The 144,179-nt window shown below is 39.0% G+C and overlaps 3 protein-coding genes across 3 annotated transcripts; 2 read left to right on the top strand and 1 right to left on the bottom strand.

The window, feature by feature from the left end:
- Positions 1-16,410: 16,410 nt before the first annotated feature.
- NEUROD1 (neuronal differentiation 1) lies at positions 16,411-17,505 on the top strand. The gene has a single exon (XM_062004941.1). It carries the CDS (start codon positions 16,417-16,419, stop codon positions 17,503-17,505), a length of 1,089 nt encoding a protein of 362 aa, XP_061860925.1. The 5' UTR covers positions 16,411-16,416.
- A 12,869-nt stretch (positions 17,506-30,374) lies between these two features.
- Positions 30,375-86,136, top strand: CERKL (ceramide kinase like). The gene is made up of 13 exons (XM_062004523.1): positions 30,375-30,642; positions 56,375-56,617; positions 62,293-62,424; positions 68,176-68,239; positions 72,372-72,514; positions 77,921-77,995; positions 79,398-79,575; positions 79,828-79,896; positions 80,242-80,270; positions 80,355-80,463; positions 83,782-83,878; positions 85,101-85,276; positions 86,055-86,136. Exons 1-13 carry the CDS (start codon positions 30,375-30,377, stop codon positions 86,134-86,136), a joined length of 1,665 nt encoding a protein of 554 aa, XP_061860507.1.
- Positions 86,137-87,776: 1,640 nt separating this feature from the next.
- ITGA4 (integrin subunit alpha 4) lies at positions 87,777-127,808 on the bottom strand. Its single transcript, XM_062005003.1, has 28 exons — positions 127,600-127,808; positions 127,373-127,494; positions 119,372-119,478; positions 119,144-119,273; positions 117,771-117,838; positions 116,987-117,116; positions 113,457-113,542; positions 113,065-113,124; positions 112,839-112,976; positions 111,747-111,858; positions 108,749-108,843; positions 108,271-108,361; positions 106,966-107,011; positions 106,435-106,589; positions 104,374-104,528; positions 101,079-101,228; positions 99,882-99,958; positions 96,681-96,831; positions 95,893-95,991; positions 95,415-95,494; positions 94,989-95,075; positions 94,343-94,433; positions 93,517-93,624; positions 93,123-93,242; positions 91,744-91,863; positions 91,131-91,229; positions 90,813-90,932; positions 87,777-90,001 (listed from the first exon to the last, which is right to left on the bottom strand). The coding sequence occupies exons 1-28, from the start codon at positions 127,806-127,808 to the stop codon at positions 89,909-89,911; spliced, it is 3,099 nt and encodes a 1,032-aa protein (XP_061860987.1). The 3' UTR covers positions 87,777-89,908.
- Positions 127,809-144,179: the final 16,371 nt, after the last annotated feature.

Here is a 144,179-nt window from a genome sequence, read left to right as displayed (position 1 = left end):
CTCAACCCCTCTTGTCTTTACTTAGGCAAAGATCCCACGTGGGAGGCATGTATGAAAAAAACCCACACATAAAAGCATTTGAGATATTCCCATAAATCCTACATTGGTAGTCAAGAGGTTCGGCAGACCTCCAGCTATCCTTGCTCCTGCATGAAGACTCCATGACCTGTCAAGATCTCTCTCAGAGCTTTCATTCTATGTTGATACTTATAATTACTGGACCATGCCTGCTTTTGTATTGCTTCACTAGAATGATGCTTAAACATTTTGTAAGGAAATGTGCACCATTAAGGCAGAGGAGTGGTTTATTATTGTTGTTGCTGTTGTTCGATGGCCGAAGCAGTATCTGCAAATGGAGAGGAACAAATCAGCCACGGCAGAAAAACAGGAGCAAAAAAAACAACACAAAACAAAACGAACCTATTAACTGCAGCACCACCAAGTGTCAGCATTGAAAATACCACCTATCGGGAATACCAAGTTTCTACAGTACGTGCAAGAGCAACCATTTAAAAAAACTTGTTGTCATCTAAATGATAATAGTTTAACTTTCAAAGTTTTTGAAAAGCTGAGACAATGTTTGGAACTTGTAAGCCTTCCAAGATATGCTATATTGTGTCATGGTAAAATTAGCACTTTCAGAACATAAAATATATTTCCAATTAATAAGGAAATACTTTAAACAGGAATTTAGATTTAAGACTTCTCAACATCCTAAATCGTTCATATTTTTCAACTACATGTGCACAAGCACTCACACAGCTACCCAGCAGCTGTCATATGCTGTGATGTTTGCAAGAGTTACAGCTTTCAGCATGGATGGGGATTTCCTTCACAGAACAAGGATGGGTGCAGAACGTTGCAATCACCAGTGGATGATATTTCAGAGAAAATATTTCTTTCATAAGTGTATTACATTCCTGCAGATGTGTCAGAGCACTGTAGACAGAATTCCCTTCTTTTTGTATTGCTTCACTAGAATGATGCTTAAACATTTTGTAAAGAAATGTGCACCATTAAGGCAGAGGAGTGGTTTATTGTTTATTGTTGCTGTTATTGGAGGACTCAACTACACCTGGGTCTCAAGAGCCACATCCTCTGGCCACATGCTGACATGCCGGGATGTCCCCTCAGGGCTCTGGATCAGACAAGATGGGGGTGTTGCCAGTCGCCCCAAAGGAAGCAAGGACATACTTAGGCCCTGTCAACAACTGGGAGTGACGACATATATCTATGACAACATCACCTTTTTTTTTTTCTCTTTTCCAGGATATCATAACCAAAAGCAATGATCTATAGCTTTTTTTATTTCCCAGAAATTCAAGATTTTCAGTCTTACTGTCAGCAATTATCTACAGGTGTGTTTACATACTGCATGAGAAAAATCATAGAAGTGGCCAAAGAAGTGCTCCGAGGAGCTGGCTGTTTTGGTTGAGCCAAGACCAAAATGTTCAGTGGGAATAGAGAAACGCAGCACTTCCAGGTAAAACAAAGAAATCCTCATGACCTGTGTATTTCCATGGTACATTCTGACAGTAAAGCACTAGAGTTTGTGGGGGATGTTATGATTTTCACATCCTAATTGGTTTGTCTGCTTGCAGTCACACTCCACTGTTCATGCCAGTGCCAGTAACTGCACGCAACCCTGCTGAGTGTCTTCCCTGAGAGAAAAGGAGCACCATCCTACCACGGCTTCCCAACTCTGGGGCTGCTCCGGCTGCCTCACCCCTGCAGCATTCTAATTAATTATGTCACGTTCAGAAATGGCAGGTAGGTTCCCAAGTCACCTGTGCCAGTCTGAAAATATTACCATAGCTTGTGTGATAGCAGAGTTCACAACTGTGGAAAGGAGAGAGCTGAGAGCCCTCAGTGAAAAACAGGCAGCATGTACCACCCACTACTGAATGCCATGTCATATTATGTCGTTCAGTGGTGAATGGCTACTAAAATTATCATGTAGACCAAGCACCACCTGCTGCCCAAAAAAAATAAGCTCCTTTAAATCCATGACTATCAACCCCAAGCTAACTGCATCAGGCTTCATCAAATAACCTGCTGAAAGTCTGAAATAATTTAAGAGGACCTTGAAGAATACAATGTAAATAAACCTGGTCCTGCAGTCCTTGTATTCTCATATTCTCCTATAGCCTTCACAAAAGCATAGCAGCGCTATTCCTACCCCAAAATTAAGAATAAGGCATTCAGATTCATGAGACCAGTCTTCAAATGATTTCATGGGACTTTACCAAACACAGCAGGAAAGATATCTTATTTTCTTAACTCCTTGCACTACACTTAGTCAAGATCAAGACTGCAAAGTAGGAATAATCCATTCAAATTCAGCTTTGAACTTGCCTTAACGTGTCCTACAGACCAGAGAGGGAAATGTGCATTTCATATCCCTCTAATCCTACCTGTAACTGTAACCCTATAAAAGGGAACATAAGACTTCACTGGAAATTAAGAGTAAAGGCATTCCAATCCTTTCCTATGTCACTGCCTTGGAGGAACTCTCAAGTCACCACAAGAAACTGCTACTGGCACCTGAATCTCCTAAACTGGACCTGAACTGCCTTGCTGCTCAGGTAGTTTGAAGACCCACCTTTCCTTTCCCTCACAGATTCTGTGGACACATTCCCAGGTTCAAAACTATCCTGACCCCAGATACGTGGATACTCTATCGCATCCTTCAGCTGTGACACATCACACTGCCCCACTGGGGAAGAGACAAGGAGCTCCCTGTGTAGAGGCAAATCACCTTTGCAGTGTTTAGACAGCATTCCTGCACTGATGGCCCCCTTGGAGTGGGTTTGCTGAGGATGGAGCTGCTCACAGCCTCCTACCACTCCCACCTCTCCCCTCTTTTCCCATGGGCACCATTCCTAGTATCCAGGAGCTCAAATTTAAGCACATCTCCATTATCTCCATCCCAATCTGTCTGCTTTATGTCAGCTTGCAACTTTCTAGTCATGAGTAGCGGTGCAAGGAGCACAGCAGGCGGACAGCAGTGGATCAACAACCTGTCCATGTCCCAGCTGTTCACATCAGCAGCACACCTGAGTGCCAACCAGAAGCAGAGTAGCAGAGGAATAATACTGAAAATACCATTGTCGGTTGATAATGACCTGAAAAAGGAAGGGAAAATTAGCAAGTGAAACAGAAGCCAAAACAGTTCTCACATGATGATAGCAAAGAAACAAAATGTGATATCCAAATCTTTGGAAAACAGCCCAACTCCATCCAAAAATATGTTGAGATTGATTGTTTCAAGAGGTATGCTATATGAAATAAAAGATGTAGAAGTTGATATTTACTAAACTAAGGTTCAGGTGCAACAGCATAACTAAACATTAAAATCACATGCAAAAGTAATCCTAAAAAAATCACTTGAAGAAAAAATTAATGCTAAATTTAAAAAGTATAAAAGTATTTAACTGATGCATATGTGAATTAACACGATCTAAATACAGCCAGAAGAAAACTAGAAGATATCTTCCTGGAGCACAGAGAAAACCCCAAACAAGAACAAGGACTGTATAAGAAATGAATAACAGATGGACCAACTGGAGGATTGTGCTTAATGTAATTAACATCAGCACTTACTGGTAACAGTTAATGGTCCTATAACATCACACAGCCCAAAACAAAGCCTGATCAGGGATGCATCAAAAGACATGATGTGAACCCTGATGCTTAAGTGCCGTTTGGATCGTGATGAAGATGTTTTCATCAGCCTTCAACAGAAGCTACAGCTATTGGAGAGAAAGAGATATGAACAAGCTTCTATCTTACTAAAATCTTTATTTTTTTCTGTAACCATTACCTTATACCACCAAAATATTATATAGGGTTAATTTCCTCTTGTCTGTCTCTAACTGCTACTGACTGTGAGGGATTTACAACCCTTCAGCTATCATTCAACAGCAGGAACCTATCTGCAATCACGGCTTTGCATCTTAAGACAGGAAACTGCCTTTACTGAAATTCAGAATAAAGACAAAGAAATCTTTACTATTCATCAGAGATCACTTTAAAAGGTGCAAATGTTCATGTCACTAGAAAATCCTTTGAATTTTCTACAAAAAAATTAAAAATGTGTTTCCATGTGAAGTTGCAGAATTACATCATTTCAGATAGAAGTATAGCTCTATTTAAATTGATTGTCCAGCTGAAAAACAGTTATTATAAATAATAATTCCCAGGCATCATGGGTTTGTGTGGAGCCATTTCTGGTAACAGGGAAGGGGCTGTAATGATGGCTCTTATAAGAAGTTGCTTGAAATTTTCCCTAGCTCTGAGGCCCACTTCTGGGGCTCAGCCAATTAGGTACATCCATGATCACTTTTTAGGAAGAAGAAGCCAGAAGAGGAGGGTTCTTCCTTCTTTTCTGAGTGGTGGTGGTGGAAAGAGTTGGAGGAGAGAGAAGTGACCATGTGGACCCCAGTGATGGAGGAGAGGAGAAAGTGTGCTGGAGCAGACCTTCCTGCATCCCATGGAGATATGGCAGGCTGTCCCCCTGCAGTCTGTGGAGAGGAGTGTTGAAGCTGAGAGTGGTTGGCGGTTCATGGAGGACCCGAGGCCAGGGATGTTGACTGTCTCGGGAGGAGGTTATGAATTTATGGGAGGGTGGCATTACAGCAGCAGGTGACTGGAATGTTGCTGGCCGCAGAGAAGTTCCATGCTGGAGGAGTTTGTGAGGAGCTGCAGCCCTTGGGAAGGACTCACTCCAGAGAGGTTCGTTAAGAACTGTATCCCAGGGGAGGGACCCCAGGGGAAGAGCAGGGGAAGAATGCAGAGTCCTCTTCCTCTGAGAAGAAGGAGCAGAGACCATCTGTGAGAGACTGACCATTCTCTCCATTCCCTGCCCCCCCTGCACTGTTGAGGGGGGCAGAGGTAGAGATATTGGGAGCAGGGAGCTGATCTTGAGCTGATCTTGAGAAGGAGGGAAGGGTGGAGGAAGGAAATCTTAAAGTGCTGGTTTCTCATCATCCTGCTCTGGTTTTGTTTTCTGTCCTGTTTCGTGTAGGTAGTAGAATAAACTTTCCTTACCTTCCTCTCTAAGTCGAGTAGCTGAGTCTGTTTTGCCCAGAGGCATAATTGGCAGTAGGCCCTCCCTGCCCTTGTCTCAATTCTCAAGGTCCTTGGTTATCTTTTTTTCCTCCCATCTCACTGGGGTCTCCAGCATCCCAAGGAGGGAGGTGGATGCAGGGGCAGTGAGCAAGAGGCTATGTGGTGTTTCATTGCCAGCTGGGCCTGAACCACCACACCAGGTTATAAGGTCTTGTATTTGGAAAGCTCAGCAGTGTTTGATAAGAGGACATACTTGAGAAAATGGCAACGAACTTGTAGGTAACGGGCAAACAAAGATGGCATTTTTTAAGTACAATGGTTGGTTATTTTTTTGCCTCTTCATCATCATGCTTGAAAATAAAATGGGAAAAAAGAAAAGTCTTTCCTAAAAGAAAATGTTATCCAAGAGACATACTTTTTGAGTTCTCTTATATTCACAAATGCACAGCTGGTTGGTGAATCCTAGTTTTCCCCTTTCTAGGACCAATCTGTAGGACAAGTTCTTTCAGTGCCATCTTCTGGTAGGCACGATCAACAGGAAGACCAAGGCAGTGAAGCTGATGCAGGGGTGAGAAGATGAAACGTCAACATAGATAATTGTTTCTGGCAAATTATAAAACAGAAAGACGCAGTTTAGTGGCAGAATTTTTTTTATGCATACAATTTATATTGCATTGCTATCCTTCAATACATATACAAATAAGCAAATAAGTGGGGCACATAGAGCATTGCTATATAATTACTAGAATACGCGAAAAATAATTACATTCAAACAAATGTAAATGTGAAAATAGATTTTTAAGGCAAGTTACCTTGCTTATTTTCACTATCTAATGCATATTTGCTCTACTTAGTACACAATAATCTCCAACAAAAAGATTTTTTTCAAAGGAGAAGAGGGCCTTTATCATAATCACTTTACTTGCTGACTGCACACATATATTTTCAAGAATATATGTGCTGAGATAAACCGAGAATTGAGATGGAAAGAGAAGCTTGTGCTCAGATATTATTGCAATTCCAGAGCAGAACCAAACATCCATAGAAAGATTCCTGCTCCCATATATGGAAAGCATAGACCTGAATGACAAACACAGGAGTCCATTCAGGAGATATTGATGCTACTGCTGTGAGTCTCAATGGGCCCTGCAGACTATGGAGCACAGTGGTACCTCTCTGCACACTTGAATGGTGCAAGGCAACTGGTGGCTGTTATAAATTGAAGACATTCTTCACATTTCCTAATTTATTTGGAAAGTAGATTGGGAATACAGATGTAAAATGAGCAGAGAAGTAGCTTTACATTGCCTATTTTGTTGCTTTCCTCACTCCTCCCACTCATCATAGAATCACAGAATCATAGAAGGGTTGGAAGGGACCTTTAGAGGTCATCTAGTCTAACCCCCTTGCAGAAGCAAGTTCACCTAGATCAGGTCGCATAGGAACATGAGCACTGCCCTCATCACCATCTCTCCACCAAGTAAACTTTTCTACAGGTGCTGTTTCTTTTCTGTTGCCTGCATGATGTATGATATTTTATCAAATCTATTTTTTTTCACTCTGTTTCATATGCTAATCCCTATATTTCACTGAAAGCTTCTTTTTCAGTCCTTTGTAAACAATCTCACCTCATAGTCAACAATAGTATCTCAAATTTGCACCTTAATGCAAAGAAATGAAGCTGTGTTCTCTTGCAATTAACTAAAACAAAACAAAAAGCCTTGCTTAAGTTCATTGTGATTGACTTAGTCTTAACAATTCCAGGTATTTAAAGAAAATAAGTTTTCTTCTGTTTATAGAAGATTCATAGAAAATACTAAGTTTTGTAATCAACAAAATGTTAGCATGCTAGAATGCTAGAAACAAGCCTCTGATGGTTGAAAGTGATTGTATATTGTACCTTGCCTGTACTGTAGAAGAAGGAGTTAGCTACAGAATTGCAAGAACCACTGTGTCACTAGTGATGGATTCTGAATGCCATCTTCTGCAAGTTTCATATTGAATCTTGCATATTTCTTCCCAAGTATTCCTTAGTGGATCCTTCTAATAAACCCTCTCCAACCTGGTGTGAAAGTTCATAAGTATTTTGATGGATATTTTCTTCCCCATGGAGCTTGTTAGTTTGGTTTCTGACAAAAACAATGCTGTTGCCCAGATGAATGAAAGTTACAATCTCTTCAAATCGAAAATGTAGATCTAAGCAGCCTTATGAATCTGTTCTTCAAACTGAACTAGCACAGGTAACACATGAGGGTGAACTTGTAGTGAGAAGGAAACACATTGCAGATGGACGGTGCAGGGAGTAAGATTATATGGGCATAAGACATATAGAGAGACTTCAGCCTTGCTGAAGATATCTCAAGGATAAAATGTTCAGAGATCTTAACTAGAACAGGCAGGAATTCCCTCTTGCTGCTGGCTGATTCATGCAAAGGAGAAGGTTAATCATGTTTCAGCAGTTCCATCCTAGATGCAAGGAGTATAAAATGGTGCAGTTCCACCAGACATAGCAGTTCAATGTAGTACCTTATCACAGCAGAAAAAGCCAGGATCTCCTCAGACTCCCTTTTCCCCTCTTCCCCTGTCTTTATTCTGCTCCTGGCTGTGCATTCCTGTCCTTCACCCTGCACTTGTGAAGGTGTTTGTCAGCTCTTCCATGAGACAATGTAACTTGTTCAGAGATAAGGAGTTTTTTAAGCTGAGCCTCACATGCATCAGATCTGGGTTGGAGATGGAGATTACACCAAGTGCAAAGGGAAGAGACAAATAGAAAAGGAAGCAGAGGGAATGAGCCCTCCTGCCTTGTGCAGCAGCAAACTGCTATGTCTATTTGACTGTACATGAAAAGGCAGCAAAATCAAAGTGTTCATCTATTGCAGAATCTCCGTGAGATAGCTTCTAGCTCCACAGATTTGTGAGCTAGATGTGCAAGTAAGCACACTAGTTCTGTTGAGATCCCTCACATGCTAGACATTAAGTATGCACGTACATCATCCCATTCAAGCACATTTTCTCAGCACAGTCCTTAATCAATGGGTGGGAATGCTACAGTGCTGACTCTGCAGCACTGCTGCTTCCAGTTCACAGCTCTTACATGCATTTGGTCATATCAGCTATTGAATGATCTGCTCCAAAATTTCAACAGATAATTTGAAGTCAAGATTATCCAATAAACTTGTAACTACTTGCAGATATACAGTAATGGACTATAAACTCCCTATTAACTTGATTATATGCCTGACTCCAACTGAAACTGACAAGAGTCTCTAATTATATTTTATCATTTTCAAGTATAATTTATTCTAGAAAAGCAAATTTATCATAGAGATTCTTGCTATCAGGAACATTGAACCTTCCTATAGTTAAAAAAAAAGAAAAAAAGCTAATAGATGCTTTTCAATTCTGAAGGGATTTTTTCTTCATGAGATTTCTCCCTCTAAATCAAAATCAGTAAGGACAACTTTAAGCTTTAATTCATTTTGGAAGGAATATGTAGTCCTTCCATCTACTGATAGCTTTGCAGAGCACCATCTACATAAAGATGACATCAATATAGAAGAACTACAAATGAAGCTTTGATACAGATATTTTAAAAATACATCTTCACAATATGCTCTGTATTTCTGCCTCCACTAACACTTCCAGTTAATTTTAAAAGATGCTGGGTCTCATTCTCCATGGCTTTGATTTTGGTTTTGAGGGTTCCTGTGTTATCAACAAAGTTCTGCCAAATATCATGATATGAAGTACCAGAATAAATGTACAGAAATGCAAAAATCACAGATTTGTTCTCCACTACCTTATATTTCATATCATCAAATACAGCTGCAGGGCACTTGAAGAGGGATCACTCCCATTAGGAGGGCAGGTTTAACACCTACTCTCAACAGTGACTGTGCTCTGCAAAATAGTGGAGACGAGGGTTAATTATGTGTTCTTGTACAAGTGAACATAAACAAGTGGATGCTACAGCAAACTGACAATAGACTACTAACAAAAGGCCAGATGCTCTTATCCTCTTACAAAGGTAAAGAGGGACAAAATGAGTAAATATTTATATTATCATAGTGGCATGGCATGTAACTGGAGCTCAGTTGTGGAGGAAATAGCGATTTAGTACTAGCAGGTTCCTCCTCTCTTGGGAAACCACACAAACTGAGCAAAGGTTCAATACTGAGAAAAATGTTCTGACAGAAGGACTAAGTCAGATGAGAGAGCTACAGAGTCTCAGGATGGACTTTTCTCTGTGCTCAGAAGATAACTATCAAAGAGGAGTAACGCTTTCCTGGGCAAGAGTCGCCACAGATTAATACAAAAGGTCTACCCGTGCACATGAAGTAAGTGTATGCGCATCGTGGTGCATATGCTCCACCCTCAGCTACCAGAAATCTCCTCTCCCAGAGCCTTGGACTAAAGTTCTCCAATCAGGATGTCTCCCTGCAAAACAACTCCAGACAGAACTTCCTTAGCTATTGCATTATTTCATGTGCCCAACTAAGACAAACCTTCCTCCAAAGGGTACCATGCAGTGTGTAGATCTTCCCTCACCTACCGCTTATTTCCAGCTTGTCCATCCTTCTCTCACTTTTACTTAAAGTTAATGGAATCAGTTCTCCTGTGATGATACATGCTCTTGGATATTCTCTAAAGTATTGCAAGATACCACTGGCAATCATGGGAGTGATTTGGAAGTGATTTCAGGAAAGCAACCACTAGAAACATGATACTGTTTGTAATGAAGAATAGTCTCATATACACTTAAAATGCTTAGCAAGATTTTCAGTTGACTGGTCTTGTTCTACAGATGTACCGCTGTGATGGGAAAATTATCATGGTCAGCTCACTGTCAAGTACTTAAAGCAGAGATCCAGGTGTGAACTTGCTCCGAGAGGTAAAAACAAAGCTGCATTATGTAATAAGATTTAATGATTATCTGAATCTCTTTTTCCATCCCTGTGGATCATTGATTTAACCTTCCTTCTTTTGTTCTCAGGATATTTCTAAAACAAGTAACTGTGTTCCAAAATTAATCAGGACCATTTTTTTATAATCTTGTAAAAGTATTTTGACTTCCGTTTTCTCTCCTCAAGAAAGGAACACTAGCAGAACACATTTTTGCTAGGAACTGCAAAACATTTGCAAAATTTTCAGATATACACAGCTATAGGGAAGAAATGCATAAACTATTACGTGCACAGCCTGGGGTTCAACTGTTATTTTCTAGGAGGAAAACAAAAGCAGACCTTTTAAAGCCACTGCTAAGGAGATTTCTATTTAGAGAATATGCAATAACTCATATTGAGACAAGATTTTAATCTCAGCAAAGCTTTGGATAATCTGCTGGCACCTGTGTTTGCTGCTCTTCCACCCCATTGCACTGCTTAGACTGAGGGCCAAAGGCCAAATCCTGCAAGTGGCAGTGCTCCTTCTTATGAGAGAGAAAATACTGAAAGGACTGAGGCAAAGGTTTTTGTGCCACTGAAAGTGTTATATATGAGGAAATTACATCAGTATCATTGTCGTTTATATTTCATTGGAGTCTCTCTTTTTTTTTTTTCCAAGTACTGCACTAGCCATCATTATTTGTTGTGGTACACACCATACTGATATGATGTGCTGCCCGAGGAAAAGGTGTGAAGTATAGACAACTCTGCCCGAGGAAAACAGGTAGAAAGGTATTTTCTGTTATGACTTTTGAAAGAATTGGAAAAGGTTTTTTAGACGTAGATCTAAGCTACTGATGCGTTAGCCTGTGTGTGCTCTGGAGAGATTTTTATAGTGGTTTCACAATATCAGCAAGCAGGGACGTTTTCAATCCTATGTAGATATCATTATGGATACTGTGAAGTCTTGTTGCTGCTGAGGCCTCTGGACCTGACTAAGATACAAACTCCAAGTGTCATGTTTGTCAGACTTCAATCTCTGCAGTTCAAGGAAAGAGAAAGAAATATTTAAAAAATTAAAAATATGCATAATAACTTGGGCGTGTAGTGAATGGTGCTGTAAAAAGAGATCACGTGGCTGGACATAGGAAAGAAAAGAAAAAATCTACATCTGATGCATCTTACATAAGTTTCATCCCCTTGAAAATGAGCATTATTCATTTGAAAGGGTTAAAAATAACATCAGATTTCTCTCTTCTTTTATGCTATGATTCATGCTTCCCATTTTAACGTCTACACCCTGTGAAGAGGAGTGCGTTATCAAGGAAGGGAAAGAAGCTTGCCAGGGACAGAAGGTAATTTCCCGTAGCAGGTGCGTACAGCAGGTGGTACACAGTGTACCTGCAACTAAAAGGTAGATTTAGGCTAAGATTTTATTTAATATGGAAAACTTATTGCATCCTGAGCCACTACTGGGGATGTGCCAAAAAATCGTGTCTGCAGCATGATTTATTACGTGAAAATACCATCGAACTAATCAGTGGAGTTACTAATTAATACAAATCTGCATTTTTGCATAAGCAATTAGTGCAAAGAGAGTGCAATGAAAGAGGAAGTTTGACTCATTTAATCTCAGTGTCTATTCAAGCGGAAAGACCCACTAGGGCAAGGCACTAGGATCTACAGTTGGATTTTTTTTCCTTTTGATTAGTTAAAGGAACTAAAAGGTCAAATTATCAATATTTAATTCAAATGGAAATGCATTTGTTCGAGAGGAAAGAAAACACTTTATTTAAACAAGTTGGGACTCTAGGGGTAAATGCCTGGATCAAAAATAATTAGATTTTGCAGTTATAGCAGGATCTAAATCCCGTCTGAAAAGAGTCCTTTTTCCTAATGACAGAGGTGGTTTGACACCGACAGCAAAGACTGCTGATGTTTTTTAAACTCTAGCTCTGTCTGTAGCTGGCCTACCAACACCATTTAGATATTTGCCTTAATGGTACGTGCTTCTCTGATTTGGGTTTGCTTTTTTTTTAATCAATTTGAATTATATTTTAAATCTATTGTGATTTCATAATTATGTGGACTTGACTAAAAGTCATTTTAAAAGCTGATAATTAAACCTTGGTGGTGATGTATTTTCCATTAACTAAATAGAAGTTTACATTTATAGAATTAAAACAACAGCATTTATCTAACGGGGAAAGGCTCAATAAAATTAATACACTGAGTCTTGGGGGGGGAAGAGAGAGAGCGGAAAAGGCACCTCAGCCATGCGTACCGATTTCGAGGCCGGCTGTACATGTATCCTGGAGAGACGCTACAAAGTGCGCTACAGACGTACCCGGGCACCACATCGGTGCCTGAGCGGGGTTTGAAGGCGTCGTTCTCCCCCGATGGTTTCTGAACCTGGACACCGGAGGGGGCTCCAGGGCAGCGTGCAGTGTGCCTGCCCGCTCCTCAGCCCCTGCGCTGGGAGACAGGCGAGCGGGAAAGCCCCACGAGGCGCCCGTGCGAGCAAACCCAGGCTGGCTCTTCCCGAGTTCGGCTGCTCGCCCCGGCCCCGCGGAGCAATGCGACGCAATGAGAAGGAAAGGCTCTACCGATCGGGACCGGCACGGTAGGGGAAGCAAGCAAGGACACTTTCCCGACTCTTGTTTTATTTAGGGCTTTGTGTGTGTGCCCCGATGAAGAAGGAGAGAGCGGGAAATGTGTCAACGAAAGAAGAGAGATCGAACAGCCCAGGCTGCCCAGGCAGTAAATCACTCGCTAAATTGTAAGCGAGGTTTCCTCACTCCAATAGCTTTAAGCTATTGGGGAGGCATCCTTTTCCCGCACTCTCGCAGGTGCAATATGAATCAATTAACTTAATTAAGATAATGCCGCAAACCCAAGAGATTTCCTCAGGAGAGGATTTCGCGCTCCGGACAATTGTAAAGCGTTTCCACAGCGCTGGTGTCTTGTGTCCCCCCGGCCCTCTCCCCCAACAAACCCCCCTCTCCGCTCTGCCGGGCCCGGCTGCTCTCTCCGCCACCGCCAGCCGCACCGGGCCCCGGCCGGCCCCGGGCTTCCCCTCCGTCCAGGCCATGAGGTGGCAGATGGGGCGGGAGCGACAGGAGGGGGCGGTCGGCACGGGCCGGAGCTTTATTGGGACGCGTGCGGTTCGCGTGCCGCTCAGCGGGGGAGGCGGGGGGAGAAGCAGAGGGGAGGGAGGCAAGGAGGACGAGAAAAAAGAAGAAAAAGAAGGAAAAGAAGGCAGAGGGGGGAAAAAAAGTATTTTCTTTTTTAAAAGAGGAAAAATTAAAAGATAAGAAGAAGGGGGAAAAAGAATGAAAGGGATTCGGGAGGAAAAATAAGCAGAAGCCGAATTAGAAGACAGATGGACGTGTCGAGGCGGGGGAGAGCCGGGGAGAAGAGACGCTTGGAGGCATAAAATGAAGGGCTGGGAGAAGAGAGGCAGGGAAGGTAGGAAACTGGAGCGAGAGAACAGGAGACGGCCCGAGCTGGGAAGGCAGAGGCGGCTGCCTGAGAAATCAGGAGGGGACGCGGTGCCTGAACGGCGGACGAGAAGGATGAAGCCGGCGCACGCGGAGCGCAGCGCCTGGCCCTGGCCCCGACAGGCTACACAGAGGCGTGTGTCGTACCTCCGGCTCGGCTTCTGCACGGCCAAGCAGTCCCCTCGCCCAGCACTGCCTGGGCTCGACGGGCTCTAAGCCCCTCTATCCGTCTGCCTGCCTCTTTATTTGTCTATACGCTCATCTGCCTAACGACAATTTGCAGACTTTATTTTTCTCTCGAAGAGGCCGACAGTGTTGGCCACACACAGAGATACGGGAGCCACGCCGGGGCTCTCACCGCTCCCCAGGGTCCAGCAAGTGTTCTCCTCCTGGGGTTTTTGCCCCCAGTGCCCCACTCTCCCAGGTGTACTCTCAGCCAGTTCCATCCAAATACGGGTGACCTTTTCCAGCAGCCGATTCAAGGATGGCCCAGCCCCATCCTTCTCCCTCGCCCTCAAAACCCCCTGAAACCTCACCGCTTCCAAACCGTGTCCGCTCCAACAGCGTGCCGTTAACGGGGTCGCACTCTCGAAGGGGGGGGCAGCCTGGCAGGTCGCCCTGCCGCCCCGCCAGCTTCAGGGCTATGTAGGTCATAGTATCACAGTACACACATCACATCCATACGAACAGGAGAGAAACATTTTAAAAATTACCCAACCTGGAAAATATTTCACCAATCTGTGTCTGCGGGAAGGAATTGTTTGTTTCGCATTTAAAGCCGCCAGAAGCGAAAATAAATTATTTCCTTTTTTAAAAAAATATTTTTTTATTAATTTTTACTGATTAAATCTCCGTCTAACGCGTGTTGGTAGCAAAGCTCCCCGTCCTATCGTGCAACGGGGAAGATAACTCCCTCCGATAAAGATTATCCCTTAAAAAAAGATTGTCGGTGTCCGCAAACTCGCGCTGATGCGTTTAAAGACTTTGCAGCCGTGCTCTCCTTTCCCAAACTCCCCGTTACCCGCCAGTAGTTCCATGAAAAAAAACCCAAAAACGAGGAAAGCGAAATAAGGACAGATCGACGGGGAGTCTGAGGAGCCCGTTGGGGGGTGAAGCGGGAGACACTCCGGAACAATGGGGACAATGCGGCCCCACGGCGGCGGGGCGGGCGCGGCGAGATGCGGAGTGGAGCGGTGCCGCTCCGCGCCGCGCCCGCCCCGCCGCCGTGGGGCCGCCCGGTGACAGATGGTGGGTCCCGGCGGGCCACAAAGGGCGTGGCGGCGCAACGGGCGGGAGCGCGGCCGCATACAAATAAGGGGCATCACGTGGGAGAGGAGGGAAGGGGAAAAAGCAGGGGGGCGGCGGGGGGGGGAACAACACGACTGTTGGGGGCCGCTGCCGCGCCTGACGTGGGCGGCCATATGGCGCGTGCCGCCGGTCGGGGCGGGGCGCGAGGCGGGGCGTTAAGCGCGTTGGGCGGTGGCGACCGCCGCCGTACCCACCCAGGTCCCGGTGCCGCCCCCCCCCCCCCGCCCCCAACACACACCCCGCCGCGCATCCTCGGCACCGGTATATAACGGGGGAGCCCGGTGCTGCGCAACCTCGGAAAAAACCCACCAAAACACAAAAAAACCACAAAAAACCCACAACAAAACAACAAACCACCACAACACGGGCACCCCTCGGACACAGAGAGCTGCGCCGGGGTTATGAGACCGTCACCGCGCAGGAGAGGCTGAGCAACGGAGGTAACGGGAAAATGGGTTCCCTACCTACCCCCGCCGCGGGAAAGGGATTGTCGTCGGCTACTGGGGTGGGAGAGGAGCCTACGGGGTCGAGGCGTGTGGAACCTGGCTGTGCCGGAGCGGCTTCGGGTTATATTGCCGCTTGCGTTCGTGGGAACCAGTGGCTGTTCCTGACGGTGTGTGCAGGCAACTGTACGTGTGCACACCTGTATCCATCCGTACACGCACACGTATATGTGTGTGTGTATATATATATATACATGTAAATGTATATATGCGTCCATCTCTACACACACATTATATATGTGTATGTCCTTCTACCTATGCACCTCCTAACTTCCCGCTCGCTCTCCGCGGAGGGCGGCCGCCACGGTCCCATCGCGGGCTGCGCCTCGGCGGGCGGGAGGCTTTGTTTCTTGCCGGTGCGACAAGCCAGACGGTCGCAGCTCCTCACGAAAGAGCCTCGCGGGGAGCAGGAGAACGATGCCTGTTTGCGGCGGAGAAGGGAAGCCAGGGCCGGCCCCACACCTGTTACAGCGGGCGGCGGGTGCGTAGCACCGCCGCGCGCCACTCCGCCGCGGTCACCCAGTGACAGTCCCGGGGGGACGGAGGCGGGACTGCGGGAAGCTCGCACGGAGAGGCTGAGTAGCTTCGGTCGAGGGGAGCAGGTGGCCGGCGCTCGTCGAGACGGTGCGGGAGCCCCGCGCAAGGCGGTGGCGAGGGGGAGCCGCAGGGACACGCGCAACGGGCGGACATCCGTCCCTGTGAGTGTCCTGTACACCCCCCTCCGGTCCCCGCCCCTTTCTCTCTCCCCGATTCGGGAAATGTTGGGTTTCTTTTTTAAGAAAGAAACCCAAACAACTCCCCCCCCCCCAAAAAAAGACACCAAACCCCAAAAAACAACAAAAAACCCCAACTCCCTGGATCTGCCCGCGTTGTAACGCCCGGGCTGCCTCCCCCACGCATAATCTACTTATATTCCCCGCTAATATCAGCGAGTTACATAATGGCATATAAACATATGTCATCTTAATTATAAGGCAGGATCGCGGAGACAAAAGTTTGCGCTGGCACTGTGGGGAAGCCGGGGCTTCCCTCGGGAGGGGACGGGGAGAGCAGGGCGCGGGCGGCCCCCGAGGGTCTCTGCCGGGTCCGCATCCGTCGGTCTGGGTGCTGATACGGCTCTTTTCTGTTTCCTCCGCGACGCAGAGGCTCACCATGACCAAATCTTACAGCGAGAGCGGGCTGATGGGCGAGCCCCAGCCGCAGGGTCCCCCGAGCTGGACGGACGAGTGCCTCAGCTCTCAGGACGAGGAGCACGAGGTGGACAAGAAAGAGGAAGACCTGGAGGGCCTGCACGCCGAGGCTGAGGAGGACTCGCTGCGGAACGGCGAGGAAGAGGACGAGGAGGACGACCTGGACGAAGAGGAGGAAGAAGAGGAAGAGGAGGAGGACGACGACCAGAAGCCTAAGAGGCGTGGCCCCAAGAAGAAGAAGATGACCAAGGCGCGGATGGAGCGGTTCAAGCTGCGGCGCATGAAGGCCAACGCCCGAGAGCGCAACCGCATGCACGGCCTGAACGCGGCCCTGGACAACCTGCGGAAGGTGGTACCCTGCTACTCCAAGACACAGAAGCTCTCCAAGATCGAGACTCTGCGCCTGGCCAAGAACTACATCTGGGCGCTCTCCGAGATCCTGCGCTCGGGGAAGAGCCCTGACCTGGTCTCCTTCGTGCAGACGCTCTGCAAGGGCCTGTCGCAGCCCACCACCAACCTGGTGGCCGGCTGCCTGCAGCTGAATCCACGGACTTTTCTTCCCGAGCAGGGCCAGGAGGTGCCTCCTCACGTGGCGGCGGCGGCGGCGGCGGGTGGCCCCTTCCCGGCCCACCCCTACCCGTACCAGTCGCCGGGCCTGCCCAGCCCGCCCTACGGCACCATGGACAGCTCCCACCTCTTCCACCTCAAGCCGCCACACGCCTACGGGGCCGCGCTCGAGCCCTTCTTCGAGAGCGGCCTGGCGGAGGGCGCCAGCCCCGCCTTCGACGGGCCGCTCAGCCCGCCCCTCAGCGTCAACGGCAACTTCTCCTTCAAGCACGAGCCGGCCGCCGACTTCGACAAGAGCTACGCCTTCACCATGCACTACCCCGCGGCCGCCGCCGCGCTGGCCGGCGCGCCCGCCCACGCCGCCATCTTTCCGGCCGCCGCCTCTCGCTGCGAGATCCCGGTCGACGGCCTGGCGCCCTACGAGGGCCACCCCCACCACGAACGGGTGCTCAGCGCCCAGCTCAACGCCATCTTCCACGACTGAGCTCCCACCCCCCGCCGACCTTCTTCCGCCGCCGCGGGGTGGGAGAGGGGGCAGAGCCGAGCCCAGGCACCCGCCGCCTCGTCGGCGGGGAGGCAGCCAGCCGGGCCCCGCCGCTGCCCTCGGGGGCCGTCGCGTCCCTGCTCGCCCTCCATCTCGCTTCCGCACCTCGGGACGACGCTGTAAATTCGGGATAGAGGGCATTTGGATCGCGTCAATTACCTGATCGGGATAACAAAATCACGAGCAATAATTAGGATCTATGCAATTTTTAAACTAGCGATGGGCCAATTACAAAATATATATGAAATCTATATTTTTCAACCAACGTTTTACTACTTGTTACCTTTCCCATGCTGAATTATTTTGTTGTGATTTTGTACAGAATTTTTAATGACTTTTTATAACGTGAATTTCCTATTTTAAACCATGCAGCTTCATCAATTTTTATACATATTGGAAAGGTAGAATTATATCTAATTTATAAAAAATAATTTAACTAATTTAAACCAGCAGAAAAGTGCTTAGAGAAGTTATGTTGCCTTAGCACTTCTTTCCTTTCAAATAGTTGAAGAAGTAAAAAAATGCACAGTCCAGGCAATTTCATTCCCACGAAGGTCTCTTCTTTTTTGTTGTTTATTCTTTTTATTTTCCTTCTGTTTTGGGTTGGTTTTTTTGGTGGGTTTTTTTCCCTTTTCCCCCTTCAACAAGAACCAGATCCCCTAGGTCTTTGAGAAGATATAAGAACGAGAGACTTATTTTCTACTAAAACATATCAATTCAACACATTACTTGCACAAATTTGTATATAAAGGTTATAAGCAAATGCCAACACCCCTTTAAAATCGAAAGCTGCTTGACTATCACATACAATTTGCACTGTTTCTTTTTAGTCTTTGAACCCCTTGGCATTCCGTGATTTGGGTCTTTTTTGTTGGTTTGGTTTGTTTTTTTTAAGAGAACTTGAAAATGTTAATGTTTCCTGGCGATATAAATGCATGATTTTATACATGTTCACACAATCCGTGGTTGTCACATGCTCATTTTATAAATCGGAATTTAAAACTAATCAGGTTGTTAAAGTCGGGCTATATACCTATTGTAGTCGATTAGTACGGTAGCTTGAAACAAATTCAAACCATTTAATCCGTAATTAGAACAATAGCTATTGCATGTACAATGCAGTCCAGAATAAGTGCTGTTTGAAATGTAATGCTGGTTCAACTGGAATCAATCTGTACTGTAATTTTGTTTGTAATCCTGTATATTATGGTGTAATGCACACTGGGATTTTAGGGAAAACATCCATCCTTTGGCAACAACATAGTATTGAACATTTTGGTCGAATGTTGCATTTCTCCTTAAATGTGATTTTTTTTTTCTTAGTGTAAGTAATTCCTATGGGATTATTGTTTTATTGGGATAGCTCATGAAAGGTTCGACACATTATTTGTAGAATAAAATTGGACTAAAAAGATCACACGGATTCTTTACTTACCTTGAGGGGGAACGGGGCGAGGAGGGACCGTGATTTTGTTCGTTTGTTTACAGCGAAACCGAGCATTTGCAATGCTGATTTGTTGAATGAGGGGAGCGGGGCCAGGCGCGATGTTCGCCCGGGAGCCGCGACTGCCGGTTTGGGCCGTGTCGAACGCCCGCAACCGCCCCAGCAGCCGCCGGCTTCCCTGCCTCCCCTTCCCTCCAGGCCACCGGCGTCCCCCAGCCCTTCTTGTCCCCCTGGGCCGGCGGGGATCCCCGGGACCGGCACCCTGGGCAAATGTCGTTCTGGCACCGGCTCGGCCTCGCCCTCGACAAGTGCGCCTTCCCCCGTAAGACAGCCCTCGATCCAGTGTGATCGATTCACTGTCCCCTCTCCATTTGCTAGCCGCGAAACATGTATTTCTTTAATCTTCACTGATTATTCCGAGGCTAAGTAACCCGGAGACACAAACTGCGGGAAAGCAATTCTCCTAATGACCGGGAACAATTAGCAACAGGTCTTTGCCTCTGCGACCATTCAGAAGCAGCTGTAAGAGGTTCCCTGAAATACCATGTTGTATGAAGCCTGCCATAAAGCAGAGGTATTTGACTTAAATCCGACAGAAAGTGAGGAGGCTCTCCCGTGGGTGAGGGTGGTTGGTTTTGGGTCGGGTTTTTTGTTTGGTTTGGTTTTTGGTGTTTTTGGTTTTGGTTTTTTGTTTGTTTTACCAGGAGAAATCAAGCTATTGAGGTCTATTTTAAAGGTGTTTAGGGTTTCAGAAAGGCAAGGTGTAAGCGTTGCACGAATACTACAGCACCCTCACCACCAGTCCTTCCAGCTAAAAAATACACTGAAAATCAGTTGTGATGGCTGATGCATTTTGCAGCATCTGCCTACGTTTTGCCGGAGCTCACAGTTTGGAACTCCAAAACTGTTGCTGATTCTGAAAAGCAAACAAGTAAAAGGCAACTTCTCAAGCACCTCATTAACCCTTCCCAGTTAGTGGCCACACAGCTAAATATAGCCTAGATAATCTGAGGAAAAGGGGGAATAAAGGACAGTTTTTCAGGTAAACCTGCTAAAAACTGACCCAGGCTTGCTTGCCTTTGGTTATATGCCTTCTTAAACATAAGGATTCTTCTAGTCAGTCAAGGGGCAGCTCACATGCCACCATCTTTTATTCAAAGGCAGGCACAGATGTTCCTTCTGCAGGGGAGGTTTTAATTTATGAAAATGATATTGTTTATGCATGAATGCACTCTGCATAACACACAGTACTTCCATCTGATGAGAGAAATACCACAGAACCAGTGCCAATGTCAGGAACATATTCTGCAAATTTAGTTGCTTAAATGTTTAATGAATATTTGGAAGACATTTCCAAACCACAAGAAACCTTTTCAATTACCTTTTCTTTTTCCAGAGTTAATAACAATATACAACTCCTCTAGCCAAGGCGATTTACTTAAAAGATCTACCTAGGCTATCTGAATGTTTGCTACTACAATACTTGAGAGAAAATAATAACGTTATGAGCAATATAATAAGAAAAGTTAATTAGGCATTTTGGTAACTAGAGGCTCTATTTTACAAATCGCTTGTGAATTTTGTTATTTCAATTAGTTTAGGGATTTTTCTCCCTCACCCTTATAAAATATTGGAGATCTCTTCCTCCCATGCTGCTTCTGATGCTTCCATGATATTTATTTTTTTGCTTACTGCTAATATTAAGCCAAATCTTGAAATCTGTGCTCATGACTCCCAGAAGAAGGTCTATTGAGGTCTCTTTCAAAGGAAAGAATTCCTCACTCTTTTCCTCTCCTATGAACATATCTCTAATTAAGCAAGGCTATAGTAGGATCCTCTAACTTCTGCACATGGAGGAAAATCTGTAGTTGAGTTATACCCATGCACGCACTGGGTCACCCAGTACAGACTAGGACTCTTACTATGGTGTGTTAGTATCAGTGGCCTTCCCTTTCTTCTTTATGCCATATTCTGACAACAGAAGTTGTTCTGAAGTTATGCATACTTGAGAAAACCCTTGTGTAATCTCTACAGATACGGTGCATGAGTGAGTCGTGACTTGCAGCTTTTCCTTTCTTGGTTTTCTGAAGCAACAAAAGAGGGTCTGGAGGTTGTGGACCTATCATTGTCTGTGATACAGCTGAGGGCCTAGCTATGGCAGAGGGATCTGAAACAGGGGAATTCCAAGTTACACACACAAGATCTCTGAGAGGCTGAAACCTCAGATTTTACCCAACCCAAATGAAAAGTGTGCCTGGACATCAGATGACTTTGACTGAGTGCCTTCAGGACTCCTCTGACAGTGAAGAGAAGTAGATTCAAGGAGAACCAAGATTCCTGAATTCACCAGAAGACAGAGTATCACTTTCTCCAGAATATACTGTTCCAGAATTTTAATAAACTAATATTAAAAAGCAAAATAAAATTCTAGAGGTAACAGGAATTAATAGAAAGAACTCTAAACTAAGCCTTGAGAGAAAACAAACCAAATCTTTTCTATCATCTGTAACAGTAAAAATTCTTGCAACTATTTCAGTATTGTAACTGATCAAAACCAGATCCACCGTGACCTTAACAATTGTTTTTGACATATTAAAAATATAATGGATGTCCTTAAAAATGACAGTACTTCGATACCAAGAACAATTTTGTCAAATAGTTTTTAAAATGACAGGAGAATTTAACACTGGAATTTAACACTATCTATGAATAAAGTTCCTAAAGGTAAAAAACCCAAAGAAAACCATTCCCATTGGGGAGGAATTCACAGAAATGAAACTTTCAGAGTCTGCCTGGTGCTGTATCAGGGAAAATATGCAGAAATTGGCCTTTGTATTTTATTGAGCAAGATGGGTTGTTTCAGAAATTATAAATGCTCTACATGCTTTCCTTAGCTGAAAACACATATTACAAAAAACATGTGAAAAATGTAATAAATGAAGCATTGAGCTGAAGGTCTAGAAATAGACTGTTATTTAAATATGTACATAAGTTGTTTTTTAAATAATTCATATATGTATTTAACAAACTTTCAGGAGCTATGCAATACAAAATTAAAACTGACAATGCTCTCAAAGCATTCTCTTAAGTATTTAGGTTGCCTACAGCTTATGTAAAACAAAGAATATCAGCCCTAGATTTCAGTTTCCTAGCTTGGAGTACTTTGCAGCATAGAGTTAACTGTATTTTGTGTGAAATAACATAAAATCAACTAAGATCTATCCTATTTCCCAACATTTTGGTGACAGAAAAACAGAAAACAAGATTAAGAGTAAAACCTGGTTATCTTAAAAACATTGCATATCAATCTTATAAAAAGGCAAATAAAAATGTCTTCTGATCAACACATTCTCATTTTATATTCCTTCCCACTACCACATTTTCCTCTAGTGTTCTGATTGTCAGTTTCAGCTTGTAGTGGTCTCAGAAATGACTTAAACTTCAGACTCCATTCTTGCAGCTTCTTATTGCTGCATAATGATTTCACTCGTTGTTCTCCTCTTTGCAGAGATTTGTCCATCTCCACAACTTCAGACTTTCTTTCCTTACCTGTTCCTCTTTCTCTTTATTTTTTTAATACTTTCCTTGTCATTTCAGCCGTACAGAAAGATGTCTAGTAGGATGTATAGCAATAGTATGCTCTCTTCTACCAACTATGGTGCCATTTTTCTTCAGAATCATTTATAACTTTGCTTATTGTGTAAAAAGTTGGTATTTTGTTTAATCTCTCTCTTCTCAGTCAAGGTAAGTCAACACAACAGAGCTCAATTATTGTTGAGAGCTATAAAAAGATTATTTTTTAGAGTAGCAAAATAAGAACGGAACAAATTCAGGAAAGCTAATATTTCGGAATGAACAGCTGAAGAATAATCGACTATACACTAAACCTTCATTACATAAACAGACACTGTAGGCAGAAAAACATATAAGCCAAAGGTATGCTACCAATTACAAAATTCAGGTTTCTCCAGAACCAAATCTCTAACAGTCACTGAAACAAGAAGCCTACTAGGAACATCTGGTTGAATCCTTCACATTGGGTATAGAGTATTTTCTTCACAGCATCCCATCACCTCTTCTTGTCCTAATTACTATTCTTTAGCTTCTGCACCACATTATCCATGAATCAAAAACTGGCCTCCCTATTTCTTGCCTGTTCACCTTACTGATTTTTTTCTACCCATTTTCCTTGAGGTGAGAGGACTTATTTTCCAATGGCATGGTTTACCTTCTCACTCTCCTCCAGTAAACAGTAGCTGTATTTCCTTCATTTGCTATTTCTGCCTGATGTTATCATACCTCTTCTTCACTGCATGAGGTTCTTCTGGAAAAGACTTCTAAGACTCACATTACTTCCTAGCATCTTGACAGCAAAAGATGATTTCCTTCATCCAGAGAGGAGCACTGTTAGTTGAGGAAAGGTTAGCTCATATGCTTCTTTTCTTCTACCTCTTGTCCAGGCCTGCAGGATGCTCCTCTCTATTTCATCAGCCTGTGCTCAAGGCCAGCACCGTGGCTTGGAGCAAAATATCTCCCAGGTCCAGACTGCTGGGAACAAGCTCTGAGAAATCACAGGATGGATCTACCCTCCTTTATGCAATAACTATGTTTAAGAAGAAGCTCTCACAGACTGGTAGGAGTTGGAAGGGACCTCTAGAGATCATCTAATTCAACCCCACACTAAAGCAGGTTTACCTCAATCAGGTCACACAGGAACACATCCAGGTGGGCCTTGAAAACCTCCAGAGAAGGAGATTCCACACCCTCCCTGGGCAGCTTGTATCAGGACTCCCTCACCCTTACAGTAAAGCAGTTTTTCCTCATGTTCAAGTGGAACTTCCCATGTTCCAGCTTCTGCCTGTTAGCTCTTGTCCTGTCACTGGGCACCAGACAAAAGAGACTTCCCTCATCCTCTTAACACCTGCAGTTTAGGTATTTAGAAGCACTGATAAGGTCCCTTCTCCGTCTTCTCTTCTCTAGGCTAAACAGCCCCAGGTCTCATAACCTTTCTTCATAAGAGAGATGCTCCACTCACCTAATTATTTTGATAGCACTCCACTAGAGTCTCTCCACAAGCTTTCTATCACTCTTGAACTGGAAAACTCAGAAACTGAAATGAAAGTCTAGATGTTATCTAGATGATACCATACTTCCTAGTATCTGCCTTCATGATACTGTAACTTTGTGCCTGGCCACATTCAGACTATGGCCCACAGACCTGGTGTCCTTGCTTGACCTTTGATCTGCCTTGATAGTATAGACTTCCTTAACATTTACTGGGCTGATATTGATACTGGTTACCATCACCAGACCTGACCCTCACCAGCTAACTCTGATTTTCAGCTTGGTACTGAACCTTGATACCTTCTTCCAATGGATTCATGAAGCTATCTAGACTGTTAGTCAAACTTGGCTACAGACAATTCTGCTCACTGCAGTTAGCTATGTAGGGTCCTACTTATCCTATAGACATTCCTAGCTCTACTCCTTTTACGAAGCAGCCTATTCTTACTGCTCTTTGACACTGCTCCTTTTGTAGTTCTGGGTGCTAGGGCCCCAAGGCAATTACAATCTTAAAAACCCTGACCAGCACCACCTGAAACCAACCCAATAACCTCACCCAAGGGCCTAGAGCTCTATTTAAGTTGCCACACCTTCATTTACAGGTGCTGTAGGATGCTAATCTCTAGTTTAACCACAATCTTGTTTCAGATGTAAAAGCTGCTAGCCTGGTCTTAGCCCTGCCTCATCACTGTGAGCTTTTTTGGTGATTTATGTTCTTGAGGGATGTTTGCACCTTCCTCTGAGCTTCCTTACTCAGGTGCCATGCTGTGGTGGTTTAGCCCTGGCTGAGTGCCAGGTGCCAGCCAAGTCATAATATCCCTCCCTCTCCTAAACTGGACAGGGGAGAGAAAAATATGAGAGGTTTTTGTGTCGAGATAAGGACAGGGAGATCACTCAGCAATTAAAGTCACAGCCAAAACAGACTCAATTTGAGGAGAAAAAGGTTTTATTTATTAATAACCTATCAGAACAGGGAGACAAGAAATAAAATCTGAACCTTTCCCCCAACCCTCCCTCATCCCAGGACTCTCCTTCCTTCCCTCCTCCCCACCATGCAAGGGAGTGGGGGTTGCCATAAGTTCATTACAGGTGAACTTTGCCACTGCTTCTTCTCAGGGCGAGGCCTCCTCACACTTCCCACTGCTACAGTGTGGGGTCCCTCCCACAATAGTCCCTCACAAACTTCTCCAACATGGCCCCTTCATACAGGCTACAGTTCTTCACAAACTGCTCCAGCATGAGGCCTCCCATGGGCGCAGCTCCTCACACCCTGCCCCAGCATGGGTCATCCTCCAGGAGAACAGTCCTTCAGGTACCAACTGCTCCAGCCTGAGTCCCTCACAGGATCATAAGTCCTGACAGCAAACCTGCTCTGGCATGGGCTTCTCTCTCCCCACAGACTCCCAGGTCCTGCCAGGAACTTGGTCCAATGTGGGCTTTCCATGGAGTCACAGCCTTCTTCAGGCATCCACCCGCTCCAGCGTGGGGTCCTCCACAGGCTGCAAGTGGATCTCTGTTACCCATTGGTCCCCCATGGACTGTAGAGGGACAACCTACCTCACCAGGGTCTGCACCACAGGTCACAGGACAGTCTTTCTTTCAAGGCTGAAGCACTCTTCTTCCCCTCCTCCTCCACTGACTTTGTTGTGTGCAGATACGTTTTCACATTCTCATTCACCGTTGCTGCTCCAGTTTAGCAAATGCACTGAAACTTCTTCCCCTGCTCAAATACGTTATTTACAGAGGTGTTACCTCAGTCACTAATTGGCCAGGCCTGGGTCAGCTGTAGGATCCATCTTAGAATTGACTGCCATTAGCCCTATCAACTACAGGGGAAGCTTGTGGCAGATCTTTGCTTAAAGAAGCCACCCCTGCAGCACTACTGAAAACTTGGCCCAGGCAAAATCATTACACACTGTTACTGAACATTGGTTCAGAAGAAACTCATCACAGTATTAGAAAGCAGGCATTACTTTATTTGGCACTGGGTGCATGGCACATAGCTCCTAATATGTGTACCCTGAAAAATAATAGAATTGTAGCAATTGGAAAAGACCTTTTAAGAACATCAAGTTCAACCACTCACCTAACACTGCCAAGCCCATCACTAAACTAACCATAACCCTCAGCACCTCATCTGTGTATCTTTTAAATATCTCTAAGGATGGTGACTCCACCATCTCCCTGGGCAGCCCATTCCAATGCTTAATAACCCTCTTGGTGAAACAGTTCTTCCCAATATCCAATCTAAACCTCCCCTGGCACAACTTGAGCCCATTTTATCTTCTTCCATTAAGAGCACTCCATATATACTTTACAGAACAAATGAGCTAGCTGCCTGCCTAACTGTTAGAAGAAGTTAGAACTGTTAGAACTAAATAGAAGATGGTGTTCAACATGATTTGGGTGGAGAATTTAGAAACAGAGTAATTTATCTATAGCATGTACTTCTTTTGGCTCATTATGACATTTAGGCATGTAAAAGGAGTGTTAACAGTAATATTAATTTCATGGTTAATGAAGGAATTATCTCAATTTGGACACTGTGGTCTTGCTGAAACTATTTTGAAATTGTTTATCTGCTCAGTCTCATAGTCTATAGCCAAGACATAAGAGTTCTTCAGCCTTAAAGTTCCCTCCCTTGGCAGCTTATCTGACTAATTTCAAAGGCCTACTGCTCACAGATGTCTACACAACACATCAGTGGCCACTGGCATTTTTAAATACTTTTAACTTGCAATTTTCTCATCATTTATCACTCAACTCAAAGTCCAAATCATGCTTATATGAAGTATAGGGGAGGTGTCTCTATAGGAATCCCTGGAAAGACAAGAATCTGGTATCATTACCAGGTGAGTCCTGGACAGAGAGGGTCCTGCCTTGCTAGCCCTGGGGTCTGCCTTGTATCTCTGTCTCTTAAGGAGCATCTGGTCCTTGCTGTGTCCTGACAAGTCGTTTTTCTTCTGTTCCCAGTGTGCCTCCCACTTTTTTTTTAACCCTCTGCTTTCCTTGAGCTATTTACTTAAAAAACCACAAACAAACAAATATTAAGATAATTTCTAAGGCAGCTCCAAAGCTCTCTAAGTAAAATGGAGTACCAAGAATAACCTGAGACTCAGAACAAAACTATTCTGTGGGCTCGATTCTATGATTTTTTTTTTTCTTAATTCCCAGTATGCTGTAAGAATGCATACTTTCTATACTTATTATTAGAAAAAGAGAACAGCTATGTGTTGTAGAGAACTGCTGAACTAGCTGTCCTCATGCAATGCCGATTTAGTCACCCTTCCATTGAAGGAGATAAATTAAGAGTTACTTTATGCATGGTAAACACAAAATATTTATAAATATTTGAAGAATATTGTTGGAGGCTATCTGAAGAGCTGGAAAATGTAATTTGAGGGAATTTTATGAGAGATGTCCTTCAACTTACTCCTTACTTAGAAGTGAATAGGGCTTTTCTAAGCTCATGTAGCTATTGCCATTGACTCAAAACGCACATAAGAAAACAGGAAAAGAAAATATATTCTATCTGCTTTCAGACTTGCAATGCCTTTGACGTCATCCCTATTCCTTGTGCAGCATACTGTATTACCAGATGTCCCTTGATCATTTTGCCATCACAAGTACCTATATCCTCCACTTCTGAATTCTGACTAAGATCAAAGACATAAAAGAAACCAAGGCCACTGCGTGTAGGTTCAGTGCTCAATACTATTTGGATGCCTATTATACAATTCCTGCTACATGTTTACTGTTTGTCTTGTGTCTCTTTTTTACTTGAATATAGGAACATCACACAGGATACAACATGTGATCATCAATACAAAAAAACTCTCTTATAAGAAAATGGATAAAATGCTACTGTTGATCTAGTCCATGTTTTTCCAAATTCAATGTGCAATTATGAAAGTTGTGACAGTTTTTAAAAAAAATCCTGTTAGGGTAGGCTTGATTAGAATACTTCCCACTCCCCTACCCCCCACCCCCTTGGAAAAAATTGTCTGAGACTTACAATGTATTGTGGGGATAGAGGATTTGTGAACAGTGACAAACCAAGAGTGTACAGACTTGTACGTTCTTCCTATGTTTTTTGTTACTATATACAATTCCCTTACTATTTTATGCTTTTATCTACTACAGTTTAGTATTTCAACTCTTACCAATTCAATACACTTTTAAAGTAACATCAGTAAAAGGGTGATAGAAGTTTTAATGGCATCAGTTGAAGGGCATTATAAGTCTCTTAGGAACTGTAACAGTCTTTGACTGATGGTACTGAAAATAGTATTATTTTATGGTTCTAAGACAGTTACCAGCTTATCCTTTCCTGTACCTTATGAGAAATTATCTGGTGACAATAATATACAAAGATGGGACAGGCTAATGAATGGTCCCAGAAACAAAGACTGCAGATGATTATAGAGGGCATACAGCCTCAACATTGATTCAACTATATCCAGTTTCATGTTGTGCTTTATCTTCTAGTTAATGATTTAGCTTTCCTTTCAAATGACATCAATGCAAACACATTAAAGATCACCAATGCCAAATAACAGACAAAAGTTTAATTGGTTCATCTACCGTTTTACTAGAATGATTAATTGGTACGGCAAGCTTGTTTGGCTTGGGGTTCTTCCTGCCTTGTCACTCAGCTGTTTTTAGGAAAAAAAAAAAAGCAGAAAATTTCCACAGTTTACACAATTTCAATTATTTACACTTTATTTTATCTTATTACTCTGCAGTCAACATATTTATATCCAAACAAAGAAGACCTAAAGGACAAAAAATATTGACACAAAGTCAGAATAAGATTCTTGACACTAATTGCTTTAAGCAAGTAGAAACTTTATTTGGTCATGTTATGATTCAGAAGGACAAATTGGTGAGGGCTATATTTCAGTGAAAGCTGTATTGATGGTTTGATGAAACCTGAAAAGCACTTACAGGTAACGTATTTGAAATATTCAGAGCACACTTTATATGTGGCCAAGTATCAAAAGGCTATCCCATAGTGACTTTTTAAATGTGTCTTAAAACTCTCTTCTCAGCTACATAAGTAGCAGCTTGGTACAGGTTTTTATGGACCTATGGAAGACAGCTTAATAGTCATGGAATAGTCAGGGAGGGTGTGGAGTCTCCTTTCCTTGAGGCTTTCAAAACCCGTCTGGATGCGTTCCTGTGTGACCTGATTGAGGTGGACTTGCTTTAGCAGGGAGGTTGGACTAGAGTTCTAGGGGGTCCCTTCAAACCCCTGCCATTCTGTGATTCTGTGAATTTGCATATCATTTCATGGACTCTTGGCTGGTTTGATTGCAGACACTCAGATTTCCTTATCTATAACAGTATTTCTCTTCTAAAGAGAGAAACATCACAAGAAGAGCCTTTGACATTTTGACATGCCATTTGAACCGCAATCAATATCATTCTGCAAAAGCCAATTTTTTTTTCATTGCATTATTTCCCAGAGAGAAGACATATGTTTATTACAAATACTAAAGATACAATTACTAATTTACTTGTTTTATAAAATCATTTTCATGCACTAATAAACCACCATTACTTACACAACTCAGAACTGAAAAAAACCAACTGCTTACTGTTTTCCTTTGAGATAAGCCCTTACAGGCTCAGGAACAGCTTATAAGTTTATCATATGGCTAAGTCATAGATACAACCTGTGAAAGATTTGACCTTTTTAGCGTGAAAGGGCAATTGTAACTCCGTGTCATAGTTTTCTAAAGATAAATAAGAGTGATAACATTGATACAATAAAATGGATTTCTGCAGCTGGAGCATTCACTGCTTTCGTGGGGGAAGTAAAAGTAACTTAGGAAAAGAAAATCATAAGAAGCTGCAGTGCTTTCTGAGTGTTCTCACTGTTACTCCGCAGAGTACTCCACCTAATTTAGGGTCTAGAGTCTGTGGCGGTGCCCAGCGCTGGATGGGCTGGATGGGCAGACGGGCAGGCTCCGCGTGCAGCCGCCGTGGCGGTCAGCATTTGGCCCGTTCCAGGCCACTTTCTGCCTCGCTGATGGCAGCGGGGATCTACGCCTCAGCGGCAAAGACGTTCCCTCTATGAGGGGCTCGGCTCAGTCTTAGAGCGTCCACCCGGACTGCTCCACTCTCACCGTTGCCAGTGCCCGAATCTACGGTCAGTGCAGAACACACTCCCAATTCCTGGGCCGGGCTCCCTCCCGCCAGGCCTTAGGCCGCCGCGGCTCCGCCCGCGGGGCGGGGCGGGCGCTGCCTTGGCAGCAGCCGGGACGCAGCGGCCGGCCGGCGGCTCGGGGTGGCTGCCATGCTGAGTAGCTCGGGCCCCCTCCTCCGCCCGCAGCGCCGGGCCTGGCCGGAGCGCCCGGCCGGCGGCCGCCCACGGCGGGAGCAGCCCGTGGAGTCCGAGGAGCAGTGCCGGAGGGTCGCCCCATTGGCGGCGATCGCGTCCCCGGCCGAGGCGGGAGAGGAGCCGCTCCTCAAGGGCATTTTCGAAATAAGCAAGAGGAGCTGCGACGTGGTGCTGAGCGCCCGGCGGCTCCGCTGGAGCCCTATCCTGCCCGAGAGCCCCACAGGTGGGACGGGACGGGGAGGGGCAGGAGGTGTCAGTCGCGGGGCTGGGGACGGGGCGCGGGGGCCGGGCCCCCGTCCGGGTCGCCTCCGGGAGCGGAGCCGCGAACGAGGGGGCCTTCCCGTGCTGCTGCGAGGGAAAGGCGAGCTGCGGTTCGGCCCCTCCGGGCAGGACGAGAGAGAGCCTCCTTGTAGCGGGACGGCAGTACCCTAGTTGCAATCTAGTTGCGGTGTCAGGCGCGTCGCTTCCCATCAGGGTTACTCTGGTCATTAAAAAAAGTTGTTCCTGACGCAGTGAGCTGCTTAGAGACCCGTTAAAGACCCAACACTTCCCTAGAAGGAGCCTTTACTTCTCGACAGGAGATAGGAAAAGGACGAAATGTAGGAGTTGATGTTTTTATAGCTTCTTAGCCCCAGACAGACCACTAAGAGGATTTTCATTTGTTTCTGCTGCATCTGCTTTTCTTGGCTTACTCTTTGACAGATCCGTAAACTAGAATGAGTATAGGTGGGTATGGTTTTGTGAGATGCGAGATGAGGCTTCTATGACAGATTGTCCTTGCTCTGTACTTTTCCAACAAAGTAACAGGCTTTGAGGAAGTGCTGTTATAAAGGATTTGTTCAAGTGAAACAAATGACACACAGAAGTTTTAGAAGAAAAGGAATACTCCTTAAACTTATCTAAGTAGTCTTGTATTCTAGAAATTGTGAAACCATAAACTTACTGTCAGAACTACATATACAGTCTTAAAAGTGCTTGTTTGCCACAGTGACCTCTCGGAGCTTATGTGAAGGAGAAATTGAAGTTGTGTTGAGGAATGCAGAGTTTCCAGGCAGCATAGTTGTCTTCTTGTATGGCCAGGGTTAGCTTGTCCAGGCCTGAAATGCAAAGTTTATTTTAGTGTTATTTTGGATAGATCATAAAACTTCACATGAGTAAGATCCAACAGCCATAAACACAGCCTACACAGAAACAAAGTTTCTTCCATGCACCAGTTTTTCTATTATGATAATCTGTTCCTCCTCAAGGTTGTGTGTAAGCTGCAGAGGCTAGAACATGGTGTGAGACCCAGTGATTCCAGAGCTGCTGCTGCGGAGAAATACCTAGATGGTCTCAGATGAAGTCAATACACTCCATTTTGTGTGACCATGTTAGGACACCAGAGCTACTGAAATCAAGCTCCAACCCTTAAGATTCTGTGATTCTGTGATACTGAGCCATGCACAGCTGTTGACTATTACCCTGTGAATAGTGTAACCATGTTAATGCAGTGCAGTGCTCAGATTTAGATATCTGCTTTTCAGCAAGACTGCTGAGTTCTGATGCCAGCCACACTGATGTGTGTACAGTCCTTCCTCTTGTGGAGCCCAACTGGGTGCCTTAACAATGCTGTTACACAATGCTATAGCCTCTCTTCCTTCCCTTTTGGGATTAACTACAGGTCTCTCTGCATCAGATCTGAAGTCTGATTTATTAGAGCACTGTGTGCAGTGCTCTAATTTGATTGCCACTTTATGTTCTGGCTACTTTAAAGCAGCTTGAATTGCCATATATTGGGAACTAGGGTCCATCGTTGTCTTGTCACCAGTAAAGAATTTTAAGGTAGAGACAGGGAGAATGAATTTCAGTATGTATTGTTCTGTGCTTCCATGGATGCGAATATAATCTGGGTTTTTCTTTGTTTTTTCCTAGGAAAAATCCACCCCCCTAAGTTGTTAATTTATGTAATATCTTTTTGTCATTAGATTATTCATACAGACATCAGAAGTTTTTTGTCCTAGTTTCTGTAAGTGTCATGATTTGACATGGAGACATTTCTGGTAATGGGGAAGGGGCTGTAAAGATGGCTTCTGTAAGAAGTTGCTCAAAACTTTCCCCAGCTCTGAGCCAAACCCACTTCTGGGGCTGAGCCAATTAGACACCTCCACAATCACTTTTCAAGCAGAAGAGGAGGCTTCTTCCTGTTGCTTCCTTCTTCTGTCCCTTCTTCTTCTCTGGCTGGTGGTGGTGCAAGGAGTAGGAAGAGAGAGGCAACCATGTGGTCTGTGAGGGAAGAGAGGAGGAGGTGTGCTGGAGCAGAGACTCCCTTGCATCCTATGGAGAGGACTGGTGAAGTGGTGACTTTTTTGCACTTTATTAAAGACCCTGCATCAGGGGCAGAAACTCACTTCATTAAAGACCCTGAGCCAGGGGCAGTGATTCTCTTCTTTAAAGACCTTGTGCCAGGGGCAGTGACTATGGCCAGAGGAGGCCGTGTCCCATGTGAGGGACCCTATATTCACAGAAACTGCAACTCTGGGGAAGAACACACACCAGAGATGTTCTTTAAGGACTGTGTCCTGTGTGAGGGACCCTTTACTGGCAGAAGCTGCAGCTGCTGGGAACAACTCATACCAGAGAAATTCGTTAAGGACTGTGTTCCATGCAGGGGGACCCTGTATCAGAGCAGGGGAAGAATGCCAGGAGTTGTCCTCATCTGAGAAGAGAGAAGTGGCAGAGCCCATCTGTGACTGACCACATCCTCCATTCCCTGCTTCCCTGAGCTGTTGAGGGAGGAGGAGTTAGAGATATCAGGAGTAGTTGAGCTGGGTCTGGGAAGAAAGGAGGGATGGGGGAGGGAGATCTTAAAGTGCTGGTTTTAATTTTCTCATCATCCTACTCCCTTTTTGCTTTTATTCCGTTCTGTTTCTTGTAGAATAAACTTTCCTTACTTTCCTCTCTGAGTTGAGTACTGGAGTCTGTTTTGCCCAGAACCGTAATTGTCAGTGAGATCTCCCTGCCCTTGTCTCAATCCACAACAATCTTGCTTATCTTTTTTTTTTTTTTTTCTCTGATCTCACTGGGGAGGGTGGGGGTGGATGGGAGGCACTGAGCAAAAGAGTGTCATGGTGCATCAGTGCTGGCTGGACAAAACCACGGCAGTAAGGTAATAAAGTATACAGTGCTGGAAATTAAGCATCTTGCAGAGGACAACTTCAGGAGTCTTATGGAAAGCACTACTGACAAGTTAGTGTCAGGATTTGGGGTTTTACTGCACATATATTATACTTCTTTCACAATTCGATTTTGTACTATGTAGCATTGAGCTGCCAAATGTTTTTGTTTCTAAGAAGCTCTTAATGTCTGCTTCTTTACTAGCTTGAGTGGAAGAGGCAGTGGTGTCTTCCAAACAACGGATTTTTCCTGAAGCTTGTGGTAGGCCATGAGTTTCTCATATAGGTCTTCCAAATTCTTAAATGTTGAATACTGACATTGAAGATAAAGGGATTTTCAGTTCTTCTGTTGGTATAGATACCACTACCATGTCATCTGTGGCTGTTTCGGGCTCTTTTTGGGAAAAAAATAATCTTGAAAGGAAAACTTAAATTGTTTCTTAGACCTTTCTATCCTTTGGGCTACATTGTGATGGGAACACAACAGTCTACCTAAGCAACATTCAGAAGAATACTTGTGACTTGTTCCTTTGAGCCAGCCTGGCTCTACATGTTGCCTGCCTATGACTGCAGACAAACTGAAAAGGAGCTGAAAATTTCACTGTGTAGCGCTTGCTGTCCTCACAAGGATGAATGCAGCTAAAGTCTTGTCTGTTTTTCCTTCCATCTTGGATACAGTAAGTCCTTTTCCTTCCATACTTGGATACAGGATGGTGTTACATCTGCAGTTGCAGAGGTCAAATACAGATTTTGGAGCTTAAATATTTTTTGTCTCTTGCATTCTCACATCCCTGTAGCAATTACACTGTAGCATTGCAAGTGCGGGGCCTGTACTGGTGCTGGGAGGAGTCGGCTGTGTTAGAATCTCCTTTGGTGTAACAGGAATACAGCAGTGTAGTGCTCAGATTGAGCTGTTAATAGGTACAGGAGATGATCAATGGCTCTTTAGACAAGTTTCTTAGATTGGGATTTATCTTAAGCTTACTTGATCCAAGCCAAAAGCTTCATAACATGGCTTGCCTCAGGCTCTAAGAGGTCAGGTCAGGCCTTCACACTTTGCCAATGATGCTAAATGTCTCCTACTTGGACATGTATGTGGTGATTCCTCCTATTTTAGGAAAAGACCTTTCTTCTATGTCAGTCACTCCAGTCTGTCAAGTCAGAGAACTACCAGGTAGTTATTTTTTTTCCTCTTTTCCCAAGCGCCTCATCCCCAATAGTTCTTCAGAAGGATTCTTGTTTTGCTGAAATTGTCATTTGTCATCTGCAGTTCCCGTCGTATATTCTTACATGTGGTAGCTCATGCAGCCTTGGCTCCTTCAGCTTCTAAATAGAACTCAAAGCTCCACCTAAAAATTCCCAAGCAGGTAACATCTGCTGTGTTTGTGCTTGATCATGTCACACTCACACATGTGTAGTTCTGGCCCATTGCACTGTTTCTGTGGAGCTTCTGGCAGTGGGATTATCAGACAGACTTCTTTTTTTCACTCTCTCTGATTTCTTCAGCTTCTGTCTCCTAGAGGTTTTTAGCCACCCATGCTCACTGAGGATTTTTGATGGCTTCCTTTGTTGTTCACTCTCCAGACCTTACAGTAAGCTCCCCAGCAACTTTTTCTCCGCACTCAAATAAGCATGACCCATTATGAATTTTATATGTTCTCTATTATAACAAAGCTTTTGGCAGAAGGAAGGCTGGGGCAGGCAACTGGATGTAGAGGTTGAGGGAGTGAATATGTCAAGTAGGAACGTGGGCAGTGTGAGGCATGGCTTGGCTGCCAAAACACTGCAATTAACGGACTGAGTGTGCAGCTTGGCTTAGCCTTTTCTTCTCACCGGAGCCCGATAAACCTCTGCCCCATAGCTGGTTACTTACTTTTAACAGTGCAGTGGGTGTTGCAATGAGAGGTAGAGCTCACAGTAGTTAGTAGTTTTTTTCTCTGTCTTCCTTTGATGTAGCTTTCTGATGCTTCAAATATAATCACAGAATTTCTCTCCGAATGAATAATCCAGTCTCAAACTCTAGAGGGTCTCAATTTGGATGCTGCTTCGAAACCATAGCAGAGAAAGTTATCTTAAGTACAGATATGAGTATGACATATGATTTTCAGAAGTTCCTAAAAGATACTAAGAATGACTGAATGATGGAAAAAATCAAAAATTTACATATAAGAACAAATGCTCAGAGTAACATTTTTTTGTGTGTGTGTCTCAAGTTTAAAAACTAATCAAAGGTAGGGGATTAGCAGCAGTAGATGTGGGTATTGTTTGTATTTTAGAACAGTTTAGGTACAAATAGTGTCAATTCAATATTCTTGACACTGTTCTTTCAATATGCCTTATTTCATGCTGTTGAATGAGAATTTTAATCCTGATATTTGAAGCCTTCAGCATCTTTTTAAAGATTAACACAGAATTTCACAATTTACAGTAGTTGTGGGTATTTTTCAGTAGATTTCTGTGAGACAGGAAATGGAATGAGTCTGACACTCTCTCAGTGTTTTACCATCTCCACAGGCTTTTTGGTCATTATGAAAATCTTCCTAAGTGCAATTTGTTGTGTGTGTAATACATTTGACTGAAGGGTATATGAAGTTGTTCTCTCAAACTGACAGCATGTAGACTGGACTGAGTATTGGGATAATAATAATAATAATAATTTGGATGGAATGTACTTTTTTAATAGAAGTAATTGAACACAATATTCTAAGTTAATTGACCAATGAGAAAATAAGATCTCTGGAGCAATCCAGAGGGTAATATATTATTGAATATATGTTTTTCATAATGAAGTAAAGAAGATCAATGTGTTAAGTCTACTATTCTTATATATAGTAGACTATACTTCTTGTTGATATTAATCTAAAAAATAGATTTATAAATATATAAGTGCAGCAGTAAAAAAAAAATCACTGATGTATTTCAACAGTGAAAGAGTTAGCAATAAAAGGACTTAAAATTAATTCTGAGTGCGTAGTGGCCTGCTGCCAAGGCTATTTAGGAACAGATGTGGCTGAAATAGATACCAATAGTCTGTTTGGGGTCTCTAAAGTAAGACATCTGTCAGTCTATCGGTCAGTCAGGAATAATGGAAATGGGCACTAGCTGTTTCAAAATGTGAATTGATGAAGGTCCATTGTTGATCAAATTCAAAGCTTTTTGATTCTACTTCTGACATGCAGGGAACATAATTTCTCTAAGTGACTTATCTATTATTCAAACAGCAAAACTGTTTTTTAAGGAAGAGATATAAAAATACATAATATGAAATGTAACTGAGAGTGAAATGTACATGTATCACATTAATATGTGACTTTAAGATGTAAATTGATGGAAGAAAGCGTGTGATTTTAAACTGCCCCATAGTGTCTGAACTTGTAAGACACTCAAGTCTTTTTCAAGAAAGTCCATAGCACTGATATATTTTAGATAAACACTGCATCAAACTGTGAAATAGTTTATTAACTCACAACTTTTTGTGAAAAGAAATGGGGTATACTAATTTAAGGTCTCCAAATGTGTTCTTTATTTTGGACAAGGTTTGGACTTAATGTCTTGATTCTCTGTGTGTCTTTTATCCTTTATCATTAGATCAGATCATGACTATGTGTTTGTGGAACAATTTATGTTGTTACACACTTTTTAGTGTTTTTCTTGTGTTTCACATGTTTATACACTTCTGCTTATTTTGAAAGCAATTAACATACTCTGGGCATCTAACAGTAGCTTTTATATGTACTTCAATTCTGTGCCTCCAAAGAGAGCTATCAGATATTTAAATCTTTGTTCCAGAAAATAAGTTTCTATGTTATGTCTTGCAAATTGTATTTGCATGTGTTTGGGTTTATGTACACGTTACACTGCGCATGTGTTAATGAGCTGGATTCTGATGCTACATGAATCTGAAGTAGCAGGATTTATTTAGTTTTTACATAAAATAATAACTCTTCTTCATGGCCTCTTCTTTTTAATGCAGAACTATTTCTTTTTGGGGATGTTATGGCTTGTGTAGGTTTAAAGCTGCTGTAGGCCATAAGATGGTAAGTTTTAGACTTGCCAGAAGGTGATGGGTTTTGTTTTTGTGTTTGATTTTCTTTTCTTAATTTCTCCCATTGTAATCATTAGAATCATAGAATTGTTCTGGTTGGAAAGGACCTTAAAGGTCATAGAGTCCAACCACTAACCAAACGCTGCCATGCCAACCACTAAACTATGTCTCTCAGCACCTCATCTGTGTGTCTTTTAAATATTTCCAGGGATAGTGGCTCCACCACCTCCCTGGGCAACTTGTTCCAGTGTCTAACAACCCTCTCGGGGAAAAAACAGTCTTCCTAATCTCCAATTTAAACCTCCCCTGGTGCAACTTGAGGCTGTTTCCTTGTGCCCTGTCACTTGTTACTTGGGAGAAGGTAGTTGTAGAGTGTGATCATGTCACCCCTCAGTCTTCTTCAGACTAAACATCCACAATTCCTTCAGCTGTTCCTCATCAGACTTGTGCTTCAGACCCTTCACCAACTTCATTACCAATCTCTGGACACACTCCAGGACCTCCATGTCTTTCTTGTAGTGAGGGGCCCAGAACTGAACACAGTATTCGAGGTGTGGCCTCATAAGGGCCTAGTACAGGGGGACAATCACTTCCTTGGTCTTGCTGGTCACACTATTTATGATACATGCCAGGATGCCATTGGCATCCTCAGCACACTGCTGGTTCATGTTTAGGTGACTGTTGACCAACCCCCAGGTCCTTTTCTGCCAGGCTTTGCCATGTACTGTTGTTATAGATAAGGTGATGTTCTGTTTTATTCATCTCCTTGCCTGCCTGGTGAGCGAGAGACAGTGGCAGGCTGGGTGCTTGGTGTATTACACATCATCAGGCAGTTGGCACATCAATAACAAGCCAGACGTAGCTGGTGCTGTTTTTTGGCTGCTGAGATGGCCAACTGAAGAAAGATAGGTTGGAGTTGAGGAGCAATCAAGAATACAGTGGTGGTGGTGAGATGATATATTAAGGGAGTGCAAGGGTTTTGGTGAAGTGCCATATACGTGTGGGAAGGATCTGTGGGTGCCATGGAGACGGGATATTGGTGTATGGAGGGGAAACTGAAGCTGTTGCTGGGCAGATAGGAAGATGTGCAGGGTGGTGCTATAGTGTGTGAGGTATGTGTGATACAGGATAGCAAAATCACTGGAAAGTTAGAGGAGACAGAATGAGGCAGTAAGGTAAAGAGAGGTAGGCTGCAAGTTGGTTTAAAAAAAGTGCTACCAAACTTCCATAAATTTCTTGTTTATTGAATAATTGCCAGCTCTTTTGACTATACTTTCTGTGCAAAGGTGTGCAAGAGTAAACTGCTTCTATTATAGCACCATGGAAAGGATCCAAAAGTGTATTTTTTTTTAAAAAAAGGTTGATATGCTAACCAATCTTTGATGTCCTTGCTAGTGCTATTTTCATGTCTGTGACAGTGCTATAGGGCTAAGAGTCCCTTCTTCAGTGTAAATGAATGTTATTTTAAAATCATTAAACCAGTATGCAGTCAAGTCCCTTATCTAAGCAGAAATCTTGTATGTCAGTTTATCATTTGTCCTGTACTTCAGCCTTTGATAAACACATTTTTTACCTCTCTTTCATATTATAGATGCTGTTGCAATCTCTTCTTTGTTGTCATTTTACCATATAATTTTTGAATTTGTATTCCTCTTCTGTGCACCTTTATGTCTTTTCTCTTGCATCAAAACATCAAATGTTGCCAACTTATCTTCACTTTAGAGTGTAGTTATTGGAAAATGTGTGATATCTTTAGGCAATATCTTATGTTTAGAAATAGTGCTCTGTAAATGTCCAAGAAACTGCACAATTCCTGAAAACTTTTCCTAAGTTGTTTGGTTTTTTTGTTGTTGTTGGTCATGTCTACAGGAAGCAAATACAAAACCTAATAAATAGTTCGGCTATTCAGCATCTGAGACTGCTGCCTACCTTCTTTGTCTGTGGTTGTTTCTTTCCTTGGACTATGTGTAGGATGTGGTTCTGTACCACTTTGCATGGGATAGTTGTGGGGAGCATGTTACCTGATGGGGTCAGTTGCTATGGTAAATCCATATAAGCTTGCTTCCATAGTTGTAAGTATTCATGGTAATACATGGGTTAGAATTCAGAATATGGTGTTCTTTTGCATTTTCTTATTTTGTGTCTTGGCAAAAGACATGTTCTGATTAAGGTACTTCTATATTTTAGAACTTCAAAATAGAACTAAAAGTAAAGCAGGAAAGTCTGTCCAAAAGCTCTTGTTGGAGTCAAAATAAACAAAACTTAGATAAACAATTTTCCTTCCCTCACTGTAGGTATCTATTTATGTTAAAAAAGCAGCAGGTAAATAATAGATGTGGCAATTAAACAAAACCCAAACAAAAAGGTAGTGTACAGAGGGAATCCCTTTTTTGTTAGTTGTTTAGTTTAGATGTATACAACTATATTATGCATTCCCTTTAGAAGTAAGCTTTTACTTCAATACACATAGTACTCTAAAAATATTTTGATTCTTCTTAGGCAATTTATGAAAAAGCTGAAATGACTGAAACTGTGAGAATGTAAACCCAAAGAACAGAGTAGTCTTTATGTACGTTAACATTAGTGGATCATGGAACTAATGTCTTCCTTTCAAGGAAATCAGTGGTCCTGGTTTTTATGACTTATGTTGTAACAGTATGTGCAGACAAAAACCCATAATGTGTTGAGTATCTGATACATGTATTACCATATTGCCATAAGGAACTGCTATTATGTTAGACACCAACTGATTTTGTGATAGTGTTGGATTTCTCTCACATATGCTTGTGTTTTTGTACAGATGATCCTTAAGGAACATCTGTTATTTGTGGTGGTATCTGCTGTTTCCTTTCAAAATTTGATCTTTTTGTCATTTGCTACTGGGACTGCTATAAAATTGCATTATACTAAGATCCTTTTCTAAATTTATCTCTGTTTCTTAGACACTAACTGTCAATTTTTTGAGTTAATTGGTTTTCACCATTCACTGATATACTACAGAGTTGAGTGCAACTGTAAAGTTGGTAAATTAACTTTTAAAAATACTGTTTAATGACTTTTTTTTAAACTGCTGACTTGAAACAAGTGACTTCAAGTTCCTCCTTTCACCAGTTGCAGGTGTCTCAAAAATACTTGCATTTGCAGACTAAGTGCCAAGATGGTATTTCTGACTGTTTCACTAGAGAAGAAGTTTTGGAACTCCCTCCTTGATGTTTAGGAACTCTCCTATCTTTAGTTGAAGTGCAGAGAATATTCTTTGGACAGCGATACCAGTTCAGAATCACATCTTCTAGTGTAGCTGAATAAGTAAAAATGCATATGCATGTGACACTGTAGCTGGCAGGGAAGTCATAACCCTATAAATGCAAGCAAAAATGGGTTCTTAACATGTTGGAAATTCCTCCTCTTGGAGGAATTCTCAAGATATGTTGTAATCTCATGTAGAGATTACAGTTACTTTCACATGTAGAGGTTATCTGGTTATGATGAAGAGTTGAAGATATTGTATTTCCTGGTCTTGCACTCTGAGGATAGAAATGCTTGTTGTAGGCCTTCAGATTTTGTTGTCAGACTTTTGCTGTGACCACTCTGCAGGAAAAAAGGTCACACTGATTTTTATAATTTGAAAAAATGGCTAATTATTTTGTTTCCCACATAAGATGGATCTTCCCGTCTATGATGGATCTTGTGTAGAGATAATAGTTACTTTCAGATAATGCTGTTTGTGGTTTTAAAAATTGTGTACTTAAGCATGCATAAGATAATATTTTGAAAAATAATTAGGCTTCTAGTACTTATTATTGTATGTTGTCACTGAGTTATAACTTTTTACTCCAAACTGTATTAATTCCAAAGGCAATTTTGAAGTTAAAGGTAATTTTTCAGTGACAATACAAAACACTCCATGTTAATTCATATAACATGCATTTCTTGATTCAACGTAAATTTCTTTATAAATATGTGTTTTGTTGTTATCAAAGTAATGCAAATTAAAAATATACTATTGAATGGAGAATATGTGGCTTCTCAATGTAACTGTTTTCCTATTGTGTTTCCTCATGGAATCACAACTCACTTTTCCCCAACATAAGTTCAGTGGAACAACAAGAAGTGTCACACAAACCTGCAGGTTCTGTGATACTAGAATTACCAATATTACTAGCTTTTCTTTGGAAAAGAATCAATAAGCTGCATTTCACACAACATCCCAATCTCCATAATTTATATAGAGTTATCAGTAGCGGCTTGTCTATGGTGTAGAATAGTATTAGCTGAGTTTACCTTTTAGGACTGAGTTTGGTGCTCGGAGGTGAGTGCAGTTGTTTGAAACCTTGAGCTGTATTTGTGTCATTATTATGCTTGTAATTGGGATTATTTAAAAATGCTTATGCAGAGATTGAGAAAGTGCTTCTGATTTTATCCCTTCCCCAAATTTTCCTAGTTTATTTATTTTTATGATTGAAGAATATCCTCAGTTTTTTCTTTGGGTATTTGATTAAAATATATTTTTGTGTCATTTACATTTGTCATCCTAGCAGTATATTGTTAAATATTTCAGCATAGTATCTATTATAAATGCCAAATATCAATTGTTATTTTATGAATGTTAGAGATTAAAGAAAACAAAAAACACAGAACTCATGTCAAGCTCTTTATGTATATCTATCAATGGCAAGGTAGCTCCTGGCAGCTTTGAGATTGATGCAATAAATACAGAATCCCTTAAGTTTCAAAACCAAGAAAATGCTTCAAGCCTCACTCAATTTGTAGGTTTTGTATACAACTGTAAGCCAGAGCATGCATATTGTAAGCCAGAGTGCTTGATTTTTGTAAAAATGAATAGATTGCAAATTATTAGAATGATGCCAGGATAACTTTATAAGAATTAAAAATTATTTTCCAATACCACTGTTTGCTTTATTTTGCATGGAACAGTTAGCTTTCTTTACTAGTAGTGGGAAGCTGCTGTTTTCTCTTGTGGTCTGTCAGTGGTAACAAACACGGATTGCTATGTTGTTGGGTTTTTTGTTTTTAAAGAAGATCATGATATTTAAAAATACCCCAAAACAGTAGGTCTGAGTTTTCATGTGAGCTTTGGTGTAGGGTAGCCTTTCTATTAGAGATTTAATGAGAGAAAAACCTACTTATGTTTAAGATCTGTTGCAACTTCCTCCCTCCCCTGGCTTCTTATTCAATTGTAGGTATAGGAATATATTAAATCTCTGACAAAAAAGGTGTACAGTAACTTGGTATACTTCACAGTTCCCTAATCTAGTATGTGGCTGTTTCTTGTATGTGTGTTGCAATTTTAAAGAAATGTTTAGTTCATGAACAGAATTCAATGCTGGACTCTGAATTTCCTGGCTTTATCTGTTTAGGCTATATAAGATGGTAGTTACTAAGATGCTTTTCAGTATGGAGTAGTTGCCGCAGTTGTTGGTTTATTTGAACTGTGGCAATACATCTTTTCTGTCAGCCCATACACTCCACTAAGTATAGGAAAGTATGCTTCTTGAAGCTCAGAGAATGCAAAGCAACAGATGTTTTGTACTGAACAATTATATGTATCCTGGAAACAGATCTTTACACAGTGCAGACAGTCTAGGAAAAATGAAATTTGACATGCAACTGATCAAGTTAAGTAACAACAATAAATAGTTATTACTAAATAAAATACTGTTTTGCAGATACTGTTTTGAGTTTGAGCAATTAAGTTCTCATTCTCTTAAAATCATTTTTGTATTTATTTTTATGCATTGTTTTAGTATAGTGTAGTAGAAATAGAGTAAGTATTTTCACTTAAAAGCCATTTTTCTACAACATTATTTTTAAGAAGAAGCCTAGTTATTCTAACTTCAGTGAATATTCTTATAAATAAATTGTTAAAAGTAAATAGGGAAAGTTTCAAGAAAACTTACTGGCTTTCTGTGTGAAAAAAGCACATCTTTGCCTGGCTGATCTACTGACTGTTCTGGAGATGGTTTAAAATGAAATTGCTTCTGTCCAGGTCGTCTCTCTGATACACTGTTTGTTGTAAGGCGTTTTGGAGGCACGTCAAACAGCTCTGTCAAGAAAGATACTGAAAAATTTTATACTTGGTTGGTCTTGGACTTCCCAAAGGCCTGCTCTGTCATATCTATGTAGTGTAACTGGGAGTGAGGTAACTTTAGTTAGAGATCAAAATTGCCACAGCACCAGTGAATAATACACTAATAGTTAGATGGCTATAGATGGTGGTAATGCATGTTGATGTCTAACTTTCAACAGATTTGTAGTTTCATTTATTAAAATTCTGCAGAGGACACAGGTTTACTTTGGAATATGTCGATATATTAAAATAATTGGAAGAAAATTGTCTATAGATGTCTAGTTTTAACTTGATATTGTTTTTATTGAAGGAAAAAGAATGCTGTTGAGTATTTCACATGAAATGTAATGTTCTTTGGCTACTTGACTGCAACTTGATTAAGAGTAACCTACAAATCCTTTTCTATTCTGTAGATCTTCTGTGATGGAGGAGTAGTAATAATTGCATTTGCTTTAGAAAATGGTGCTTAGCAGAAGAAGAGAGTATTGGAAAATGTTTGTAGATTTCTTTTCTTTTCAAATGTAGTGTAGCATAAACAAAAAGGAAATAAAAAGGGCTTTAAAAAATATTATTTTGCACTTGCATTTGTTGAAGGGTTAATTATTTAAAATATGATGAAGGTAAGCAGGTGGTGTTTTTGAAATTTTGTCCCTAGGTCTCACTTGTTTTATGGAAACCATTTATGGAACATAAAGTCAGAAATTCAGTAATGAACTTCCAGCATAATTTATACATATATGCTTGTTTATCTTGCTTAAAGCAACTATTGCTTTTTACATTTGCAAGTTTAACAATTTAGTAATATCAGTTTGTGTGCTGGAGCTGGCTAATAAAATTAACTTACAATAAAAAGAAAACTATTCTTAAACATGTTTATCTTTGTTTATGTTTCTAAGGTTTCCATTGTCTAATTCCTGGAGTGATTCCCAGCCAGCAACTAAGCATCACACAGCCCAATGCAATTGCTCACTTTGATCCACTGATCACCACCCCAGTCTGCCCCTCCTGGCCAAACACCCCTGAGTCTGTATACTGGACATGATGCTGTGTTGTATGGAACAGCCCTTCGGATAGTTTGATTCAGCTGGCCATGCTCCCTTCCAGCTTCTTGTGCACCTCCTTGCTGAAACCAGAGTCCTTCGCCTAGGATAAGCGCTACTTAGCAACACCTAAAACATCAGTGTGTTATCAACATTATTCTCACATGAAATTTAAAACATGAGGAAGAAAATTAACTTTATCCCAGATAAAAGAAGACACTATGCCATCACTTTTTGGTCTGAAAGGAGGGAAGTTGAGATGGGGCCTGGAGAGATGGCAATGGCTTTCTGTCTTTGAACATAAACAAAATGGTGATCTAATAAGGCTGAGAAGAACCAGTTTTAAAACAAAAGGAATAGTTACACAGCAAGCAAGATAGCTGCAAGACTTACTTCCAAAGGATATTGTTAATGCTAAAAGATTTTGTGGATTCAGATGGAGATGGAAGGCCTCATTTCAGTGCTGTTAAATGTGTAGAAACTGCAGTCAGTTCAGGGTGTTCCTAATGAAAACAAGTGGGGAGTGGAAAAGTATTAGTGGAAAATAGAATAAATGTTTGCTTTATTCCTTCTCTTAGCCTCTGCCTATGACTATGGTTTGACATAAGATACTGGGACAGATGGACTTTTGCTCTGACCTGGTATTGTTGGTCTTATATACCAGAAAGTAATGAAATTATTTTTAAATTATATTTTTTATAAAAGCACATAAATTACTATTCTGTAACTACACCTTTATTTGCACTACTAAGGAAGCTTTCTTGGTAGAATTTGAACTTCAGTTTCCCTAGCCTTTCATTTGCAAGCTATTTATTTTTGTTGGTGGATCAAAAGAGTTTAAAGAATGTGTGTTCTTTGTCTGACAAACCTGAAGAAGTTAATTTTATTAAATGCTGTTAGGAATTACAATACAGTAGTAGACTTTATAGGAAACGTATTTCTTAGCCATAAGTGCCTTAAAATAGTGCTCATACATATGTTTATAATTACTATAGTGTTGTGGTTTAAGCCCATCCAGGACAGGAATAAGGGACCACAATCAATCGTAAGTACCAAGGGCCTTTGGAACACCCTAAAGACTTCTCAACTTGGGGAAGAAAATGAAATGTTATTAAAATGTCCTAAACCAAAACCATAACAAACAGAAATACTCTGCATTTTTTTCAGTTGGGTAGGACAAAGATGAAAAGTACAACTAGCTCCTTTAAGATCTCCTTCACCCTTCTCTTACTCCTGGGCTCAGGCACCTGATCTGGGTTTTTATCTCCTCCCCCTGAGGGAGTGGGGACAGGGGGGTGGTGGTCCAGGGAATGGGGGTTTCAGTCAGTCCTTTCCTGATGGCTCCTGCTGCTTGTCTTGCCTCAGGGCAGGAGGGCTCCTCACTGGTCCTCTCTGCTCCAGCACAGGGTCCCTCATTCACAGGACAGCCCTGAACATGCTGCTCCCATGTGCATTCATCCTGAGGGCTGCAGCTCCTCTCTCCTTGTCTTGGGTCAGGGTCCACAACTATCACCTGCTCTGGTATGGGGTCCTGTCAGAACTGCTGACAACTATCAGTCCAGCTGTTGCCCTCAGTGGGTCACAGGAGGACAGCTGCTCTCTCTCCATGGGCTGTGGAGGGGTCTCTGGTCTGGTGCTTCTCCTCCCTTCTCCTTCGTTCTTCCTTCTCCTTCCTCCTCAGTGTGGTCGCCTTCATCTGTCCCACCCTCCCACCTCCTCCCATGCACTACAAATTTCCCTTAAACAGTGATGGCAGAGGTACCAGCTTGGCCTGGCCAGACTAGAGGTGGGTCCAAAACTTGGAACCAGGGGAAGTTTCAGGAACTGATTATGGGGACAGCACTGCAGCCCCCTCCCCCTGTTACCACGCACAAGCAGCTCCACATAAACGCATCACATGTAGTCTTGGATTTTTTTTTTATTTTATTGCAGAGAGGGAAAGTTAAATTCCAGTAACTGTAGCTAAACTTTTACAGGCTATGTGTCTGAAATTACTCCAAACCGTTCCAGGAGAGTAAATAACTGCATCAGCCTCAACAATAGGAGACAGTGCAGCTCTGATACGCTTAGCTGTATTTTTCCATAAATCTCTTTCAGAAGATTTCTGTTGTTCACAGGGTAGAAGGTGACCCTCAAAGTAAAACATCTATTCGTTATGTCAACAGCTTAAAGATATGTGCCAACATATCTATAGTAATAAATTCTTGAACACAAGTCATGGTAATTTTCTCACACTGTTTCACTTTAAGGCTAAGTCAAAGATTGTTGTCTGATTTGTAGTGTGTGGTTGGGTATGAGTAGAAACTCAGATTTGTTAGATTTACTTTTAAATGAGCAAGGTAAGTTTTACATTGTGACAGAAGAAAATTTAGATAAAATAGTAAGAATAACACACATACTATGCAAATGCATGTTGGAAAGTCTGAAGATGCATCTTTGTTAGCTGCTGTGTGGGTACTTTGAATATGAATTGTGGTCTGATCCTGCGACCACATGCACAATGTCTATACTGTGAGTAAAATGTTTAAGATCTACAAGAAAGATATTTGCTTCAACCTCATAGTGGTAATACCTGGACATATAAACCCATTTGGTGTAATGCTAGTATTTGAAGGTTTGGGAGTAGTAAAACGTTGTATGTATTATGAGCGGTCTGATTTGTATCTTTGTTATCTGACATTTCTGCAAGAGTGATAACTCATCTGAAATTGTTTGGGGTTTTTTTTGAGATGTCAATAAATACTCTTTCTTTGATTTTAGTACTTAGTATTAGGATTAGGAGTAGACTGTGATTAGGAATAACTATGTAAATACGATGTTTAGCTACAGTAACCATACTAGAATTAAGAGGAGCAGACAGGAGATGTCAAGGAATTTGCTTAAAATAGATAGGAGACTGCTTATTTGGGGTTATTGGTGCACAGAAAGATGCAAAGCATACATCATGGAAAGCTTCAGGATGTGTTTTTTCTTGGCCTATTTTGACTAGTGGCTCTGTTTTGAAGGATTTTATATGTCTGTCTGAAAATAAGTAGGTTTCTGAAAATTTTGATTTCCAAAATATAATTATATATAATTTTCTTATATTCTGAAATATTTCCCCAGAACTATTTTTTCTGGAAACCATTTTGTAGAGCTGTTGATACACTTTATCAGTGTGTTATGTACATGGTTTGAAATTACAACTTAGACATTTATTATTTCCAATTTCAGTTTCAGTTCAACATAAGCATGTTTCAGTGTGTATTCAACAGTTCTGCTGCTAAATGAAGTAAGCATATACTTAGCTTGCTGTGCAGATACATGGGCACAGGTGGACATCTTGGTAGTGTGCACCATGCAGTGAAACACATGGCACTACACAACATGGGGCAAAGAGCATGCACTTCGAATTAGAAGTCATTTTATGGATACCTTGTAAATTTGTACTTGTTCATATATGGACTGTAATTTGTAGAAAGGACGTACATGTTTTTATATTGAGCATTTGTGATACATTGCTCTAGTTGTCCTCACTTTGTGTAAAGAGGCTGTATTGTTGAGCCTATTTATATCAATATTTTAATAATTTATCTTTATAACTGCTTTTGTCGATATTTATAGTAACATTGGCACCCTGTGTACAGAAGATACAATCAGTGCTGAAAGGAAACTTGCATCCATCTGGAAGCAATAAACTTTTCTAAAAGACTGCACAGTGTTACTTAATCCTGTGATTTCTTACTGTGAGTGAAATTAAGGTTTGGTTCAGTTGTGTCACATCATATTGGTATCAAATCTTTTGTGAGAGCTTTGGGGTAGTGTTAAGCTACAAAGAAAATTTGAAAATTGATGAAGGTCTGAGGATGTAATTTCCTCAGTCACAGGATTATGCATCACTGTATGTAGTCAGTTCTGTATAATAACAGTAACTGTGATACCAGAAAGCTTCTGGAGTATTGCATTTTGTAAGCTTTCTCTTTACCTGAAGGGCTAACTTGTGTATTCCACAATTGACTAAGTATACCTTAAATGTTGTGTTTTTGTGCTGGATGCATTTCATGTAGTATAAAGTATATCTTTAATATGCCAAAGTATTTTATGAAGTTAGAGAAATATGACCAGTTTCCATAAGAGGAAAGGAGGAAAAAAAAGAATCATAGAATCATTTTAAAGATCCACCTAACAAAATTCTGTGTTTTTTTTTTATTGCTTTTCTTTTAAGCCTATTACAAGTGTGGTGTGCATGAACAAAATAGGAATCATTCATCCCTGCAGGCAAAGTGATGTAGCTTACGTTCTTCCTGTTTCTATGTGGCAACTGAACTGGAGAGCTTTGGAGTGAGGGAAAGTTTTTATGTTTCTCAGAGAACTCTGATGTTGCCGCTGCCATCTCTTACCCTTGGGCTAGTGTAGAAGTTGCAAAGAGAGTGATACAGAGGATGTCTGAGTTTACAAAGAAATCTCCTAAAAAAAACACTGAAGATCAATGAGGATAAAGCCAAATATTTAGCTGTTAACAAAGGAATTAATGGATGAGCTTATCTAGCAGCTGATAGCTATGCTTCAATACCTAAAAGCACAAATTGCTAGTATATGTGAATTAACAGTTGCTAACTGAAGGAAATTGTCCTGTGTTTGGAATGGGTTGTGTCTGTTTTCTTGAACAAAATGATTGCTCAAAAATCTTTTTCAGAAAAGACCAAATTCAGATATTTGAGGCACGTTTAGTTCCTTGAAAGTGAGACACTGATATATAGCAGTATGAATAGTTTGTAAATCTGTTTTTGAGGCTGAAGCACATCTTGTGCCAATAAGAGTCCAAGTAGAACTAATTATTATCTTGTAGTTAATCAAACTCAGTGATGTCATCTGATGGTAAGGGGCTATTGGATTCTCTACTTTCCTTTATTTTCTGAAATGACAGAAGTAATTGTCATGATTATGACATAAATTAGTAGGTACAAACAGTTGTGTATGTGTGATTTTTTCAAAGGCATGTAAAATTATGCTTATATTTCCTCTGTAGAGATTCCTTAGTATCTTTCAGCTCTGCTAGCCTATAGTAATAAATCATATAAGCCATTAGAGCCCAGTCTTCTGTTTTATTTCAGAAAGCTGTTTATTTAAATGAATTCCTATATATGACAGTTCTCTTGTTGATGTGTGCAAGACTAGTCATTTAGTCTGATGCTTTTGTTTCCAGAGCTTTTACAAAATGATGGAAAGCATTGATATTTGTTACTCTGTTGTTACTTCAAAGTTTGTAACTCCTTTCACTTATTTCAGTGACCTCTTTTTTGGAGTGGTGTTAATGAGAAACTGTTACTATTAAAAAGCAAAGCATTTGCTGCATACATCCTTTCAGATGCTTCAGGTTCGGAGTCACTCACTGTCTTCCTTTCAGCTAGCATTGTTGCTCTGTGTAGCATTATTCACAGTAGATTTTATTGTTAAGGTAGTTATTTTTTGTTTCATCATCTCCCTCAAATTCTTGGGTGGAGAATGAAAGAGAAACAGTTCCTTAATGTGAAGCTTCTTGTTTGGAACAGCCTTAGACCTTGTGCTATGCTTTAATCACACTTTTCTATAGAGGTATTTATTAAAAAAAGCTATTGGGCTTCTTTTCAAACCACTAGTTTTGGTATGTTTTTCTGAAGTTCTTCCATTAGCCTGAAATTAATAATCAAAGTACTTCACTGCTCTAAAACAGAGACGAAACAAGACACCAATGAAAGCTTGATGGATACATGTCTAGTGATCCTTGTAACAAAAAAATTCCCGTCTGTGGCCTGCTGGGCATGGTAGAGGCACAGAATGCTGGTGCAAGTGTCACTCCTGAGACCTGGTCAGGCTCAGAAGGGAAGTTCCCAGGTTTGGCTCCTCTCCAGGGGGAGTTGACCTCTGAACTGTATTAAACTCTGCCCTTATGGTATAGGACTAATTGAACTATTGCCATATTTGTTCTCTCATTTGCCAACATTGTCTTTCATTTTGGTTTAGATAGAACTAAGGCAGTTTGACAGTGGTTGTTTTATGTCAAAAATTTGCCTGTTGCCATCTTTTAAAGGTATAGTGAAACCTAATAAAATTTTGAGTTCTTGAATATGGTTCAACTCGATACTTCAAGTCTACACTGAATGTCCCCTGAAGCTAGCCTTCCTGCTCTTGTTGTGATGGTATACTTCTGGGCACAGGGGAATGTATCTACAAAAGCCCTCTCGTTTTGAGGATTTTCAGAAGAATAAGGATTAGTTTTTGAAAGATATAGTGGAGAACAGGGACAGGAAAATTATCGGGGTTTTTTTTGGTTTATGAGTTGTGTTTTGTTTTTTTTTTCTTTTTGTTATGTTGAGTTGAAAAATTAGAGCCTTAAGCACAGATTTGTTCAAGAATATTTTTAGTATATCAATTATTCTTTATAATCTTATTTTTAGAGATAGGTGTTTATAATAGTTTAAAATACATTGTTTTCTCTAAGCTGGAATAGTAAACAATACCTTTTGCTCCTGTATTAAAATAGTATGCAACTTCCTATCCAGCAATAGTAATTTCATTGTAAAGTGGAGTTTTATTCTAAAACTTACATATATATATATATTTTTTTTTAAAATTTATATGTAAGTGGAGTTCTAAAAAAAGAAGAGAAATCATTGTGCATCTTTCTCAATTTTTGCTGACTCTTGGTCTGTGTTTGTGTGATCTTTGGGGAATTAGCAATTGGAAGTGAAAATGCACAGCAGATTGGCTCAAACCATGTTGACTTTCTGCTGCTGGAGACCATTCCAATCCTTCCTTCCTCCCTGCTATGTATTTTCTTGCCATTTTGCAGCATCTCTAGTTTTGTAGGAGTTTTGTTGAACTGACTATATTAAACAATTTGTCAGAAGATGAACCCAGGACACTTACACAAAATGAAAAGTGGACAATCTGTGTTACTTTAGGGAGTTGAATTGACTCAGTTTGGTTATAATGAGTGCCAGACATAAGGAAAAGGGCTAGAGTACACAATCGGGGCAGGTGAGTTAGGGTAGATGCCTGTATTGGAAGAGAGATTTGCAGTGAGGTATTGCACTGGCTTGGCAAAATACATCGCTTCACCCTCAGATTCTCTAGAGAAGGGGAATGAAAATTAGTTGTATCCCTGTCAGATGTTTTTAAGCTCAATTTTCTGCCCTGAAGGAGTACAGCTGTTACTGCAAGTGAATAGCTGCTATTAAGAGATCAAGCTAGTAGTTAGACCCTGCTTTTACTCTCCAGCTCTGGAGGAACTGAGATACATCTCTTCAGTACTTTGTAGTACTTACTGAACTCTTCACTGTTCTGCGGAGGTCTGAGACACAGTCTGAGAAATATTTTTCTAAACTAGGGCCTTGGTTTTGCTTCTCTTGCACTACTCTAGTCCTTTTTCATGGTGTTATAAAGGCTATCCTCAAAGAGGAAACAGCCCCTCTCCAACCTGGCCCTTGGTGTACCTTCTCTTCAGCTTACTGTTTGACACACTTTTCAAGCAGAAAGTGTAATTTTTCTTCATGTACTTGCAGAAGAAAGTAAGAGATACAGCATCAAATTCTGCCAAAGGTGTTGTATGACCTGTCTTTTTGAAATAAAAAAAAAATCCCTTGAAAATTCAGATGTTCTGAAAATAGCTTTTCTATCTCATGTTTACAGTCTTTAAATTAAATAGTCTGACAAAGTATACAGGGATTCTCAGCTCTTTTGGTCATATTGCTCCTTTATATTTCTCCTTGCCAGTCCTTAATCAGAGTTGTAGCTGAAAACTGTAGAGACTTTATGAATTGATTGCATGCCACTTACTATGTTTTGCAGACTACAGTGGGGAAAAGCTGGCATGATAGTTACTGGTTTATATGCATTAGATATTATCATATTAGTTTTATTCTTAGGCCTAAATTTGTAGGCGTATTGTCAAAACAAACTTCATTTTTTAGTCTTTTATTTCCTTTGTGGCTTTATATTAATACAGGTATATTTTCTTTTATATTCTGAATGGTTATTTTGAAAATAATGTTCATATGATATAGGATAATCTGTAATCAGTTTGATAATAACTACTATTGATCACTGTGTTTTCTTTGGTATGGTCTTGATTATTTTTGTCTAATTATTTCTGTTAGTTACACCGCATTCACTTATAGCAATCAACTGTTAATGGAGTAAACTTTGAGAATGTAATGGGACAGAGATTCTAAAACGTTTGAGATTTATCTATTAAATGTAGCCAAGTAGGGCTAGGTGTCTTGCCAAAGGTCATTGGAAGAATTTATTACCAAGGAAGCATAACACGCTTTCCTTCATGTCCAGTTCTCATAGCTGAATTACACAGCCACATTTGACATGTCTTTTCTACCATTTTTCAAGTACTCCAGATACTTGTTAGGGAAATTAGGTCTTCAAGTACCACTTCTAGATGATTGGGCCTCTATGATAGGAAAACTGTCCAGTAAGTGTTTTGTTGTTGAAGTATTGATGTTAATGTTTTAATAACACAGTTCTCTTTACAAACTGTTCTATTTTTCGGTAGTACTGCTTTTATTTGGTGCATGTTTTCATCAATTTTTCTGTAAACATGAGATAATCCATTTGTTTAAAGCCTAGTTTAACACTCTTAACTAATTAATATTTAGTTTACTATTTACAGTTAAACTGTATTTGAGTGTTTTAGTCTCTCATGCCTTGATTTAGCTCAGTGTGGTATATTTAGGCATAATTTTTTAGTAAATAAGAGATTAGACTACCATAAATAGGAAAAATGTAAGATAGTCTCATTGCTTGAAATCAGTGAGAGGATAAATAGAGGCATAAAATTTCCTAGAAATTTGTATTTCCAAGAAGGCTTTTTTCATGCTGTATTTGGGGGGAAAAAAAAAAAGTGGACATGTGCAGAAACTGTGAGTACAATTAGCGTCAAGCAGATAAATCCAACTCTAATCCTGTTTACGCTCTACATCAGGCAGATGTGCAGAGATTGATTTAGACAAGCCCTTGGCTTATACTTTTGGTTTTTTTTAAATGCCATAAATTCTGATTTTGTTAGGTCTTTGTTAAATGTGAAGAGCTGTTAGTTTTACTCTTCCCTAACGCCTATAACCTACTTCATACATGTTCCCTGCCTGCTCTCATGATGACAGGGCAGCCCGGTAGAAGAGATTATCTTTATTCCTTGTAATTAAATTGACTTTTTTTTTTTAGATGATACAACAATGGGAACTGGGTACTGAATTAAATAAATAGCATGATATCTAATAGATGTACTCTTAAATCTCTTGCAAGAACAGATGGTACCCAATATCTTTCTAAGTAATGTGAGAGCACAGTTAATGTCCTGAAACTGCTAGCAATAACCAATATGATACTAATGAACCAGCGGGTTTTTGAAAGTCTTAAAAAGTGTATAATCCAAAATAGACTATATTTATAAAGTTAATTTGGTTATCACATACTACAAATATTTTATAAATGTAGCTCGTGACTTAAATTTTCTTTATCTGAATTGATTTAAGAATTTTTGTTGATTTGTGCATTTGTGGTGATCTTACTTTTAGTAAAAATTCAAGATGAAAAATGATAGAATATGCGTAGAGACTTTTTATTTCAACTTCAGTAAAAATTGTCTGTCCTAATTCAACTAGCTACTTCAGTATTTCCTCTACAATTTAAAACTTGAGGATAATGCCTTTGTGTGATTAGGTATTCACAAGTAAGTGTTTCATTTAAGGACTACACAAAGTTTATTTACTCTGAAATATTTTAGAAGATCAATACAAGTTTGAAAAAAAAAATCAAGATCTTGGATTTGGCAATTTTAGTATTGAGGTTGCACGTACAGGTTGTCAACTTGCACTTTGAGTCTATTAAAAATTGTAATTCAAATGGAGTCATACAAATATTTTATTATCTCCTCAGGGCATTATTTCATTAAATGTACCTTATAGAAAATGTTTTTACAGCAATCATTGCACTACTTTTAAGTTTTGGTTTGTTTCCTCTTATTTATTTTCTACATACTCCTGAAGTTCTGCACTACAGACAATTTTCCATTTAGTATCTCAGTGCATAAAACCATTTACTTGTCACAGTAGTCCTGCTAAGATTGCAATGATTTTAGTCCAAATTTACACCTTAGTAGCTGACATATGGAGAAATGAGGATGGCAAGCTGTAACACATTGGAAAAATATGTGGGAAGTATGATAAGGTCATGCTTCTATCTGCAGTAGGTTACTTGGTATGGAACAGGAAAAAATAGGTTTCTGGAGAGTTGTCAGGAGAGGTAATACTGACTTGAGCTTTTGCTGTGTTAGCATTGATGAGATGTAATCCTCCAGGTTTTCTGGATAGAGCATCACTCTATAGTCTGGTTTAATATATTATGTTGAGAAATGACAGTATCACACTGTTACAGGAATTGATGCAAGCTTCTTTTTCCTGCTCAGAAAAAGTATGACTTTCTGAAGACTTCAGCTTCATGTGGTGTAATGAAACAGGTGATTCTTGATGTGGTAATCTAACCTGCAGTGTAGTCCATCTTTCCCACAAAGACAGTTAAGATAGACTTTCGCAGCTTCTCAGTGGCACTTCAGTACAGCATGCAGCAAGTACTCATCAAATAGACTGTTATGGCTTTTGCTGTTGAGAAACCACTTGACTGAGCTGATATTAGATTTGGAAAAGGTTTCTGGTTTCTAGCCTTCATTGCCTTGGGCTGCAAAGGGACCTTTATTGGCCTAGAGTGTTGGATCTGCAGTAATTACAAAGAAAGCAGAGAAACTTTTCTTTTCATGTCCACAGTATCTGACACCTCTAGGAACAGTGCATCTTTCCTTCAGGTTGTGTATTTGACTTTGTTTTTGGGGACTCAATTGTTTTATACCTCAAGAGAGTGGAAAAAGGAGAACTCTGCACCACCATGGCTCAGTTGACACAAAAGGCATTTGGAACTAGTGTCATCCAAGTAATGGTGTTTGCTGCTGCAGGGTCCATATGTGTGAGAAACATTTTACTTGGTGTTCCGGCCTAACAGAAATCTTCACTGGGGTGGTGGTATTTAACTTTCACAAGAACTTTTGAACTTCTTTTTTTTGAACTTTTTTTTTTACCTGTCTTCAAAAGTAAATTCATAACTCAAAAATGAAAACTGAGTGACAAACTTTTGGTTTATTTTTCTATATTTATTTAACCATTTTCTAGTATGTCTCTAATCTAAACTCAAAAGGCAGCAGTGGTATCAAAGGAAAAAATACATTGAGCATATAGTCAGCTTAGATCGTAGCACACTTTCTGATCTATGATTCAGGAGAACACAATGAAGAATTTGCTTTTTGAAGGCAAATACCAAAAAAAAGTTATTCTCTGTTAATAAAGTCTGCATTTAAAAAAAAAAAATCATAAAAAGGATTAAACAACCTCTTTGAAAGTGTGTGATTTGCATAGCTGGATACCAAAACTAAAGAACAGAAATCTGGTAAAATATAAGACTAGTGACTGAGGCAAATTATATGCGGTATATTTCAATAGAGGCACAAGCAGATGCAACAAGTGAAGCTAAAGATGAAACTGTAACAATATATTTTTTAGCTACTAGTCCTAATTATATTGGTAACATATCTTTATTTTTTTCTTCCCCTACAGGTGATTCCAGTGTGATTTTACAGGCTCAAGAGGAGATTATTGAAATGAAAGATGTATTTTCAGTAAAACTGAAACGTCGTCGTTTTGTAGGGCAGACAAAAGGTGGTACTTTGTTGGGTATCACAATTTTTAAATGCTTGAATAAAGAAGAAAATAAACTAACAGACTGTGCTATCCATTTCAATAACTTAAGTGAAGATCATTGTCATTCATGGTTTAGACAGCTCAAGGAAATTTTGAATGGTAAGCGTTTAATTGGGATTGATGTTATTTCAGACTTGTTTCTATTGACAATACATAAAGTTGAGTAAAAGTTAGAAAAGTATGTTGCCTGTGGAAATTAAGACACAGATATTATTGCTGGAAGGTGTTTAAGACTAAAGTTTTACATAGTGAAGTGTAAAATGTAGGGACAATAACTGACTAAAGCATGCGTAACAAAGTGATGCTATTTTTGAAGTGTTTTGGAAGCTACTGAAAATAAGTTGTTTACTGTATTCTGACTAAAGAGTCTTCTGAAAAATGTGGTTCTTAGAGAAAGAAAATATTTTGTTGATGTTTTCACTTGGAATTGCAGCACATCTGATGGTACTACAATTGTTGTAGTCCTGGGAACTCTTCAGGGACTTCCTGGTGACTCTTTATGAGCTTCCACTTGAGACCTGCAGATTCTTTGAGATGTTAATGAGAGAGGTTTTCATTCTCTTCATAAATTCACAGGTGGAAGGGCTCATAAGGTTCTGTAGGACTCTTATTGTATAGTTTTATGCAAAATGCATAGACACTAGCTAGTGATGAGAAGCAATTCATTATTTTAAAAATATCTTTCTGTGTTTGTGTGGACTACTGTCAGTTTCAAGTTTCTTTTTTTAACCCATGATGGTTGCATTTATTTTTCATGGAATCAGTATAAAATTTAAGAAAAAAGGATTTACCATTTGGGGGGAAAAAACCCACAACAAATCAAAGCCTTTCACTGTAATTTAATACCATTGGTATTGGGAAGGCTCAGAATATAGCACCAGTGATCTAAAAAAAACAAAGAATCAAAAAAACCCCACAAACCAAGCTCTCTGATTTAGCTCTCAGATATCTCTCTGTTTACAGTCTATAGCAAATGAGTTTGTTTATTACAGAAGAAAAACAATGTATCTTGTAATAGACTATAAAACTCCAGCTGAACTGTTAATACTGAGCCAGATACACAACTCAAATCTTACACATCTGTAGCTTTTGTAACAACACTTTCAATAGCGATTTGTGTACTTCTAATAAAATCACTTTGTCAAGAGCATGTATCAGAGAAAGTAAAATAATATGAGTTAGTAACAGTGCATTCTTACATTGTTTGCTTAAAATATGCCCTGGACTTTCCAAATAAATGTATATTAAAAGTTACCTTCCCTTACTCCTTTTTGAAAGACTTTAGCATGAAATATATAAGTCTGCAGAAGTGCCAAGATTCTTGCAGATCTCTAGCTACTCATAAAAGCAAGGATATTTGCATAAGGAGCAAATGTCTGTTTTGTTCCCAGATTACCCTTCATCCATCAGGAGCAGTGATACCATATGTTCACAGAAAAAAAAAGCTGCAGTATCTCTTGCTCAGGTTGCCTTGACTTTGAGGTGCAGTCTCTGTTTTATAGCTTTGTAACTGGAAGCCACCTGAACTGAGAAAAGCATTCTGTGCAATGTATTTGTTTCTAGCTCTTCCTTGAGCTTCAGTCTTTTTCCTGAAGCTCAAACCTTGTGCAGATTATTCTTAATCTCTAATCCCTACAGTATTCTTGAAGTAGAAGAAAGGGAGAAAAATCAGGACTTGGAGGGAAAAAACAATGTAGACACGACTCTCGAAGTATCATTTGCTCATGTGTATATTGTTTTTTTGTACTTGGAATAAAAATTGTTTTCACAGTATTAGATTTTGAAGTCTGAGTAGATATTCAAGTTCTTTTCTATCCAGAAAATCACCTAAAAAGCAGCAGCATTTTAGCATTCAGTGTGACAGAGACACTTTATCAGTAATTCAAACAGTGATGGTATAATAATAGTATAATTCACATGAAAATCTCTTGATTTAAAATGTACCAAACATTGGTAGGAATTTTCCACTGAGATTCAAGTCTGGACTAAAAGTATAAAGTGTAATTCAGTTCTGTTGATTCCTCAGTAACTGAAGTCTCAGAAGGCACACTGATACATGTCTGCTTTAAATGGTGATGAATTTTCATAGTTTTTGCCATAGCTTATTTTAGTAATTGTCTTTAGTAATTTGTCTTTGTTGTTGAACTCAACTTAGCAATTTTTTGGTTTTTTTATGAACTGCAGGACAAAGTTAAAATGTCATGGTTCTAAAGTAGTCAAAATGTAGTGTATGTGTTTGTTTTTTTTTTCCCAAATCTATCTAATCACAAAGTAAAATTTTATTAACTCCTGCATTGTTTACTTGAAAGTTATTTTTAGTTTAGGCTGGAGGAAATGAAAAGCAGGTGATTTACCAAAGTGTAAGGTATATGTATTTGGGTATGGCTGTCAGTAAACATGTGCTTTCATTTGTCAGAATGGCTAAATATTACTAAAAGATGTATATCCTTTGAAAATAAATGTAATTTGAATTTCTATTTGCTGACCTAAATCTTTGATGCATTTTTAGATTTTTATACATATACATTAATTAAGGAACAACCATAGCAAGTTTATCATTAATGATACAAGCTAGAGTTTTATCTGGAGATTTGTTCTAATGAAAATGACATTTTTTTCTGAAATACCATGTACACAGTTTCCCTTTTACTGTATACTCGTTCTTACTCTCATCCTAGTGAGCATCCTCTGTTGTTTTGAATTTGTATTCAGAGTACTTCAATTTAAAGTTGAACTAGGCTATAAATTTTTATTAAGCCTGTCATCATATAAGAGACCACACAAACACAGTTGTTTCCAATTTAGTTACAGTGGCTGCTATTATGGCTTTTTGTGTGTGTGATAGGAGGTCAAAACGTATGTACTACCAATCTTCCCACTTTTAAGTTCTCATTTTCTGTATAATGTGGCTAGTGTTTAGATGCATGCCACCTAGATATGAAGAACTTGCTGTATCATATGGTGTTCAGGAAAACTAATCTTCTATGTATCATGTATTTGTAAAACTGCTGTAGAATGACCATGGCTGTCTTAAGGCCTGCACCTATGGGACCTTGATTCTGGACTGGCTCCTGGAAAGACTCAAACGGCAGATTCTAGTTCACTGTTGCTCTCAAGTCAGACCTGTTGTGCACCTGAATCGCAGTGATTTACATTTATACATCATGTCTTTTTCTGCTGGACTTATGGGCATGTACAGTCATTTAAAATCTCAGTGTTTTCTTAAAGGGTTAAGACAGTTACAAAAATGAGAGAAAATGCATAAATATCAATGCTTATCACTTTATTTTTTTTTTTGTGAAATGAGATTTATTTTTATTAACAGCTGATTTGAAAAAGTTTTACTTGAAACCTCTGTGATCTACCAGAAGACACTAATATGGCTAAAAATAAATGGTAAAGTAGCACAAAATGCATGAAGTACATTTTATTTTTATCTGCCATTCTATAATATCTCTCACACTAGGATTTGATATAAATGTCTGACATTTCATGCATGAAGTTTTAATTAAACCATTAATGTTAAACATTAACTTTGGTTAGTTAATATTAACAGTGGTATCTCCATAGTTACATGAACAAATGTGTCTCATATTATTAGTTTTCCTCATGTATAGTCTTTCTGTTGTATAAAGTATTATAAATGTATGCAGTAATGGCGTGATTCCAAGCCCTTAACTTTTGTAACATAAACCCATTTTCATAAAGCTAAGAACTGAAAGCAGCACAGATGTATGTCTGAGGATAGCGTCTCTGCTGCCCTATGAGCCTTTGTTTTCAGAACACCCTGATTGACCCACCACCCTTCATGGTTCACTGATTCACTTGATAGATCAAGTTTAAACTAGTGCATATTAGCACATTTGTTAGTACTAGAGGAACAGTTGGCCTTCCTGCTTCAGACTGCTGGTTCATTTCAAATGGAGCAGCCACAGAAAACAATAACAGAACACCAGTTTGGACAACACCGAAACGCTGACAGACTAAAATCAGTTGTGGGCTGTAGTAACGGACATTGATTCATTCTTACATGTTGTTTAAAGAAAATTAAAAGCTTATTATTATTTTAAAATACTTTAAAAGAAGCTTCACTATATAATTTTGTGAGAATTATTTTTAATTATTATTGGATATTTATTCATTAAACTCAGTTTGGTGTGTTAGATCCAGTGCATTCTGGGAATGATAAAGAATACTTTTTGTCATGATCATTCTTTCCTGTCAGTTGGCAACCGGTTGGCACAAACAAAACCGCATCAGTAGTGTACCATATCTCTGCTCAGATGCCTTGTTTGTCATACCTACTTGTTAAAATGAGATAATTTACCTCTCCAAAAGAGTAAACTGATATTCAAGTAGCCATAAGAGAACGTTCTAACATTTTTGTCCTGTGAATTCGTCTGAGTCTGGAAAATATCACTAGGATATTATCACTGATCTGCTTTTCTGCAATAGCCTAATATATCCGATCATAAATAGACTTTTTGGTTTAGTATCATTTAATGAATGTATTTTTTGTTAAACCCCTCCCAAAATGAAAAAAAACAACAAGCCAACAAAAATTTAACTGTTTCCTTAAAAATCTAGGGTTTTTTACCCCACCCACTGGAAAAGTCTGTATTCTGCTGTCTGCTTATGCTTTCCTTTAAAACTTCCCCCCCAGGGCTTAAATTTTACACTTTAAACTTCAAAACAAGTAGATAAGAAAGCAATGTTTACTGTTGTTTTCCCTTTAGTTGTTGCCTAATTGTGCTTTTAGCAGCATTGTAACTCAGTCTGAGTAACAGAATTTATGACACACCATCTTCTACAAACTCTTCTGTACTTTCCTTCTGCATTGTGTATTATAAGTATATATTTTGTTTCCAGATTCTTTAATGTCTTTAAATAAATGAAAAAGCAATCTGTAGCACTTCTATAGTTATTATGTTTTGACCTTAAGGAATACTTTCCCCTTTGATGCTGAAAGAGTATTTAGCTATATAAGAAATTGTTCCTGTTCAGTTGTTGAGATAGTGTAAGTGGGAAGAGCTTCAGGAAGTCCCAGCTAACACTCTGAAGGTACATGTGGCCATGAAAATTGGACCAATGCTCTGTGTGGGGCAGGAAAGCATGCTTTCATTCTTGATTCCTTTTGGAGTTGTGGCCTGCTGCTAATTTTTTTGAATGTTGAAAGCAGTATACTTGGCAGATATTCTAGCTTCTGTTTGGCTACACAAGTATAGTCTAACCTGATACTAAAAGAAAATTTAGTAATTATAAATGAATTAATGGAATACAAAATAGTTCAAATCACGTCTTTTCAATAACTACCGAAGAAACAGCAGTATGGCATGCCACTACTTGCTTCTTGTAGCAAACCAGCCTTGCTGAATCATGACAATTGTAGGAATTCTAGAAAAGAGAACTTGAAAAGTTATATTAGTGGTTTAGTATGAATTATTTCCTGTGCAACAAAATGCCATGTTCCAAATAAAATTACTTCAAGAGACCAATGTGTTTAGCTTATCACAGGTACTTTTTTTTTCTCCTAGTTCTTACAGTGTTTTGGTTAGTATTTAATTTGTTTCTCTCTTCCTTAGCTGTGCACACAAGTAATCAGTACTGTAACTTCATGGTAAACAGTGCACATCCAAGAAGAAATTGAGACTTTTCTTTACACTATAATTTTCTTATCCTGTTAAAGTAATGTTTCTAATGTTAAAAAAATCATTTAAATGTGCAAAAAGAGCTGGGCTGTATGTAATCTTTAGTGCTTTATGTTTTCTTTTTAGGCTTTCGAAATAGACCAAAGTCCTTAAAAGTGTTTATAAATCCAAGCAGCCACAAAAAAGAAGCCACTCATGTTTATTATGAACAAGTTGCACCTCTTTTTAAGCTTGCTGACATCAAAACTGATGTCACAGGTAAGTTGCTTCAAAAGCATAGTTGAATCCTTTGTGAACTAGTATGTAAGCATGCAAGACAGTTTGAATTTGCTCTGATCATTATTGTCTTTGTCTGCAAGTATATTTGGAACTGTAATACGATACGTTTTTATTTCATCAAAATTGTTTTAGTAATTCCGTTATTGAATATTTCCCCTTTTTAGCTGTCAGTAAGATTTTTTTTTTAAAGCAACCATTGTATAAAAGGAAGCAAGCATTTAATTTCTAACAGTCTTGTACATGCTTGTTAAGAGTTGTTCCTGCATTCTGAAAAGCAGGTGTCCTTAAATATTACTTCTCTTCTGAGAACATCTATTGTCCTGACATCATAAGAGAGGCTTATCTGAAGGACATGTTATTTCTGGGTTCTGACTCAGTTTCAGGGATGACTTGAGAGCCTAAATGATTAAGTCCTGTGATGGCAAGTGCAGCTGTCATGAGGCACGTGGGTATGACTTGCTATCTGGAGAATGGGAAGCTACTCCAATGTTGTAGTGATGCTGCCTTCTGCTCAACAATGTGTTCCTGATAGCAGGTTTGGGTTTAAGGCCTAAAGTTCTGCTCTGTGTCCTGAATTTTCCCTTTGAGTGTTTCATTGAATTGGCTTTTTGTAAGAAATTGAACAAAGAAACAATAGATTTCCTTAAAGCAATAAAATATTAATACTCTGATCATTACTTCTGCCTCTGTCTGTGAAATTGAAACTTATACCACATCAAATTTAGTCCCAAAACTCATCTAAGTTTACAGAGAAATTATATTAGGATTTCCCACTTTTAAAATCTATAGTATTACAGCTTTCTTGAACACACTTCTAAGTTTTGATTATGCATTTCATATCCATGTGAACACTACACTCTGGTGCAAGACACTGTAACACCAAAGTCTTTTTCCTATGTCTGTTGTAATTCGCTTGCAAATAATCAGATCCAGTTTAAACAAATTGTAAGACATTGGGCTCATCCTACAGTTGTCCCTTAAACTTCTTGTGAAATTGTGGCTAGTTCAGGTTGCAGGCTAAAAGTCATTTGAGCAAATCTGACTTAGGCATGAAGACGTGGTAATGCAATAACTACTTGTATGTGCGATTTATGTTCCTAATTTACCCATCTCTGTGTATTTTTTTTAATTACTTAGCTCACAATTTAAGGGAAAATCAATTGAAAATTAAGGATGCATGAGAACAAATGTGAAAAAGATTGTGTTAGAATTTTGTAGTTATAATTTCTTAACTTCCCTTAATTGATAAGAGAATGTCAGGATCTTTATGTACATTTTAATTCTCACAGACATATTTTTCACCTGGAAGTTATAGATGATAGTGTACACAGATTAATAATAGTGCTCTTTTCCTACAAATTCAATTGAGCCTTGTTTGTTCATGTTTTTTTTTTTTGAAGTATAGTCATGCAAACCTTAGAGATGTCTGTCATATTGTTAAATTAGTTATTACTGTTATTAGTTATTATGATCTTTTAAAAACTTCTATTCCTTACTACTGGTTAGCTTTTTCCTTTATCTTTATTGTGAACTTAACCTTATTCGTTAGACTCTGTTACAGGCAGCATTATTAACTTGTGTAAGATTACATATGTAATGTCACCTGGAATCCTAAAGCTGAACTAATAAGCTAAATCTATAAGCTTTTTAGATAAATAAATAGAATTTAATATAAACTGTTAATAGAATTTATAGTGATTTTTAAAAAAAACCCATTTTCCCTATTTGCATGAAACCACTTTAAAATGTTTTTGTGCCATTTTTTTCTGTTTTAATTTCTGAAAAGAAGCTTGGACTAGATGATCTTTCAAGGTCCCTTCCAACCCTTAAGATTCTGTGATTCTGTGGTTCTGGTTTTACACAGATCCATTTTAATGTAATATCCTATAATGTAATAATGTAATAGAATAGAATAGGATTGTTTTGGCATTATCCAAATACTATTGTGTTTATTAACTGCCTAACACTCCTCCTACAGGCAAAAGGAGAAAACTACATTACAGTTTTAAATGCTAGGAGCAAACTAATTAAGAAAAAGAGTAGTGATTGACTGAGTGAAAATCCTGTCTACTGGTCTCATTTTCTAATAAAACTAAGTGCCCCATTGTAAATAAATTGAACAGGTTTTTTTCCTACCATAATTGTTTTGTGTCTTATGAAGTTGCAGTGTGTACTTTGCTGTTACTGCTTTTTTTAAATATGGCCAATAATTACATACATAGTACTGCACAAAGATGAACAAAAGCCTTCCACTTTTACTACCTAATACAATTTTTACACTGAAGATAGTTTGCTTTTAGCCTTTCTACATACGTGTATTGAAAGCTTAAAATTCATTGTACACAGAAATCTTAAATTGAATTTGAACCTCTGAAGTGACATCCAGCATGTGCACAATACAAGACTTACATGTTACTAAAAAAAAAGGTCCTGACAAACTTTGGAGTGCTGAAAGACAAAATTCTCCCCAATTTTTTTAAATTTAGAAGTGTGGAGTAGAGGTGTTCTCTGCTACCCAAGTATATACATCAGTCAGAAGCTATATGTGTAAATCAATAAGCTCTGGAATGACATCTACTTTATCTAATTATCTTTAAATTTGGTAGGATTTTCTCTCTCTCTTGTTTTTTTTTAATTACTCTGTATATTACAAGTGTATTAATTTCAGAGAAATTAAGCAAAGATCTTAAAGGAGTATGTTTTTGGGGGGTTTTTATCTTTTTGGTACATGGAATAAGCTAATGTCTGAAGAAAGTGGGAATTAGCAAACTTATACTGAAACAGTACTTTCACTGTTTCTGAGGCAAAGCAATACTTAAAACCTCGTCTTTCTACAGTCTTTTAAGAGTTTGACAATCATGAGTGCTGCAGTCAGTATATGGCTGTTAGGACTCTTCCAAAATTCCAGTTCAACAAAAGCTTGTTTCATGTTTGGCATCCCTACAGAACAATGATAACTGGAGCTAGTATTTTAGAAATATATTAGTGTGTTGCAAAATCTTAGCTTTATTTCTTTTTCTTTAGTATATGTAACCCCAACACACTCCTAGCTTGTCACACTTCTCTTCCTAGTTTTGACTCTTCTGTTTCTGTTTATATGCAATTACCAGCTGGATGTTTAGGCAAAAGCAACAGCCTTCTCCACACTTCCATTTTTAGGGCAGAATCACAAAAGAGTGATTGAGAATTAGACAAATAACATTGGTTAAAACTTACTATACAGTAAATCACATTAATATTTTTTTTAATCCAGTGTCAACAGCAGTTAATCTGTTATTATCATTAGCAGTTTTAATCCTATTGACATTAGTCTGTGACACGAGTGCCAGTATTTATACATGTCATATGGAAATGTCCCACATTTTGAAGTGTTGAACTAATTTTGTGCTGCTTTTTTGACTGTGTTCAAATGAGGTACACTGCCAGTGCCTTTCAGAATGGTGTACTTGTAAATTCCTAAATGCATTAAGTTTCAAGTTGTGAACAAAATATCCTTGAAAATGGAAAGAAAAGGATTACTATTTTTGTGATAATACTTTGCTAAATATGTAATCTTCTCAAATGGGAAAGAAGCTCATTCTTCCTCTAAATGAAATTTATTGTTTGGTGATGTTTTTGTTTGTTTGTTTTTGTGTTTGGTTTTGAGGTTTTTCCCCCTCCCCAATTAGAACAGGATGAGGAATTCAATCATCTAGCTTTCTTACAGTTTATCAGAATTACTTTTACATGTCTCTCTGGAAGCTGTCAAGCCTGCCTACTGAAAACTTTTTAGACATGGTCTTTTTGTCTATGTTAGATTTTTTTTTTTCTTTTCCTTTTTTTTGTCTGTTTGATCAATCTTCTATGTGTTTACATTAGGTTTTTTGTGGAAACATAATTTTTTTCATTACTTTTTTGTCACAGTGTTTCAAAATAGATGCTGTGTGACTCTGTCATTCTCTCGTCAAATTTTCGATTTCTTGGAGGCACCCCCAGTATTAAGCCTTGCAGTAGTCCTGATAGATAATTTCCAGACTGACGCTTTTAAATGCAGTTAGGATGGTGTCCCCGTAGTTTGGCAAACACTAGTCATTTTTACTACCTTTATTGAGTTCTCTGTGGACAAGAGTCCACTTTCTTTTCATGTCTATAGTCTTTGAGTGAATCAGTTCTGTGATAGTAAATGTAACTTACACACATAACATTAAGAAACCACTGTCCATGTTTTATTTTACAAAACAAAATCTTACATACTGTACCATTTAAATTATTCTGTGTTCATAACTTCCTAAACATCATAATATTCATATAAAAAAGCAGGTAACCTAGTAACCAACTGTATATTTTCATGGTATGAGTTTCTTTCACGGTTAAGCAATGATAAGGTATTTGGACCTTGCTGTATTTTTGTGTGATTATGTACAGATAATGATAAAAAGATAGGTCCCATCAATAAAAGCAAAAGTGAGTACAATATCTTAAATAGAAAGAGGTGTTGTGTGAAAGTAAATTCTGGAGATAATTCCTGAAAATTATTAGAGTGATAGGTACTTTTGTAGCAAAATGTTAACTCTCTCCTTTTGATATAATTCAAATGACTCCAGTTTTTAATTAAGAATTTCCAATATACCGCATGCTAGAACTTTGCTAATACTGATTGGGAAATTTTGTAGTTATATCCTGATATAAAATTGTTTCCTGAGAAGTGTAAGCATTTTTCACCTTTTTTTTTAAACAAAAAAACCTACCAAAACCTGATTTCATGCATATAGTATACACTCATTCTTACATGTGTGAGTGCATATATTTAGGGAGAGTGAGGTGTGCTTTCAGTGCTTGAAAGCAGTATTGAATAGTCTGTAGAAGTTTGGTTGTAACAGGTACAGATATGGAATGATTGTTTTGGACACCAAGACTAATAATTTTAACAGTGTTTAGAAACACTAGAGGAAAGCCTTGAACTATGCCAGCACCAGGGACAGACAAGCATGAAAGATTAATGTAATTTTGCATATAATGATGCACATTCTTACACAAAAAATCCATCTGCAAGTGTCATGTCAGTCAGCAAAAATCTTTGATGGGTGGCTACAGCTGGGCTGTCTCTTCTGGCAAAGCTGGCCTAGAAAATGCTAAATGTAGTTATGATGCTTTGTGCCATCTGTAGTATGCCAGTTTATCCTGTCTTCACTGGCATTTACAGTACTACATAGGGTATCAGCAAACACAGAGACATCAATGCAGAGTGACAGATTCGTTCCTCCAGAGGCTATTAACTCTGGTGTATACTTGTGCCACCTTCCTTTCTGTGTTATATTCTGTTGTCACTGGTATTTGGCTTGATTTCATACTTGTGTGTTTAACTCCTCATATTTTTGATTTAACAATTTGCATATCCCAACACAAAGGCAATTAAATTTGATTGATACTGAAATAATTTGGTCTTAACTGAGGATATTCTTCCGTTTTTGTGAAGTTTACTAATTGTGCCAATGCTAAAACTCGCATTTTGATGCACCAAACGTGTTTTCTACTTCTCTGAGTTTAAATGCCCTAAATAGCTACGTGTCTGATGACAGTGGAGTTTTCATGTGTCATGCCTTTTAGCTAGCATAACTGTGAAACATACCTTCTCATACTTTTAATGCATTTAATGATAATAAATGTCCCTTATGTTAGAAGAGCAAAAAATTAAAAACCCCATTTAAATTACCTAATTTTCTGATAGTGAAATAATGTTATTTTCCACAGTAACTGAATATGAAGGACACGCTCTCTCAGTACTTAAAGAATGTGAACTGCAGGCATTTGATGGGTAAGTTGGATAGTGACAATGAATGCTAGTAAACCTCATCATGTTAGTTTTTATTTCTATTCCATCCAAAACTATGCTACTCAGTGTTTCATGAGTTGCTCTGTTTCACATATATCTTAAGCTTCAAAAAATCAGTTCTCATTAGATACGTTGTTTTTTTTTCTTATTTATTGACATGTGCATTTTAGATTCATAAATAATAGGAAATAAACATAGATCTTTCTTAAATATGCTTCATGAAAGCTTCAGTCTCTGTTTTTGCAAGAGTGGCACAAATGTTTTGTATTTCAGTCTATCCATTCAAATGGTTCCTAAGAGCATTTTTTTTAAAAGTAACTTGAATATTTTTTCCCATTAGAGAAAAAAAGAGAAATATTTCAAATTTGCTTGAAGTCGAGAGTGAAAATCCTTGTCCAATATTTTTTAAAGACCTTGCTATGTGGGTTAATCCTGCAGTCTTTAGTATTTTTACGTTAATCATTCAAAAATAAGATTCAATAATATGTAAGAATAGTTTTGCATACTGTGGAAGACTTACAGCATTCTTACAGCTGTTATTGAAACGTACAGGTAAGCCATACAAGAAGACTTAAATAGTGTTTTATATTCTAACTGATTTCTATGAGCTCTAGAAACTCACAGAGGTAGGTGAGAAAATATATCTGAAGATGTATATATGTAGGTATTCCAGATACTAAGGATAATTTCTTTCCAATTAAGACATGCCTTTTAGGGTGCTAGCTGAGAAAGGAGCTTGTCCTGGGAAGTATGACACCTGAGACGTGTCTTCTTGTGCAAATCCCTTCTACTCTGAGTCATATTTCAGTTGTTTCATCTTTGATCATTGAGTAGAGTCACTGGTGTACTTCTGTAAGAATTCTCTTGAATAGCCAGAAAGAACTAAGGGCAAATAGGAATGGAAGAAGCTGGAAGAAAAGAAACCTAAAGTCAATATGATGCTGGGACTTCTGAGGTGAGAAGATCCCTTTTCTTTCTAAATTAGCTGTTTATGTTGTTTTTTATTTTCCTTGTGTGGAAATCAAGTAGCTTTTATTTTCAGAGATTATAAGCAAAATGAAATTTCTGAAGTGTTTGAAAAGTGAGTTTTACAATTTCCCAAACGGCCTGGCCTCCCTCTATATGCTCATTCAATAAAACACAATAGAGAAAAACATCCTATTAAACAGCTAACTTTGGGTGCTTTTTGATATAAGATCATAAGGAAGATGAGTTACAAGGGTAATTTCTTACACTGATGTACCTAGAGATGTTGTAATAGCTATTTTCAATAGCTATTAACTAAAATCGACATAAACTCTTGAGATGTGGTCAGTGTATGCTAAAGGACTGATAGTTTGAAAAAGAGAGACATGAAACTTTACTGATCTCTCCCTTCTCCGTTATTTTGGGAGTTGTTCTTAAGAACAAGAATAGAATATTTGAAATGGGATTTTCTTTTTTTAATCATTTAAAGGCTTATGGTGTACTTCTGGTTATGTTCCTGTGAAGTCCTTTATTGACTTCCCCATTGCCCTCTAGCCTAAGAATTTTTGCGATAGATACAAATATCTTATGGGCCCCCCAGTCCACCTCAGTATTTCCCAGATAAAATTTTAATGACAGTTTTGGTTTACTGAAAATTAAACCAGGAAATGTATGGGATCTGGATTGAATTGAAAATTAATTCCACAGCAATGAAATTGTCCTACTGATGAAAAATCATGCTTTCAGCAATTCTAGCGGCTACCTGATATATCTTGTCACTATTTCCACTAAGTTTGAGAAGTCTTGCTTGTCCATTGAGCAGCATTGTGTGTGACTTGACAGGCTTCAGTTCTTTCCTATTTTGCTCTGACTTTCTGTGCAATTTTGTTCAACATTGATTTTGTATCTATCACTTAATCGCCCGTTTAGAAAATGAAATAGCACTTTTGTACCTCGTTTTAGATGTGGAAGGCACTATGGAGGGTAAGAGATAAGGTAGTTTTTGTGCTACTTCTACATGACAGAGTTCAGGTAGACCCAATTTGCCTTGAGCAAGTTTGGGTGTGACTAGAGGTGAGTTAGGTGTGGGCTGAAGGCCATCAGTCTGCTGCTCTAACTCAGCTCATGCTTTTCAAATGTTGCTGGTTTCAGATTGGCTGAAAGCTAATTCAGGTAAAAATGTATATAAAGAGCAAGACACACAGAATTTTTTTATTCATGGCACTATGTAAATGGTATAGTAGCATACAATTTCTGACCTTGAATTTCTCTCTAAGAGAGTTATGGTTCCCTATATGTTAAACAGCATGTGAAGTAAATTGAAGATTATGATTTGCAGTAATAAATTGGAACTTTGTGTCTCAGTGCTTTCTGTAAGCAATACTGCTTCTTTTTCTTTGTCAAAGCTGTTTGTTTCTGTATATAATTTATTTTCTCTGATTTCTCCAGTTCCCACTCAATTTTGCAAACTCATAAATATGTGTCGTATCTTGTATACTCCCCCCCTTTTGCTTACAGACACTGGAAGTTTAGGTACTTTACCAAGTTGGCACTGTGCTTTTTTTTCCCTGCCTTGAGGCCAAGCTTTGGTGACAAATAGAGAGAGTGCACTTGTGATGCTGCTATCTCAGATGCATTTTCTTTTTTGTACAGTGACAGAAATATACAATCCACCTTCATTTCTTCCCTAATCAGGATTCTAAGGCATTAGGGATATTGTTTAGAGTAGCCTAGGTTAGTCAGACTTTAGTAAATAGTTGATTAACAAACTTATGTCTGATGGTTAGACAGACGCTTCTTCCTCTGAGAAGCCTTCTCCAAGGTCTTAGTCACACCTGTTCGCTCAAGACTTTGTATTCCTTATGCTAAGCAGGTTCTCCCTGAGTAGCTTTGGAATTCCTGGTCCCTGATGGTAACTCTCTTTCCAGCCAAAAAGACAACTCTTGATGATTAATTCTAAATTAATAAAAATAAAAGCAGTATTTTTATGTTATTCCTTGGACTCCTCATCTATTTCTTATAACAACAGACTCCCCAAATCAGAAGGAAATAGATCTGTGTGGCAGAAATGTGTAAGCCTAGGAATAAACCACTTTAAACTGAAAATGAGGCAAAAGACAGGAGATGACTCCTGATAATGAGCAGGAAAAATGTGTGCTCCAATGTTAGAAATTAAAAAATAGGTAGGAAATAATAATAGGAACTGAAGAAAAATATTAAAAGAGTTGAAATAATTTAATTATACATTTCGTAACATAATGAGCATTTTCTTACATAGAGCTTACCAGTTTTGTCTGGCTGAATTACTGGATATAGTTTCACAACTACATTCAAATATATATACATTAAAAAAAGTAAAATTAAGTAAACCTAAAGTAAACCTGATATTTGTGTTGTAAATGCTTGGAATGTACTATTACTATTTTTATCATTAAAATTTATTCACCTTAAAAACATTTAATTTTCAAACATCACTTATTTGGAGAATCACTTTAATAGTTACTTAAATAATCAAAACCAAAAGATTTTTGCTCTAACAGAGCTTTTACAGGCAAATACATTCCTCTCTATAGCCACAGCAGGTGGGAGTTTAATTACATGCTCCAGAAGCAGTGATTAAGTACCTTCATGCAAAGGATTTCTGGCAATAGGGGTTTTATACCTTGCTAAATCCCTCAGCTGGCTACATGGATGTGTAAATATCTGTTTTCAAATATCTTGGATTCTATTGTAATATTTGGTGAGTTGTTATTTATAAGGGCAAGTAAAAAGCCTTGGAATGCTTGTGTGGGGGTCAGCATTGAAAGATTTAAACTTTCCCAGTGAGGCACTTGAGCATGTGCTTAACTCTTTCATCTGGTCGGTTTGTGTGCATAATGTGTGACAAGGTAAGAGATACTTTGTATTTTGTTAATTATATTTACTCCTGCTCAGACAGATGAAAGCACAAAATAAGGATGCTTATATCTTGTTAGTTAACATTCACTGATCTGACAAAAAAGCACCCTAGCTTGTTCTTAAAGACAGAAAAGATTTGAGGTATTTGTACTATCATTATGTGTATGATGTGTGATATCTGCCTTCCACTTGTTTGCTCACCTGTGAAAAAGTTCATTTTTAACTATTTAGGATTTTTGTTTCGTAATAGGGTAGTTTGTGTCGGCGGAGATGGATCTGTCAGTGAAGTTGCTCATGGTCTACTACTTAAAGCCCAGATAGATGCTGGAAAAGACACAGATTATATACCAATGCCAGTCAGAGCACCAGTTCCTCTTGGAGTTATACCAGCGGGTGAGACTAAAAGATACTGTTACATTTTCTAAGTCATCTGTTTTAAGTTCTGGCACGTTTTACAGTTTTGGCTACTAAAGACAGTTGTTGGTGCTAAAGCTTCATTGACTTAAGGGAGCTATTGAATGAATGTCCTAAATTAGTGATTTAGATTGATTGCAAATGACTAGATTTTAAATCATTATGATAATTTATAGTAATGGCACAGATGAGTTCTTTGCCTAAAGGAAGAAGCTCGGGAAGACGAAAACTGAAATAATTTTCAGCTGATCCGTGCAAAGATCAAGTTTTGCACTTATTTGCTGCCAGAAGTGATACCAAATGAAAACTTTGTTTTCTAGAATTTCCTTAATATAAAGCCATGCTGTTTCACTTTTCTCTATACTTTTTCTTGGCAGGATTCTCTGTTGGATTCATGCTTAGGGACTATTTTTAAATAGTGTCCCAGGAATACATTTTGTGGATCATATTAAAAGAAAAAAATACTGTGCACTTCTACAGATCTGAAGCTGCATGCATCTCTCTTGAAAAATCTTCTTTTTTTTTAACTTGTACTTGCATCTTGTGGTTTTGTATGGTTGTTTTTTTCATGTGAGTGTGTTTCTCTTCCTCACAATTTTTCTATTTGCCCTTCTTGAATATAACTTGGGCCAGTCAGGGAGCCTTAGCTAGAATTACTACATGCAGGGTCAACTCTGGACTTTAAAAGAGGAGGGGTATTTTTGCACAGATGTTACCCTCCAGTGTGTGTGTTGATATGACTATTTGCTGTAATTTCACAGATGTTTTTAACTAGTAAGGAAAAAAAATCTTGCAGCTAGGTGAACAGCAAATGATTGTTTTCAATTTCCTGCAAAAAAAGAAGCATGTTACTTCTGAACTGAGCGAGCAGGTTTTAAATGCTCTGACCTGCTTTGCACTTCTAAAGGCAACATGAAGTCAGGGACTAGTTACTGGTAAAAGAATAAACAAATTGCATCAGTTTTTTTCAAGTTAAAAAAAGTTGGAAATGTATTGCTAAAAGATACAGTACTCAAAAGGACGTATGAAGCAAATGAATCTGTGTACAGCAGTTGGACTGTCACTAATCGGTTCAGCTGCTATGAATATCTTGATGGTGTTGAGATGGAACCTCTTCAGCACTTGATTCCATGCTGTTTGAGTATGCCTAGGTCACTGTGCCTCTTCATTAGTGCTTACCCTCTTCAATTTAAGACAAATATGTCATGCTTAAAGATTTGTAAACCCAAAAGAAAGCTGTATGCTGTTGCATAGAGTGCCATAGACGTTTTTAAAAGGGAGTGCAACCAATTTATAGAATAATGTTATGACAAACTCCCTAATAGGTTGATAAACTATAGATGATGTATATTTTATTTCTATATAGTTGATATTAAAAAAAAATAGATAGGAAACAGTTAAGTATGACACTTGTGTACATGAAAAAGATGGGACTCAACAGTCACTCTCACCCCCCTTCTCTGAAATTCAGTGTAACAAATTATTAGGATTCTCCAGCTGAGTAAAAGTAGAAAACTGTGAATGGCTTAAAATCTGTTCCTATCCTGTATTGTAAGTAGTTAAGACAACATTTTCAAGTTTCAGCCAACTTGACGGGAAGGAGCTGCTCTTGAAACAATATACCTCCTGAGCACAAAGGTCCAGAGGGGAGTGTGTTGGTACTAAAATACTGGGCCACCTTATTCTGGTCCAAATCAAATGGCTGAGATGTGGGGAAGCCTGCAGTTGTACTGCTGGCCATTAGCGAGAGCGTTTGTTGCTATGGGAACTACGGCTAAGAAACTGTACGGAGGGGGAATGGGAGAAGAGGGAGGGGGATCTGGAAGGACATTAAAAAAGCTATCCAGTTGTTACAGAACAAGAGACAATCTGCATCTGGTGGCTGTGAACCTTTTGGTCCTAAATGGTTCATTTAAATAAATTAATGATTTCCAATTAATTCAGAAAATAAAATATTACTGAGGGACTGCTAATTTCTGTGATATTTCAGGCAAAGAACCAAAATGTTGGTGCAGTTTTCATCAGAATTTTAGATATGCTTGGCTAGGAAGTCATTACATCACATTTATCTGTTTGGATGGGGGAGACATTAACAGCCTTATGAATATTCATGTTGTCTGGTTAATTAAGTTAATTGTACTGCAGAAGTGCTTGCACTTCCAAGGACATTTTTTTTTCTTTACAATTTCTGTTTGGTATCTTCATCAGTCATTCTTTACATGACCTGCTGATACTTTGTCCTTACTGTGATGCTTTAGCACGTTTCCATAGGAAGGAGATTGTAGGAAGTTGTTTGTAATATCAGGCAAATGGGTTAATATTTTGAACAAAATTATATATTTTTGAACAATAAAATCTCCCCAGTTTCTGTTTGAAAGAGTGGTGGTGAGAGAGATGCTGAAGCTGTATGGGTGAACCCTTTTTTTGACAGAATGAGTAGTTTGAATGAGATGTAAGAATGTGACTGTTAGTAATCTGTGAGGTGTGCAAGCCCATACTTAAGGTTATTAAGTTCTGAAGTAATATAGTAGTCTTCATGGGAACCATCTTGTTAATGGTAACAAGTAATCTGATCTTACACAGGGAGAAAAGGTTTAGATGAACGGGGAAGGTCAATAATAGCATTAAACCCACTATTATTACACCACAAAATTTAAATCAGCAAAGATTGGTTTCTATTTTTTTTGATGATAACTTTCATTGTTTTGGATCCATTTATAAGCTTTTCTCTGTATGTGTGGCATCCTGCTTGTAGAGGACCTAGATAATGAGGCACACTGTTCAGTCATTGTAGGGATCAAAATACAGTTAAGGTTTTCAGAGAAGGTGATTGGACTTGCTACTGCAAAACTGCACTTGTTCTACATCTTTGACTTGGAAGGCTGGATGTGTTACTTATGTTTTTGGAAACAGACAGATCTTGCTTTATTTTCCCAGGAGTCATGAAAGGATGGGATTTTGCCTTATTTACTTCTGCAAATGTTAATGAGCTCCACAGATTTAAGAGAAGGATGCAATTACTTGTGCCTATCCTGTTTAGTAAGACTGAGATTTAACTCTCATTAAAGTCAGTATGAAGATTAGTATTGACTTCAGCTGTGGTCATTTGTTATCTTGCTGCCATCTGTATTCAGAAAATTACTCTTAAGTTAGTTTTCAGACATACCAGGTCTGGTCTTCAGAAGTATATTCTGCCTTGTGCTCTTTTGTTAGCTTGCTCTTCAGTGACAAAGAAAAATACTTTTTCAGTATAAAAGCTTCCTTATAGTCATTTTACAGGAAGTAAACACAAATTACATGACTTGTAATGATCTGCTCTTTGTGTCTTTGATTTCCTCTGTTTTGGAGAGGTTCCCATAAAAGTTGGAAAATATTGCTTGAAGGAAATATTTGAATACTTTTGAGCTAATTCTTTAGCTAGCTTCACTGAGTAAGCAGAATTAGTTGAATCTAGAGTTTAAATGTCATAAGTCATTCAAACATGAAATGGTGTTGGGCATATACTTGTGTTACTCTGAAGAATTGCTTTTTGGGTCAAGACTAAATATTTTTTCCCTGAATTTTCCTTATAGAACTGTATTTTATGTTCATTGGATTGAAAAACCTCACTATTTTGTATAGTAAATGGTGTCTAGAGCTATGTTTTTGCCCTTTTTCATGCATATGGTACAGAAAGGAAAGCTCAAATTACTTTTAGTTGAGTTTTTGGATATAAGTTATTGGATAGAAATGATTGAAATTGTAATATACTTAATAAACTGGACTTCCTGACAATGTATCTAGAGAGACTTCCTTTTGGGAGAAAAAAAACAGACTTGCATTTAGCTTTTCATGTTGCCAGTTTATTCTTCTTTCAAAGTACTTAGTAATCCCAACTTGCTGGGTTAATTTACACATGACATTTTTTTAGGGAAAGGAGAAAAAAATCAATAGTATTATCACCTAGAAAATTCTGCTAAATTAAAACTTAAGGCAAGTTTACCATCTAGAATCATCTATTGCTGCTGTAACATATTAAATAATTCAAGCAACAAGAAAATGATTTGAAAATCAAACCAAACTCATTCCTTAATGGAATTTTGGTTCTAAATGGTTCTTTGGAAATTTTTGTTATTTTAATTAATGTTATTGAATTATTCATCCCTTCATCAGTGATATGAAGAAGCTCAATATCCTGCCTGCTTTGGTGGCAGGCCCTGGTTCTTTATTTTTGCAGAAAAAAATCCTACAGCTCTGTTGCATGGCTAAGGAATGGGTGTGATCAATGAGAAAAATCAACTTGAAATTCTGTTAAAACTATACTGATTTAGAGAAAAAGCAACCATTCTTTGTTCAGAACTTTTACAGTAAGTTGATGTTTAAAAGTAAGCTCATACACAAATACACAATATGCTATATATGAAAGTAGAAGGGCAAAATTTACATGTATGTTCGTGTTTCTTACACAGGTAAAGTGACTTGACAGGTCAGTCGCCATCAAACATGGGTGTCCAAAACCATGCTGCTTTCTTTTACAAGCTCATAGCTCGTTACCCACTCTGTCTTCCAAATCCATGCACACTTGCTAGTTCTTGACCCTTTTTTCCTGTTTACCAGCTGATTTACTACTTATTCCCTTGTTTCAAACTAATAAATGAATCTCTTCTATCCAGTGTCTAGTATCACAACCGGTCTGCCAGTGGCCAGGCAATTGCAAAGATGAGTTAGGTCAATTTTAATGTACTGAAATGCAAGTCAACAATTTGTCAAGCATGTGTCAAATTCTGCTTTTTCTCTGGTTTTCAGTCATTAATATGCTCTCATATGTAAAGCCAATGTGCAGTAATTAATTTTATTCAGTGTTGCTTCTAAGAACCTGAAATGTAGCCTGCAAGAAGCACAGCAGAGACTAGAGACTAGTCTCTAGCAGAGACTAGATCTAGTAAGCTTTTGGCTGGGGAACAGTTTGACCCTGGCTCAGTATTGTATTATTTTTCTAACTTAAAAATATTCCCCAAAGGTATTTTATTAGATAATCTGCCTTCTAGTACAGTTCCTGAATACAGCGTTTAGGTATGGAAGAAGTGCTTTTAGGGAGATGAGTATAAAAAAGAAAAAAAAAGGCAATTTTTGCAAAGGCTTTTTTTTTCTCCCCTCTTAATGGTTGATAGGACACTTAAGAATCAATTTGGAGAGAGGATCTTATAGAGCTCTGGAAGTCTTAATGATATTAATTTGTACTATTCAGCATTTCTACTGTTACCAACACTAAGTAATTTGTGGGGAAGCTTCCTTGTATTGAAAATACAGTAAATGTCTTGGTGTTTATATATGTTGTATATATTTTTTTCTTGCTACTCCATATCTCTTTCTTATTTTTACAATAGTTTACATTTGCTTTTACAGGTACTACTAATATTTTGGCCCACACTCTCTATGGTATTAAGCATGCAGTGACTGCAGCCTTGCACATTGTAATGGGTAAATATTTTAACATATATTATCAGATGTTAAATAATGAAGCAGCATTTAGAAGTTTGCCATAACCAGTAGTTTACTAATAAAAGTCTATAGTAGTTTAATTATGCCCTAACACTGTAAAGTAAACTGTAAGAATTTTAAACCCATAGTTCTTTGAGAGTAATTTAGTAGATTGTGGACTTCATCTTCTGGTAATTGAAATCTGCCATGGAATAATGTCTGATTTTGACATTTAAACCCTGTTACTGGTGTTCTTTTAATGCAAAAAGTAACCTTTTCCAATCTGGATTATGTGAATAGTATTACTCTCTGTGTTATTATGCAATGATGGGTTGTGTAATCACTTGATTATTTTAACACATGGGCTGGAGACAATAGGGAGCTATGCAATACTTTCACCTGAGGAGGTGGTTAGGATTGGGCTTTTCAGGAATGTGTTGCCTTATTTCTGAAAAAGTATCACTCATCTGTTTAGTTCTGTGCATATTTCTCTTAAATGCTATCAATTCTGTAAGAAAGCTTCATTACTGGAAAAAACTATCACTTGCTGTTTGATCTGTACAATAAATAGATTTTTGAATGTGAAAATATAATTATGCTGAAAGGAAAAGCTAGGTTGCTAATGTAAACATTATTTTTGGGTCTTGGGAAATAGCAAACATTTAGCTGAGCAATATTAATATCCTCTCAGTGCAAGTTTTCTTTAGGATACATTTTTTTTTTTTTCTAAATTAAAAAAAAAATGAGGAAGGTTGAATATGTGTTTTCTAGACCTTGCAGTGTAGATCAGCAGTGGAACAGCCTTTGCTCTCTTTCTTAGATAGTAATACATAAGCCTTTACAGGCAAAATCTGAAACTGTATCTTTTAATCAGAGACACTCAATTTAATGCAAACTATTTAGGTCCTATTATAGAAAAAAATATCTACCCTGTCTCAAGCAGAATTAGATCTCTAAGTTCTTCAGCTGTGAACATAAATGCACTTGAGACCTGTACTGAAGTATTCTCACATCTCCTCTAGTACAATGCTCAGTCTTTACAAATATTTGGTGAAAAGGTTGCAAATATTTGTCTCAGTAGTACAATTTCTTTGATCCTAAGTCTTGAAAATTTAATAGAAGTGAGTCAGACCCTTTGCAGCCTGATGCAGTAGTGGAATATTCACCCTAACTGAAATATTTTTGAAGCATCTGACCGTTATTGTCTGAAATTACTGCTTTTATGGAATCTTAATCTTACCTCAAGTGATTCTGGTTTCCATTAGTGAAATGTGACTTCCTAAAAGAGAGGAGTCTCCCCCCACCTCCCTACAGTGAATTTATGGGAAAAAGATGTGGTAAGTTGTATTCCATTTGAAAGAGAGATGTTATTTGTGATTTCTGGTCTGTGTTGGAATTCTAGGACATATTCAGGCAGTAGATGTCTGTACTTTCAGCACTCCCAGGAAGCTGCTGCGGTTTGGGTTCTCAGCTATGTTTGGTTTTGGTGCGAGGACTCTCGCTTTGGCTGAGAAGCACCGTTGGATGCCCTCCAGTCAGCGGAAGGATTTTGCTTTTATCAAAACACTGGCAGATCTCAAGTATGTCATGAGCTGTTATAATTTATCTTGTATTTCTCATTTTCTTGAGGAAAATGCAGTAATTAATGTGGTAAAAATCTTCTTAACTGCAGACAGATTTAACTCAGATGTGATGTATATCCCTCTTACAAGTTAAAGAGGAGATAAATTCTGTATTTCAGCATGTCCTTAAAATCATCTTAACTTGGATAAAGGTCTGTATAACTGTCAGAATGTTGGTTTAAGTGGTAGTAAACATCAATAATTTTCTAGGCCAGAGGAATGTGAATTGTCATTTCTACCTCAACAAATTCCCCAGGAAGACTCTCATGAGAATGGCAGGTAAGTAAAACTGAGTCAAACAATTCTTAAGCTACAAAAATGTGTCTTTGAAGATAAAATTGTACAAATTCTTATATTTTCTCAAATTTGATTGTCGAGTAAAACAATCTTAAAAAAGAAACCCAAATGACTTATTTTGACAACTGCAAACATATAAACTTTGTAAAACATTCCCTATAGACTACAGAGGATTTGTTACAAAGCACTCTTGCTCTCAGTATTTCTGGTTTATTCAGTACTGTTAATCCTTTCTTCTATTGAGATCTTACTTTGTTTCTAAAGTAGACTTTAAAATGTGCTAAAATGACTTTATATTATTTTACTTGCATGTTTCCACCCTTTTAGAAAAAAGAAGGAGAAAACTAAAAAAAAAGGTGAGGTTTTGCCTTTATGATTATTTAAAAGTGAACCATGACTGGTTAAACTGGAGTAATTTAGAATTACTCTGTTATATTTAGGTAGCAAGGATCAGTGGCACAAAATTGAGGGTCACTTCCTGAATGTGAGCATTATGGCAATCCCTTGTCTGTGTTCAATGGCACCAGGAGGCTTGGCACCTAATACGAGGTCAGTAGGGGTTTAGAGAATTAGTCATGTCTATAAATTGTGACATCTTACCTTAAGACCTTGGCTTTTCTGAGAACACAAGCCTGTGTTTAGGTAGTCTGGTCCCTCTGGAATGGGGGAGGGAGCATGGACTGCAGCAGACTCGATAATCCCGGGAACTGTAATCAGTTTTTGGATCAGGCAAATAAGGTCAAGCAGTCTAACTAGAATAATGAGTGGATAATTGCTGTGATTAAATTAGTTGGCAAGTCTGACTTAAGTCGTAGTCATCGAGCAGTCATCTGTTGTAGGATTTGGCTCTATGTAGATGCTTCATTTTTTTGTTTTATTGGGTTTTTGTTTGTTTTGGTTTTTTTTTCCAAATATAAAGGTGCTTCTCATCTGCTTTACAGCCAGAAAAAATGAAGTACAAAGCTTTCTCCTGTTATGAAGAAGTGACATTTATGCTTGTGTTTCCTTCCCCTCACTCCCCCCACCCCGCCCCAGGACTCAGGAAATGCAGCTTCTACATACTTGTAGGTTTTGGGAAACAAATCTAGTTGCTGACATTAACTCATTTTGACACATCTTATTGTGGAGAGCATACTTTGTGGAGATCAAAGCAGTTATCAGGTGATAAATATTTGTACTTGATGTATCCAGTTGACCATTAAGCAGAATAGCAAGTACAAGACTTTGTAGTTGTACATGAAATACCACACTCTACCTCCAAAAAAAAAAAGAGCAGAAACTCATGAATGTGTGTGTGTCTATTAAAAACCTCCAGCTTTCAGGGAAGTTTTTAGAATGATTGTTTTTTTCCCATGATTATGACTGGATGAAAATATGTGCCTTAGAACTGATCAAGTACCTTTCTTTAAAATTACTATCTGATTGGGTAGAATTTGACTTCTTTGAAACAAGCTAAAAACAAATGTTTTTGATGAAACTCATGCTGAGAAGGATCCGTTGCTGCAGGGGTCCTGCCAAGCCTCCTGTGCCCCAAAATGGGTCCCAATGCTGTCTCCTCTTAGGAATTTCCTTTGTTCAGCATTTATTGTGTTCCATACCAGTCAGTGGAAAAATTCTGACAAGAACTGGAGAAATCATTCTTTTTTACTTTGGTGTTCTCTTTCCATCTGTTCTGGCACCTGTTTCTCAGTCAAAGAGAAATTCTATGACAACTCCATGCAGTTATTGCAGGTTTGAATGAGCCTATTTCTCTCCCAGTGTAGTTGCTCAGTGGATCCCCCTATCCATTTATATAAGAACATCTTTTATTTTTCCCTCTATTATAAAAGTCCTCTTAGAAGTACAGTCAGCTAAATAGGGTGGGAAGAGTAGACTTTTCAGACAGGTGCTTCATTTCTCATAATGAATAGCACTGGAAAACAGAAATGTTGCACTAACTGTTAGAGACTCAAGATCTGTTGCAGAAGTGTCAGCTACACTCAGTGAGGCTTCTCCACTCACCTGTTTTCTCCAAGAGGTTTGTGTCATGTGAAGACATTTGAAGACGAATGAAGGCTTTGACTGCTGCCTGTGACTGTAGTTCCACTAGTCTAAATTTGCAGAAATGTATCAGGATACATTTAACTGTCTGCCCTGTGTGAGTCACATGGGATGTTTCTCACAGCATTGGTGGTGTGCTTCACTGCAGATTGGACTTTCAGTAGAGTTACTGAGAGTTCTTGGTCATCTCTGAAGATCAAAGGCCGGAGTGCAGAATACGTTGCCCAGTAGCCTGCTGTGCCCTTTTACTGCAGCAGATGTGATAAGGAGGCAACTTTTTCAATTTTAACGTCCCTGTTTTTTAAATCAGCAAAATAATGCCAGGTGACTTGTTTATGGAAAAATTAGCATCCTTGATTGTGCTGTATCATGGTCTGAGAACATTCCTGAGGTGGTTGGCAGTAGCCAGAGAAATGTGAGTGGGGAGAGATCTGTGATAGTAGGCTGGAGGTATTTTTTTAAACATTATTAACCTATTTTCCAAGCATTACAGAATCACAGAATGGTGGGGCTTGGAAGGGACCTCAGAGATCATCTAGTCCAACCCTCCTGCTAAAGCAGTTCCACCCTAGATCAAGTCACAGAGGAATGTATCCAGGCAGGACCTGCTGCATGCATGCATGCTAAATAAATAAATATATATGTAAGTGCACGTATGTTCAGAAGACATGAAATATACCATCCGTATATAGAATACAATCTCAACAGTGAATGTCATATTCATCACTCTCATTGAACATTGATTTATCTCTATATCTTAGGACTTAAGCATAGTTGCACCGAGATTCAGGTTGTTTCCTTCTTGCAACAAGGTACAGTTATGTTAAGAAATCTGTGAATTGATACTAGCTGATTGTCTGACCCAGCTTCCCTAAGATGTTAAATATCAGTAGTGGCTGGATCCTTAGGATCATCAAGTATCTGCACTGTGGGGTCTCTTCTGGATTGATCTTCAGTATATTACTGGTTTATCTTGTACAAAATTCCTTTAGTTTTTAACTGGTTTTTTTGCTTTGTGAAATGTATTATAGAGCTGTGCTGAGAGCTGTGAAGAGTTTGAGTAGCAGCATAGTTGAAGATCAGGATATTTTGTCAGGGCAGCACAAGTGTTAATGGAGGAGGTGACTGAACCCATCTGCACTGGGTGCTTTATGTGATGGTGATGGGCTTGCATGTGTCATGGGAAGGGTTTACTCATAAAGTTCTGCCTCACAACATTTGTGGTAATCATGGTTTTCTGGAGAGAAAAGGGAAAAGATAAATATGTGATCCCAAATGTTTAAAAACCATTTGTTATGTAGAAAAGCAAGGTTTTTAAAATTTGCAGGATCACAGAATCCTAAAGGTTGAAAGGGACCTTGAAAGATCATCTAGTCCAACCTCCCTGCCAGAGCAGGACCACATAGAGTAGGTCACACAGGAACTCATCCAGGTGGGTTTTGAATGTCTCCAGAGAAGGAGACTCCACAATCCCTCTGGGCAGCCTGTTCCAGTGCCCTGTCACCCTCACAATGAAGTCTTTCCTTACATTTCTTTGGTTGTAGGTATAATGCTCAATAAATTATGGATATTGATAAGTGAGTATGACTTTATAAATATGGTATATCTTATAAATATATTGATGCTCAATACCCTCAGTTGCATAGTTTATGTTGAGCTGTTGTGGGATGGTGGCAAAAAGATTTATGAAAACATTGAGATTATTCTCTATTAAATTACTCTTGCTGTTTGGGTTTTTTTTTTTTCTTGATCTAGACTAGTGAAGAGCCCGTTAAACTTCCAAATGAATGCTTGCTCTTTTGGGAACTAAATTGATCTGCTTTTCAGGTTGAACAATGGAAGCATGGCACTTATTGTTGTACGAAATACTTCTCGAACGGAGTTTATAAAACATCTGAAAAGATACACCAGCATAAAAAATCAGGTACTGTTAATTGCAATCTGGTGGTTATAAAAAGAACAGTTAATTGGGAAGGTACACATGCTGCAAGAGTTAATGTTAGCATCCTCATAAGGAGACTTAGCTTCCTGTCAGAATACATTAGCCCCCTTTTTATCTGATTTTTTTTTTTAAATCACTAGCCTAATGCCGATTAGCCTATTTCAGCCCATCTGTTATGGTTTAAATTGTATTTGTGTTATACTGTAGTTTTATGGGTGTAAAGCCCTTTCACCACAATAAAGGAAATGCATGCTGGGTTTAAATGTTGTGTAGTACAGAGATCAAGAGGGCAGACTGGGGAGGCATCATGCAACTCTGTCAGAAACAGGTAAAGTCTGTAATTTCAGCAGATCCCCGCATGCTGTGCTGGTAGCAGTGGGTTATGACGTGGATTTTTGGCAAGTATGCGTTCCATCTAGTTATGAATGTTTGCGGAACTGCATTTCAATACTGTGGTCATTACTCTCTCTTTGAAGAGAAAAATGAAGCATCCAAACACTGTTCCTTATTGCTGTCCTAGAGACCCAATGCAGAGCCTAAGCACCCTCATACTTGTTCGGATATTTCAGGGTTATGTGAAATCATTTTCCTGAGAAGATTTAGGTTTCAGTTCACCAAGAGTCAGAGAGTTTGGGGGACAGGCCGGTGACAAATCCATGTGACAGCACTAACGGCTGCATTTACGAAACAGCTTATGCTTTCCAGTTATGCTTTTGGCGGAAGGCTTTGCTTTTCTCTCTGCCTTTGTACTTAGGAGGGTCCACATCTCCTTATCTTCAAATTTAAAATGATCATTTACTAGAATCCCAACTAGCCTTGTTTAGGATGGGATTCCTGATAACAGTGAGCAGAGTACAGGAAAAAAACCACTTGGACTTTCACATATCCTGGAAGCATGTGCTGTGTTGGTATGTGCAAAATACACCTCCTCACCTTTAGATTGAGCAAGTCCCATATGGGAATGCAGATAGGACTTTTTTTTTTTTTCTTTTTTTTTTCCTGAGGCACTATTTAGGATAAAAATAGCATGTTAATCTGTAAGTGCTGGCTGGAGTATATAATGCCTCATGTGGTCAAAGCTTGAGACAATTTACTTAAGACAAAACAAAAAAGCAAGCTTTTTAATTTCAAGTAATCCAGCTTGTTGCTAAGCTACCACCTATATCTTTCATCTTCAATTAATATGAGTCTGTGTTTGGTTTAGTTCAATTTTCCCTTTGTTGAGACCTACACAGTTCAAGAAGTAAAAGTACAACCAAGGCTGAAAAGTGAGCGTGATGCCGAAGAAAATACATATTTGCATGCTGCTTCTGCAGAAGGAAATTACCCTTGGAATATAGATGGAGACTTAATGAAAGAAGCATCACAAGTTCACATTCGGTAAGGCCAAGTATTGCATTTATGGACAGTATACCTGTACCAGATTAGTCCTGCAGGCTTAAGTGGTCTGCATCTCTATATAGTACACATGACAACAGAGTGTGGTAAAAGCTGTAAGAACAGTACTATTGTGTTCTGCACAGTCTAGCTCTTTTGTCATTGTTTGGGTCTCTGCCCTGTTGCCTTGTGCCCATCTTTGGAAAGGTTTTTTATGACCCACATGGCCTTCCTTTCTGCTGTTTCATCAGCTTCCAGCTCCATTGCTTCTTTTCTTTCTGTCTGTTACTTTTATCCCTATACTTCTTAGAGAACAGATGTACATAAAGGCCTGCGGCTCTTGGGAGAAGCTCCTTTTGGAATAAGGATTCCTGTTTGGAAAGTAGTGTGTGAGGTTAATGAAAACTTGTAGCTGTTCTATTGTGAGAAACTTGGTTCTGCTTGAGAATAGTCCTCATATTTAGGATCTAAGAAAGAAACTATGAATGCAGAGGGAAATAGGAGGGTCATCAGTGGAATTCAATGGGCAGTGGCTCATTCTTCTGCAATGCAAACAAGATTAGTTGAAGACACAAGGTTAGAGTAACTGGTATGTAAAACAAAAGGCATATATTATAACATGATATATAAGAGATACTTCTAAAGACAACCTTATAGGAATTGTCAAAATGGAATTCACCTAATATAGCAGTTTATACATCTTCTCATCCCCAACATCCAAACCTGGCAAACTCTGTAAGAGTTAACAAAATTGATGAAGTTTGACTTTCTTACTTTACAGGGTGCATCCTCAACTTATTGATCTCTATGGAGTCAACACTGATGACCTGGAGAGTTCCCAAGCAACATGCAATTGCATATAGAAGGGACGTACTGACAGTTCTGTATTACAGAATCCTTTTCTTACCTCTGAACACAGCTTTCCAAGGTCCCAGGCTTTCAGTCACTGAGTTCAGTTGTTGTAGCAGAAACTTAACTGGGATTGATCACGTACATATTTGGGGTCTGAGTGCCCATCAGAATAAAGAAAATACTTTTCTTTCTTTAAAATTTTTCTAGCTTTTGCAATAAATCTAGTATGAGATACTGTTAAGTCTATTGCTGCCATCCATGTTGTCAGGTAACTCAGATCAGAGCTGCTGAGTGGAGGCATGGTACTACCTCATGCTGGAGAATGGTGGCAAAATAGAGATTTATTTATTTACTAAATCAACTACTTCCACTTCTAGTTACCATTTTTAAAATTGCCTTAATGTATTTGCTTTCAAACAATTGCTAGTTGGAGTAAGATGTAAGAACATACCAAGTAATGCAAAAGAATCTAGCTTTTCTTTGTTGAAATGTATTTTAAAGACTATTATTTGCAGAAAACACATATTTAAAATTATTTTTATCTATCCTAGAACTGAAATGATATTCAGCATAGTTTTTGTGGTTGTTGAGAATAAAGTTATGTTAAATAATTTCAAGTTGACTGAAAGTTTCATAACTTCCTTATAGGGCAGAAACATAAGTGTTTGAGGGTTTTTTTTTAACTTAGTCAATATTTAATACAATTATTGAGATGACAGCAGATTAAGACTGTATTCTTTCTGGGAACTGGGTTTTTCTAAGATGATGGTAAGTACCAGGCTGACAGGTTTGTATGGCTGTGGGACCATGGAGATAACAAATATTTTCCTGGTCACTTGTCAATGAGTCGCTCAGGTGGCCCACAATCACTGCACAAAAGCTGCATTGTCTCGTGGCCAGCATCACATGCTTCAAGATCTTTCTTCAGCAAGCAGTTGGATAAAACATGAAATCCTACAGCCTGAGCCTTACATGGGATCTATAGCTACTATATTTTGAGTTTTAAAGACTACTTGTGAAAAATTCTTACCTGTGATAAATAGAGAAGACAGATAAGTGCTGCATCTAAAGTACTGCAGATGGTTATTTGCCTCTAAGAGGCAAATAGTTGTTGTGTGCAGTTTCTATGGACAAACCTGAAGAGCCGTAGAGGCCAGCTTCACAGGGACTCCCATGCCTGCTTCATAGGCAACTTGTTATTACTGGGATCCATTGCTGGCTCTGTGATCTGCAGCAGGGTTGGAGGCTGCAGAGCAGGACCAGGGGCATGGCCTTGGGCCAGAAGGGGCCTGTAGGGCCAGGTCTGGCTCTCAGGTCACACCTGCTTGCTCAGGGCTTCAGCCCATCCCGCTTCAGACCCTGTGAGGATGGAGACGACAGCACCAGTCTGCACCCCTCTGCTGCATCTCCAGGTGGAAGGAACCTCTCACTTGATACCCAGAGTCTGAATTGCAGTGAGTAGTGTCCAGTTAAACTACTTGATCCTACATCACATCAAATGCTTTTCACACATAAGGAAAATTCAAAGTAAACTTCCTAAAGTGTTCTAAGAAGGAGACTGCAGCTGCAGTTAGTGCGTTTAACTGTTTTTATTACATAACTGAAAACAAACAAAAGAACTGAAGAAACAGCATTAATGTGCTTTGCTTGTTAGGGTTCTTTTAAATAAAAGGAAATTGATGATACTTCATAAGCTTGGCACCATCAGGACATTGTACATTCATTTTTTTGTCAACCTGGTTTATTAAAGCTAACTGAATTTTGCTTCATAAGAACAGGCAGCCAACGTTTACAGGTTAATAATAAAATCTGATTAGGAAGTATACAATTTCCAAGGCAACACTATCACATGTGTTGACTTATGTAAACTATTTCAAAGATAAATAACCCTTTAGTTTCATTTCTTTGCATTGTTTTTACCTAAAAGAACGCTAATACTTCTTCCACTATTCGAGGTATATTTTTCACAATATGCTGCAATATCCAACTGGTTTCTGTTCTAAGATATTTTGGTTAAAGTGCAAAAATTCACTAAAGCCATTTGGAAGATGATAAAGCATTTCCTGGATACTCACAGACTTACAAGAAAATATTTCCTTTTTCACATACTTTATTTGGATTTTAAAAAAATAAAATATGCACATTCATTTGTCCTTGCACTGCAGAAGACTTCCGAGAGAAAATTTAGAGTGATCCACATCTTTGGCATCAAAATAAGTGAAAGGAAATTACCAAATGGTCCCCAATACCTTTAGAATCTGTGGACAACGGGGCTTTTAGGGCACCAAACAGTCTATTAGCAAAGCTGCTTGTTGAAGGCACATGCAGTTGCTTTTGAGTCCGGCGTGATGATGCAGCTTCAACACGTAGGTACATATTGCATTAATTTCTCCTTGCAGTTCAGAAAGACATCAAAGGCACGGCAAGAAAGGCCTCAGTGCATACTGCTGTGGCAATGAATTCAGTTATTGATCAAGCTGTACCTTCTCCAGTTGCACTGGGGAGCATGGTAACCCTTTTTTCCCTGGTCTGTACTATTTCACCAAAGCTAGGTGGCAGTGCAAACTTATCTAGCTGAAGATAGACGATAACCTGTAGTAGCGGAGCACTAGTTTGAACCACATTTTTATTCAGTCATGTGCCTTTTCTGCTGTGTGGCTTCTGAGGACGCCCCTTTGGATGGCAAACTTCACAAGAACTCAAGCTAGCTCTCCAAATGGCTCCCTTAAGTACTTTCAGGTAAAGGTGGCACATCTGCAGTTAAAATTTGGCCCAGTAAGGTCGGTGTTTAGAGTCTTTGGGCTATGTGTTTCTGTTGTCATGTGAAGTCTTTTTCCCTCCCCACCCAGGTCCTGGAAGAATGCCAATACTAAATACTACTATCCTAAGTACTATAGAAAAATCTTCAAATAAATAAAAATAAATACTTGCTTTATAAAACCCCCCATAGAAATATTTCACTGGAGAAGTCCAAAACATCATGGCAGCAGTATCTCAGGAAAGGATGAAACAACTATTTCTGTCATGCTTGCAAGTACCATAGTAAAGGTTGCTACAAATTTTGATCTCCAGTACATTAAGCTTTCTACAGATCCTCTAGAAAGGATTCTGCACTGTATCCCCAGGCTGCCCCATGGAATTCCCTGCTCTGAATGCACCTTTTACCTTCTTGGTTCTGGCTTGCCTGGGTGTCTTAAGTCTCTGCAGTCTTGTGACTTTTGCCTGTGAAGTCAAAGCTTACGAGGTTACCTTCAGAAGCCCGAGAGAGCTTGTCATAGCTGTTCTCTACCATCTGTGAGCTTTACTTATCGTCCTTCTATTAGTTTAAACTAACTTACCCCTGTAAAACTGCCAAAGCAAGATGAGGGAAGATTTCTTCTTGAATGTCTAATCAAAAGATTATTAAAACTTGAAAAATAATAGAGTAATTTATGCTAATGTGTTTGAGGTCTTATTTTCCAGAGTTAGCCAAATGTTACTACTTTCTAGAACTTCTTCTTTCCAGTAATTCTTCTCTTTAGTGTTCTTCTGTCTGAAACCAGATATATATATATGGCATTTTAAATACCGCTGTTAGCCTTCAAAACAAACTGGTTTACCATATTCACATGAGAAAAACAACAGTATTCTTAAGGTGTAGTCCTCCATACAGTTCAAGGAAATAAAGTGTACTGTGTAAAAGTGAGTGAGCTCCGTACCAGTTTTCATATCACTGATGTTTCTCCTGGGAATTAACCTGAATCTTAAATTCTTCATTTTAAAATCAAACATTTATTTGCCATCTTAGTCATCTTTGTTTCCATTTGTAAAACTCCAGCTGTCTCTTCTCTTTGTGTCTTGAGGGACTGGTTTGTACTGCCTTTTGAAAAAGCCAATCTGAAATACATAATTTTGGAATCTGTTGTCAGCAAATCCTTGTTATCAAATGTAAACCGTAAAAGATGAACCAAAATTAAATGCATATATATAGTGTTTATGAACAATGGTATTTACCGTTGCTTTGTTGTACCAAGTAATTAAGGGTTACTCATCAATGTGGGTTTGCTTTTTCTTTTTGAGAGGTTAATGAGTAAGGATGTGGAGACTTGGGAAGTGTAACAGACCACAGAATCTGGTATTTTTTAAAATGAGAAACAGTAATAAAACTTTCCTGTGAAATTTGTTTCATTTCCGTACAGCCGGAGAAAGTCTGCATGTGGGCAAAGGAGTTAATCTCTCTCACTTGTCAGGGAATCTGCACCCTTCACAGTTTTCTTTACTGATACATGGGATATTTTTAGCATGTTTTATGTTGCAGTTGAACATCTTCAACATTTTATTCTGGTGTGAAACTACGTTGTAGACTGTTAGTCATCATGACATTAAATGTGGTGCACCATCTCACAAAAGTGATCCGTTTGACATTAAATTATATAAATCATTTGCAAACATGATGATGCCATTTAAAACATGAGAAGAGATGTGTGGTGTTGAATAATGGAAGACGCAGAATACGCAAAAGATCAAATGAAAGGAAATGGAGAAATATTTTTAAAAAGCACAAGTTACAGGAGGAATTATGTTTCTTTAGAAAGGCTGGATCATAATAAAATATTATTTATCCTTTAACATGCCTTAACAGAGCCAAAGATCCATCAACAATGTGAATACCTGACTTGAAAACAACGGAGGAATACTGAAAACCTACCTTCCATAGTAGAAATGAAAGAAGCAAAAACAAGGTCACACCAGTTATTAAGCTTATTCCAATAATTAACACAGTAACATGATATTTTGGCTTTTGATGGTGCAGTCCTTCCAAGTAGACCTGGAAAGCAGAAAATACCAGATTATTTATTTTTTTTTCTCTAAAAAATATTAAAACAAACGTGGAAAATTAATTACATTTTTAATTACTCAACACAATACTCATTGCCTGTGCATAGACATGTCTAGAACTCCACAGTTTTAATTGCTGTTGGTTTTTCTGCTTCAAGAGGTTATCACAAATTAAGAGAATTCTTACATATGCAACTTGCTTGTCCTTGTGTAGCTCAATAACTTTGGCATTTTTTTCTGGTGAGGCTGTTCCTCTTACTTCAAACTTCAATGCTGATGCATCATCCTGATTAAAACAAAAAATCCCATCTCTTAAAAAATAACTTCAACACGTTAATTCCTACCCTGTAAAAAACAGTAACGCAGCTGCTCCCAGAAACAGAATCTAACACAAACACATGATGCTTTCTTTTTCTGATCACAAAGCAAATTAGTACCAGAAGCTGGAATGAAACTCAGCTGAATTTTACTTATGTCCACGTCCATGCTGCTTTTCTTAGAAAAGTACAATTATGAGTTGAAATTAAATCCCAATCCTGCAAAACCCAACCAGAATAGGCAAAGCAAAGCATACTATGAAATCCAGGGAAAATGTAAGATATGTATTTTTCAATGGTTTTTGGTTTTCATTCTATCACCTTGATGCTCAGCATTGAAAACATAAAATAGGTAAACACCCAAAAGACTTCGATACCATCATACCATTTGCAATATACATCAATACCTTGAATTTAAATGCAGAGAAAACTGCAAATATGCCTTGAAATATTCCTCTTAGCTATGAAAAAATCAGGTGTTACCATTTCTAAAAGTGAAGGAGTAGCTTCCAGCTGCAACTGAATGGTTGCTTCTTTTCCACTTTCCATGTTTCCAAGCTTGCAATATATTTGTAAGCAAAGGCTGTCATTTTTCATGCAGTACTGTATAAGGGAGAAAGAGGTTAAAACTGAAGATTATCAACTTTATCATCTTAGTATCAAAGACACTCAGGAACAGAGTAAAACAAAAAGATCCATGTCTGTCCTTGAAAAGCCAGAGTGGAACTCTGGGTTGTCATCCATCACTACAAATCTACAGGTGCTAAAGGAATAGTATAAGGGACCAACCTAATTGTTATAGAAGACAACAGGTCTTTTTTCTTTAAGTTCTATTTTGATATTCTAGTGCAGGCTGTCTCTGAATCATTGGTTGATGTTCCTTGTAACCTGCTTCAAGTCCCAAATTAATGTATTTTGAAGTGTCCAGCATCTTTTAAGATGGAAATTTTAAACAAAATTGTACTTTATGAAATACAAGTTGCAGGACACAGATTTCTATGTGAACAAACCCTCAAAAATGTCACACTAGAACAACAATTCTGGCGTGGATTACATAGTCAGGAATCTGGTCTCCGTAAGCAGATACAGAGAGAGGGATGAGCTTGAACAGGCCAGGGAGGTATGAGATTCCCCCAGATATTTTAAATAAGAACTTCTGAAGACAAAAGTGATTTCCATATATTTTGTAACTGTTATTGACTTTCAGTCACATTAAGTTGTGTTGTCTCCCTTGGCATTCACTTACATGCAGCATTCATAACACCCTTCAGTAAGAAGTTCCACCTCGAGTACTACTATTGGGTTTTTTTAACCTGGCTAAAAGGCCATGGATATTTGATTTGCATACTTCATGTAATGAAACTTCAGACTGTTTTTCCCACACACATAATTTTTTATTTGCTACTGAATTCCATCTGCAGTTGTGTTTATCATAGAATCATAGAAGTGTTTCAGTTGGAAAAGACCTTTAAGATCACTGAGTCCAGCCCTACCAACCACTAGACCATTACCCTAAGTGCAACATCCACCCATCTCTGAAACACCTCCAGGGATGGTGACTCCAGCACCTCCCTGGGCAGCCCATTCCAATGTCTGCCTGCTCCTTCAGTTAAATACCCCTATGGCAGTTCGCAGGTGACTGCTGCCCGCACTGACCTCACTGAGGTCCTTAATCAACTTTCTCATCTCAGTTCTTACCTCCCTCACTAAGTCACTTATGACTGTGCTGAACTTATCACCAGGTCCCACCACAAATCCTTGGAAGACTGCTCTGGTGATCTCATTATATAAGACATACTGTAGTCTTAAGGCTGATTCATACAATCATTTATTTCCTATTGATGCCAGAAGACAGACCTTACCATTTGTCTCTTAGCAGGCTTTGAAAAGAAAGTGACTAAATCCTTCAATATATTTTCATTTTTTTCTGCTGCACTGCAATTTCTGGGATATTTATTATAGAAGCACTGTCCAACTGTTGTCTGGAAGTAAAAATAACATAAGTGTTAAAATTTAAACATCAGATAAAAATTGGAATAGAGATTTCTGAAAGGCAAGAAGCTCAAAAGGAATGTAGATTTTACTTTCAGAATTCTGAAACTTAACAGAGGGCTGAAGGTCATCCTGTTCTTGTTCACTCTGCTTCACTGTAGCTAAGAAATTGAATACATACTTCATACCCAGTTCTGTGCTCTGCTTCTGTTTTTCACAGACTTCATGTAGCTAATAAAATTGTGTGAAGTAACCTGTGCTTACCTTGATATCCAATGCGTTGAATAGTTTGAAGTCATTGGGTGGAAAAGCATTAGGTATCATTATCTCCAAGTTTGTATTTGGAGCCATGCTTGGTCCTGCACTGATAACCTTGTGGGGAGGAACGTTACACATTTAAAGCTTGAATTTGTGGTAGTTGTTCAGGTTATATATACACACACGTATAAAGTATAAATGCATAAAACTTGACAGAATGGGCTAGCACCTGCATTGCTGAACTGTTACGAAAGTGGATTCTACTGGGAGTTGTTACGTTTTGCTTAATTCATTCTGTACAATTCTCAGTTCATTCTGAACCCTTCACTCCTCTGACCACAATGAGTAAGTAGTGCTGCTCTGCAATGACAACCTTGAGGTCATAGAGACTGCCTTTCAGGAGAATACACAAAAGGAACTGGGAGAGATTAATGTCTGACTCCTGCTTTTAATACATTAGAGACAGATCTGATACCTACAGATCCTCTTCTAAGGAGCTCTTAGTTCCTTTTGCTTACTGTAAGATAACTCTTTTTTAAAGTGTTTCTTAATGGAAGAAGTGGCAAGTCAGAACTCCTCTACCACTTTCAGTCCTGCTTGTGCCACATAATGGTCAGAGAAAAGTCAGTCAAAGATTGTCTGGGTCCAAAAAAGTGTTCAAAAGAGGGATTAACAGCCACTTCCCATCACTGAAGCACAAAAGTTGCTCACCATACTCTTGTACTTTTAAAAGTTCCCTTGTTGACTGTGTAGGCTGTCATTAGACACACTGAAAATCTAAGCATTAACTTCAAAACCAGGATAATAGGGTTTACATAGATGAAACTCTTACATGGAAAGTGAAGTTGATATTCTCCTTCATACATGTTACTGGTGAATCTTTCTCATTTGTTCCATAAATAAACGAAGCTGGTGATACAAATCTACAAAGGTTTAGAAGTTGTTAATTAATGGAATTGCTGTATATCATTAATGTAACTTTCTGCTCCATGCTAACTCCAATAAGATTGGTTCTAAGAAAATAACCTGAGTTTGCATTTAAGTAAATCTAGGAGCACTGAGTAGAAGTCCTCTACTTTTGCAGTCTTTCCTCTTTTAAAGGCAGATAAATTGGAAAGTTATAAATCCTCACCCAAAACTGTGCTCTATGAGAGCCCCACAGCAAGCCCAGAATATGGTCCAGGTTAAGCAAGGAATCTGAGGATCTGCTGCACTCTTAATAAACACCTCTTTCTAAAAAAAATATTCAGGTTCTTAGAATATGTTACTCTGTTAAGAGACAAGTTCAAACCACCGTACATATCATTGGTCTCATCTCACAGTACTGGAAACAAAATCTTAGAAGTGTAGGGGCCCGAGCCCAGGGCAGCTGTGCCATCTCATTCCCAGGGCTTTTCAGCTACAGTACACTTTGGAATTTGGAATAGTAACAAGACAGCAGTTCTATGGATGTACAGGAACAGCACTAGCTGACTTACCCATGAGTATTTAACTCAATCTCATACATTAAGGGTACAGCTAAAGTGAGTGTGTTATCCTGCAGCATGTTCCCTTCTTCATTTTTGCTATAAAAATGCAAGGAGAGAGAAATGAGCATGGAATGCATCATCATAGGCCATTTGTTGTTTCTGTAAACAAGTATTAAACAGACTTTTTGGGTTATTAAAACAAAAATATTCTATTGGTCACAACACATCAGGCAGTTAAAAAAAATAACATTTTAGACAGACAGAAACCTGTTCATTATTAAATATTATCTGGGTTTTGTTGGAATTTCCCTTTCTCTACAGATTTGGAAGATGTGCTTGCTTGCAATCACACTTCACTAAGTCTTTCCAGTGCTCCCTATTCGGTTTTCCAAAGCTGGTAATATTTTTCATTGAGCAATATTTATTAGACTTTACCAGGTAGTATTAATGATGATGTTGAGGTCTTCCTCTGCTCTGGTAAACGAGCTTGCATCCAAGAGGAAACTAAAATCCAGCTGTAGAACAAATAACATTTTCTTTGTGTCAAATGATCACCTTAACACAGTTTAAATAAAAATATTTTACTAAATTCGTTTAGAATTTCCTGCTCTAAAAAAGTTCAGAACTAAGAAAATACTTGCTCTTTGTGTCCTTTAATCCCTTTCTATTGACTTTACACATTTGTTCATAGCCTTACTTAGCTCACTTGTCTAGGAAGCCAAGCACAATCAGTTGATGCATAATAAAAACTATGTTGTCTTTTAATGCATTATTCCAGAGAAGATTAAGCAACTAATTTTAAAGGTAGCAGAGAGGCTCAGAGACCAACATGATAAAGGACATTAGTTGGGAATGAAGGAGAGATTACATATTTAGGGTGTTTTTAAAGCTAGGAACTTCATACATAGCTTACCTTGGATTTTTGATCCATATATAAATAACCAACACTGCACTCAAGTTTCACTGCATTAACTTCTTTATCTAATACTTCACAGTGGATCTGTATTTCTTCCTAAAATAAAGGACAAAATATTAATGATTGAAAGAAATATGTTCTTTTCAGACTTCAAATTACATGCATACACTGAAATTGGTTAGTTTCTGATTCCCTGAACTAGCTGTTTGTTATTTCACTGATGCAACTATACAGAACGCTCAAGTTATTAATGACTGCTTTATCACATCCTTATAGATTACTGTATCCTGTTACTTTATCTTCTGTTTACTAATGGTGAAGCAAGACACATGCATCAGACTCAGACCCACTCGAGGTTAAAGTCAACCCCGAGAGCAGTTACTCTAAAAAGGCAGAAAGAGAAAATAAGCAGATTTATTATTTCATTGTAGGACTATGTGAAAAGAGTAGATTCAATCAGCTCTTTGTGATCGCTGAAAACATGATCATCAGACAAAAAGTACTAGTGACATCCTGGGATGCATTTAGAAACATTAAAAAAAACGTTTCACATCCTGTTATTGAAATTATTTGTCACTTGTATTGTTAAAACTGCATGTGGTTTAAGTAGCTGGAAGTCTGAGAGCTTAAAAACTGGAATTTCGTGAGCTTTTTTAGGGAGGATAGGAGTGGAGGTTGTCAGTATCTAAAGAAACTCAGCAGTCCATTAACATAATTAGAAAAATACATATCTGAAAAAGAAAAATATTATAGGAATAGTGTTTGACAGATTTTTTTGTTCTTACCAATTCTAAAATTCGGATGAAATAAAGGCCTTTAGGGATCTGAATGTGGAGGACAGTTTCATATGCATCATCTCCAGCATTAAGCAGAGAAATGTTCAACAATAGAGTCTTCATACTTCCAACAGCAAGATATGTTTTCTTATCATGAGGCCTATAAAAAATATTGTCATCATATAAGTGAAAAGTAACTGTGAACAACTTGTATGCAAACATTTTCCTTCACTGCTCTTTTACTTAATTTCATTCGGTTCTGACAAAGCTCAGCTGGAGGTCATTGAGAAAGCTTTTACTCACTCCTGTAAGTGAAGGTACTACACCAGTTAAATGATGCTCAACTTCAGTGTTGTACTTTTTCAGGGCCAAGGTTAATAACGCAAGAGCAAGGAAATTGTTATCAGATCAGTCATGCTTCTGGCTTTTACAAGATAGGACTTCTCACTGCAGATGAGAACAGCAATGTGCTACTGCCACAGGATTTTCAGACATTTCAAAATTCACTCTTAAAATATAGGATTGAGTTAGTATGAAACAAGTCGCAAAGAGGGCAAGGGAACAGACCTGTCTTCTGATCTGTGTAATGTTCTATAATCATGTTGCAACATGATTATAGATACCCTATGGGAGGCTAAAAGTAAACTTCAGCTTGACATTAAAGTTTAATTAAGACTTGTAGAAAAGCTGCCTAGAAGTAGACATTTATCAGATATTCTGGCTGAAAACCAAAGCATTAGTCACTGAACACCTTTGGGAAAGAAACTGGCACTTAGCAAAGCAACAGAAGGTAAAAGCACTGCAGAGGCAGATAAGTTCCAAGACAAAAGCGAATTAAAGGAAAACACAATGTTAACATTTCAGTAGCTTGATTAAGTCTAGGTTAAATTTTAAAGTTGTTTTACTAGTTATATGCTTACTTATGTTTGCTCTTCTCATATGCATTAAAGCCAAGCTCATTAACAAAAGGCTGTCACAAAGATGCTTCCCAGCTTAACACACAAATACACAAAAGCACCAGGTGCACATCTGGGACTACAACAAAGCTGAAGTAGAGCTTTTCCCTGGTAATCATATTTCATTCTTCATTAAAAAATGCATGATGCGGACTAGAAATTTACAGAGCAGGCTAAAATCTATGCAATTCAAACAAAACATGACAGTATGTAAAGCATTACATTGCCACCTCTATTTGATTTCATTCTTTTAAGACTCAAAGTGCTTGCTTTGCTGTTCAAGGATAATGAATGCATTCTGTCTAGACAAAATAAATTAATGCTTCTCAGCTAACTAATTTTTAGTCAAGATTCCAGGGGCACAGTGTATTTAAGGTGATACTTCACACTTTATCAAGATATTTAGCTTGTTTATTTACACTGAAAATCTGCTACTGGTACCTAATGCCAAGCATGTATGTTGTAATCTGTTTTCTTTCCTTAGAGCTTTGAAGTACTTACAAAACTACATTGCTAATCTCACGAATGGAAACGCTGCTCAGCCTTTTCTCTATGACAAGTTTATGATCGTTCAAATAAAATAACCTTTGAGCCTAAGAACATGAAAGGGCTTAAGGCTCATGCTACAGGCCACCTGTTAAAGCAGGCAGAAAGATACTAATCTCATTCTGAAATCTATGAAGATGAAAAAGCTTGTGCTCAGGATCATGCTGGTGTGATTAATCAGCATTATGTGACTGTCATCATCTTTTGGTGTCATTTTAGGTTGTTTAACCTAGTACCTTCATTTAAATACAGTAAAACTTAAAAGTGATAAAGTATACAAAAAAGTCCTGTTCACTCACAAAATACCTAACTAGCTGAGATTAACAAGAGGTACAATTTCTCTTTTTGCACACCAACAACCTGTATTTCTCGCAAAGGTTGCTATGATGAAATGTAACTTAAAATCAAATCAGTTCTCAGTAGAAACAATGGCACTTAAAACTTCCTGAAGAGGATGCTAAATAGAAACATATCTCATAAAGCATTGCTTGATGCAATTCAGATTGTGTGAGACAGCAATAATTTTCTTTAAATACTTTGAAAGTTCATTAGTTATCTTGCATAATAACAGGATTTAAACATGATCTCTAATTGGAAGGAATGGGAAAAAAAAGAAACATACTAAAGGGTGTATAAAAAAATTAGGGATGTAAATGAAAAAAAATCAGAGAACAAAATTAATTTTGGAAAGTGAAAGTTATTTCATGCAGGAAAAAGGAGTCTAAACCTCACAGAGCACTCAGCCATCTGGTGTCTCAATCAGCAGTATAAAACTGAAGATGTAATGTTCTCAAGTAAACGAGGAAAAAGAGCCACTGAATTATTTTATAATTGAAATCATAAATATAACAATGTCTTAGTAGAAAACTGAAGTGTCTGCTTTGTACAATGCAAGTACATCTTCTTAAGAGCAGCAGAAACAATTGGTAGCCTGTCAATTTAACAGTAGCTCTGATGTCTACATATTAGAATCATAGAATGGTAGGGGTTGGAAGGGACCTTTAGAGATCACCTAGTCCAACCCCCCTGCAGAAGCAGGTCAACCTAGATCATGTTGCAGAGGAATGTGTCAAGGCGGGTCTTAAAGACCTCCAAGGAAGGAGACTCCACAACCCCTCTGGGCAGCCTGTGCCACTGCTCTGTCACCCTCACAGTGAAATAGTTTTTTCTTATGTTTAAATGGAATTTTCTGTGTTCCAGCTTCACCCCATCACCCCTTGTCCTGTTGCTAGATACCATCGAAAAAAAGGTATGCCCCAGCCTCCTGACATCCACCATTTAGATATTTGTAAATATTAATAAGATCCCCCTTCAGTCTCCTCTTCTCCAGATGAAATAGCCCCAGTTCCCACAGCCTTTCCTTGTATAATATTGAGTATGCATTGTGCTCTGTATCTTAGTGCAGTTAGATAGGAAGTATAGAATGCAAGTTTACATTTTTGTGAAGAAGATATATTTCAATGAGCTGTAAAGTCTTCTAATTATGCAAGATCAGTTCTTCAATGATATACATTTCTGTTACCTTTCCTGGAAGATATATGATTTTAAAATATTCCTCAGCTAAACACAGCCTTACTCCTCATGCTTGATCAGGGAGTCCGTCATCTACTTTTGCAAATTAATAGTCTTTGCATACAAAAGATTAAGGAATAATGAGGTAAGATCTTAGCAAGCATCTTTCAAAAAATGAAAGCTGCTTTATACTTACTTTGGAAAAGCAACTTTTCCAGAAACTCTCAAGTCAGCAGAACAGTTTTCTTGGGAGCAAAATCTTGCAAAAACAAACTGTAAAAGACAAAATTATAAAAATCCCAAGCAAACACTTTAGTGTATCATCCCTATTATATCTAGAAACCAAAAACAACTCCCTTGTTACAAAGTAGCTGGAACTGGCTAACAGCTCTTGCTGCTTAAAAACAATGCACTCAGCTTCTGACTTGCCATCTTCCAAACACATCCTACACAACCAGAATAACAACAGAGGCTTTCAGACTTAGTCTCTTGCAGTTAAACCAACAAGTGTATCTTCAGCTTTCAAAAGTGGTACATAAAAAAGGCAGAACTGAGGTCTCTGCAGTTTTTCCTACGATACTGTGCATTAACTTTTGCAAGAGAACACAGACTTTACTTATCCTAATGTCAGTAAGGTTTGATAAGACTAGAGGCACATTTATGTCACCATATTCAACAACTCTCTCTAACTCTGCCATAAAACAAAGTTCTGAATGAAGATGAAAACCAAAAGTATGTCATTTAAAAGGAGCTTCTCTCTGTCTCAGAGTTTCAAGAGTCAACTATATGAAGCTTAACTGTTTGTGAGAAGTCATAGCATGTTGATGACTATTTGGTAGTTCAAAAATGAGAGCATCTTGACTTTTGCTTAAGTCAAAATCTATAACTCTTGGTAATTTTTCTGGAGGGAAAAAAGGTAATTTCATACTCATTTCAGGATACAGAATAGACTCTTTTCCCCACAGACTTTTTGTTTAAGAACTTGCAATACCTTCACAAAACTAATATTACAGCAACATCACTGAAACATTTTAAGATTAATACCAAAATAATATCCTGTATTTAACAGAGAATTAGTTTTAAAGAACAACGTTATACTGGAGTCATCCTGTGTAGTTGAAAAAGAATATTTCAAAGAGTGATTTTCACACCTCTGTGTTCTGAGTTCTATAACATTGTATGTTCAACCAAGTTTTAAAAATCATAACAAAAACTCTATACCAGTTCTGCACAAGTGTTTTTTTTTTAAGCAAAGTCAGACACTTTTAGCATTCTGGTTTATTAATTAACATCAAGGTACTATGCATTCCTTCACATACTATGGATGTACAAAGCTTTTTTTAACAAAAAGAAGTGAATATTTACTTACTGCATTAAAAACATGTACACTAACCTTGCTTTTTATAATATCTTTTTCTTTCCTCCGTTGAAGAACAGGTTGAAGTGGTGAAAATTCCTGAGCATTTCTTTTCTGTAGAATGTGGTGTCCCAGATGATAACTTGCTTCAACATGTACAGGTGTCAAGATATCCCTTACATCTTTCTATGAAAATTGGAAACCTAATGAGTTAATCATATAAGACAAGACATGTATGCTTATGTTTTAAAGATTATAAGATTCTCTAGAACTAACTTGAAGAGAAACGTGTATTTTTTTACAAGTAGAATGATTCAATATGCTGTATGGCTCATACACTTTTCCAGAAAGAGGTAATCAGAAACACAGAAAAGCATAATAGATTCCATAACAGCATCAGACATTTCAGACTGGAAGATTCATTTATTAAAAGAAGACTTATTGAATAGCAAACCTATTTCTGTCAGTAATACCCAGCTATGAAATGCTGTATTGCCCAAATAAGAAAAAGCAGGCACAAGTTGGCTAAAATGGAGAAAGATGGCCAGTGGGATAATGCCAGTCCAAACCCATGGATGTTTCTGTATGAAATCCAAGGGGGTTCTTCCATAGTACCACTAAACCGGGTCATGACCACATTTTTTTTTCTTCCTCTTTATTTCCCATGCTTTATTTAAAAGTTTAAATTCCTCAATAAATGACTGTTTTGCACACAAAGCCTCGACTGTGGAGGAATGTTGCAGATCAAAGCCCAAACTGCCTACTTGTCAAAACTGAACAGCTTGAAACTCTTGAGTACTAACAATAGCAAACCTGATTAAATTATTCCCTAAGTGTCAGAGATACAGACACTGATTGACCCTCCACATGGCCACTACTTTAACTCTTATCTGCAAGCTTGCTTTGGCCAAATCACATATTAGATAATTCACAATAATTTTCCACAAGGTCTTCTCTGCATCTGCTTTATATTACTTCCATTATGCTAATTAGCTACTAATTAGTCTTTTCTCAAAATACACACAAAATACATAATCTCTTGCAAGAAGTATACTTCACAGACATTCACACCTACTTAACTTTAGAAGCTTCATACAAGTACAGAAACTGCAGTGGGTGGAAGGAGATGCTTAGAATGCTATTAATTAAGAATTTAAAAGAAATGGAACTATATGGAGGAGCGAGCGACTATAGGAAGCGATAAGCCCAGTCATATCCCTACTCCCACAAAACTACCTGCAGATGCTGGTACAGTGACCTGTACAAGGTCAACTGTCAGGCAGATCTCTCTTAGATTTACCAAACTCTTACAAGTTAAGTGGCAATTTGCTCCTGTAAGTAACATTCGCTTAGGGGCAACTACCAGTTGAGATGTTTCTGGGCAATTTTCCAGCATATTACATAAGGTTTCCTTTCTATCCTGAAGCTTTATCATGAAGAATTGGTTTCTAATGGTGTCATAAACAAAAAAAAATAAGTAAAAGATGGAAAAGGAAGAAAAATACATGAACAGTTTTTCCCTGCAGGTTTTTCTATAGCTGTAGAAAATTGGGTCTATTTCTCAGCCTCTGTGCAGTGCAGGATCAACTGAACCAGCTGCCCTAATAGATGTTTGTTTCAAAAGGTCACAGAATTGCTACCTTGAGGATTTTAAAGAAAAGGCTAGGCAAACTCGTCCATGATTTTATTACCCTTGTTTCCCTTTACATCTAAATATTCCCTGTCCTTAGTATTTCTTTAAAGAATTCTTTTTACTCTTAGATGAGGTCTTATAGGAGATAAGTCTAGTTTTTCTGAGTTTAATAAAACACAGTTCCTCTGTGTTGTATTGTTTGACTGTGGACTTCTTCCTATTTATTCTCCAAATTTTGTTGGAATAGGCAAGCTTCTCAGATGTTCAATAGACTGAATCTCTTTTATTCTTTCCTGCCCAGTGACTGGCCTTAAGAACATTATATCCTTGACCTGATTGCAGTTGTTTTAACTTTGAAGACAGGTCCCTCATTCATCCTTCAGAGGCATACAGCAAGCATGAATATGACAGTTTGTTTCCTCCTGGGCAACAGTGACATTGAGACTACAACTGGAGTTACAGTCTTACTGATCAGGTTCTTACTAACTTACTTCAAACTTAGTATCATTCCCAATTTCAAAGTATGGTTGGTGTTGGATCAAATTCTACTTCTGGAGAAACCAACAGTCAACTTGCTCCTGTTGAGCAGCTCGTACTTTCTCTATTACTGGTGTTGCTACAGGCCTCCCTGCTTAGCAGACAACTTGCAGGTTTCCAACAGCATCCCGCTGAACACCTGCTTACTCTGGCAGAACTTCTACCTCTGTGGCTTCTCCTCTGAAGTACTTCTACCAGCAGATTCCTTCCACAACAAAGTTGCCTCTACACTTTCACAGAGAGACAATGTAACTATGTTCACTGCTAATCTGGTCTGGGATTCAGGTTGTTATACCCAGGAGAAAATAATCTCTGTGCAGATTTCACTTGTGTAAACAGAGGAATGGAGTGATCACTTTTTCAGCACCGTGCACATTCTTTATATTGTTCATCTCTAAATTGATTCATGGAACTCTCATAAGTGCTCTTCTGTCCTGTTTCCACCTCTTGATTATCTGAGTATTTCCCTTGCACGAAAAAAAAAATCAAGTTCTTGAACTTCATGCCCTGACGACCTTTGGCTCCTTGCAACAAATCCACAAATGGACCACACTATAAACCTCGATCTATGGACTCTCTTCTATCAATCCTTATTTCACTTCCTATGGATCAGGAATGGGTTCTTTTCGTATCAGGTGAGTCTACCTCATTTACTTAGAGAAGAAGGGGTGCAAGACCACACACATGTCTTTTGAAATATTCTGTGTAATTACAAGTTTGAAGATTTTACATTAAGGAGTACACAGTTCCATCAGAGATGTTCAGCAGGAAGTGTATTTTACACGGTATCTTCTTGGTTGCCCCAATCCAACCTCAATCTATGGTCTGTCATTCATAAAATAGGTCAAAAATTATCAAGAATACTCATGTTCTATTTCATCACCGTGATAGTTATGCATGTTCTCACCAACAGAAGAGATGTCAGACCCACTGACTTTCCCACAGAAAGCTGAGAAAGCATCAGAATTAAACCAGAATACCTCTGGAAGTTATGAACACAAACATTATACCTCCAAAATGATGTGGTGCGACTGTAAACAAAGTAGGTCCTTTCATAGAATCACAGAATTGTAGGGGTTGGAAGGGACCTTTAGAGATCTTTCACAATGGTTGTGCTTTTTGAAAGAAAACAAAGGATTTACAGGGCAATAATTACATTACCCTCATAAATGCTGGATGATCTTTGCAGGCAATACTCTTGCTGTTAATCTTTAAATTTCCTGAGATTGTATCAGATGTTCCATTGGAGGAAAAATAAAACCTTGCTTGTGTATCCACTTTTCTGTCCACGTCAATGCTGAGATTATAAAGCAGTACTGCAAAATAAACCCCAGGGAAGACAAAACTGTTGTGTTAGAGTTTTCATGAATTTATGATAGATAGAAATTACATCTTCTGACACATTTCCTTAAGTATGTTCTGTATGACCCATTTTGAAATGATCCGCTTAAAAATTCTCTAACATAAATCCACACCTAACATAAGCCTCTAATCTTCTGAAAATGGACTGCATCATAACTGAACTCTTATACATGCTTTTACATTAGAGGTAGTCTTGACAAGTTACATTTATAGTTTTCTACCAGAATCTATTTAACGAAAACCTGCTTCAGGTACTTAGAGTAACATTAAATTGAAACAAACAGGTAAGACTACAGATACTGACAAATACTGTTTAACTTCACAGTTTTTTCTACTAAAGTTAGCATGAAAGGTTGTCATAACAAATTGCAAATAAGTTTCAGAGCATTACCAATCTACTACTTCTTAATCTCTGCCAATAGCTGAGTTAGGATATCTAGAATTTCCTCCAGCCTTATTCTATTTAAGTTGAAAAGTCTTATGTCCAAATCCATCCAGTCTGACTGCTCATCTTTCACAACAAATATGGATTTCAAAAGATCTGAACTTGAAATTTCACAGTTTATTATTGGATGTGTTCTCTGTAATGTGCTTGCAAAGAATATGCTCTTATACAGAAGGTTTAAACAATTTAATTTGCACGGCTCTTTGGAGTCTACCAATAGCATGTGACAAGTAGGTTAAAAGCACCCAAGAATTAGTCAAATTTAGACAGTAAACTATTTGAAATAAGTTCACCATGAATGTTCCCTCCAATAGATACTGTTTCAAGAAATATCAGGTTTTGCCAAAAGCAAAATATGCATTACATAAAATTTAATATAAGAAACACTTTTCAGTAATTTGGATGGGCCTTTGATCTCTTTCACATAATGTTCCATAATGGTATGCTCAGGTGCTTGAGCTGTTCTAGGAAAGGAGTACCTTTTCTCCATTGCTAAGTGAGCAGACTGCATCCTACAGAAGTCCTGTAGCGTTTGGTCCATGTCTGCAAGGACTGCTTTTAAAGGACATCTGATTATCATGCTGAATAACCCATTTGATTCCACATTAAGGCCTTCACCCACCATTAATTCCGTGCCTAATTGCAAAGCAACAGCCCAGACATTTGCATGTGGAAAGTTCAGACAAACTTGACATTTACTCCTGTTGGGCCCTGTGCAGAGCAGAATCTGGTCCCTGGGCAGCTCTATGGAAGAAAGTGTTCAGAGAATATGTGCAATCTATTTTTCTGTGAACCCTAATGACAAACTATCTCACTTAAAAACCTGTCAAAATGACGGATCTCATTATTATGATGCTGTGAAGGGGACCATCCAAAATGGCATCATTAATGTGAACTCAATTGCACCACTGTCAGGTAAGTTAACTCAGGTATCAGCAATAGTGTAGCTATAATGCCACTGGTTTGGTACTTCCGCAAAACTCACTTGAAAACATTGCTAAATGGCTGTGCACAGCCCCAGCTGAACTCTTTAGCCTCACAACCCAGTAAGCCAGCTAAAAATTAGTCTGTCTTTGTCTAAATCAGTTGTCATCAAAATTTTAGGTTACACTGTTGACATAAGAGGCAACTTGGGAGTTCTACCTTCATCTCCACAACATTTCATGTTTTTAACACCAATGCCTTTCTAGGCCATGCAACTCTGGCAGTCCTAGAAGGGATGTGCTGTTATACTGAAATGAATAAAAGTGTAATGCCTTGATGTTGTAGGGTATTTATGAGCTAAAAATGGGGTCTATGTTTTTAATTTTTTATTTTATGGTGTTTCATTTTTCTGATTAATGGTCCACTACATACCAATAAATAACTGCATTTAAAATGAATACATGCAGTGACATTTTTTCCAAGTAGCTTACCAATATAACCCGGTACTTCTCGTCCTGTATAGGTAAAGCATATCTTCAAAATCATACAGGTGGCAGGCTGGTCATTTTCCATGCAGTCTAAGTTAGTCCGATTTATTGAATTGGAATGTTTCAAAGAAGCTTCAACAATTATCACCGGTTTTGTTCTAAGAATACAAAAGAGTTAATGTTCCCAAAACACTTCAGAAATAGCTCAAAGAACTTCTGCAGAATCAAACAATCTCTGTCAGAATCTATTTTTATCTTTAATAGTTTTCACTTTTTAAGCTCTCTGCATTTTTCAGAATCCAAACAGTTGTATGCCTGAAGAAGTTTCAGAATATTTTTTTTTCTTCCGTTATTTAATTAAATGTTTCTGTGGTAAAGCATTCTAGAGACTGCTAGTAAAGCATGGCTGAAGTTCAAGACACCAAGAAGAATATTGTGAGGCTAAAATATGCCACTGAGTTTTATTAGACTGCATTAAAAAAAATGAAGTTAAATTGTATAGTCTTTAAAAACACCGAAAGGTAGTAATCTCACCTCAGCACCACAGCTGAATCAGAGAGAAATGCACCAACTGCTACATCTGTCCAAAAGAAAAATTAACTTGATTAATAAAGCATAATCAACAGGAATTGCTTCTCAGGAGCGAAAATTTTGTAGCATATTCACCTTTTGGTCAGCATTAAATCACCACTTACTGTTTATTTCTTAGAAGGCATATGCTAATATTCAAAAGTAGTGTTCCCTAAAAGATGATTCCTCAAATATTTGTCCCCTGTCCATTAATGCTGCATGCCCATTGGTTGAGCTTGCAAATATTGGCAATGTGATTACTTGATTTCTACTCCATGTTTAAGTGGCCTGCACTGAGGGATAATTCAGAACAACAGGAGCTTCTCGCCTTCTTTTTAATCCAAATATTAAATACTGCTATACATATACACAAACAATTTTGTTACATAGATCTGTAAATATGTATAAAATTATACATATAGATTAAAATATTAATTTATTACAAGTTAACTGCAAACTGTTCATGCAATATGGAAATACACACAGTATACATACACCTCTCAGATGAGGTAGCAAAAAAAACACCTGTCAGATAAGTCTACATGATATAAGGGTCAGAAGATGTGACTCCCAAATCAGTAAACAACAGGCAACCTGACAACAGACTGCTTGTGCACTAACCTCACAGTCCGGCACTGCAAATTAACCTTGGATAACTTTTCTATTGACATAGCTGGAGCATACAACATGCAGTTCATGGTAATTTTATGCTTTTACATTCACAGGGGCAGAACAGGCAATACCTGACCCAACATAAAACCTACCTGCAAAATGTCCAAATGTTTCGACAATATGTATAAAACAATGAGTACATACTTGGAACCAGTCAAGTCGGTTTACACCAAATTAGCACTTCTGTGTCACGTCCACAAGAACTCCACAACAGCCTTAATCCAATGCCGTGAGCCCTGAGTCAGGTTAATGTATTGTTCACGCAGACTGAGAGTCAAGGAGCAAAGTGAATCCTGGCAAAATCCACTAGTAAGATTTTTAGATTAGCCCAATAGCCTGGACAGTGAACACGCTTACAGTGCCCAAACTAGCTCATTGTGACCTTAGCAGGTAAGGTGGCTGACATAAAAATTATGGTTTTCTTCCTCTTGTGCTTCACCTCTTTTTTATTTTCCCTTCCCAAAAAGCAAGATGTAACATGTCATCTTAAAACCAGATTTTGTTTCTGTTAAAAGTGACAAGTAGCACGAAAGGGGTTGTTCCCTATCAATCTCTACTCTTTTAAAAAGGAAAAATAAACAAAACTGTCTAATTCACCTTGATAACCATTGTTATCTGCATCAACGCCACTTGCTATGGATTGTCCAAACATGCTTAAGGAATTACTGACTTGATGTCCTTGTATTCTCTGAGGAGGCAAAAAAAACAGAAAAGAAAATTATTCTTGGAAAGCTTATCTTTCAATTGTGATTTCCAATGAAAAATGTTGTGATTCTATGATTAGCACAACTATCCCACTGCTGAAGGCAATTACGTGCTTACCTGTGAAAGTATACCTCTGAAAGTAATATTCCTCAACTACCGCAAATGTTATATCCAGTAGAACTTGAGGTCTCCAAACCAATTTTTTTTTCTACTACAGGTTATATTGTGACTGGAAATGACACATTATGTAACAAGTTTCTGAAGTATTTGAAGTTACCTCAGATGGTCTGAGTGTTAAATGAAGTGAAAACCTTCTCAAATTTAAACTTAAGGTTTTTCTGGTTTGATTATGTTTCACTGAGAAGTGTACCTGTGAAAACAATGGCGTTATTCCATCTTCCCTGCCATTGTATATATAAATAACTCCTTTTAGATCATCTTCTTGTGGAGCCCCAATTGCTACATCTGTGGAAAAACAATTTAAGAATAATCAGTTGTCTGCTTCCCTGTGAACAAGGATGAGCTAAAGAAATAAAAACCATGATGTGTGCAACCCCATATCAGATTTGTTGGACTAAATTAAAAAGAGTGCTGAAGACAGATAACAAGCAAATCCAAACAATACAGACCAGCTCAGTAATTTGACTCTGCCTGAAGTACTACATTTCTGGAAATCAAGGGCCAAATACAGCCACTCTGTTCAAGACAAAGTCTCTTCCTACCAATACTGAATGTGACCTTTAAAAGGTTGCAAGGCTATCACGGTGAATAGCCCAAACTATCATGATCTTTAAGGGGGAAAAAAAAAAGTGCCTTGTATTGGTGGAACTGTGATGATTTTCCTGAACTCTACTGTTTCCACATTGATTAAATCACTGAAACATGAGAAGTACTCTTATCATGCTGCCTGAAATGAACCATTTATCTTCTATGAAGTGTCCATAACAGTGAGAACAGGCTTGAACAGGCATTTAACAAGGAAAATAAGGTGGTTTGTACAAAGGGATATGTTTCATGCCTAGGTGATTTAATCACAGAGGGGTACAATGACACATAGCCAAACAACCCACCCACCCTCAAGAGTGCTTACCAAAAAGCCCCATGGTTCAAAGAGCCAGAGGTTGTTAACCAAAAGGTGGAGAAAGTGGGAGGTGAATCACATCATCTTGAAAGTCACTAATATTAAGTAATGATTGTGAACTTTCATTCAGAAATAAGCAAAACTGAACTATCTGCAAATCAGAAATCCTATATGCTGCACTGAACCAAAAGCTTTGACACATTGGTTTTACTAAACAACTTTCTGATTGAATCCATACTTCAGTGGCTAAAATGCACATAATAGGTGTCTCTACTGGTGAGAGGAAAACAGGACAGCCAAGTTGCACTAATTAAAATTACACATATGTTCTTGAGGATGTCAGATTCTACACCAACACATGCACCATTATCTTCCCGAGGCTGGTGCTGATGGTTTAGATCATTGCAGAAGTTGGCTCTGCTGTGCTTTTTTATCACTATAGACAAATGGTTTATAACACCAAATTTCAGTTTATATTTTGCTTCCAGCTGTTTTTCTTAAAAAATTTCTTTTCCTGCTACCACTCTCAATGTTGTCTCCACTTTTTCTTGTCAATGTTTTCTCTCCCTTCAAAAGCTAATCCACTTGTGTGCTCCAACTCTCCCTGTAGTTTTAGAATACCCACATCTACTTTGCTATGTTGTTAATTTGATTTCACTTCTTTGTTCCCCAGCCCTACAGTAGAATACAATTTTGCAGATTCATTTGCAGTTTGTTCCCCAACCCTACAGTAGAATAAAATTTTGCAGATTCATTTGCAGTTTGCAAATGTTTTGGGGCAAAAACTGAAACTTGTGTATAAATTGTGAAGGTAAAATTTAACACGAGTTCAAGGAGCAGGGACAAGAACACAACACAAAGGGAAGACTGAAAGGAGAATGCTGGATTGTAACTGCAAATAAAAGGGGTTATTCAGAACCATGAAGAAAGATATGGACTTGGTAAAGACAACAGCCCATAAAGAGCTGACAGTTTTTGCTCAAAGAATATCAGCTCCCCACATACAGACCAAGTTTTGATGATGGAAAAAAACTGAAACCATTTATTTATTATTTTTTTCAAGAGTGGAAAATGCCTTTCACATTTTCATCCTATCCCTACATGGCCTACATTGCCTGCCCTTCTGCTAGAGGCAAGCATATGCCAAATTTTCAGACAGGAATACTGGCCATTCCTATTTGTTTGAAAACATGATGAATGACACCAGTAGGTCAAATCCCCTCTGCTTGTCTGGAGCTTAGCTGGAGGCATCTCCATCATCTGTGTTTTGCAGGCTATCTAAACAGACAGTGAAAACTCTCTGAAGGAAAGAAGCTGAGAGCAACAGACCATGGGGTTTCTGTAGCAAATAAGAAGCAAATAAATTTTAGGCAGCCTAACTGGAAGCAGAAAGGAAGTAGAAAGCTGTGAGGGTCATTCTAGATGTTTTTACACACGTCTCATCTTTCCATCTGTTTTCTATAACTAAAATACCTTTTATCTGTAACTATCAGGTGGCATTCTCTTTTCAATTTCTATTACTTTTATGCTCACTACAGAAGCTAGATACAAGTCTGGAGACTGAATGTCTCTGCCCTTTGAGTAGGTTTCAACTGAACAATATCAATGGAAATTTCAGCACATTAACTTATATTTAGAAAGAGTGGTGGGGAAAGAAGTGAAGATATTCTCAGTTTCTGTTTAGGTATCTAACTTTACGTGCTTGAAGAAGATCCTTGGGTACAGACAACAGGAAGAAAAAGCTCCCTCATGGCTCCATTAACATTTTAGATTCACTAGCAGGACATGGCCATCAAATACCTTCCCCTTATTTTCCATCCTCTAGGAACCCATGCTAGGCAATTCATGGGTCACCCGAGGGCCTGGCTGGGAAGTGGTCTTCCAAATTACAGATTGTTTTCGATATCCTCGTGTGTTTAGTACTTCCTCTTGGTGACACAGAAGCAGATCTTGGCTCAATGTGTAATTTTTGTGTTTCTACAAAAAAACTACTAAGTTGTTCCCCAACAGTTGTCTAAGATGTCTAAAACAGGATTAGGGATTCCACTTGTGGTCCAATATCCAGTTATGGATTATGTTATCACCTTACACTTATGCTCTTTAAGTGACATAACTTAATCTCTTGGTATTACACATCAATGACTGTGAAACAGCTGTATTTCAAATTAGCAGTCTAGAAAAGAAAAGTCAAATCACCAACTGAAAGTCTTCTCAGACTTCCATAATCCTCCTGTGACAGTCCACTGCTGAGAGAGTTAAACCTAAGCGCTTTTCTTTATGTACTCACCTTCAAAACCATCATTATCTATGTCTCCTAGATTGGCTATGGACTCTCCAAACCGAGCTGCATATGAGTCACTCCCACTGAGCTCTATGTTCAGTTCTACCATCTTTGCCTCCTGAAGGAAAACAGAGTCAATGGCACATTAATGGTGCATCTTCTGTGTGACCTAGAATGTTACTCAAAATGTTAAAATTGCCTTGGACACCAATAGATAACACTACTAAACTCCTTGGTGCAGAAGCAAGCATTATAAAGATATTTAACAGTATTTAGAGTAAGAATAATAAAGAATAAGAAAGATGTTCTTGAAGAAAGAGAACAGCAGCGTGTTCCCATAGCAAACACCTGTAAACAGCAGCAAACTTACATCAGAATACAAGGGCTTACTGCTGAGAAAACTGTTTGCTGAAAAAAAGTAGTAACCAGTGCTGATTCAAAGCTACTGTGTGTGCCTCAGTTGTGGGTATCCTGAAGGACTTAGTTCTCTGAGACAAAAACATGTTAAGAAATTTTTAATTGCAAGTACAAGGAATAACTATGTATTACTGTGGAAAGGAAGTAAGGGAAATGAGATACAGAGAGAAAATTTACAAAGCCAAACAAATTCAAAAGCTCACAACAATAATTTATTATATTTTCACTTCTGAGCCTTAAAAATAAACCAATTCTAATGCACAATCTGTCCAGTTAACCGTATTTGCCAAACTAAGGACTACCAGTCTCTTTCCTGACTGGTAACACTAACTGCACACAAATCTTTCCTTCCTTGTTTGTTTCTGAAGTGTTAAGTTGCCCTTCACTGTGGTGAGCATGGTAATGGTGGAGAGCTTACAAAGAGGCTTGTAGTGGCAGGCTGTCACCACCTGAAGTTACTATGAAAGCAAACCAGCTTGTCCTCAGTTCCAACACCAGCCTAAGTACCAAGGCGTTACAGCTAATACAGCTGGCCTTTGCAGGGTTGCTGGGATCCTCACTGCAGTTCTACAGCTTTTTCCTATATCCTGAAATATTGTGTGAAGAGAGGAAATTTCTTCTTCTAAGCTTGTTATACTAGGACGACTGTGTTACCATGTGACTTTCGGAGAAAATACTTACAGAACCTGTATTGATATAGACATAAACTCTTCCTTCCTCTCTGATGGTACTTTGCATTGGAGCACCAACTAGCAAGTCTGAGAGGCCATCTGAATTCAGGTCCACAGCACAAACTGCAGCTCCAAAGTAGGAACCAAGCTGCAAGCAAAAAATCACATGATTTTTGAATTTTGATGCAGATATGCTAAAAGTTCTTAGGTGCAGAAAAACAGAATGAAAGATTTACCTTTTTACCTCGTAGTTCAAATAGAATGTTTAGTTGCCTCTCAATGCTAAAAATGTATGCCTAAAATGAAAATAAAAGTTGTGTTCAGCAAACAATAATCTGAAATGCTACTCTCTGCTTTTTCTACAGAATGTGTGAGAGAATCAGCAAACCAACACAGAAGAGCACAAGGTACAGCTATTTACTATTTTCTATCTGTATCTTTCTTTAGTACCATAGTTCACAGCAATGTTATTTAGGCTATCTTCCCTTATTCCTACTTTTGACTTTTCTCCCCATGAGAAATCTTATCTATCTGACACTTGTCTTCAATACATGAGCCTAAATTGGTAAATAATGGGTGGGTATGTGGGAGTATATTCTTCAAGTCAGTAGTACAGACAATCTCTTACTTTACCAGTCTGCTCCTGTTGGGGTGCCCCTCCAATTACTTCTGTACTGTTTGATGTCAGAAAATGTCCAGCTCCCACAGAGTATCCTGTAAATGAGAAAACTACCATTCAATACTGGAAAGGCTACATAAAGGAAAAGAACAGGAGCATGACATATAAAAGTTGTCAACATCACAAATGACTGTGAGTTTGACATTCAGATCTCATGCAAGTCAGCAATGAAAACAGAAGTTTCTGAAATATAAGTAAAATGTCAGTGCAAACAGTTCCAGCAACCAGAAGCACTAATTTCCTCCCAGGATCTCAATGACTTGCCATAATTTAAAGGCAATAAAACAAATTGCAAACACCTTCTGTTAATGCGTATTCTGCAATAGTCCAACAAGTCCATATTGTAATACAAATGAAAATGGTCAGAACTCCATGCAGTGCAATATGGAAACACTTGATTCCTTTGTTACTCTGACTACTGTTGTAACTGGCCTGCAGATAAATGAAATGTAGTGCTACTTACATGCATGTGCACATCCACACACACAGAGCACTATGGATATATACACAGGAAAATGTCAGGAAGGAACTGGAGCAAAAGCTTGGTTACAGAAGAAAACATCACATCAGCTTTTGTAAACAAACTTACATAACAAAGTACTGTTACATGTGGAGGCAGCTCCTAACAAACAGGACCATATTTGAGTGCAGACAACCAGCCACAGAGCTGCAAACTGAAGGCTAATGCCTTAATCTGCAGCTACATAAATAATCCTTACTCTTTCCAGAATACTTGAATAGCTAGGTTGAAACAGGGAGGAATATTTTTACACATTCTGCTACTCTTGGATTTACTGAATGACTCTTGATTTTCTCAGCATGCAGCAAAAATGGAAAAATCATCTTGGATCAAATGAGAATGATCTTTCATCTTTGAAGAAAACTGTCTAGAATTCAAGTTCTCATTAAGCTAGCCTTTTCGTTTCATAACTTAAGCTAAAAGAAGTGAACAAGGCTTTTTACTTATTCAACAAAAAACCCTAGCAAATGAACCTTAATTTACCTCCTCAGACCTTTATTTTCTAGTTATTTTGGATTTGCTGAAGGGTGAAGATTGGTAATTGTAATGAACTTTAGAAAAAAACCAAAAACTAAACTAAAGCCAAACATCCTCCCCCAGCGCCACCACCCAAATAATCTGATAGTCCTCATTTCTATGGTGGTATTAAAATGTTTGGGGTGGGGGAGTGGAATCACATAATTGACCCTTTATATTTAAAGGCCTAGTCAAATGAAATTTTATTTCCAACCCCAAAATTCTCTCCTCTTTACCATTACCACAGTTTTTCAGTTTTCTGAAATGCCACTTCCCATTCTCAGATTCCTAAAAGAAACTATTACTTTGTGGTTTCTTTAAGGCAGTTTGCTAAGTGCCTAAGGCTACTCCCTCCTCAGGCCCAGCTGATTTGAAAGACTGACTTACTTCTCTAATTCCTTTTAAGGAAGTCAGTTATTCATCTCTAAGATGCTCTGAAGTAGTCAAGAAAATACTACCAAAAGTTACGTATTACCAGCTTCTCTTCCTAACTTCGTTCTTTTAAATGTCTAGTTTGTAAACAGCTTTGTTTCTTCCAACTTTTGGGAAATGTTTCGATACTGCTGCACACTCTTTCTGCAATCTCTAATTTGTTAATTTTTACTCTTTGACAGTTTAATGAAAAATGTAAAGAAAGAAGCCAACTTTTTAGTCCCTGGGAGGAAAAGGGCAGTCTAAGGAGGTAATTATGTCTAGTTATGTGCTTGAATTGCACTCTGGTCGCAATATTCTGTGATTCTGTGATTCCACCACTGGGTAAGGATATTTTTGTTCATTATTCAAGAAGCAAACTCAGACTTCAAAAAACAAAAATCTTTGGTAATAGAATTAACCCTGAATAGATTTTGTCCTTAGACAGAACAGAAGCTGAGGGAGAGGAAGGAAAGTACCTTTATGTTCTTCCAACCACGTTATGTATTATTACACGAGAACAAAGCGGAGGTTTGCATGGAACAATTCAAACTGTAGGATTTATCACAGCTGCTAACTGTAGAGACACATGGATGAGCTAATACTCCCTTTCTTCACTTTCCTGAAGAAAGGCAAGTTTAGGAGTCATGTGGCTCTGCCAATCCAGTGTGCTGGCTGTTACAGTTGCATCAGGTCATGGGAGAGGTATCTGTGAAGCAAACTCCAGCTGATCTTAGGTCCTGGATGCCTAAAGGAACTAGGAAAGACCATATATGTGTGGGAAGGCCTTTCTTGCACACTCCCCAGCACAGTCCTTGTGCAAGCTTTTACCCATTTGCCTATATTTGGCTTTTGGCTTCCAATGATTTGATTAATTCATTACAGGAATTCTCACTCATACTTGTAGGAATAAGCTTTTTGTTCCCAGACAGGTGCAATATTTTTCCCATTGACTGTTACTGGAAAGCTCTCCAGTTTTTAATTTGTCCTATTAATGGCTAGACCATACTGGTTAACCATACTGATTTCGGCATCTGATCACCTTTTACCATTCAGCATCTCTTTTATGGGACTTTCCTGCAGAGCCCAATTGCAACCTTTGCAAAGCTCAGCACTGAATTCTGAAGTATTAGTCACTTTCTATTTCATAAGAGTTACTTCATGACCTATGTTTGTTTCCTATTGCCAAAAGAGTGACATCAGAAGCATAAAATGTTTATCCACATGAACTCAATCTAAGAATGGGAAAATACAAAAAGCAATGGTCACAGGCTAAAATAGTATTGGTCAGGATTTCAGGAAGAGCAGGTGAGGTTTTCTTAGTGTGTAGTGAGAAAACTGAAGCTGCTGATGGTTCCTGGCATAAACACCTACAAATTCTAGCACTAAAATCAGCTAATTACTTGGATATAGATACACAAGCAGGAGCTTTGTGGCTTTCTTTGCAGACGTTCAGTGATAAGGTCTGCTTTCCCATGTACCCAGACCAAAATATGGTTGGAATAAAGTAAAATAAAAATCCCCAAAACCTCAACCACAATTGCAGGTAAGTCTGTCTTTTAAGGTCATAGCAATCTTCCCCTCATTGAAAATGCAATTGAGGCTTGTTTCATAGAATCACAGAATGGTTTCCTTGCAGCTTTCATGATAATTAACTTTTCATACTTCTGTTACACGTGAAATCATTATGGTTTTTGCCACAAAAGCCCTTGGCAGCATTTAAGGTTCAACAGTGAAGTGTAAACCATTGCTTAATCAGAAGCATATTGCTACCTTCTAAATCAAGAAATGAAAGTCAGTGGAAAGATGACAAAACAAGAAATTCAATGTTTGAGAAGTTTCCAAACAAAAAGAACAGATAGGAAGACTTACAATAAAATATTTTAAAAAATGAGAACACATCCTTAGAGCCATCAGTTCTGAGATTAATAAAGAAAACACTGATAAATACTGTACACTCACTTCAAGATCAGCTATTTAGCTAATTCTTTGGCTTATATTTTTTTGTAAAGTATTAAATACTTTTAAGTACCTAGATAACTGCCAAATTTCACTTGGTTATTTGAATCTGTATAAGCATGGATTGTATTTGCAGTTGTGTTGTATACAAAAACAGAACCAGTCCAATAAAATGACCCAGGAGCTCCCATTATAATTAAATCCTAAAAGAAAAATAAAACAAAGATGTGTTAGTCATATTTAAATATTCACAAAAATAAGCAAAACAAGTCAAATGCATTTAACTGAATTCACATGTGATGTAAAGAAAACCTAGTAGAGATGCATCTAGCTCAATATCAGGGGATTACCACTAGATCACAGACAGCATTTTTCAGACTTCTTGAAAACACAGTCATTTCAAAGTTTGAGCTGTGGACAACTTAAGAGAGCAACAAACGGGATATTCTTTTCTCAAAAGTCTTTTTTGAAATAGTAATCTTAAGGTGAAAGGGAGATGAAATAATATAGAATATTAATCTGTGACGCAAGAAGATAAACATTTTTACTGTTAATGTTAAATCAGATTACTTTAAAGAGAATAATAAAACGTCATGCTCTGTTACAGTCATGCTCTTTTTCCAGGTTAAAATAACTTTAGATTTAGTAAGGTGTAAAAGTATTATTGGGAGTAAAAAGGAAAAGTATTAGTGGGGAATTATGCAAGCCTTACTAAAACAAATGAGAAAAGCCTGACTTTTGCCTCCCACAATAAAAGAGAGTGCTAATATCACATTTCCATGTGCACTTTTATGCATGTATACATGTGAATATATATATATATATACAAAAAGAAGTTTGGTATCTTTAATACACACCTCAATGTAAAAACTAGACATTCCAGCCTGGCATGACCCATGGTTTTCTCCAAACCTTCGCACATGATCTAGGAATTGGAAAGAAATATAAAAAAGGATCGGAAGCATGTAGTTTCAAAACTTATTAGCAGGTCTTCAACAGAATTTGGGACAAGTTAAAAACAAAACACCACAGTGTTGGTTTTCAGTTCTGTAATGCCTTTTGCTTCACTATAGTATTGTAACAAACTCAAAGCAGTATCATTTGGTCACAGCTACCTTTGAAATCCTGTGAATTTAAGGCTATACTTTTCTTTTTACATTGTTCCATGAATGAAATAGCACAAATAGTTTGAGCAGTACAGCTAAAGAAACTTAACTCTTCTCTTCCATTCTGTATAACTCAGGTGTAAATTGACTGACACGTTTATGTATCTTGACAGGAATTGCCCTGATTCTCCACTAGTGCTCTGAAGGGCTTGTGTTATGACTATCTTAGACATACTGGTATCTGTCATCCTCAGCATTTGTGTTTACATCAAACTCTCCCAGCTCTGCCTTCCTGCTTTTCTTTGCTAACTGCTTCCCATCAGGGTTCCCTTCATCTCATCCATAGACTTGTTCACTTAAAAAGTCAAAGAAAGATAAAAGAAAGTTTTCACCAATGCTCATTAGGGTCTTGGAAGCCAGCAGCAGGGTGTTTGATGGCATTACTCTATTGGTCTGCACAGAAAAGCCAGACTGTCAGCTCTCCCTTGTATTGGCAAGGGGCAGTGTAACAAGATAGTTCTGGATGGGAGGCAGGTATGAAAGGGATGGCAGAGATGGACTCCTTTGATAGCTTCAGGTCTTGACTCTTATTCTGCTCCTGAAGTCCTCTGAGGAAAGATCACTGAAGGTCTTGTGCCACAGAAGCGGCAGGAGGCAAGTAAGGGATACACACTGTGTCAAGGAACCACAGCAGCTTTGTACCAAAGGCTAAGGAGTAGATGGCAACAATCACTTGCAGATATTACTGCTGCTCTGCCATGAGGCGCATTCCCAAGCAGAGAAAGAAAATGGCAAGAGTAAAGGAAGGAAGGATGTCCTCCAATGGCCTATTTCTGAGAAGCACACATCCTGCAGTGGACCCAGTCCAAGGAACAAGTATTCCAATGCCCTCTTGAAACGTCTTTTTTTTTTTTTTTGCCTGTAGAAAGCAGCTTTTCTTTCAAGTGATAAACATCTTGCTAAAAAATTTACATCATAACTTGGGCTTGTATCATCAGTACTCAATCCTCACAGCTTTGGCTGCAGAAAGACTGCTCAGAGCAACACAGGCTCTTTCATAAACTCTGCATCATGCAATTATGTATCTTACCCTTCCCAACACGGGGCCCACGTGTTCTGCTTACCTATATAGCATGGGCATATTCTTCTGCTCAGCTCAGTCCGAAAATCAGAAGAGATGGCAAAACAAATTCCATATGGGAGTTTGTGTTCATTTTTTATGTAAAAGATATTTTTCCACCTATGTCCACAAGCCTATGGATAAAAAGCAAACATGACATTTGACACAGAACCACAAGAAAGGAGAAGGCAGTCTGACAAACAGCCATACAGCTCCAGCAGTTAATACATACAAGAATAGATCCATTTTCTTTTGGCTGCCTCGATAAGCTGACACCCAGCCACTGATTATCACGCTCTTCCAAACAAGTCTTCCCACAGCGCTCTCCATTGGGGTTGCCTAGGACAAAAAGATCAATGCTCTGAGCAGAGGGACAAGCTGAAAGGCCACGTGGTGGGTTACAGGAACACCCAAGAGCTCTACAGGGCGACCGCAGTAAATCAGGTCTGGTGGATCTGACCTCTGCCTGTGTTGAACGTAGGCCGTGTCGACTTTTGACTTTGTTTTTGGACAAAGGAATGATTGCTTGTAGCCAAAGGGAGCACGCTGGTTCTGAATATTGGTAAGTTGGGAGTAAGGACTTGTTTCTCCATCATTACTGATATTAAGACAGACAGTGTAGGGAGTGTGTGTGGGCAGGTTTTGGTTGTGAAGGGGGCTGCAGGGGTGGCTTCTTTTTAAAAAAAAAAAAAAAGAGCTGCCAGAAGCTTCCCCTAGGGCCAGTGCCAGTCAAGTCTAAGATGGACCCACAGGTGACCCAGGCCTGGCCAATTAGTGTCAGGGGTAACACCTCTGTGAATAACGTATTTCAGGGGGGAAGAAGTTGCTGTGCAGTTGCTGAACTACAGCAGCAACAGGGAGGAAGAATGTGAAAAAACCTCCACAGACACCAAGGTCAGTGGAGAAGGATGGGGAGGAGGGTGCTTAGGCCCTGGAAGAGAGACTCCCCAGTGATCTGTAGCACAGACTATGGTGAGGCAGCTGTCCTCTTGCAGTCCATGGAGGCCACAGGGGGGCAAAAATCTACTCGCAGCCCATGGAGGACCCCATGCTGGAGTGAGTGGATGGCTGAAGGAGGCTGTGACTCCATGGGAAGCCCACCCTGGAGCAAGTTCCTGGCAGGACCTGGGAATATGTGGAGAGAAAAGCCCATGCCAAACCAGATTTGCTGTCAGGAGTTGTGACCCTGTGAGGGACCCACACTAGAGCAGTTTGTGAAGAATTGTAGTCTATGGGAAGGATCCATGTTGGAGAAGTTCATTGAGGACTATCTCCTGTGGGAAGGACCCCACACTGTAGCAGTGAAGTGTGAGGATGCCTCCCTCTGAGGAGAACCAGCAGAAAAGTCCATCTGTAAAAGTCAAGGTGACTGTAACTCCTAGTCCACATCCTCCCACACTGCATGGGGAGAGTTGGAAACCTGGGAAGAAGGGAGAGGTGGGGGGAAGTGTTTTAAGGTTCAGGTTTTATTTCTTATTTCCCTGCTCTGTTTTCATTGTATATTTCTTTCTACCCTGTCTAGTTTAGGTGAGGAGTGATAGAACAACTTAGTGGGCATCTGGCATCCAGTCAGGGTAAAACCACCATAGACAGTGACATTACACTCAATCTGATTAAGGGCTGGCTTTGCAGCCTAAAAGTTCATAAGAAACACAAGTAATATCTGCAAGTGCCATCTAAACATCTAAAGCAAGCATCTCTCCAACTACATACCTATTGATAGCAGACCTTAAAATGGTCTCTGCTGCAAAGGGCTATCAAATAAAGGGCATATAACTGCAATCTCTACCGGGGGTGTCAGATCATTATGTATGCATGTTCTGTGTACTCTGTTTCACTGTTGCAATTATTTAGCACTAGTTATTTGGCTTTGCTCTTAAGGAAAGTTAATTTTTAAAACCTTAGGGAACATAGTGAAATTTCTTCTAACTCCACCCAAAAGGCTACAGAGTCTTGCAAAGTTAGCAAATATTTGCTATCTTCTAGAAGGCAGTAGTGGTATCCATGTAAAGGACAAGCCATACAGTTAAAAATATTCTAAGTTATATAAAGCAAGTTTTTAATTTTTAACATGTGCATATGAATAAGCATCAATGAAACTACTGAAACAGTATTTTTGATGCATCAGCATGGCACATTTTATGAAAAAAACTTCTTATAAAATAAGGAAATACATTATGTCCTTTGAACAAGCCCTTCTGCATAATTTTTATGACTTTCTCGGATTCAATGCAGCTGCTGCCAAACCCAAATCTTTGGAGGTTTAAGGGGTTCAGTTACCCAGGAAAGGGTGTCCATGCAGATGGCAGAATGCCAGTGCTGACAAGGACAGTGCTTGACAGGAAAGAAAATAAATAAACTCCCTAAAAACTGTGCTTCCGTGAGAACTGAATTCTGACTGTCCTATGCATTAGAGAGTTTAAATAAATACACTCCTAAGTTCATGGACTTGCATTTCTTTTGTCTTGAGAATTCCTTTCTCAGGGTGTGCAACTGCACAATATTGATTAAGTATGAGAACCGAATAAAGGGATATACCATGTCTATTTAGTAGTCAGGAGACAGACTGTGGGCTTTGCTACATACATTCTCACAACAAACACTGACTTACATGATTTTATACCTATGATTGTCATGGATTTTTTGAGAGAAAATACCAGATGAATGGAATCAAGACAATTCACCATGTTAAGAAAACATCAGGAGCTTTTGTAAGAATAAATCCCAACAACTATCCTTATTTCAGAACTTGTTCCTTTGTGTTTTGTGACAGGCCTAGCAACTCTCATTTGTCTGACAAAACTTCTCAGGCTTTGATTTCTTCTACTTCCATACCACCTCTCCATTTTTTCCAAACATCACCGATGGAGACATGAGAGTAGTGCAGTCTGGAACTCCTCACCATACTACCGAGAGGACAATGTACCTTGTGCACCACAGCTGTATTCTACCCTCTTCCAAAAACAACACTCTTCACATGGTCAAGAAATAGCTGACCCTCCTTCATCTCTTCCTTACCACCTTCTCCCTCATAGACCTTTCCCTAAGGCATTGAGGAAATCATAGACTCATAGAATGGTAGGGGTTGGAAGTGACCTTTAGAGATAGCATGTGAAATCCAAGTAAATAGAAACCAACCTTAGCACTCATGAAAACATCATATTCAGTTGTCTTTGAGCCAAGAGATTTTGTTACTGTGACTCGACAACTTCTGAGAAATAGTAATTAACAACTTGTGAGCTCTTACTCCAAGACAAGCATGAAGTAAAATGCCTTACTTAAAAAATCTACTAAAAGGAAGCTGATTTTTTTGCAGGCTGTCAACTACTGAGGTTTAAGCAATAAGCTTCTGAAATCTCCCAGTTGGCTAGTGCCAGTGACAGAAACTTCCACATACTAAATATTCACCACAGATCTGGATTTTAGTTTTGGAATTTGATTTTAGAGTTATGTCACATAGAACCCCTCACTTCCTAAGGGAGACATTTCTGTGGTCTGCATGGATTATAGAGCATATTAATCTGATTTGAATCTCCTTAGAAAACAGAATTCCATTACAATCACTCCCAAGTGTAAGAATTAATCCTCCTTTCAATCAGAAAAGGTACTTTTTCTAACTCCCTTCTGGCAATGCTTTCTGTTCTCTTAAGACAATGACTTACCTGGAACTTGCTTTACAGTATATGTAGGTTTGCCAGAAATGGAAGAAGTGGACAAGACTAATATCATAAATTTAGATGTCAAGAGGCTTTCTAAGACTTTCTATCAATGTCACACAAACCATTTAATGATGCCATAAGAGATAAGAGGAAGTTTTGCTTGTTCTAGTGCTTCATTCCTGTGCTTATTTCAGAGGTCCATAACAAGAATAAGCACCACCATTCCTTCATGTCCGTTGGATTGTATTCCCCTTTTCCTTGGCTCCAGCATATGGTCTTCATTTTGGCTCTCTTCTGACCTGCTTTCTCATGTCTCCTCTCTTACTCTGACTGACAAGTATTCAACCACCTTGAAAATGACAGACCTTTGTGGGTGACAGAAACATGAGCTTAACATCCCAGAGATCATGATCCTCCCGTTCAGGGTATGACATTATAAAAGCTTTATCGAATGAGAAGAGAAAAACGCTATATTTTGCACAATTAACAGAGCAGCACTGCATAAGCTGAGGAGGACACAGCAGCTTGGTTGCCCCAGGGAAAAGGAGCACGTGTTGTCATAAAATCACTGAGAGAGAAGTAATTGCCTAGGCTGTGCACATTACACAGCTGGAAGATACACTTCTGCTATAATCCCCATCGCATGCATCCACAGAAACAGCACAATCGCATGTAAAGAAGCTTACAACTTATAAAGCCACTTCTAGGTTTGGCCTCAAGGACTCTAATGCAGATGTTTACAGTGTCATCTGAGAAACCAGTTTCATGTAACTTGCTCCAGTGCTTTTCATGAGCAATAGCTTCTCACGATTCTTTTTATCCTCCCAGAGCTTCTCTACTCCTGTTGCTAATTGATTAAAACTATGAAGTCTACTGCAAAGACAACAAGCCTTCTGGTATCCTGCTCCTAGATGTCTGGGCCTCATCAGACTATTTTTTCATTCATCCAGGACATTTTTCCTCATCTCATAGATCTGATAGGTGTTATCTCTCTTATGTCCCTCAAAGCGGTTCTACCCAAAATGTTTTAGTTAAGTGCCAGCTGTTTCCATAACTCTGTAACAGACCTAGATCCTGTCTTCCTTGTGATAGTTTGGCTATTTCAAAGGAGACCACTGTCAGGGTATGAGCAACGTGAGATCAAAAAGCCAAACTACCAAAGGCAAAGCATACTAAAAACAAAGTTGAACACACGTCAGCCTTCTGGTGAACACCATTAACTGTTCACTTTTCCATTGTAATGATTCAGCTGGGGGAGCTAGAGGGCAATTTGTTCATAGGTTAATTGTAGCAGGGAAGTAAAGGAAGGGTAGCAGACTGAAACTGGGCAGTATTTTCTGGCCTCATGTTGAACAGCATGCACTGAACTTACAGTGTATACTCGTTGTTGAAATCTTTTCTTTAGACTGGATGGTATATTTTATAAATTGTTTCCTTTCTTTTTATAATCACTCTGTTTCACATCTGAGAGCAATTCTGTTGAAGAATCTCTGTAATGTTTTACAAGTCCAAAACGTAACAGGTCAAAACATCTAAAGAACTTTGTGCAAATTCCTGTGCAATAACCTACGACTACCTCAAACTGACACAGGCAAGTTCAAAAGACTAGAAGACTGGCAGAAGATGGTCACTTAGTGCTTCAAATAATAAACCCAAGGTACTGTATCTTTATTTGTCCCTACAGCTCAATTACAAGCCTCTACATCTAACATAAGTCAGGGTTTATAAATAACCCAAATACAAATAAATCAGCAGTCTAAAATACACCATAGACAAGAGTACTAGAATTGGAAAAGAAACTCTCAAAGCTTTCTCTGTTCAGCAGTCAGAGAGAGATTTGAAAGTGCCAATGAGGGGCTGGGGAGACAAAGATTTGCTAGTGTACTTCATGGCACCACATCTCATTGCTTCTCTTGGTTCTTAAACCAGCCCAGCCCTTACAGCACCTTGAACATTAAAACACTCTCAAGTATGCCTGGCTGAGTTATTCCTGGATGCTGGGATAACTGCAGCACAGGACTGCTCCCAGTTATCTATCTCTTCTTCTAGCAGATAGGAGTGTGTGACATAAAAAATACAACAGCAGTTTTGTGTGATGAGAAGCTTCATTAATTAGTTATGCCAGTTTCAAGGCCGCTTCAGAGAAAAATAGCAAAAAAGTCTTTTAACATATTCACATCTCTAAGTAATTCACATTCATTTATTACAAAGCCCAACATTTGGAAAAATCCACTTCTGTCACCTCTACATTTCTATGACTCATAATTAGAAACTTCCTACTTCAAATATTCTTTTCCTGCAAGAAAGGTGAATTTAAGTATTAAAGATACATATAGCTATTTCTCAATTTGCCTGTCCCAGCAATGTAATACATTCCTGTACATTTTTCAAAGGAAATTACTCTCTTCTATGAGATCTAGACCTAAACTTGTCACTGGCAAGAATCCAAGCAGAAGAACAAGGAGGTCACTGACTGAAAGACACGGCGTCAATAAAACCATTATGTCCAAAAGTTGCTGACAGCCTGAATGAGTTAGACAAGAGTTAATTAAGTTCAACTTTGCAACTGCAAGTTCCCTTGTGTATTTCTGTGACCACTCAGCAGGATGGCAGAGGCTTAACAGACCTCAGAGACTATCTTACTTCATTTACATCCCATGTACCACAGCTGCTTTTGGCTTCTTCATTGACCTGTTTTACAGTATAGCACTTTCCAGTATCTAATTTCAGAAATACTGTAGACATACCTTAGTGATGTAAAGATGTCATCTAACACTAAGGGAAATGAACATTTTGCAAAAACCTCTTGTGGTATCACTCTTTTTAAAAGCCCAAGACAATACAGTAAATATCATTGTGTAACCTGCAGTCTTTAAACCCATGAATGGAAGCTGGGTTAAATTAAGCCTTTGGAATCACACGAATATTTTCAATCACCTGTTGCATCATTTAATTTAGAATCCTCTGGGCTGCTGAATTACGTGGTAGAGCTTTTGTTTCTCTACTGGCTAAATGAGTAAGTCAAAAAGCTCTGCAGATGTATGTACTTTTCAAAGAACCTGAAAATTTCTACTCTTCCCCTCCTTTCCTTCCCCCACATAATGAAGGACTATCTTTACCCCCAATTCAGGAGTTGGAGTTTGTTGTCTCTTAACATACACTGTTTCACCACTTCAGTCGACTTCTTGACTCTTGCAAGCTGACTCTTACAAACAAGTAGTTGGCAGAAAAAAATATCTTTGTTATATATAATTTTTCAATAGACGTAATATTATAATGAAACTCAAAAAAACAAGAAAAAGTTAAAACAATAACTACTTGGGCTGGAATAAGTTTAATTATATTCTTTCTGTGAGCAACTACTTGTATTTTCCTTATGTGGATAAAGCACCACTTGAAGTATTTCAGGTTTTTGTAGCTTACTTACAAAAAATAATTTATTTGTATTTGTAGGGAAAAAAAAAGGGATATAACCCATCAGTTCAAATCGTTATGCACAGAGGTGAAGAGAAATTATTGTTTTAACCTTTTTGCCACAGAATGCTGTGGTCTGCCCTGAAAGCCTGGCAGTTCATGGGGTGTTATCGCTCTCACTGGTTTCAAATATTTTGAAAACCCTTTCCCGCGCTTCTTGTCCTTACTGGGCGGCAAGTCCAGGCTTTCAATGGATTGGATGGTCTCTGAAACAGCAGAATATAAACTTCAGGACTCTTTCTAACATAGCATAAGGATACCACGAGTGGCACTGTATGCAAAGGAGACAAGAACAGATCCCAAAGGAATTCACACATATTCACTCTAACCCATTGTGAATTGTTCTCCTTTTTAACAAGAACCAAACACTTGGAAGTTGGGTAAGTCCATCCAGTTACATCTCCCAAGCATGGAGACTGGGGAGATAAAGAAGAGTTACATATAGGAGTTGGAAAAATCGTTTCAGTAAAAAATAGTTTTGTTTCCCTGAACCTCGACTTTTCAATAAATCTGCAAGTAGGCAAAATTAATCTGCAAGATGACTGCTTACTTAAGGGGGGGCCTGTACCATAAGAAGGCTGTGCAAAAGAAAAGATGATTTAGGCACAGGCATTCACCCTTCCTCCCTGAGCTAATTACATTTGCCCTCTGCTCTGAAAGACGAACTAGCTTTCTGCTGAGAAGTGCAAGATAGACCACAACGCTCACAAGGCCTTTGAATTGAGTGCTGAAAGGGTGTGAAAGAAAACTGTGGGAGTGGGAACTGTCACATAGGACTTCTCTAATTCAAGTTTTACTGCATTTTTTTTCTGCCTACAGAAAAAGGTGCCATCGTTCCTGCTCTTCGTCAATATATTGCACTGATCTCGCCCTTGAGCGAGAGGCAAACTTCAGTTCAATCTGTAAGACTCGGGAGAAACCGCCCGCAGCCCATTGCCTTGAACGCAGCGTCGGAAGAGCCGAGGTGCGCGCAAGCCGGGTACGAACCGTCCGGTCCCGTCCCGTCGCCGGCGCAGCCAGCCCCGCTGCCCGGCGCCCGTCTCGGCCCCTCCGCGGCCCAGCGCCTGGCTCTGCCCACCCGCGCCCCAGCGCCGACTCACCCAGCTGGAGCTGTTCGCACCGCCCGTGGGGGTTCCTCCCGATCCGGCACCGGAAGATGGCCCCGGGGTTGGCCACCGAGATGTTGGCGGGCCAGTTGGCCTGTGGGGCGCCCGCCACCAGCCTGCGGGGCAGAGACGGCAGCGTGAGGGGCCGCGGCCGGACGAGCCGGGAGAAGGCGCGACGGGCAGCACGGGCTCCCACGAGGGCGGCCCGGCCGGGGACTCACCATCTCTCCTCGCCGTGGCGGTGCAGGAGAACCGAGTACCCGAAGAAGGTCCCGTTGCCCCCCCGGAAGAGCAGCGGGTGTTGGGTGTCCAGGTTGTAGGTCCGCGCCGTCGGCGGGTGCTGCCACAGCAACAGCAGCAGCAGCAGCAGCAGCAGCGGTGGCAGGGCAGCCCAACCCGCAGCCCCCCTCGCCCTCCCACAGCTCCACATGGCTCCGGCCGGCCGGAGGCAGAGAGACGCCCGGCGCCGGTTTCTTGCCTCACTCCGCTCCCCGGCTCGGCGGGAGGGCAGCGCCGCGCCCCCGCCCCCGCCCTGCCCTGGGACGACGGCTGCAGCCCGCGCCCCGCGCTGCCTCTACTACCGCTGGGTCAGGCCGGGCCTGGCCCGGGGTGGGGGTGTCCCCTCCGGATGGGGAGTTGCTCGGCCGCACCACCTCCTCCCGCGCAGCTGCAGCCCCTCTCCCTTCCCCGGCGACAGGGGTCGGGTTTCTCCCCGCCCCGCCCGAGCCCGGTGGGGTGCTGCGGAAGGGGGCACGGCCTCCAGGACCCAGTATCCCCGGGCAGAGCAGAGTCCGCTGGGACGGGGTCCTCCCGCCCCCGCCGGGGCCGCGAGGGGCTTGGCACCCCTGAGCTCACCTCACTTCAGTCCCGGTACACCTGCCCGGGGCGCGGCGCAGGAGAGCTGTCAGTGTGCCGGCGGGCAGTCTGGAGGAGGTGGCAAGCGTTTTGGCGGGGCAGGGGGAAGCCAGCAGGCTATCCCGCCCAACTACCCTCCAAGTGCCCGGGCCCAGGTAGTTCAGTTTTCTTCACGTCGCACCCATCTCCCCTGAGTGCTTGCCGGGGAGCCTCTGCAAAGAGCAGGCACGTCTTTGTGGAGGGAAACTGCGTGGAAGGCAAAGCTGTGTTTTACCTTCAGATTTAGAAAAAAAAAAAATCGGAATGCCCCTGGGCTGTAAAAGCCTTCCCACACCATCACTGTGTTGACGGGGGTCTTCTGTGTCCCCCGCGATGTGGGGATATTTAAGTCCTGAAGCCAGTGCCCTAGCAGCACAGAGTAGCCTGGCCTAGCTGTGGTGCACAGGACCGCACACTATGGATGACTTATTTTGCAGGCCTTGAAAAAGCTCCCTTGGTCTTAGCGAGGCGCTTTACTCTGTGTTTTCAGAAATCAGTCACTGACTCTTGAATTAGCTTGTACTGAATTGTATGCATACTGAAATCAAAGCTGTTGCTTCTGCCTGCAAACCTTGCCTCATTGAAGTCCCTTGAGCACCAGGGCTTCCCTGCTGATTTAATAATCCAAGTATATGGATAAGCCAGGTATAACAGTATTTTGAGACAGAGGAACAAAGATATAAACACTTCTTCAAAGTGAAAAACTTAGTTGCAAATATTGTATCTGGAAGACAAATCCAGTACCATTTTAACTATTGAGTATTATACACATTAGAGGCTATGAGGTGGTGGAGCACCATCCCTTAATGGAAATTAAAAACACGGCATTTAAAGCTTTTTGGACTAAAACCCCCTTTAATTTCCATTCATCTGGTGAAAATGTTGAAATGCTGAGCAACTGCTGCAGGGCGATACTGAAGCAACACAGGAGTGATACATCTTGTCATCCTAAGTGTACATAGATATGTAACTCCTGGAGTGAGATGAGTGTGTTGCAAGATCTGACAATTTGTCAGCTGGTCAGTCAGCACTGTATCTTTTTTTAAGTCCTCATCTCTAGAACCATCAGAGGGCTTCCCTGAGTCACACTGATGTGGAGACTTTCGTGTAAAGAAGTTAAACAGCTCCTCAACTGCTATTCATCTTCCTTCCAACTACTGACATCAAAGGAGTTACAACAATCAACAGCAGCTGTGAATGTGCATTTCCACTGCTCAAGTTTTCACTGTATTCTGAAAGCAGCTAAACAAGTATGATTCAAAATTGTGGTTTAGTTGGTGGGAAATCATGGCATCATTTCACCACCTCTCAGACCACTTAGCCAATTTTCGGGGACTTTCCAGCTTTTGTCCAAGAGATCTTTACAATTGCTAGTTTTATTTCTTGTTCACAAATATGAACACACAACTCTATCCCCAAGTGATGGAGAAGGGAACAGTTTCCTGGACTCCTTTTCCTTGCAAATTTATGTCCTAATTGTCCCTGTTCTTTCTGCTCTCTTGCAATCTTAAGTCTAGCATTTTGCAAATAGCTGATGCAGGGATTGTGACTGCATCTGAGCAGTTTCTTTGCAGCTGTATTTCTAACCATTTGGGAGAACCTCACCCTAACTCTTACTAGATGACTTGTTTCTCACACTCTGTGTCATAGTTTATCAATGTATGTCATATAGGCAAGGGGCAAGCTGCTTATGGTAATCAGATACAAATTACAAGCTGGGAGAGTTTGGAGAAAGTTACAGGAACTTTCTAGAATCTCTGGTCTCGTGGCCCCTGGACTGCTAAAGAGGGCATTGAGCTGTTGGCAGGAATCATAGCTGATAGGAAAAGGTAGCTGAGAAAGCTGTGGGATTCAGTTAATGGCACATAAATAGCTGCTCATGTGAAGCAGGCGAGAACTGTATTATGCCTCACCTGTCAGGAGAAAATGTGACTGTTCTCTCCTAGACTGTGCTAGAGTAGGTGTGCTCATGATCCACCAGACATCAATTAAATCCATGGAATGTAAATCTACTAGAGTGTAAGAAATATATTTTTTATATAAATATTAGAGCTTTTTAGCATGGATCAGATACAGGACCATGCAGAGGACAAAATCAATGGACGTTTGAGAAAATGGTGTAATAGAGAACTTGAGTTTTATTAGGGATTAGGATAATTTGCAGAAAAAGTGGAGCCAACGTTGGAAGCCAAATACCTGTATTTACCAAAAAAAAAAAACCAACCCCCAAAACAAAACAAAAAGACCCCCAAAACCAGTTATCTATAAAAAGTTACCCTGAAATAATGAAAAGTTATCCTGAAATAATGAGAAGAAATTTGTCCTGAAACATCTTGCCACTATGCAATCTGGACAGCACATTTTCCGTAGTCATCTGTAAGTTAATAACACCAGAAGCAAAATATCACAGTGACTTGCTCTTGTGCTTGACATTCATTCACCATCTAAGGCAATTTCAGAGGAGGTATTTGAGTGGTTTGTTAAGTAACAAAGTACATTAGTTTGGCAAGTATTTTTTGTAGCAGATGTATGCACTTCATCTGAGTGTTCTCATCTCTTGCTGCTCATTCTTGAATCATACTGATGCTCTGTTACACTGATACTGCTCTGTGTCTGAGCAGTGAACCAGATCAGAGAAGTGATCTGAGTTAAAAATAACCTAGCAAAACCCACAAACCTAGATTTGCAGTGCATATGTTGTGTGGCTGGCCAGTTGTATTGGTTGTTAGTAAAGTGGTTTAAGCTGTGGCTGCAGCTTTAGGAGCTTTCTCAGGCAACAGCCTTAACTTGCTAGAAGTAGACAGTCTGCAAAGTTAAAGCCTACACATCTACCTTAAAATGGAAGCAGAAATCCATTTCCGCAGCATTGATCTCCTACTGGAGTTCAGGGGTCTTTGTCTAAATACTCTTCTGACAGTGTCCTGAGGAGTCCAGCTTAAAAAGAGTTATGTTATAGTTAACGGGATTTACTGGTGCCAAAAATGTCAGCATACAACATCATGGGAACAAGGTCACTGTAGAGTTCTGTAAAGCATCATATGTGATCCTTTTAGATATAGTATTTCAAATGCAATTATGAGGTAGTAACTGCTGCTGAGATTTTCATTTGTTAGGTTTTGCATTTGGAAGGGGTATGAAAGGAAGTCATGGGTGAAAAAAAACCAAAACCCTTGCCTTCCCCATAGCTGTTCATTTGGGTTAAAGCTGTTGTTTGGGACTTTAATCACACTGTCAACATTGCTTACCTGTAATACGTCCTCCTGCCTGTAAGAAGAAAGGAAAGAAAGTCACTGTAGGAAGAATATGCTTGTTATGCATATCTGTCATTGGCTTTCTTCTACATAACTTATACTACTCCCTTTTTATTCCCTAACTTGAAAGGCATTTGTAAAAATAAAGCCCCGAGTATGGGCTGGCACTGGGTAACTGATCACAGGAGTGCTTTCAATGTGACACAAATACAAGGGAAAGCATACGTTCCTAAAAATCCTCATGCATATTCCTGCTTTCAGCTGTGTCTGTGCTTGGTCTCTTTATGATATTTAAGCCTACCACTCCTCATGGAACAGTGTCTCCAAATGTACTCTCAATTAAAAACAAAAAATCAGTGGTTGGTTTCCTGTTCCTGATTAGGAGAGTTGAGTTTCATTTTGAAGTTGTCTAAGTTCTTAAATATTAGTATTTCAAGCTTTCTAAACCTTGATAATTCACTGAAATGTGGAAAATCTGGGGTTTTGGACAGACTAGAACAATGTCTTGGTTTTCTGTAAGCTTTCGTTTTTCTCCTCCAACAATGGCAGTGGACCAAAAAGTCTATTATTCATATGCTATCAGCTGAAAAATTATAGAAGGCAAATATACCGTTACACTTACCCCTAAGATTCTCTTCAATAAACTACACATTCTCTCTGCTGTAAGATATATGTGAACTTGAACGAAGAGGATAATTGTCCACTGACAAGTGTAGTTCAGCACAGATGTCTGAGGCACTGAAAAGCAGCTAATATTACCAAGGATCTTAACTTTTATCATTTTACTTATGTTCTCTTTAGAGATATGAATTTCATTCACAATCAGGAAGAAGCTTTTCATTAAATTGACAAACAATGTCTTCACACTCACATCATGTCTTTTTAGGAAATATCTTAAAGAAATTTCTTCTTGCCTTACATTCATGAAGTAAAGATAGGCTTTCCAAAAGAGCTTTGCAATACTTAAGCTTATGATGATGTCATACAGACAATGACTATGTCAACCTAACTATAAGAAGCAAACAATAGATTGTTATATTTAGCAACAGCTTCACTAATGACTGCATTCTGATTTACAGATATGTAAGACTGGAAATGAATCATTATCTATGTCTGTGTGATTAATGTGTTGCGTATCTTTTTTCTTTCATAGAATTTTGTCTAAGATTTTTGAGTTGCAAGATCAGATCCAACTGTAAATAATTAGTTTTGAGTGGAGCTGGGCAGTAACCTCTTGTCCCATCCCAAAGGAATCGCTGAACTTTTGAAACTTTCCCATCTGAAATTCAAACAAAGAGTGTTTTCATGTGCCATCTCTCTGTCTTGTATGACAGAAGTCTGGAATTGCACAGTTGTAGCATTTTTCATTATTTTCACCCTTTAAAATAAATATTTAGGGTTTGATACAGTTATTTTGACCTGAAAAGCAAATAGATATGTTCAGAGAATTTCAACATTAAAAAATATTGAGTTTTCTTTTTTTTTTAAAAAAAATTCTTTAAATTGACTCTTTCCTGCAATTAATTTCAGTTTTAACATACTAATCACGACACAGAAAAATACCTGTCTCCTGATATTGTGGATTTGTAATTTTTTTTATAATTATTTCTGTTCTTCCATGTGTCTGCTGAAGAGATTGAGTGCAATGGGAATGGAACAGAATCCATAAAAATTCTGCCTAGACTTATTTCTTAGCTGCAAGGCAACTTTAAGTTAAACATTGGTCTGTTCTTTCTGCTAGGCAAGGTAAATCAGAGGACAAACTAAAAGGATAAACTTTGCTTATTTAACCAAAGTAGACTAAAGTGAAAAAAAACCCACTTAGTTTTGCTGACAAGAAGAATCAGTTCTGTCCTCAGATATGAATTTATACAGCACTTATTATCACTAGACTAAAATCCCTTGGACATATGGAAGTTTCAATTTGTACCAGCTTTTGAGTACGTGCATGTGTCAATACGGGACTATTATATTACACAGAACTGCCTTAATTCCGTTTTTCCCCAAGATGTCCATTCAAGCATACTTGAATGACTGAATATTTTGAGAGGAGCGGGAGTGTTCTTTGTTCTCTCTCTCTTTTTAATTTAATTTTATTTTAGTGATTTTAACAGAAATATACATGGTAAATGATTGGTGAAAGTTGAACAACTAATAGTTTAGAATCTGTGGGTCAAATGATGCTAAGGCTGAAAGCTTTTGGCTCCATAGGGAAAGTGAGCACTATGAAAACAGTCCCAAAATTATGAAGGTTTTTCTATGTGTGTAGCATGTTCTTTCAGCAATGACAACGGCCATGTTTCAGTTAGGAAGCAAACTCAGAAAATCTTCTTTCTTAAATAAAACAAAACCCGAATCAGAACAGTTGTTAGAAGAGAACTGCTGAAAGGAAACATCTGGAGGAAATGCCAATCCAATTTCAATCTTGTCTTCAGGATACCATAACTTACATTTTCCAGGATGTGATACTGTACTTCATCAGACAACATCACAATGAGACCATACCTTTGAATATGGACTCCAGGTCACTCTTATGGAGCATGGTAATCATTATGTCTGATTCTACTTCCCGAGAAAATATATTAGAAATATTTCTTATCCATTGGGCATTTCGTTTATGCTAACATGGAATCCTAGATATGCACAAAAATGATTACTTCACAAGCTCCAGAGGATGGAAGCATGCATCTGTAACTGGGATCCAGCCCTAAGATGTCAACAGACCTCCAGAGAAAAGACTAGGACAAGCCACAGATAAATCCAGGACAAAATTATGATAAGAAGGAATTATGGTAGAAGGTGGTAAAAATCCAATGATTTTGTAGAGCCATACACAATGTGACACTCTGGAATTTTTTGGAGAAGAACTGAAGAGATTATTCTAGTCTGTTATGTACATCATATATGTATATTAATGTTGTTCCAGTGTTCTTCCCATGGATGCTCTTAGTATGATTACAAAAAACATCCATTGTCCATAGTGCATCTTCATGGATGAACCTATTTAAAAATTATGGAAAACAAAAACTTTCTGGCTAGAGCTCTATCAGAGCTCTAGTTGTTAAAACGTCCTTGGTACTGGAATTACCTCTGTAAGTAATCTGCTAGTTCTGTATCTCTGATTTCATAGTAATCAGGCCCAATAAAAGTTTAGACTGTCACATTTTAAATGCAAAGAGTTTTTGTTGGCTTACAGGAACAAGACCAATATAAATATCATTGTTTTGTAGTCTGAAAAAGAGATTTTTTTTTTAATGTTACCGTCTTGTATTTAAGGAAAATATGAGTATGGAGACTATGTAGAAAACAAAGTATGTAAAGAATATATTACTAAGAGATCATCCACTTACAGGTAAACTTACTTGTTCTGGTTTGTGATGCTGAGGTAGTCTGTGTCTACTTACCTGGGGAGCCTTTTCTATATAGTGATCAACATAATAGACACCATGAACAATGTCACAAGTTGTTACTGTAAAAAAATTAGCTGCTGTCTGCCTAGAGAAGCTTCTCTGAGTTGTCTTGGCTCTGCTAGAGAGTACAACATGTAGTAGCTTTAATGTTTTCTTTTTTTAGGTTTTGATTTTGACATGCCGTAATTCTCAATTTCTTTCTGAAGTATTGTAATCATAGCTGGATGTATTTGAAATAGCTTTTTGTGCACTTGCAAACTCTACAGACTCAACACCCAATATACATATATTGCTATGCACATATGTATTTTCACTTCACGTTTCCATGAGCATGTCTTGTGTTGCAAAATGGACTCGGAGCATTCATGGCATACTCTTAGATGCTTTAATTAACATTCTAAAAATTGACGCAAAACAATTATGTGTTACAGCCACTCAATAAACAAGATAGTTTAGTAAACAAAAGTTTTGGCAGAAAAAGCTTTCATATAAAAACAATATTATATTATAATTTTAAGACATCAGTGATTTCCCAAGGAAGGAGTAAGGTCTACCTTGTTTTTTTTCATTTTAACAGGACATTACTTCCAAAAGTCAAAGAAAGGCCATGCCTCTGCCTTCCACATAATTGTGGTTTGCCTCCAACTAAGCATCATAAATATTTTTCTTTGTGAGGGAGAACTGTAAAGACACATGTATCAGTTATTTTATGCCAAATGCATAAACATTTATATAGGAGCAGAATGAACCACAAAACGGATTATTTATTAACTCCAGTAGCAGAGATGATTCTGAAAATCACTCATGTCCATGTTTTCAGCTGCAGCACAGCCCATATCCTGATTAGAGACTTGGTGACTGAATTTATACCAGCTCCTAGCTTGTTTTGAAGCTGGTTCCTGCAGCTGCATTTGTTTTCCCCAGTTCTTTATCCAGAAGACTCAAGAGTAGCCAGGTCCTGCACATGTCTCCCATCTACAGACAGCTGATAGCAGCCTCACGATTGCAGCCCTGGTTCTCATGGAAGACTTCAGCTACCCTAATATTTGCTGGCTAAGTCACGCAGCAAAGCGGGCACAGTCCAGGAGATTTCTGCAGTGTATTGATGACAACTTGCTGACACAGGTGGCTAGGAGCCAGTGAGGAGGGGTGTGCTACTGGACCTTGTGCTAACAAATAAAGAAGCTCTGGTCAGGGCTGTGAAGGCTGGAGGCAGCCTTGGCTGCAGTGACCATGAGATGGTGGAGTTCAAGATCCTACATGGAAGAAACAGGGCAGCAAGCAGGATTGTGACTGGACTTCAGATGAGCTGACTCTGGCCTCTTCAAAGATCTACTCAGAGGAATCTCATGGGTTAAGATTCTCAAAGGTAGAGGTGCCCAGGAAAGCTGGTCAATCTTCAAGCGCCACTTCCTCCAAGCCTAAGATCAGTGTACCCCACAAGTAAAAAATCAAGTAAACTAGATAAGAGGCCTGTATGGAATCTGAAACAGCTCAAATGGAAGAAAGAAGTCTATGGAATGTGGAAAAACGGATTGGTTCCTTGGGAAGAGTGTAGGAATGCTGTCAGATTATGCAGGGACAAAACAGGGAAGGCTAAAGCCCTCTTGGAATTGAATCTGGCAAGGGATGTAAAGGAGAGCAAAAAAGGCTTCTTCAAGTATGTCTGCAACAAAAGAAAGATTAGGGAGAATGTGAGCCCACTGCTGAATGAGGTGGATGCCCTGGTGGTGGAGAATACAGAGAAGGCAGAGCTACTGAATGCTGCCTTTGCCTCAATCTTTTCTCCTAACAACAGCCCTCAGGAAGCCCTCTCTCAGGAAGGACAGAGCGAAAATCTAGAGGACCTTCCCTTGGTTGAGGAACATGGGGTTAGGGATCTACTGTGTAAGATGGACACTCACAAATCCATGGGTCCTGATCGGATGCACCCATGAATGCTGAGGGAGCTGGCTGATGTTATTGCTAAGCCATTCTCCATCATTTTTTAACAATTGTGGAGCGATTTTTTGAGCAAGTGTGGTGCCTGAGGACTGGAGGAAAGCCAATGTCACTCTAGTCTTCAAAAAAGGCAAGAAAGAGAACCCTGGAAGATACAAGACAGCCATTCCTGGAAAGATGATGGAACAGCTCATCCTGGATGTCCTCTCTAAACGCGTGCAGGAAAAGATGGTTATCAGAAGGAATCAATATGGATTCACCAAGAGGAAATCCTGCTTGACCAACCTGATAAGCCTCTATGATAGCATGACTAGCTGGCTAGATGAGCAGTGGATGTGATCTACCTTGACTTCAGCAAGGCTTTTGACACTATCTCCCATTACATCCTCATCAGAAAGCTCAGGAAGTGTGGGTTGGATGAGTGGGCAATGAGGTGGATCAAGGACTGACTGAATAACAGTGTCAAGGGTGGTAATCAATGGCATCAACTCAAGTTAGAGGCCTGTGGCCAGTGGGCTTCCACAGGGGTTGATTCTGGGGACGGCCTTATTCAACATCTTCATCAATGACTTGGATGATGGGACAGAGTGTACCCTCAGCAAGTTCCCTGATGACACCGAAGTGGGAGGACTGGCTGACTCCCCAGAAGGCTGTGCTGCCATTCAGCAGGATCTCGACCCGCTTGAGAGTTGGACAGAGAGGAACCTCATGAGGTTCAACAAGGACAAGTGTGGAGTCCTGTATTTGGGGAGGAACAACCCCATGCACCAGTACAGGCTGGGGATTGACCTGCTGGAGAGCAACTCTGTGGAGGGTACCTAGGAGTCCTGGTTAACAAATTAAGCATGAGCCAGCAATGTGTCCTCATGGCCAAGAAGGTCAATGGCATCATGGTGCACATCAAGAGTGTGTCCAACAGGTCAAGGGAGGTTCTCTTCCTGCTCTGCTGTGCCCTGGTGAGGCCACACCTGGAGTACTGTGTCGAGTTTTGGGTTCCCCAGTTCAAAAGTGATAGGGGCCTTCTGGAGACAGTCCAGTGGGGGGCTACAGAAATGATCAGGGGACTGAAACCTCTCTCTTACAAAGAAAGACTGCAAGACCTGGGGCTATTCAGCCTGCAGAAGAGAAGACTGAGACAGAATCCTTTCAACACTTATAAATACTCAAAGGGTTTATGTCAAGAGGATAGGGCAAGTCTTTTTTTCTGTAGTGCCCAGTGAAGGGGCAAGGACTAATGGACACAAGTCAGAACATAAAAAGTTCCCCCTGAACATGAGGAGAATTTTCTTTCCTCTGAGAGTGAGGGAGCCCTGGCACAGACTGCCCAGGAAGGATGTGGAGTCTCCTCTGGAGGTTTTCAAAACCCACCTGGGTGTGTTCCTGTGCAGCTTGATCAAAGTAAACCTGCTTTAGTGGAGGGTTGGACTGGATGATCGCTAGTGGTCCCTTCCAACCCCTGCTATTCTGTGATTCTGTGATCTCTTGTCCAGGCTGAAGAGTCTTGGCCTGATTCCTAACTCCTCTCATGGAAGCCACTACATCCCCAGGGTGGCCATTTGAGGTGTCTGTGTCCAGATGCTCAAAGCAGGGCAGCTGCAGGGCACCCTCTGTGTGAGAGGCTAGGGCTTGAGCCAGTTCCAGCTAACTCCTCAGCAGACTCCCTGAAGGTGGGGGCCAGGCCAGTCCATGAAGCTGATGACACCTCTGAAAATATGTAACAAAGGGAAAAACACTGCACAGGCATGAGGGGGAAAAGCATGAGAAACAGTTCTGCAAACACCAGTGTTAGGGGAGAAGGAGGTGGAGGAGGTGCTCCGGGTGACAGAGCAGAGAATCCCCTGCAGCCCATGGAGAGGAAACCACTGCCACAGGTATCCAGACTGTGGCTCATGGAGGATCCCATCCTGGAGCAAATGAATATGCCCTCAAGAAATTAAAGACTGTGGAGAGCTCATACTGTAGTATATTTTACTGACAGAAACTGTAGCCTGTATAGCCCATGCTGGAGCTGGGTCTCCTGACAGGAACTTTGTCCCTGTACACTGCACTCTGGAGCTGATTCTTCTGACAGGAATTCTGTTATTTGAGAGGCTACGCTATAGCACACTAGAGCATGTGCTCCTTACAGGAAATGCACCCATGCTGGACCTGGTTCTGACAGGAACATGGCCGATGGAGAGCCTATGCTGGAGCTGGTTGTTGTGACAGGAACTGCGTCCCTATAAAACTCACACTGTAGCAAGTGATCCTGACAGGAATTGTACCCATACTGTAGCAGGTTCTCCCAACAATAACTGTGGCCCCGGAGAAATCACACTGGAACAGATTCTCCTAACAAGATCAGGGGTCCATGGAGAGGAACTGCCACTGGAGCTGAGGGAAAATGTGAGAAGGAAAGAGAGGCAGAGAAGGATGGTTATGTACTCACAGTAACCTCAATTCCCAATTCCCCTTGCTTCTCTTGTATGTTGGAGGATGTAGAGGATCTGGGAATTCAGTAGTGAAGTTGAGGCACTTCTTTGTTTCTCACTCTCCAAACCTAATCCAACTGGCATTAAATTATTTTTTCATCAAGTCAATTCTTCTCTTCCTGGTAACAATAACTTGTAAGTGATCTCCCTGTCTTTATCTTGACTCACAAGGTTTACTTTCTCCCTTTGTCCCGTTTAAGGAGGTGGAATGAGAGAGCAAGTGGGTGAGTATCCAACAGCCTGACAAAGTCAACCCACCACAAACTTCTAAACCTTTTCCAATTTCATAATACTAGTTTAAGTGTAAAGGGACTAAGGCTGTAAAATTTGAGATATAATCAATATTTGGATCAATATTTCAGGTATAAGTAAATGGATTTATATAATATTATGAAAATGTCCTCTCCTAAAACTTGATTTGACTTTTTTTTTTAAAAACTTTTTTTAGTGCAGCTTACCCTGAAAGTCATGATGAAAGAAGGCTTAATCAAGGTCTAGTACCTGCAGAAGAGTCAAGCTAGTTCTTCATAACTAAGGAGTAAGAAAACACACATTATCTGATTTTTCCTGACTTTAAAATGTTGTGGAATTTCTCTTATAAGCAAAGGATCCAGCTCTTGGTTACACAAATATCTCCCTGGGGTTTACAGCTATTAAAGCTCAGTATTATACCCTGTGATCTCTCCTCTGATGATTTCTCCCTACTGGGTCTTCCCCATGAGAATCCTCCCTGGGTTGAACAGATGGTTGAATGTTCAAAAAGGGTTGAGGATATTGTCTTAAATATGTGAATTTGTATCAGTTTTAGATAGGTGAGTAAAAAATCTGCAGCATAGTGTTTATTAAATAATGATTTAGAGATAACATGCATCATCATTTTAAGAACAAAGGATTTCCTTGTTTTAATATTTCATAATTTTAGAGCAAGTGAAAGGATATACTAATAAAAACCCCATACCTATATTCCAGCATCATTCTAAGCCATATGTGATTGCACATAAATTTTATACAAAAATTTATATGGGTATTAACCTACCACATAAGAAGAGAACAAAAATAACTGAGCTGTACTTTTTCTTGTGACATTTCTGAACAAGTTTTCTCTTTATTCTCTCAGTCAAGATTATTTCATGTACACAAATTGACCATCAGTGAAATTGCAGTTTGCATCATAGACTTGCCTGTGGGATAATAAGACATAATATCAGTTTTGAGAACTGAGTGTTGTTTATCTAAAAAATATTTTTTCTGCTTACTGAGATCACAGAAGGCAGTTCAGAGAAAAGTAAAAAAGAATTTGTCATCACAGATAGGTGAAAATAAGATGTTGAATATGTATTCTGTGTAGCTAAGACAAAATTAAATGTTTCTCAGAAAACCAAATTCAGATCTAGAGCTAACAAATGCCGAACATCTTCAGCATTAGGCCATGTTTGTGTACCCTTCAGTAGCCATAAAAGCTGTTTGGCATTTCACTTAATAATGCAGAGATTTCCCCATACTATTCATTTTTTAAGGTTAGACTCAGTATGAAATTCCAGTTCTTTTAATAGCTAATGGAATTTTTCTGTTATTTTCAACTAGGCCACAATTCTGCCCATATGTGTATTAGTCTGGGACTGTGTGAAGACTGAAGCATAATCATTAGATAGAGTCAGATTAATGTGTTTTGCAGAGTGATTGTTTTTTAGGTTTTCTGACTAATGAAAACTGATCTTCTAATTAAAACCCCCACAAAAATTCTGGCATATTTGCTTAAAATGTGATTACATAAATGCTTGTCACAATGTATGAAAAATAGATTATCTATTTAAAGGCATTCTCCCAAGATCAAGTGATGTAGTGTATTATTATATCTTTACTATATCATATTAGTATCAACCTTCTGTTTTGCCAAAAGATGTTATATTTGTTTTCTTCTTGTTAAATAGAATGAAATGTAGCATTGTACATCTCTTTCTGAATAAACTTTGTCTCTGCCATATCTATATAGCAATTACTATGAGAACTAAGTCACTAAATATCTCCTCTCACGTCCCAGATGTCTTGACAGCAAAACTTTCAAAGTCAAGAGTACAGGCCTATACAAACATAAAATGTATGAAAAGAGTTCAAAAGGCTTTCAGCTATTTTTAATAAAAAGATGTTAAAGGATTAGTTTGCATGTAATAATTTTATCTGTTCCAGATAATTTTGACCATTTTGCCACCTTGTAATTTCAAAGTTATAGCTTATCTGAAATAGTAAATAAGGCTTACATGAGCTAACCTGATAATCAGCCAGGTTTTTACATGTTGGAAAGATTTTCAATTGGGTATTTGTCTGCATGAATACAGTTACAGCCTTCTGAACTTAACTGAATCATGTGCAGAGATGTCTGCATTTCTTTTCCATCTTTATTCTTGACTAGATCCAGTCTTATTTACTTCTAATGTTCAAGACCAGTAATGACTACTTTTTTTAAAAAAATTTAAAATCTTAGACTTGTGTCATCTCATTTTTCAGAAACTCTTTGAATATTCACCTTGTGTTAGGTATTTGTTAATCTTTCATGGTTTTGATCTTGAAAAGGCCATTAAATGCACTTTATGAAGACTGTGAATACCTATAGTTTTATATATTTCTAGGGACTCAGTGTTTTGAAATTAAGAAAGTCACATGTATCAGTCCAGTAGTATGATTCTGCTCCAAAAAGCATATTTGAGTCTAGTATTCACTGTGACTCAGTTTGATATACATGTAAAATGCTAAGTATTTCTTAAAGAAATCTACATGAGTCTCTTCCATAGAAAGGACAATCTAGTGCTTCTGAAATCATTAGGAGGCTGTTGGACTTCAAGCTTACACTAGATGAATAGAGAATACAACAATATATTGTGGACTGGTTTCCACAAGGGACAAGAATTACAGCTTTTCAAATGTCTCTGTGTTTAAAGAAATAAGTTCACTGATGGAAATCTCAGTGCAAATGTTAGTGTTCCCTGAAGTCTGTTTTATTGGTGTGCTCCTCTAGAAACGGGTTTCTGAAATGAACTTTTCATTTTTTTTCTAGTAATCATTGTGTATGCTTGCTGACTGTGAAGTATAAGCAATAGGTAATTATTCATAAGGGATTTTGCTTTTCCTTAATTTTCATATTAATTTTTATGAAGGATAAAGCAAAAAGAAGTATTTGCATTAAAATTTCAGAACAACAACAAAAAAGTCATCTGGAAACAAAAACATTTCAGTTGCAATCATTGTGGGTCTGTTGCTGTAAAGTGTCATAATCATAGAATCATAGAATACTAGGCTGGGAAGGACCTCAAAGATCATCTGGTCCAACCTTTGTTGGCAAAAGCATGTTCTAGACAGGATCTCCCAGCATACTATCCAGCTGAATCTTAAAAGTATTCAATGTTGGGGAATCCTCCACTTCTCTGGGGAGATTATTTCAATGGCTGATTGTTCTCACCGTGGAAAATTTTCCTCTTGTGTCCAATTAGAATGTCCTCAGGAGTAACTTGTACCCATTATCCCTCATCATTTCCATGTGACTCCTTGTGAAAAGGGTCTCCATCTTCTTTGTAGCCACCCTTTAAATACTGAAACATGTTGAAAACAGCTCCCCGTGACCTTCTTATCTCAAGGCTGAACAAACACACTTCTCTCAGTCCTTTGATTGTCTTTGTGGCCCTTCTCTCTGGCCTGCCCAGATCTTCCTCATCTCTGTTGGTGTTGCCCTTATTGATGTAACCCAGCATCCTATTGACTTTCTTTGCCATAGCAGCATACTGTTCACTCATATTAAGCTTGTGGTCCACCAGGACAGTTCCCTTTCCACAGAGTTGCCCTCAGCTGGCTAGATTCCAGCCTGTGCTACACTCCTAGATTACGTTTTCCCAGGTGCAAGACCTTGCACTTGTTCTTGTTGAACTTCATAATATTCTTGTTAGGCTACTCTTCCAGCCTATCCAGGTCTTCATGCAGAGCGAGTCTTCCTTCTGAGGTGTCCACTTACCCACTCAGTTTGGTATCATCAGCAAACTTCATCAGGGCACACTTGACCCCATCATCTAGATCATGTATGAAGATATTAAACAACATTGGGCCCAATATTGATCCCTGGGGGACCTCTTTTATGTACAAAATGTAGATGTAGAATGTAAATACAGGTTTAGCGATAGATATGGATGTATACACACACATACCCTCATGAAAGTGAAAATACCGTCCCTTAAAAAGGTTTAAACTCGTGGCAAACTATATTTCAACAAGAGCTGTAGTCAATGAAAAGAAAGAATGCAGCAAGTACTGTGCTACTTAATGATGGGGAAATGCCTGTTAAGTCTATGGTGCTATCGGAAGGACAGATTCATAAGCACAAAGGAAGCGTCATGCATAGTTCCAGTGTTTGAATCAAAATTGTGGCTCTGGATCTAATCAGTTGAGCAGATGATCTGACTTCAATTGATGCATGTGTAGGAGTAAGTAATCATTTGCCATCTTAGGCTGTAACAGCCACCAGAGTTTATAATAAGCTGCGACCTCCAGAGAAATACACCATAGTAAATCAGGCAGAACATATATTAAAAACTTTAGGATGCGGCAATACAGTTTGTAAGGCAGACTGTAGACTTTTTTTCCATGCCTCAAAGCTAAATAGTTTATGCCTAAAGGATGGTTGGGGTGAGAGGTCGGTGGAGTTAGATTGACTTACAGTAGTTGAGAACCTAGTATGGTGGATTATTTCCCACCATTCCTTAAGCAGTAGATTTTTATTTTTATCTTTCTAAAATATATTCCTCTCCACTTACCTCTGTTCAGCAGAGGTTGCTGACATTAAATATTTGAG

The sequence above is a fragment of the Colius striatus genome, chromosome 11 (genome assembly GCF_028858725.1).
Source record: "Colius striatus isolate bColStr4 chromosome 11, bColStr4.1.hap1, whole genome shotgun sequence".
Taxonomy (NCBI): domain Eukaryota; kingdom Metazoa; phylum Chordata; class Aves; order Coliiformes; family Coliidae; genus Colius; species Colius striatus.
This window is presented reverse-complemented; position numbering and strand designations above follow the sequence as displayed.

Excerpts from the sequence above, each read along its gene's own strand:
- NEUROD1 (XM_062004941.1), top strand. The coding sequence starts at position 16,417 with ATGACCAAATCTTACAGCGAGAGCGGGCTGATGGGCGAGCCCCAGCCG.
- CERKL (XM_062004523.1), top strand. The coding sequence starts at position 30,375 with ATGCTGAGTAGCTCGGGCCCCCTCCTCCGCCCGCAGCGCCGGGCCTGG. Across the intron at positions 56,618-62,292 it reads GCTCAAGGAAATTTTGAATG|GCTTTCGAAATAGACCAAAG; the intron begins GTAAGCGTTTAA and ends TTTTCTTTTTAG. Across the intron at positions 62,425-68,175 it reads CATCAAAACTGATGTCACAG|TAACTGAATATGAAGGACAC; the intron begins GTAAGTTGCTTC and ends TATTTTCCACAG.
- ITGA4 (XM_062005003.1), bottom strand. The coding sequence starts at position 127,808 with ATGTGGAGCTGTGGGAGGGCGAGGGGGGCTGCGGGTTGGGCTGCCCTG. Across the intron at positions 108,362-108,748 it reads TAACGCCATTGTTTTCACAG|AGAATACAAGGACATCAAGT; the intron begins GTACACTTCTCA and ends TTGCCTCCTCAG. Across the intron at positions 93,625-94,342 it reads ATATCAACTTCACTTTCCAT|GTTATCAGTGCAGGACCAAG; the intron begins GTAAGAGTTTCA and ends CCTCCCCACAAG.